The sequence below is a fragment of the Triticum aestivum genome, chromosome 1A (genome assembly GCF_018294505.1).
Source record: "Triticum aestivum cultivar Chinese Spring chromosome 1A, IWGSC CS RefSeq v2.1, whole genome shotgun sequence".
NCBI classification, from domain to species: Eukaryota; Viridiplantae; Streptophyta; class Magnoliopsida; order Poales; family Poaceae; genus Triticum; species Triticum aestivum.
Window position 1 is genome coordinate 417,414,463 of NC_057794.1, and position 144,179 is coordinate 417,558,641.

General features: G+C 48.4%; 1 pseudogene; it reads right to left on the minus strand.

Annotated features, from left to right (window-relative positions):
* Positions 1-11,550: 11,550 nt before the first annotated feature.
* On the minus strand, positions 11,551-115,118 carry LOC123187042 (uncharacterized; annotated as a pseudogene).
* Between the last annotated feature and the right edge of the window lie 29,061 nt (positions 115,119-144,179).

The following is a 144,179-nucleotide window of genomic DNA, read 5'->3' on the forward strand; positions in this document are numbered from 1 at the left end:
GTTGCTGCACTCGAAATGCTTGCAGATATCCATGAGCCAATCATCTTCGTCTGTTGCCTCGACACAGTTGCTGAAGGTCTTTGGCTGGTTAGCGAGGAACTAGTTGAGTGTAGCAAATTGATTCTGATTGTTGCCATGGCCTTGATTCCCTTGGTTGCGCTCTTGCAAGAGTTGCATGATCAGCTGCGTGTTGGCATTGGTAGCGACCATCACAGCTTGCCATGCCTCCGGAGGTGGAGGTGGTGGTGGCTGTTCAGGATTCTGACACGTTGGAGGAGCCATCCTGAAGAGCGTGACATCCGTTAGCATCTTGACAGACAAATATTCAAGCTGAATCAAATGGATCGAAATTGCAACATATAGTCTTAACATCCGAAGAAAATGAACGAATGCATTCCAGTTGAAATGGTCACACTTCCATAAATTGAGAAGCAACTTAGATAGAGGTAGCTGAACAAAACAAGAAGGTACGAACAAGAACAAATACTTGGTGAGGATTACCCAATCACAAACCAAATATCCGTGGAAGAAATACTAGAGCTACATGAATTCCCACCTATGAAACTCCCGAAATTTTCTCGGTTATGCAATCATGTGTTGGGGATACAGGGGAATCATAATATCTCACCCAAAGCTAGCAAATCCTACATCAACCTTCGGAAATCATTTACCTCAACCTTCGAAAAGCATCCGTTATACGAGTTTTGGCGATACTCCCGAACTCCTACCCCAGTACTGGGTGGCGTCGAGGTTATCTCACCAACAACTGCATAAAAGAGATTTTCGATGTCGGTGAAACTCAGGTATTCCAGAAATGCAACGATAAAATTGTGATGACAACACCTCGGAGCTCAACTCCCCGGGACACTTCCACAACCCCTAAATGTCAGGAGGCACCAAGAACAATGTTCTCGTCACAAATCCATCGGAATGATTCCAATACACCCGCGTGATCCTAATTTTTTAGTGAAATTTGAGAAGAGAAGAGTCAAAACTCTACGTCAGGATGCCTCACCAGAGCGACGAAGAGACTGAGGAGTAAAAAGAATCCTACTCTCTGATATATATATAATCCTAAATGACTCAAAAACATTTTTCTAGACTCAACAACACCAACGATTCGATCAAGCAGGGGGCTCCTAACTCGGGGAAGGCTCTGATTACCAACTTGTAACGCCCACGATGCGGCTATATCTCCCACGTGTCGAAGCATGACTTAGAGGCATAACCGCATTGTAAGCAATGTCGCAAGTGGGGTAATCTTCACACAACCCATGTAATGAATAAGGAAAAGAGGTACATAGTTGGCTTACACTCGCCACGTCACACAATGCATAAATATAACATTACATTCATCCAGATACAATCAAGGTCCGACTACGGAACCAAAATAAAGAACAACCCCAAATGCAACAAAGTCCCCGATCACCCCAACTGGGCACCACTACTGATCGTCTGGAAAGGAAACGTAGTATCGTCCTGAGTCCTCATCGAACTCCCACTTGAGCTCAGTCGAATCTCTTGGAGCGGTATCATCGGTCCCCGCATCTGGTTTTGGAAGTAATCTGTGAGTCACGGGGACTCAGCAATCTCACACCCTCGCGATCAAGACTATTTAAGCTTATAGGTAGGGTAAAAGGTATGAGGTGGAGCTGCAGCAAGCACTAGCATATATGGTGGCTAACCTACGCAAATGAGAGCGAGAAGAGAAGGCAAAGGCACGGTCGAGAAACTATGATCAAGAAGTGATCCTAGAACAACCTACGTTCAAGCATAACACGAGACTGTGTTCTCTTCCCGGACTCCGCCCAAAAGTGACCATCACGGCCACACACTCTGTTGATTCATTTTAATTAAGTTCAGATTAAGGTTTTCTACAACTGGACATTAACAAATTCCCATATGCCCATAACCGCGGGCACAACTTTCGTAAGTTCAAATCCCAGCAGGGGTGTCCCAACTTAGCCCATCACAAGCTCTCACGGTCAATGAAGGATATTCGTTCTCCCAAGACGATCCGATCAGACTCGGAATCCCGATTACAAGACATCTCGACAATGGTAAAACTAAACCAGCAAAGCCGCCCGATGTGCCGACAAATCCCGATAGGAGTCGCACGTATCTTGTTCTCAGGGCACACCGGATAGGTCAAGCTAAGAGTAAAACCAACACTTGAGTTGCCCCGAGGTGGCCCCGCAGGCTGCCCATTTTGGACCAACACTCAGATGAGCACTGGCCCAGGGGGGTTTAAAATAAAGATGACCCTTGAGTCTTCGAAACCCAAGGGAAAAGGCTAGGTGGCAAATGGTAAAACCAAGGTTGGGCATTGCTGGAGGAGTTTTATTCAAGGCGAACTGTCAAGGGGTTCCCATTATAACCCAATCGTGTAAGGAACACAAAATCAAGGAACATAACACCGGTATGACGGAAACTAGGGCGGCAAGAGTGGAACAAAACACCAGGCATAAGGCCGAGCCTTCCACCCTATACCAAGTATATAGATGCATTAAAATAGACAAGATATAATAATGTTATCCCAACAATAAACATGTTCCAACAAGGAACAAACTCCAATCTTCACCTGCAACTAGCAACACTATAAGAGGGGCTGAGCAAAGCGGTAACATAGCCAAACAACGGTTTGCTAGGACAAGGAGGGTTAGAGGTTTGACATGGCAATATGGGAGGCATGATAAGCAAGTGGTAGGTATCATAGCATAGGCATAGCAAAAGAGCGAGCATCTAGCAAGCAAAGATAGAATTGATTTTGAGGGTATGGTCATCTTGCCTGCAAAGTTCTCCGAGTTGACATTAGCTTGATCCTCGTAAGCGTACTCACCAGGTTCCTCGATCACATACTCATCTCCCGGCTCTACCCAAGCAAGAACACAAGGAAAGGGAGACACAGTCAACCACGTGCAATGCACAAGCAACATGATGCAAAACATGGCATGATATGCGGGATGTGATATGCGATGCATATGCATGTTTCAGAAAGGAAAGATTGAACCTGGCCACAACTTGGAAAACCAAGGGTGCCACTGGAAAGATGAGTTGATTTCGGTTGAAATCGATATAAAGATCACCGGAATCGGATGCACGGATTGCAAATGGCAAGCAAAACAAATATGGCACCAATCTGCGATTAACAGCACGAGACCATCTAAATGCATCAAGAACAACAAGCTGCTGCACTCTAACATAACAAAAAAATACATGGCAGGGATCCACTCAAGATGCTTGACAAAATATGAACATTGAGCTATGGCTAATTCACTCAATAGCAGGTTCAAACAAGCATGGCAAAAGTGCAAAAGATATCAGGTTACAGACTTTGTGAAAATATCATCAAGTCAGGAATTTAACATCAGGAAGCAATGTTTAGAGGATGATAACAACATGCTACAGGAACATATCATGGAAAAGCAAGGCATGGCATGAAGCTACTCAAAGCATACAACAAAAGTCCCTTACTGACCATAAGCCAAAAGGGATCAGAAAATACAATGGCAACCATGTGAACATAGCAACTTTCGTTAACAGATTCAGACTTAGTAGAAAACTGGAACATGGCAAAACAGATATTAAATAGGCATGTTTGCAAGCTCGATGCACTCACCACAAGGCATTGCATGACAAACTATGCATACACCTAGCAAGTAGACATGGCATAGAAGCTAAACATGGCAAGAACAACAACATAGCATAAATGGATCAACTACAACAATCTCGGCAAAAAATGAGCATGGTTTTCGGCCACGCGATCGTGATCAAACGACCTAGATGATGGAGGGGGTTTAGGTGGGTTTTGGGCCACTTTGGAGCGGTGTTGGGCTGCAACACACACGAGGCCTTTTCGGTTCCTCGGTTAACCGTTGGAGTATCAAACGAATCCAAATGGCACGAAACTTGACAGGCGGTCTACCGGTAGTAAACCAAGGCCGCTTGGCAAGTCTTGGTCCAATCCGAGAACATTTAGCACCCGCACACGAAAAGAGGTAGAAAGAGACACTGGAGGACATGGGAGCGCCGGAATGCAAAACGGACAACGGGGAAAATGCTCGGATGCATGAGATGAACACGTATGCAAATGCGATGCACATGATGACATGATATGAGATGCATGAAAAAGACAAAACAACACGAAGACAAAAACCCAACAACGAGGAAATATCATAACTTAGTGCCGGAAATGGCAAGAGTTGGAATACAAATATGGCAGGTTACATATGGGGTGTTACAGGCGGTAAGCTTGAACTACGCATCTTTGGAAGAACGAGTAAGATTTGGAGGAGAAACTCTTCCTCGGTCTTCAAAATCTGAGAATGACGATGAGATACGCCACCATGAATTGTGGAGGCACTCTGGAATGAAACTTAGAAAGGTTGAACCAACAATGAAAAGAATTTGACCGATCTTGGAGAAATACATATGACTGATGATAATTCATTTTTACGTCAAACTTGGAAAATAATTTGAGAGTAACTCCGGGAAGATTAGAAGAGTCAGGTAAGATCCTACAAAAAGACCTGTGGGTTAGGGCCCACTCAGAAGAAACACCGTTGAACGATTACTTGAGAGGGAGATTGCACCGGTTGATTTAAATGGCTTGAATGAGATAACATCCTCAAAAGAACTTGAGCGAATTGAGAATGGAAACTTGAATCTTCTGAGATATCTTCAGCCTTCGGATATGAATAGAGAGAGATGAACGATTAAGAGGTGCACCAGCAAGAGAAATCATTTGAAACGAGGAAAAAGGATATGATCAACACCAAAAGCTTGATTTGAAACCACCGGAGAAGAAAAGAATGAAGAATGGTGAACTTGACGCTCTGTTAGTATCTTCCTGACATTCATCGGATAAGAATATTGATGGAAAAGAATGGAGAGACTTCACATGAATAAAATGGATACTTGATTCAGAAATCTGAGTCCTTGAAGAAAAAGGGTGGGAGGGCGGGAAAACAAAGACAACTTAGGACGGAGGAAACAAACACCATTGTGAATAACTGAGCATTGATCTTGCAAATGTTGAAGGGATTGAATTAACTTGAAGAAAAACACGCCGGTTGAAAAGGATTGACATGAAAATCTCGATTATCATGAAGGATTAGTATTCACATAGGAATATGAGAACACCGCTTGGAAAAGGTATGGAAACACATTTTACATTGAAGCAACTCAAATACCACAATTCAAAACAAGACAAAGGATTGACTTGCAAAATAAGTCGGAAACAAACATATGATAGATCCCATATCGTATCATGTGTTCGTTGGAAAGATATCCTACGTGATACTTGAATTCTCACTTATAAACTCCCAAAACTTTCTGGTTATGCAATCAGGTCTTGGGGATACAGGGGAAGCATCCAGCTGTATCCATCCTTCAACACATAACCAAGAAACCTTCGGAAATCATTTACCTCAACCATTGAAAAGCATCCGTTATACGAGTTATGGCAATACTCCTGAACTCCTGCCCCAGTACTGGGCGGCGTCGAGGTTATCTCACCAACAACTGCATAAAAGAGATTTTCGATGTCGGCAAACTCAGGTATTCCAGAACTGCAACGATAAAATTGTGACGACAACACCTCGGAGCTCAACTCCCCGGGACACTGCCACAACCCCTAAATGTCAGGAGGCACCAAGAACAATGTTCTCGTCACAAAACCGTCGTAACGATTCCAAGATACCCGCGTGATCCTAATTTTTTTTGTGAAATTTGAGTAGAGAAGAGTCAAAACTCAACGTCAGGAGGCCTCACCAGAGCGACGAAGGGACCGAGGAGTAAAAAGAATCCTACTCTCCAATATATATAATCCTATAAGACTCAAAACATTTTTCTAGACTCAACAACGTCAGCGATTCGATCAAGCAGGGGGCTCCTAAGTCGGGGAAGGCTCTGATTACCAACTTGTAACACCCACGATGCGGCTATATCTCCCATGTGTCGGAGCACGACTTAGAGGCATAACCGCATAGTAGGCATGTCGCAAGAGGGTTAATCTTTACACATCCCGTGTACTGAATACAGAAGGGATAAAGAGTTGGCTTACAATCGCCACTTCACACAATACATAAATATAGCATTACATCATCCAGAATACAATCAAGGACCAACTATGGAACCAAATAAAGAAAGACAACCCCAAATGCATAGATCCCTGATCGCCCCAACTGGGCTCCTCTACTGATCGTTCGGAAAGGAAACATAGTAACATCCTGAATCCTCGTCGAACTCCCACTTGAGTTCGGTCGCGTCCCCTGCACTGGCATCATCGGCACCTGCATCTGGTTTTGGAAGTAATCTGTGAGTCACGGGGACTCAACAATCTCACACCCTCGCGATCAAGTCTATTTAAGCTTATGGGTAGGAAAGGTAGTGAGGTGGACCTGCAGCAAGCACTAGCATATATGGTGGCTACTTACGCAAATGAGAGCGAGAAGAGAAGCAAAGCACGGTCGAGAAGCTATACAGATCAAGAAGTGATCCTACAACTACTTACGTTAAAGCATAACACGAGACCATGTTCTCTTCCCGGACTCCTCCGAAAAGAGACCATCACGGCTACACACGCGATTGATTCATTTTAATTAAGTTAAGTGTCAAGTTTTCTACAATCGGATATTAACAAATTCCCATATGCCCATAACCGCGGGGACGGCTTTCGAAAGTTCAAAACCATACAGGGGTATCCCAACTTAGCCCATCACAAGCTCTCACGGTCAATGAAGGATATTCCTTCTCCCAGGACGACCCGATCAGACTCGGAATCCCGGTTACAAGACATTTCGACAATGGTAAAACAAGACCAGCAAAGACACCCGATGTGCCGACAAATCCCGATAGGATTCGCACGTATCTCATTCTCAGGGCACACTGGATGGGCAAGACGTCGGGTTGGCATAAATCCTGGTTGCCCAGGGGGCGCCAGACATCGCCCAGGTTGGACCAACACTTAGAGAAGCACTGGCCCGGGGGGTTAAAATAAATATGACCCTTGAGTCCGCAAAACCCAAGGGAAAAAGGCTTAGGTGGCAAATGGTAAAACCAAGGTCGGGCCTAGCTGGAGGAGTTTTATTCAAGGCGAACTGTCAAGGGGTTCCCATTATAACCCAACCGCGTAAGGAACGCAAAATCAAGGAACATAACACCTGTATGATGGAAACTAGGGCGGCAAGAGTGGAACAAAACACCAGGCATAAGGCCGAGCCTTCCACCCTTTACCAAGTATATAGATGCATTAAAGTAAATAAGAGATAATAATGATATCCCAATAATATCCATGTTCCAACATGGAACAAACTCCATCTTCACCTGCAACTAGCAACGCTATAAGAGGGGCTGAGCAAAGCGGTAACATAGCCAAACAATGGTTTGCTGGGAAAAAGGTGGGCAAGAGGCTTGCATGGTAAAATGGGAGGCATGATATAGCAAGTGGTAGGCATCGCAGCATAGCAATAGAGCAAGCAACTAGCAAGCAAAGATAGAAGTGATTTCGAGGGTATGGTCATCTTGCCTGAGATCCCGCAAGGAAGAAGAATGAGTCCAAGAAGTAGATGAACGGACGTAGTTGAATGGATCCTCACAACTCCAGAATGAAACTGAAGCTAACGAGAGAAGCAACTCGGAAAGAAGCAAGCAACATAGTAAACAACCATCACATAAACATGGCATGATGCACAACCAAGTATGATGCATGTCCAGTTTAATGAGGCATGGCATGGCAAAGTGCACAAGCAAAACTACAAGTTAAGTGGAGCTCAATATCCAATGAGTTGCATATTGATGAAACACCACAACAATTATTTAGTTCACTCTCATTTATGTACCCAACAATATTAAATGTTATTAAGCATGGCAAGAGGTGAGGCATATGAAAACTACCTATCTTGGAAATTTAAATGGGGCCGGATATGACAAACAACAAATCCGGTAAAACCCCATATGCATTTAGCAAATTAATGCAAACAACAATTTAAACATTTTAATTGTTGTTATCATGATGCGGATGACATGTGCAAGTTTATGCAATTTTATTAAAAGTTGACAAGAGCATTATGAAGCATTTGTCACCATGGTGGAAACAGAAGGGGTGCCACGGCAACGAATCCGAAAATGATGCCACGACAACATATCGGTTCCGGTAGCTCATGGAGATACCGGTGCAAAAGGAAAAGTGACGTGAGCATGTCACGCAAGATGGTGGGGTGATCCCGGTAACCGGTTCCCACGGGTTAGCGGCAAACGAGGAGGACCGAGCAAGCAGCGATTTGACCATGGTGCAAACATGGGCATCTCATACAATACATCATATGCATAGGGTTCACGGGCATTTCTCCAGCGGTTATACCTTCCCAAAAGTGAAATTACGGAGTGGTTCGAGTTCGGTAAAGGAAGTAGGTGTTCTCGCAATGGTAGTGGTACACGGTCGTCGTGGAAGTGGTTGTTCACGGGTCGTTGTGGGAAGTTGTCCTTCTCGTGGCGACGGTAGTTGTTCACCCAACAATCTGTGGCAACGATCGCGACGTACACAGTTTGTAGATGTTCGGGTCGAGGGTAGCGGTACTTAGTATCTTGTAGAACTTGACGGTTTGTCGTGGTACGTGGCGGTCTCGATCAGAGCAGCAACATGTAGTCGAACTTGGGGTCTCGGTCCTGGCGATCAAAAGGGTACTTGCGGTCTTGAAGAACCCGTAGTGGTACTGGGCGAGATCACGGCTATGGTAGTCTTCAGACTTGGAGTTTCGTGTAGTCGAACTTGAGGTGGTCCTGGACCGGCTGGACTTGGCGCATCCGACAGCAAAAGATACACAAATCGAGGTCGATGGCGACTATGAGGAATCCAATGATGAGGCACTCGGCATCGAGGTCCCGCTGCGCATCAGCGGTAGGAGGCAGGGCCCTAACAGAGATGGAACATGGCGGGCGCATGCGGAGGGGAACGTGACGAAGTGGACGACAGCGGCTTCCTCACCGGTAACGGCTGGAGACGGAGGTCGCCGGCGCAGGGACTCGACCGGAGTCAACGACGCGGTAGTCGCTGGCCCACGTGATGGGTCAGCGAGGCAGGGGCGCTGGCGATGCAGAGGTCGGGCGGTACAGAGGTGGCGCTGCACTGCAGCAGAAGAAGAAGAGGGAGGCGCGACAGAGGCGATGGCACACGGATCCGGCGAGCTCCGACCCATGGCAGCGCACGGCGAAGCAGGGCGACGCACGTGCAGAGGCAAAGTCACGGCGTGGCGAGGTGGCTGGGTGGCGGCGATGGGAAGAGCAGCTGTAGCAGGGCGTGGAAGGAGGAGTAGCAGAGGAAGGGGGCCGCGCGGAGGGGCGACATGCTCACAGGCGTCAGGTGCATGCGAGTAAGAGTCAGGGATGAGACGTGCGCGTCGGGGTCCCATGGGTGGCGGCGCGAGGGAGATGGGGATCGAGGAGATGTGGATCGAGGGATGCAGGCACGGGCTAGGTTTAGACTGGGCATCGGCTGGGCTGCAGGCAAGGGGTTAGGTGGGCCTTGGGAGAGGGAGGCTGCTTGGGAGGCCCAGGGTTAGAAGGGAGGGCGCCTGGGCCTTGGGCCACTGGAGGCCGGGCCTCGGAAGTGGATGGGCCGGATGGAAAGGAAAGGCCCAGCGAGTAGCTGAGTAAGTAATGGGCTTTTCCTGTCTTTTAATTTTTTGTTTATATAAGTAAAGAATCAACAAAGGGGAAAATCCAGGGTTTTTTTGGTTACGGATATGAGATATATAAATATATATCTGGAACCCTGGATTTATGTAGGGTTTGAATAAATTGCTCTGGCATTTTTAGAAGGTAGAAAAATAATTAGAGTTTGAATTATTCTCAAACTTCAATCATTTTTGAACCTGACCAAAACAACTTTGAATGGGATGAAATCTGACAGAGAGGGTGTAGGAAAGAGGCAAGATTTATAGGGAAAAGATGAACATTAATGGAGGAGGAATAAAGTCACTTGCCAAAGACATGAAGGAAGAAGGAAGTGAGAGGTGATGATGCATGGGTATGGCTTGAGTGAGAGATGACAAGGAAGTATATGAAGTTGAGTCGGATAAAAGAAGAGTTGAAGAGTAGGGCAATTGTGTTATGGGTGATTCCAAGTTAATGGAATATTTTATAATAGCTCCCTAAATATTAGGAGGATATGTTATAAATAGAATCACCATGTGAATTCCCTCGGTTTAAATGGATCAAAGATCCATGCCATTTATTTAGTTGAGTTAAAAAAATGACATGATGGCATGATGACATGATGCAATGCACAAATGCAAAGATGAATGCAACAGACAAAACAAATTACCCGACGAAACTCGGAAAACCAAGGAAGGCATGTGAAGCTCCGATCTTGGGGCGTTACAACGACGATGGTGGGGGGCGGGGTCACGGCGACGAGGATCTCCGCCGGGCCACTCCCAGCTGCAATGACCGGGTGGACAGTGATCGGCTCAGGCCTCATCACGAGGGCGGCGGAGAGAGGAGCATCGACAAGGAGCCCGACAGGGTCACCCCCAGCGTCGCACATCGCACGGCCAATGTCGACAGGAAGGGACAAAGGCGAAGCATCATCGGTCGGTGGCGGATCAGGGGCGGACCAGGCTTCAACCCCCGGCGTGTCGAGGCTCCGCATGTCTGGGCACAGGGCGAATCTCGCGAAGCTGGCCGACAGCGTAGGCAGGGCGGCCACCGCCGAACCCGCCTCCTCCTCGCCAACAGCCGCGCCAGCCAGCAAGGATGGGCTGGCCGGGCCACCAGCGGTCGAACCGAGCTTGATGAAGGCACCCTCCACCATTTCAGCAAGGCTGGCCAGCTGCCGATGCATGGCAGAGAATTCCGAGTGCAGTGGAGCGAGCGCGGTGTCGAAAGCCGCCGACAGCTCGGACCAAAGTAGCTGGGCGTGGTCCACCAGCGGGAGGCGAGGCCCCGCAGTAGCGCCGCTGTCGGACAGAAGATGCAGCTTGCCACATGCCACCGGGTTGACCTCCATCTTCATGACAGGAGATGCAGCGCCCATGGGGGAGCCCGCACGGCGACATCCATGACGCGCCAAATCCACGTCGCGATGTCGAGGAGAGCGGGTGCGCTCCCTACGCCCGTCCAAGGCCGAGTCGTTGGAGCGGGGCACCCGGCCGCGTCCGTCCCGGCCGCCTCCGCCACGCCAGTTGTCGTCGTAGTCGTCGCTGCCGTCCCGGCGCCGCAGCATCTGTCGGGGGTGGTCGTCCGTGCCCCGGTCTCGGCAACGCGGTGTAGCAGCCCGCGAGCTGCCTCCACCATCAGGGAGGGCAAGGGTGGCTCCAAGAGGCGGCGGAACACTGTCGATGCACTCCATGTGCCACTCCAGCGGCAGCCTGGGAGGGCTGAACGCCTCGGCACAACCATCTGAGGTGTAGCAGTCCAGGGGAGCATTGGAGTGGTCCTCCACCATGTCCAAGTGGACCAGCACCCGGAAGGTTGCGCCACGCTTGCAACCAGACGGCCTCGCCACATTGGCGAACACCTTCAGGCCGCCGGATGGACGGGTGGTGAAAGTTAGCCAAATGACCTTGGGGATGAGGTTTGGGTCTGTAGTCCAGGCCCAGAGGTCGAGCTTCTCGGAGTTTGTCCGGAGCGTGGAGTGGTCGTCGAGGTGATCCAGGGAGAAGCGCCAGTCGATGATGCGCTCGGTGATGTACGGCGTCCACACGTAGTCAGGGACGTTCTCCAAGCATAGGTGCACTCGGTAGTTGAGGGCGGCCCCGAACGCGCGCTCCAGAGGACGCCACGGCCTGATGTGGACGATGGCACCGGCAGCACGCACGCGACCCGCGACAAGCGCCGCGTCGCATTGGGCCTTGTGCTCGAACTTGATGAGGAACTCCACCGTGTGGTATGGGGTGACATCCACGTCCCCGTGGCTGAACCGGAATTGCTTCCGGATGACGCGGTCGACGTCCAGCGCGACGAGCCGCCGCGGCGCGTTGATGGCCCAGGCGATGGCCGCTGTCTGCTCCCACTCAAGCATGTCGCGGTCCATGTCGAATGAGGACGGGATGAAGCACGAGTCCACCTTGGGGCAGGCATCCGGCGCCCCGATGCTGGCTGAAGTGTGGGCTATCTCAGCGCGGGAAGGGGAGCGGACGGGGAGGCGACAATCTCAGCCAAGGAATGCACGCCCGAAGCGGCGGGCGAGCGACGCAGTGGAGGGGCCGCTGGCGGGGAGGCCGGACGCTGCTTTGACACACGCCGCAGGGGGCAACAACGCTCGATGTGGCCCGAGAGGTTGTAGCAGAGGCAGCGCACAGGGTCGCGATAGGCAGAGGAGCAGTGGTGTTTGGGGGCGAGACAGTGAGAACAACGCCCCTCCGTGCGCTTTTTGAAGCGGATGAAGCTGGCTCGGCGTTGCTCGTCGAGGCCGCCCGACGCGGGATGGGACGGGACGGCACACGCCCGGCTTGAAGGCACGTCCCGTCGAGGGCGGTGCTGCCGCTGCATGAAAGTCCAGCCCTCCTCCTCCCGAGGAGCGGACGGGGAAGGCTGCAGCGCAAGGACGCCTCCTGACGCCGCATTTACGAGCCGAGATGGGCGAGGGGGGATGGTGATGATGGAGCGGAGGCGGGTGGCCGCATTGAAGGCGTCTGGCGCGGCCGTGGATACTTGAATGCGCGCAGAGGAGGGGGAAGCGCCAACAAAGCCTGGGGGACGGAGTGGCTGAGCCCGGAATGAACTCGCCCTCCTCCTCAATTCTAGCAGGCAAGGGGGCCGAATCCAGGAAAAATTGCCAGAGTCGCCCGACGAGCATGTCGCGCGCGCAGGGGAGATGGACGCTGGCGTGCACCCTATGGCGGGCGCAACAGCAGGGCGGCAGGGGACCGGAGGAGGCGCCGCACCCAGATCCGGCATAGAGGCCAGCGCAGAAAACCGAAGCAGGAGCCTCTGCGCCTCAGAGAAGAACCAGGGGGCCCCCGGGGCCAGGCGCACCGGCCGGAAGGGGGGAGGGGGCAGCAGACCGGGGGGGGGGGGGGGGCGACCGCCGGCGGGGCGGGGCAGCCGGGTGCCGCGCGCGGGGACGAGAGCCCGAGGAGCTCCAGCGGATACATCCTCAGTTTTCATTTCCTTTATTTTTCTTTTTCATTTATTTTCATTTACATTTTTTCCTTCCTCCTTTTCTATTTCTTTCATTTTCATTTACTTTTCTATATGTTTTTCATTTTATTTTCCTTTCCTTAGCAGTAGCGCTCCCGACGCGAAACACGTTGCTACAACAATCTTAGCAGCAGCATGCTTTCCTTAGGCACGCTACTACTATTGGTACCCTGGCGAGAATACTAAGGAGAATTGTAGTAGTAGCGCCTCTACAGTTAGACGCGCTGCTGCTATGATCTTAGCTGCAGCACGTTTGGATAACATGTGCTATTGGTAAGTTGTAGTAGCGCTTCTTTTTGTCCCGCGCTACTGGTAAGTTTCTGTGTATAAGGTTTTCCCTAGTAGTGCATGAAGAAAGCAGTCGCAATGAAACTGTAACGATCATCATGCTAAGCTAACAGATGGGTCAAGTCAATCACACCTTTCTCTAATGATGTGATCCCGCTTATCAAATGACAACTCTTCGTCCATGGCTAGGAAAAATAACCATCTTTGATTAACGAGCTAGTCAAGTAGAGGCATACCAATGACACTCTGTTTGTTTGTGTATTCACACATGTACTAAGTTTCCGGTTAATACAATTCTAGCTTGAATAATAAACATTTATCATGATATAAGGAAATATAGATAACAACTTTATTATTGCCCCTAGGGCATATTTCCTTCAATATCAATACAATCAAAAGTAGGATGTAGGGTATTATCTCTTCGAGAGAGCCCGAACCTGGGTAAAACCATGTGTCCATGTTACCATCGCTCCAAGATGCCTAGCTTAGGACCCCTACTATGAGATACGCCAGATATAGAACCGACATTGGTGCTTTCATTGAGAGCCTGTTGGCAGTCGCCACGGTGCGATGGGAATTCAGATCGTCTCTAGCGCGATCTACGCATCGGAGCCGAGCTTTATGGTCGATGTCGGCATCTCTGTCACCAGCTCGACTGGTCACCTCGGCTAGATTGAGGACCGCGCTCCACATCAGATCATTAATATCAGACGGATACTTTCATCATCATCAGCTCAAATCTCAACCGAGATCATGGAAAAGTCATCCATGGAGCCTGGGGGCTCATCATCAACATTGCCCTTGTGCGATCGCATAGTTTTTTCTGTACAACAGACTTGTTTTCGCTTCCACCATCTCCTCGGAAGGCGATTGGTGGAATTGTGCAGAATTGATTATACAACAACCCTGTAAAATTTCGTCGCCTTTCAATGGAGGAGTCCCCGACGATCTATGATATACCAGAGGCCTGTTGAGTTGGACGGGAATTAGGATGAGTTTAGGGTGTAGTCTACATAGCACAGTTTGGAGGTTATTTGGAAGATCCAACCATTCATCCTTTGCGGAATTTCCATATCTACCACCTCTCAAAATTTTAGCTCGATCTGACCGTTCCAACTCTAGGTACCATCCGATAAGTGCATCAATTTTTGGATCTGTCTTCTACGTGAATACGAATTTGACCCGAGTTCATCTTTCTTCATGAACGGGATATTGGACAACCTTTTTGGAAGAAACTCTTTCTAGGGCATTGTGTTTTATTTCCGAACACATCCTCACAATTTTTTCTCATTTTTGGAGATAATCTCCACCGTTGCGCCAGTGTCAACCCAGCCCTTGCTCCATGTCTGTCGACCTGTGCTAGACAGATCATCACTTCATTGAACCGAGCCAAACCTTATCAGATCATCATCTCAGCAAGATGAACAAGAGTTCGGAATCGCAAAGGCTAAATCATCACCAACACCATCGCCCCACGGATTGCACGGGTCAGGCACGCCGACATCGCCGCTCGGTCACTTCATCAATCCGGCATTGACCGCGTCACAAGTTATGACCAGCGTCGGCATGGCCGAGCCGTAGCTTCTTCAAACCGATGTCTGCCACGCCCAACCGCTTCAACACCTCGGCTGGCATGGCGGCTGCAATGTCACCTTACCGACCTGCTCTTCACCTCGGCAGGACCAGGAGCTTCACCATCTCTTCACCAACCTACTCCGGAGACTTCGACGTCACCAGCCGACCAGCTTCGTCACATTAGCTGGTCCGGGGGCTTCGCCTTGCCGCGTCCCAGCCGAGCATGTGCATGTAACATCAAGCTAGCGCTGGCACTAGTACCATTACTAGATGCAAATCCATGAACGCATGCGTGTGTGTCTTTGGATTGCTATAACAAATAAACCAGGTGCTATTATTCCTACTAATTCTTTTGCTTACATGGGTTTATTTTTCTCGAGGAATATTACTTTGGTTTGTTCCGTCCTCTATACACAGGACTGTCAAATGCTGGCCGCATTAACGATGGTTGCGTGATGGTTCGTCAGTTTCCCGTCTGCAATTTGGCGAACGCCACATCGGGAAGTAGGACCTACCTGCGAATTCAGGCTTTGTCACGCCGACGCCCTGCATCGACATTGGCTTCGACGCCAGGCCACATCTCTTTAAAATATTATTTTGCGTAAATTAATTATGCGAGGATTTTTTATATATCTATATTATTATTTTTTGGACTGCACTATTTTACATGTGTAGGTAATCGACTGCTTCACGCGGTCACTTCGGCAAGCCGATGACTTCGTCCCAATCAACATAAATTGGCTCACGTGATCACCTTGTTGGTCGAATTGCCATACCGACATGTTCGGTTGCCTCGGGGATTTCGGCATCACCGAGAGAGTTCTACCTCATCGAATGTTCGGCACACTGGCCATATTTCTCGCTTCGCATAAATTATTAATTATGCAACAATTTTTTAATTTATTCTTATTACTATTATCTCCGGCTTGCACTATTTTCTGTGCATAGGTAAATGATTCAAGTTGGGCAGCGTTGTCACCTCGACATACCTACGTACCACGTCACCTCGGCTGGACCGGGGGCTTCGTCATCACTTCATTAACCCACGCCGGGGACTTCAGCGTCATACTGCTGACCTGCTCCGTCGCCTCGGTTGGACTGAGGGTTCGACCTCGGCACATCGGCCATGCTATGTCGCCACTTCGGAGTGTCGAGCTCTTCGCTCCACCACCTCAGGACCGGCTTGGGGGCTGGGACCTCATCCCGCCGTAAGCTCGGGCCGGGCATCAACACCGAGCACATTAACCACCTAAGTTGCTTCCATGCTCAGTTTTTTAATGCTTGTTAGGTTCGACCAAACATTATATTTGTGTTAACAACTTAGTTTGTCAACACACATTATTTGTTAAAAACACTTCCTTTCCCATGTTATCTAGGGGCTTTCAATTTGTACGAGCCGTTCTATAATAATTTTTTTCTTCCTGGTTGTTGCAATGTCTTTTTCTACAACTGCTTTCTCGACTCGAGTGTGTGGTCAACAGCCGGATAACCTGTTTTCTCTCTAATGCCGCTTGAGTTTAGTTTGCTAAACTAGCCTAACGAGCAGTACTCCGCCTTTGGGATAGGAGGTTGCAGCCGTAATCTAACCCGCTTGAAGTCTTGAGATCGGATGTGTCATATTGATGCACGAAAGAAGCACAAAAGTAAGACCAATTTTTGGATTGGCACTGAACACTTGGTCTTGTTCGGACATCAAGTTTTTACTGATTTTTTTGGTTTTCCAAGCCTATGGTACTTTTAAACTATTTGTGTGTTTCCAGCATAAGTCTCACAGTGCAACGCCGGACACCTTTAGAGATTCGGCAAAAAGATTCTCGGATATTGTTGTATATACATCCATTTCGAATTGTGTCTTTGGTCAATAGTTGGGTTTCCCAGCTCCTGTGCTTGCCTCCTAGGTTCCCCTTTGTTCGGCTAGGTGTGCAAAGGGAGAACCACTGCGATTGTGCTTCCAGCTCGAATGGTTAAGTACCTCAGTGGAGAAAGTCGAAAACAGACTGTCACAATGGGCGTAAACTGGTCAGCGATCCGATGACGGTATCAAACTATAGATCAATACCGATTACCCTATGTTAAACAATGGGACTTTTGCTACGTCTCCAACGTATCTGTAATTTTTTATTGTTCCATGCTATTATATTATCTGTTTTGGATGATAACGGGCTTTATTTTACACTTTTAGATTATTTTTGGGACTAACCTATTAACCGGTGGCCCAACCCAAATTGTTGTTTTTTTTGCCTATTTCAGTGTTTCATAGAAAAGGAATATCAAACAGAGTCCAAACGGAATGAAACCTTTGGGAGCGTGATTTTTGGAACAAACATGATCCTGGGGACTTGGAGTGGACGTCAAGAAACAATCAAGGAGGCCACGAGGCAGGGGGCGCGCCCACCCCCCTGGGTGCGCCCTCCACCCTCGTGGGCCCCTCGTTGCTCCACCGACCTACTTCTTTCTCCTATATATATTCATATACCCCACAAACATCCAGGAGCATGACGAAACCCTATTTCCACCACTGCAACCTTATGTACCCAAGAGATCCCATCTTGGGGCCTTTTCTGGAGCTCCCCCGGAGGGGGCATTGATCACGGAGGGCCTGTACATCAACTCCATGGCCCCTCCGATGATGTGTGAATAGTTTACCTCAGACCTTCGGGTCCATAGCTAGTAGCTAGATGGCTTCTTCTCTCTCTTTGGATCTCAATACAAAGTTCTCCTCGGTTCTCTTGGAGATCTATTCGATGTAATCTTCTTTTGCGGTGTGTTTGTCGAGATCCGATGAATTGTGGGTTTATGATCAAGTTTATCTATGAACAATATTTTAATCTTCTCTAAATTATTTTATGTATGATTGGTCTATCTTTGCAAGTCTCTTCGAATTATCAGTTTGGTTTGGCCTACTAGATTGATCTTTCTTGCAATGGGAGAAGTGCTTAGCTTTGGGTTCAATCTTGCGGTGCTCGATCCCAGTGACAAAAAGGGAAACAACACGTCTTGTATTGTTTCCATCAAGGATAAAAAGATGGGTTTTATATCATATTGCATGAGTTTATCCCTCTACATCATGTCAACTTGCTTAAGGCGTTACTCTGTTCTTATGAACTTAATACTCTAGATGCATGCTGGATAGCGGTCGATGTGTGGAGTAATAGTAGTAGATGCAGGCAAGAGTCGGTCTACCTGACACAGATGCAATGCCTATATACATGATCATACCTAGATATTCTCATAATTATTCGCTTTTTTATCAATTGCCCGACAATAATTTGTTCACCCACCATAATACTTATGCTATCTTGAGAGAAGCCACTAGTGAAACCTATGGCCCTCGGGTCTATGTTCCATCATACAAGTTTCCAATCTATTTTATTTTGCAATATTTACTTTCAATCTATATCATAAAAATACAAAAAATATTTATCTTATTATTATTATCTCTATCAGATCTCACTCTTGCAAGTGGCTGTGAAGGGATTGACAACCCCTTTATCGTGTTGGTTGCGAGGTTCTTATTTATTTGTGTAGGTACGAGGTGACTCGCGCGTCGTCTCCTACTGGATTGATACCTTGGTTCTCAAAAAATGAGGGAAATACTTATGCTGCTTTACTGCACCACCCTTTCCTCTTCAAGGGAAAACCAACACAGTGCTCAAGAGGTAGCAAGAGGATTTCTGGCGCCGTTGCCGGGGAGGCTTACACAAGTCAAGTTAAGATTTGATCTCCCAGCAACTAGCCATTTCTGGCGCCGTTGCCGAGGAGATCTATGCCAAGTAAAGGCATACCAAGTACCCATCACAACTCTTATCCTTCGCATTACATTATTTGCCATTTGCCTCTCGTTTTCCTCTCCCCCACTTCAGCCTTGCCATTTTATTCGCCCTCTTTTTCCGTTTGCCTCTTTTTCCTTCCTGCCTTCTGTGTGATTGTTCTTTTCGCAATTTGTTGCCATCATGTCTGAAATTGGGGAGGTTATCATTGATAAGGATAATAATATGGAAAACTTTGATGCTATTGATGATCCCCTTGAAAATCCTATTATTTTGCACACTAAAAAGTTTTGTATTGGCAGCGGTAATATTATTGGGAAGGGAGTTATTCAAGATTTCTTTACTTGTGCCGGTGCTTTGCCCACTATGAGTAGATCTATCCTTCATAAAACTAGTAGTCCCACAGATGCTATATCCTTGCTCATAGTTGAACTCGAGAGACAATTTTTACATATGCATCCTTCCATACAAAGGATTTTCCTAGAATTTTCTAATATTGAGCATTCTTCTGTTAAGCGAGCAGCGACCATCTTTTTAGCTCATGAGTTCAGATTTATAATAAAAGAGGCCAATGAAATTTTTGCGCATTATAGGGTGGATGCCGGCCGTCCTCCCATTGAAGCAAATCTTTTCTATCAAGAAGATATTATGCGTTTACGATCTTTAGATCATGTTGCTTTTAATGGAAACCTTAGAAAAAAGGTTCCTAACGATGCTCTTGTTAATAGGATCTATGAACTTAATGATAATTTTTCCATCCAGAACAATGGGCTAGGTTTTTCCCTTGAACAAAGGCTCTTGACTTTTTTGCCAAAAGAATGCTTATAATGATGAATTGATTGTGCAATATGAGGGGCCAAAGGAGGAACCAATACCTCCCGAGCTTGATCTTGTGGTCCCATTAAATTTAGCCCTTTTGACTATTTTTGCTTGCCACAAAGGAAGCTTGCTGTTGAACGTAGGGAGTATGAGATGAGCTTTCGCGATTTATCTTATCATTATCAGGGCAATACCTAGATCTATCCTTGCTTTTATGCCTAGCTAAGGGCGTTAAACGATAGCGCTTGTTGGGAGGCAACCCAATTTTATTTTTATTCCTTGCTTTTTGATCCTGTTTAGTAATAAATAATTTATCTGTCCTCTGTTTTGGTTGTGTTTTTGTGTTTAATTAGTTTTTGTGCCAAGTAGAACCATTGGGAAGACTTGGGGAAAGTCTTTATGATCCTGCTGTAAAGAACAGAAACTTTAGCGCTCGCAAGAATTTCTGCCCTTTTTTACTGGAGAGTGCTATTTAGTTAATTCCTTTTGAAGATGATTAATAGATAAATTCCTCACGTTCAGCAATTTATTTTAGAATTTTTGGGGTTCCATAAGTATTCGAAACCTACAGATTACTAAAGACTGTTCTGTTTTTGATAGATTCTGTTTTTCGTGTGTTGTTTGCTTATTTTGATGAATCTATGGCTAGTAATAGAGTTTATAAACCATAGAAAAGTTGGAATACAGTAGGTATAACACCAATATAAATAAAGAATGAGTTCATTACAGTACCTTGAAGTGGTCTTTTGTTTTCTTTCGCTAACGGAGCTCACGAGATTTTCTACTTTGAGTTTTGTGTTGTGAAGTTTTCAAGTTTTGGGTAAAGATTTGATGGATTATGGAACAAGGAGTGGCAAGAGCCTAAGCTTGGGGATGCCCAAGGCAGCCCAAGGTAAAATCCAAGGACACTAAAAAGCCTAAGCTTGGGGATTCCCCGAAAGGCATCCCCTCTTTCGTCTTCATCTATCGGTAACTTTACTTGGAGCTATATTTTTATTTGCCAGATGATATGTGTTTTGCTTGGAGCATCTTGTATGATTTGAGTCTTTGACTTTTAGTTTACCACAATCATCCTTTCTGTACAGACCTTTTGAGAGAGACACACATGAATTGGAATTTATTAGAATACTCTATGTGCTTCACTTATATCTTTTGAGCTATATAGTTTTTGCTCTAGTACTTCACTTATATCTTTTAGAGCATGGTGGTGGTTTTATTTTATAGAAATAATTGATCTCTCATGCTTCACTTATATTATTTTGGGAGTCCTTTAGAACAACATGGCAATTTGCTTTTAGGCATAATAAGAACTTTCATATAAGTGCATTGAATACTAAGAGAAGTTTGATACTTGATGATTGTTTTGAGATATGGAGATAGTGATATTAAAGTTGTGCTAGTTGAGTAGTTGTGAATTTGAGGAATACTTGTGTTGAAGTTTTCAAGTCTCGTAGCATGCACGTATGTTAAATGTCGTGTAACAAATTTGAAACATGGGGTGTTATTTGATTGTATTCCTTATGAGTGGCTGTCGGGGACGAGCGATGGTCTTTTCCTACCAATCTATCCCACTAGGAGCATGCGCGTAATACTTGGTTTTTGATGACTTGTAGATTTTTGCAATAAGTATGTGATTTCTTTATGACTAATGTTGAGTCCATGGATTATACGCACTCTCACCCTTCCATCATTGCTAGCCTCTTCGGTACCGTGCATTGCCCTTTCTCACCTTGAGAGTTGGTGCAAACTTCGCCGGTGCATCCAAACCCCGTGATACGATACGCTCTATCACACATAAAACTCATTATGTCTTCCTCAAAACAGCCACCATACCTACCTATTATGGCATTTCCATAGCCATTTTGAGATATATTGCCATGCAACTTTCCACCGTTCCATTTATTATGACATGCATCATCATTGTCATATTGCCCTTCATGATCATGTAGTTGACATCGTATTTGTGGCAAAGCCACCATTTATAATTCTTTCATACATGTCACTCATGATTCATTGCACATCTCGGTACACCGCCGGAGGCATTCATATAGAGTCATATCTTGTTCTAGTATCGAGTTGTAATCATTGAGTTGTAAATAAATAGAAGTGTGATGATCATGAGTAATAGAGCATTATCCCATAAAAAGAAAAAAAAGAAAGGCCAAATAAAAAAAGAAGGCCCTAAAAAAGTAAAAATAAAAAAGGGGGCAATGCTACTATCCTTTTTTTCCACACTTGTGCTTCAAAGTATCACCATGATCTTTATGATAGAGAGTCTCTTGTTTTGTCATTTTCTTATACTAGTGGGAATTTGTCGGATTTCAGGTTCCGGCAGACCCTTGAGGTTCGAACACTGGGGTGCGCGCGGAGATCTCTCCCCTACCGATATACGTCCAATCTCCTCGCGTGATCTAAGCTGGAAACAACGAACATCAGAATGGACACAAGGTTTATACTGGTTCGGGCCACCGTTGTGGTGTAATACCCTACTCCAGTGTGTGGTGTGGTGGATTGCCTCAGGGGCTGATGAGGAACAGTACAAGGGAAGAACAACCTCACGAGAGGTGTCCTTGAGCTGGTGCGATGAACTGCTTGGGTGAGTTCAATCGCCTCTCTCTCTCTCTACCTCTCTTTTTCGGCCCCTTCTGTCTTCCCTCTACTTTGTGGTGGCTAGCTCTATTTATAGAGGCCCTGGGCCTCTCCCCAAATAATGAGCGGGAAGGGCGCCAATAATTGGCCATTTTGAAGGGGAACATCTAGTACGAGTTATCTTTACCAAAGGTGGTCTTCGCTACCAAAGGCACTGGTGATGACGCCGTCTTGGGCTCCACGGTGACCTCCTTCCCGCCGCTCTGTAGGTCTTGGTCTCGTTGCACCAGAATGGTAACCTTTTCCCGGTGCCTTGGCCTGTGCTTGCCCCCTTTGCACCAAAGGGGAAACAAGGACACTGCGCAGGCCGACGCCCACCTGGCGCCCGCCTGGTCTCGATCGTCATGGCTTGCGTCACGGGCTCCTCGTGAGGTACCCCTGCCTTCATCTCTGTGCCTCCTCGCGAGCCTGCCTGATGAGGCTGCCTCTGAGGAAGCTTCCGGTCGTCCGCCCCGCGAGGCTTGGCCCCTCACGAGGGTCTTGAGCTTGAGCTGATGAAGATGGGCCGTGCTGGGCCCCCACTTGAGCCACGCCACAGGCCGCAGGCAGGCAAGTTTGGGGACCCCCGTTCCCAGAACGCCGACAGTAGCCCCTGGGCCCATGGCGCGCCCGGGCCTGGCCCAGCAGGGAAGCGAAGGGGCGAGCGCGAAGCGCCGCGGGCCCCAACAGCCTGCAGCCCTGGGCACCGCGTGGCGATTGATTGGACGTGGGCGTCTGTGCTTCCCCATGATGCCTCAGCGACCGCATGACTTGATAAGTCCCTGCATGCAGAGAAACCGGTCATGATTACCTGCGATCATGGTGCTCAGTGGTTGGCCTCCTCCGGCTATAAGTACGGGGCTGCACGAGTCCCCTCAGCCCATCACTTCTTGCTGCTCCTTTTCTTCTTCTTGGCTACTAGCCGCTCCCATGGCTCCAAAGAGATTCTCGGCCACGGAGAAAGGAAAGGCCCCCCAGGCTGGGCCTGACTCCCCCCCGGCCAAGCGCGGCCGAGGACGCCCTCGCAAGCATTCCACGGTCCCCGTAGTGGCTTCCCGCGGCCATGGAGGTGGTTCCCTGCGTGGTGGTGAGTGCCCGGCCGCCGGTGGGAGGCACGCCGTGGCTGTGCGCCCCCCCTAGGCCACGTTTTCGCTCTGCGGAGGTGCTGCCGGAGTTCGTCGTGTGGTCAATGGACGCAACCAGCACCCGGCTCCAGCTCCCCCGTTTCTTCGTAGGTGATCTGCCGGCCAGCGCCCGATGCGGCTTCTCGCTCCAGGTAGATGGTTGCTGCAGCAGGGCTTCCTGGGCTTCGCTGGAGGTCTCCGTTTCTGGGAATGGGGCCCTGACCCGCGGCTGGCAAACGTTTGCCCGCGCGCGCGGCCTGGGCCGGTGGTGCACCCTTCACTAAAAGTTCGATGGCGAAGCCACCCTCTATGTGAGGGTGTTCGGGGAAGACGGTCGCCGTGCTGGGTGCTGCCCCGAAGACGACGACCGCGGCCGCCTGCCCAGCCCCGGTACTGACCAGGATGAAGACGTTGACGGGCGTACAGGCGGCGGTGCTCGGGGTTCGCTGAGCTTCAGAGACTCCCTCTCAGGCAGCAGCTCTTCCAGCGGTGGCCGCGACCAACCCCCGTGCCATCGCGCCCGCCTGGGTGAAGGTAGCGGATCAGCCCGCCGTCGCGCCACGGCGAAGCGAGAGGAGGGATCCGCCTGAACCCTAGGAGCAACTGAACCTTCGATGTGGGTTGGTGCACGACGGATCGCGCCCATTTTGCTTTCCTTCTTTTCCTGCGCAGAAATAAAAGGTAGTATAGGGCCCCGCGGGGGTGTGTTAGAACTGCTGCTGTTAACCATCATGCTGCTTCCTCTATTTCTGCGATATGTTCCCGCACCGTGCACCCGTGTGCGGGAATTATTTTAGCTCGGTGGGGCTTGACGCGGTCCTCGCCTCCCGAGGCCGTGGCCCCGCCGTGCGCTTTGTGCCCTGCAAGGATCAGTAGGAGGGGTAACTTTCGGTCTTGGTTGTGGGGGCGATCGGCCCAGGTCCTGCGCTCATGTCGCGATGCCCATGAGGCACGGACTGGGAGGGGTGCTCCCGCCGAGGACTCGGATAGGAAAGCTCCAAACGATCGGGGCAGAAAAACACTCATGAGGGTGCCGCGAACCTCCCTCGCGAGACTTGTGCGAGAGAAAACGAGGCAAGCGAGCGAGAAAGACAAAGAGTCGCAAGTCAGGAATGTCAACAGCTTCAATAAAACTTCAAACGGGAATAACCAAGCCAACTACAGAAAGCAAATGAAAAAGCCGCGTCCGACACATATTCTAGTCTTCGACGACTTCTCACCAGCGCGGAGCTAAGTGCTGCCACTTGGCGTGGGCGGGAGCCCCCGAGGCCAAAGGGCGGCACTCCGGAGACTCTGGGGCGTGTACAGACCCACTCATTATTACGTGAGAGTGTCACGGGCGGCGAGCTTCACTGGCATTGGCCTTCTTCACAGGCACCGGGCCTTTCCTGGAATGCGGCAGCTTCACAGGCATTTGCCTTCTTCACAGGCACCAGGCCTTTCCCAAAATGCGGCAGCTTCACAGGAATTTGCCTTCTTCACAGGCACCGGGCCTTTCCCAAAATGCAACAGCTTCACAGGCATTTTCCTTCTTCACAGGCACCGGGCCTTTCCCAAAACGCGGCAGCTTCACAGGCATTTGCCTTCTTCACAGGCACCGGGCCTTTCCCAAAACGCGGCAGCTTCACAGGCATTTGCCTTCTTCACAGGCACCGGGCCTTTCCTAGGCGCTAGGCCTCGCTCAGGGATAGAACCTCTGGAGATGTTGAATGTTCCACTCGTTCTGGATGGGCACCCCCTCCGTGGTCTCCAAGCGCGCGGAGCCATGCCTGGAGACATGAACAATCTTGAATGGGCCCTCCCACATGGGAGAGAGCTTGTGCAGCCCCTCCTTGGAGAGAACCCGTTTGAGTATGAGATCCCCTACCTCAAGAGTTCTGGGGCGGATGTTGCGGAAGTGGTATCGTCGCAGCGCCTATTGATACCTTGCCACTTGCAGCGTGACTTCTCGACGGCGTTCCTCCCGCAGCACGAGATCCGTCCCCCGCATGGCGTCCTGCTGCGCCTCGTCGAACGCCAGGACCCATGCGGAGCGATGCCTGACCTCATGAGGGAGAACAACCTCTGCTCCGTAGACGAGGAAGAATGGGGTCTCGCCAGTCGGCTTGGTCGCAGTTGTGCGGATTGACCACATCACGGACTGGAGCTCATCGTACCAGCCCCTGCCACAGGCCTCCAGCTTCTTCTTGAAGGTCTTGGCTTTGAGGCCCCTCAGGACCTCCGCGTTGGCTCGCTCGGCCTTGCCGTTGCTCCAGGGGTGTGCTACCGAAGCGTAGCATATCTGCGTTCCAAGGTTAGCACAGTACATTTTGAAGAGATTACTGGTGAACTGCGAACCATTGTCGGTGATGATGTGGTTGGGCACCCCAAATCGGCGCACAAGGCCCTTGATGAATTTGACCGCAGAGCCTGCCGGGATTGTGCGGACGGCTTCCACCTCAGCCCACTTGGTGAACTTGTCCACAACGACGTAGAGGTAGCGATAGCCCCCTGGCGCCCGAGGAAACGGGCCCAGAATGTCCAGCCCCCAAACTGCGAACGACCATGAGAGGGGTATAGTCTGTAGACCCCCCGCAGGCTGATGGATCTGCTTAGCGTGAAACTAGCAGGTCTCGCAAGCCTTCACCAGCTCAACGACATCGTTGAGCGCTGTGGGCCAGTAGAATCCACTGCGGAACGCCTTGCCGATGAGGGTTCGTGACAACGAGTGGTGCCCGCAGTCTCCGTCGTGTATGTCCGCTAGTAGCTCCTTCCCTTGCTCTCGGGAGATGCAATGTAGGGACACATCATTTGGTCGCTTCCTGTAGAGCTCTCCATCCTTGATGCAATAAGCTGTGGCCTGCCGCGCCACACGCTCCGCTTCCTCCTCATTCTCCGGCAGAGCCCCTTGCATCAGGTAGTTCTTGAGCTCCGGGATCCAACACCCTTCCCGAGGCTCTAACGCCAGGAGCAGGCGCGCCCCTGAGGCCGGGCCGCAGACCGGGGCTCCTGAGGCAGGCGGCTGAGGGAGCTCCTCCCTTGGTTGCGCCGTGCTCGACAGTGACGGCACCGCCGAGGGTTTGAAGAGCCGCTCCTCAAAGACGCCGGGCTCCTGAGGCAGCCGCCTAGGTGCCCTCTTGGCAATGTTATCATCCTCCTGATTGGTGCTGCGAGGCACATGCTGCAACTCCAGCCCCCAGAACTGTTTCTCCATCTTGCGAACCTCAGCGAGGTAGGCTTCCATGTGCTCGTCCTTTGGCTCGTATATCTTGTTGGAGAAGTTGACGAGGATCTGTGAATCGCCCTTGATGATGAGTCGCTTTATCCGTAAGGCAATCATGGCCTTCATGCCTGCTATGAGGCCTTTGTACTCCGCTATGTTGTTGGAGACCTTTTCTCCGTGCTGGAAGCAGAGTCGTATGGCGTAGTAGAGTTTGTCCTGGGTAGGGGATACAAGCACTGCGCCAGCTCCCGCATCGTGTCGGTTGAATGCCCCATCAAAGTACATGACCCAGCCGTCCGGTGCTTCACTTCTCGGGGAAAGTGATTGGTCTTCGCCTGCCTCGAGACCCGGCGCTTCTGCCCATTCTGCCACGAAATCCGCAAGTGCGGCTCCCTTGATGACTCTGGTCATACTGAATTCTAGCTGAAATCCTATAGCTCAATGTTCCACTCAGCGACCCTCCCAGCTAAGTTGGGGCTCCTGAGTACTCTTTCCAAGGGGTATGCTGAGACGACTTTGATGGGATGGCCTTGGAAGTAGTGGCGCAACTTGCGTGAGGCCACTAGTAGCGCGAGGAGGAGTTTTTGAGGCATGGGGTACCGCGCCCTTGCGTCCCGTAGCACCGTGCTAACGAAGAACATGGGATGCTCGACGAGGTTGAGGGTGCTTGCGCAGCTTGCGTCCTCCAGAGGTTGAGGCGTTTCTTGAGACGACGGAGCCCCCAGTGCTTGGTCGCCTGAAAAGGCCCCTCCTACTTCAGGTGCGTTCTCCTGCTGCGGCTGTTCCTTTTCCGGCTGTGGTTGCGGCCTTCATGAGGCCCTCCCAGCTCTGCTTTGCTTCAGTCCGGACGGTCGATGCGGCCTTGGCATAGCACTCCTCCCTGACCGCCACCAGGGCTGCGCTAGCGAAGTTGGTGGTGGCCGCAAGGTAGAGCACTAGGGGTTCCCAAGGACGCGGAGCTACCATCACAGGCGGGCTGGTAAGGTACCTCTTGAGGTCTTGGAATGCCTTGTCAGCCTCTTCAGTCCATTCGAAGGGACCCTTTTTCTTCATTAGCTTGAAGAAGGGCAGCGCTCGTTCCCCAAGCTTGGAGACGAAGCGCCCCAGCGCAGTTATATGCCCGGTGAGCTTCTGCATTTCTCTGAGGGTCCTCGGCGGGCTCATCTCTTCGACTGACTTGAACTTCTCCGGGTTGGCCTCGATGCCCCTGTGGGACAGGAGGAAACCCAGGAGCTTACCCGAGGGGACTCCAAACACGCACTTCTCCGGTTTGAGCCGTAGGTCCACTTCGTTGAAGCTCGCAAAGGTTTCTTCCAGGTCCTGTATCAGGGTTCTTGCCTCACGAGACTTCACCACAATTTCATCGACGTAAGCTTCAGCGTTCCTCCCGAGCTGCCAGCCTAAGGCGATGTGCATCAGCCGCTGAAAGGTCACGCCTGCGTTGCGCAACCCAAATGGCATGCACGTATAGCAGTCCCCTCCACACGGGGTCAGGAAAGCCGTCTTCTCCACGTCTTCTACCGCCATCTTGATCTGGTGATAGCCCGAGAAGGCATCTAGGAAGCACAATGTTTCGGGTTCCAGCAGACCCTTGAGGTTCGAACACTGGGGTGCGTGCGGAGATCTCTCCCCTACCAATCTACGTCCAATCTCCTCGCGTGATCTAAGATGGAAACAACGAACAACACAAAGGGACATGAGATGTATACTGGTTTGGGCCACCGTTGTGGTGTAATACCCTACTCTAGTGTGTGGTGTGGTGGATTGCCTCAGGGGCTGATGATGAATAGTACAAGGGAAGAACAACCTCGCGAGAGGTGTTCTTGAGCTGGTGCGATGAACTGCTTGGGTGAGTTCAATCGCCTCTATCTCTCTCCATCTCTCTTTTTCGGTCCCTCCTTGTCTCTTTTCTAGTTTGTGGTGGCTAGCTCTGTTTATAAAGGCCCTGGGCCTCTCCCCAAATAATGAGCGGGAAGGGCGCCAACAATTGGCCATTTTGAAGGGGAACATCTAGTACAAGTTGTCCTGACCAAAGGTGGTCTTCGGCTGCCAAAAGCACTAGTGATGACGCCGTCTTGGGCTCCACAGTGACCTCCATCCTGCCACTCTGCTGGTCTTGGTCTCGTTGCACCGAAATGGTAACCTTTGCCCGGTGCCTTGGCCTATGCTTGCCCCCTTTGCACCAAAAGGGAAACAAAGGACACTGCACAGGACGGCGCCTGCCTGGCGCCCGCCTGGTCTCGATCGTCATGGCTTGCGTCACCGGTTCTTTGTGAGGTACCCCTGCCTTGATCTCTCCGCCTCCTCGCGAGCCTGCCTGTGGAGGCGGCCTCTGAGGAAGCTTCCGGTCGTACGCCTTGCGAGGCTTGGCCCCTCGCGAGGGTCTTGAGCTTGAGCTGATGAGGATGGGCTGTGCTGGGCCCCCACTTGAGCCACGCCGCAGGCCGCAGGCAGGCAAGTCTAGGGACCCTCGTTCCCAGAACACAGACAGTAGCCCCCGGGCCCCAGGCACGCTCGGGCTTGGCCTAGCAGGGAAGCGAAGGGGTGAGCGCGAAGCGCCGCGGGCCCCAAAAGCCTGCGGCCTCGGGCGCAGCGTGGCGATTGATTGGACATGGGCGTCTGCACTTCCCCACGATGCCTTGTAGCGCGCCCGGCTAAGCGGACCCGCAGTTGCACACAGTCGTTCCTCCTTTCCGCTGCTCGCTCGCCTCCTACCTTTCCTTCCTCTTCGAGCTCCAGCCTCCGCCGCCAATCCCACTCGAGTTCTCCTCTCTTCACCGCCATGGTGCCGAAAAAGAAAGGAAGGGGAAAGAAGCCCGCGCCTTCGCCCCGCATGTCACATCCCTGGTCCTGTTATGCACTAGGCTAGACCTCATGTGAGCGTCATGTTTAAATTCAAATGAAATTGAATTGAGGAATTTTCAAAGCCTCAGAAGATCTCTAAAAATAACCAACATATAAATTTCATCAAATGAGTCCAAGAAAATGTTCCTGTTATTCCATGGAAATATTGGTGAGAGGTAAAATTTAAACCAATATTTTTGGAGTCACAGAGATATTTATTTTGGCCATTTGAATTAATCCAATAACTATTTGCTTTGGATTTATATTTAATATTTATTAAATATGACTCCAAATAATTCTGGAAGTTGTGAGTGGCTTTGTATATATTTTAGTAAGCCACATAATAAACTACAGAATTTATTAAAATGGTTTAGTTGCTAAACTAAATCAAAACAAATACAGAAAAAAATAGAAAATGGAAACTAAAAAAAGAGAGAAGGAACTACCTGGCGCTCACCTGTGCTGGCCCAGCCCCCCTGCCAGTCCACTTGGCGGCCCAGCCCACCAGGGGCACCGCTGTCTTCAACCTCTGCCTACTGGCAGAGGCGTGTCAATGCGCCCGTGCCCGGGCCTCCACCTCCTGCTTCGCCGTGGCAGCCTCCCCGCCATCCTCGCGACGCCACGGAGACACCCAGAGCCTCCCCGCGTTCTCCCCTCTCCCTCTGGACCGCTCCCCCCTCCTCTGGCTCTCTCACTCGCGCGACCGAGGACCGCCGTCGCCGCCGCTCGTCGCAGCCGTAGCCACCACCGTCGTTCCACCCCACCAGAGTGACCCAAGGCTCCGCCTCGACGCCCCCGACCTCCATGGAGCTACGCAACGCCGGGAGCCCTGCATCGCCGCCCACGTCGCCGTTCCCCTCCTAGGCCACCGGAGATCGTCGCCGTCGATTCGCTGCACTCCGGCTGCCCCCGAGCCCGCTAACCATCCCTGCAGCTCCGCGGTGAGCCGCTGACCCGATTCCCCCTTGCCCCGTCGTCCCTAGCATCCTGTAGTTGCCGTCCCCTTGAGCTCCGAAGCTCGCCGCCGCCGTGCCTCGTCACCGCCGTGGCTGGAGTCGTTGTAGCTCGAAGCCGAGCACACCACCGCACTCAACACGTCTCCAGGAGCCCGTAGCCGCCACCAGCTTCTCCCCACGTGCCCCCTAGCACCAACCCCACACCCACCCGAACTCCGACCGCCGCCAAAGCTCATCGCCGGCATGATTCCGGCAACCCCCGCGCCCAACTCCGCCTCCTCTTGATGCGGGAGAGCACGGGCTACGTCCCGGTGGTCTCCGCGTGTCCAACCGCCACCTGTAGCACGTTTCTGAGCCGCGCCGCCGTCGTTCTGGTCGCCGCCGGCGAGGTTCCGGTGACGCTGACATGGCGGATTAGATTAGTACTAATTACGCTATTAGTCTAACGCTATGACAATGACAGCTGGGCCCCGCGTCTAATTAACTCCGGGTTTATTTTCTGTTTAGATTAGTTTAATAAAGTGGGGCCCACAAGTCAGAGTTGACTGTGCTGACGTGTCCGTTGATCAGACCCACCTGTCATACACCCGAATCAGCCCCAGTCACTGACCAGTGGACCCCACTGGTCAGGTTTGACCACCAGCAGCGTCTGTTGACCTGCTGACGTCATAGTGACGCAATGCTGACGCAATAAGTATTTTCTGGATTTAAAAAATATTCAGGAAATTCCAGAAAATGCCTAAAACTTCTAAAATTCATAGAAATTCAACCGTAACTCCAAATTAAATAATTTATATATGAAAAATTATCAGAAAAATTCAAGGAATCCATCTGTACCATTTTCATGCATGTTAGAACAACTTATAGCTGCTGTTTAGCATAAATCAATTAAATGGCATTTAAATAATCACATGTGGAGTTTGAATTTGAACCTAGGGTTCAAACCAACTCCATTTAACTTGCTGCTAGTTGCATTAGCTCAAAACACATTCATTTTGCCATGTCATGATCATGCATCATATTGTGCATTGCATTGATTGTGTTTTTCCTCAGTTGCCGGTGATTGCCCCCTTTCGATAGACGTGATACCGACGATGTGATCGATGACACCGATGAAGAGCTATATTATCTTCAGAAGTGCCAGGCAAGCAAAACCCCCTTGTTCATTCCGATAAAATCCCACTCTCTCGCTCCTGCTCTCTTTTAATGCATTAGGACAACACCGATTCATCTGTTACTTGCTGCGGTAGTTGAACCCCTTTATCCTTTGCATGACCTGTCATTGCCACAGTAAATAGATGAAACCCACTAGCATGAGTAGGAGTTGTTTGAGCCCTGTTGTGCCTACTCATTCATGCTTGTTTGTCATGCCTTGTACTGCTTAGAGTCGAGTCAGGTCTGATTCATCCGGGATGAATCAGAGGTGTGTGAACATGTCCTACTGTGTGTGAGCTAAGTGTGTGAACACGATTTGGTAAAAGGTGTCGGTGAGAGGCCATGTAGGAGTACATGGTGGGTTGTCTCATTGAATCCGTCCTTAGGAACTGAGTTCTGTGTTTGTGATCCATGATTCAGCTACTACCATGCATTGGGCCCTGAAATATGACCCCGCTCGACTTCTTATTCACCCTAGTCCTCTGTCCAGGAGTTGCAAGTAGTTTCTGGTGTTTGTAGCTTACTGGAGGCCGTGGACAGCGCTGACCGTAGGGGTGGGCTGTGATGCGGTAGGTACGTGGCACGGTGTATCGGATGCCCGTTTGGTATCTCGGGAACCCTGTTCACATCGTTTGGGGCTGTGAGCGAAACTCCGGCCGGATCTCCTCATGGATGGAACCCGAATAGGCGATAAACCTGGACTAGAGACTTGAGTGTTTAGGTAGGTCATGGTCTACACCCACGTCGGCTTTCGCTTGAAGTCTGCCGAGCACATGTCGTGTGCAGACACTAAGTGGTGGAAACATGTATGAAGAAGTACACCCCTGCAGGGTTAACATCATCTATTCGAATAGCCGTGTCCGCGGTAAAGGACTTCTGGGTTGCTTATATCAGTTCATAGACAAGTGAAAGTGGATACTCTAAAATACGCAAGATAAGCGTGAGTGCTATGGATGGCGTTCTCGTAGGGAGACGGGAGCGGATCCATAGTGGTGTATTGATATGGTGAATATGTGGACTCGTGTGCGCCACCTCAAAAGAGTTACTTGCAGTCGTAGTTCAGGTTAGCCACCGAGTCAAAGCTGGCTTGCTGCAGTTAAACCCCACCATCCCCTTGTTGAAAATGATGCATATGTAGTTAGTTCTGATGTAAGTCTTGCTGGGTACATTTGTACTCACGTTTGCCTATTTTATGTTTTTGCAGAGAGACTTCAGTCTCACTAGTAGTTCCGCTTGGACTTCGACGTTTAGCTTGTTACCTCAGCTACGATCTTGTGCCTCGGCAGGATTGGTAGATAGTCAGGCTTCTCAGCCTTTTTCATTTATAGATGTCTGTACTCAGACATGTTAAGCTTCCGCATGTGCTTTGACTTGTATGCTCTGATTGTTGGGTCATGAGACCCATGCTTGTAATATCTCGCTCCTCGAAGCCTATTGAATATTTACTTGTGTCGTAGAGTCATGTTGTGATGCCATGTTGTATTTGCACATATCGAGCATATTGTGTGTATGCTATTGAAATGCTTGGTATGTGTGGGATCTGACCATCTAGTTGTTTATCTTTAGTAGCCTCTCTTACCGGGAAATGTCTCCTAGTGTTTCCACCGAGCCATGGTAGCTTGCTACTGCTCCGGAACACTTAGGCTGGCCGGCATGTGTCCTTCTTCGTTCCTGTGTCTGTCCCTTCGGGGAAATGTCACGCGATGAATATCGGAGTCCTGTTAGCCCACTACAGCCCGGTTCACCAGAGTCCTGCTAGCCCAGTGCTACAGCCTGGATTCACTCGCTGATGACCGACACGTTCGATGCTGGGTCTTGAATGCCTGTCCCTGTAAGTCTGTGCCACTTTGGGTTTACGACTAGCCATGTCAGCCCGGGCTCCTTATCATATGGATGCTAGCGACACCGTCATATACGTGTGCCAAAAGGCGCAAACGGTCCCGGGCTAAGGTAAGGCGAAACCCGTGGGAATACCGTGCGTGAGGCCGCAAAGTGATATGAGGTGTTACATGCTAGATCGATGTGGCATTGAGTCGGGGTCCTGACAGCGTTGGTTTCAGAGCTTGACTGCCTGTAGGATTACCAAGCCAAACTGGTCGAAGTTGAGTCTAGAAATTCTTTAGTTATATAAGGGAATTGATTGTGGGATGGAACGTAAGGCTCTTTTTACTCCTTATACTTTATGCCCTTCTGATTTGAGTCATCATCTTCTCTTCTACGGGGATTAAGAACTAGGCTATCTCTTCTCTCTATTAGGATCACGTGTTACTAATCAGTAGACTTATAAGATTGTTGGATTTAAGTCTCAGTTCAGTTCCTACTACTTCCGTATGTTAATTGTTGATCTCGAAACCTTGATATTGTGCTTCTGATTGGTTATGCCACCATTTTTGTGAATGTCTCAAATCTTTTCTGAACATTTACAGCCGTTATGCTGTCCGAGTCATCCCAGGTTTCTAAGTAGTCTGATGCATTTGCAAATCCTTTTCCTCTGGTTTCAATGTCTTTTAGGCCAGGTTAATCACCCAAATTGTTGAGTTGAGGTAATTTATTGCCTTGACATATATGTTGGAGCTATTATTATGACCCTAGGTGTCTTAGGGGATCATCTAGTAATTTAGCCATGATTTGTGTCCCAGTGTGATGATTCTGGCTTTTATTCTCGAAAGCATCCTGTGATGCCACATAGTTAGTAGGTATTCTACTCCTGGGTTTGAACCCGAGATTCACTCTACTTACATCATGTTGATAGTGTTGCTAGTTCCTTTAGGATATTAGTAACCTTTGCGATAGTCCTTGAAGTCCGTGGTGTCTTCTTCTTCCAAATACCATGAACTACTTATGGCAGAAGTTCCTCGTTGAACTGAAATATCACAACAGGATTATTCTTGATGAGTTCTCCATTCATAAATCGTGACTCTGCCAGTTCTACCTTTCTGCATGGGTTATCCGGAAGAAATATGTTGAACTTGGTTCGACATACTAATCTATGCATCCACAACTCAGAAAATTATATGTTCCTTTGAGTTGTTCTCTTTAGTTGCATTCTGACCCTCGTCTATCAATTGATAGTCAAGATTATGTGTGCATTCGTTCATCGATGCCTATTACTCTGGTGGTCTGTCAAGCCATTCTATTCCGGAATGACTAGGAGAAACAAACTCCAGTACCTCATCCATATCTAGGATTGGGTCAAAGCAGTTGTATTCCGCAGATCAAATGCCAATCCAGCTTTTGGTTCTGTTCTACCTTGGAGTATTACCCCCTTTATGTCAGAATTGTCATGAGAATTGCACCAACTCTCATGAATTTTGACGAAGTGATACTTCTCACCATCATTAGTCATTCCTCGGTCTTCGTGTTGATGCAACCGGAATACCGACAAATGAATTGTGATGTGTGAAATCAATACTCCTAGCAACCTTGTTGCTTGGTAGTTAAAGGACAATAATTTCATTCTTAGCGTGTTGGTTTTTGAATCATCCTTCTAAGACTGATCGTGCTACCTAGTCCTTATTTCGGTGCACCCTTCGATTGATGAGTTAGGATCTTGTCAAGTCCTCGCTCATTTGATCATATCATCTTGCCCTGAAAAGCAAGATTGTTCTCGAGCTTAGTAACATATCGGTGGTTCGTGATTTTCCGAAGATCTTCTCGGAAGTACTACCAGGTTGTCACCTGACCGCTATGTTGAGCTCGTGATCAAGTTGGTTTATTGTAAACCACCCTTTCTCCAAGAATCCGTGTTGGATACCCCTGAGCTAGTTGGTTAAGCTAAATGACAACTTGGAGAGTTGGAAGATAAAAGCTTTCCTGACTTAGTTCGTTCCAAAGGGATATTCTTGTGTAGTGTGTGTTGAAAGAAGATGATATCTTCATCGACTGGTCCCTGTGATCAGTTGCTGGACCTATTGTCTTATCAATCCCTTGATTTGAGTGTGGGCTATCGTCAAATCAAATCAGTACCAACGATGCTCGTAATGTTGTCCTACTCGTGGTTGATCCCTCGAGCATACACCATTACATCTTTGGTCTGACCAATGCTATCACCGTGTTCACATGATGGTGGAAGTCCAGTGATATGGAAATTCCGATGAGTTGCTGTTGAGCCCATCAGTAGCATTTTGTCTCCCCCCATGAATCATGTTGAACATCAACCTAGTGTTGGAAACTTGTGTAAGCATTTCTTCGTGTTTCGTTCATGAAGCATATGTTTGGATGAAAGTAGTGACTTCCCCTAATTCATGTGCATATGATGCAAGATGCCGCCATGAATTCGAGGAAGATTGTTTTGTTTCCTTGGAATCATCCCAAATCAGTCATGCACACGTGCGAAGTATTCTGTGGTCTGGAGACTTGCAACCTTCATTCCATATGTGTCCCGAGCACACCAAGCCACTGATTGATTTGTTCAAGGAGAAGAAGTTCCTTCATAAGAGCTAATCATATGACTTATGCAAGGACTTCGTTATCCACGGTGATGGTTCCCAACCAGAACTCGGTAGTGTTTTATTGTAAGACTACCATGTGATCATGTTTGTCTGAGATAACATGTTCACACGTGCGTAGCAGAACCAGCTCATGTTTTGGAGCTTGCTATCGTAGTTCATTCCCCGAGAATCTCGCAACGTCATCTCGTCGAATTGTGTTGCAAACTTTCATTTTTCTTCCTAGACTCGATGAGTCTGGAATATCCTAACACCAACCAGATCTGAATCTCAGGCAGATATGATGGTTGGAACATTTTCCAAGAACTATAATATTGGTCCCTCGATAACCGGTAAAGTGGATGTCGTGGCCAACACACCCAACCGGAAGACCTATTATTATAATATCTTGATTGAGGAAGTTGGCCACCTCCCCATAGGGATTTCGTAGGATTTACTCCCTAGTTGCCCCTATGGATTTTGAGATCCCGAAGTCCGACCTTTTTACTTGATGTTCTAGATATCAAACCATATCTATGAATGGGTTACACTAGCACATCAAGGAGAACATTAGAAGCGGAGTGCTAAATGTCTCTCGGTCGATCATCCAGATTTTTATTTCCTTGGCCTCGCTAAGGTGAAATCTGAGAAGGTGTTATCTTCCTTTGCATCTGCATCGTCCATCATTGTTCATCATGGTGGTATGTTGTGTTGCCAGGATCCTTGACACGGATGTTGGTAAAACCTTGATGAATATGGAAATGCTCAAGTTCTTGAGAGCACGCACAAGCGCTAGGTGTTATCATCAGCACTAACTGGGTTTGCTCTCAGTTTCCTCGGCAATGCTATGATCTTTTCAAACAGTGAAATCACTCTCTGTTGTTGGGTTCTTCCCCAGTTACCAGAATCATTCCCAGCATTTGCATTTTGTTCCCAGCTTGCACCGCCAATGTGCCATTCTACCATGGGTCTCTTCCATTTCCGGTGATAAGCAAATTCATCCATTGCGTTGTCTTCAACAAGGTAATCCGCATCATCCAAGTCCGAGTATGCCATTCTACCGACCCCCGACAATCGATTGCTGTGATTTGCCTTCGGCTGATATAGAGAGTCTCAATGATCTCTATATCAAAGGTAATTCTTTTTGCCACTTAAGATAATAATCTACGAATCACCCTTCTCCAGGATGTTTCGTTGTGGTGTCATGGCAATTCAACTCCTCGCTATGTTGACAACCGATCGCCACATTCTTAAGTCTGGAATTGTTGTCTACCTAGCGAACCTCGTCACCTGCTCCACTCCATCCCTCTAGAGGTATGCTTAGTCTCTCAGCTCGAGAGATGTTGCTATGTCACATTCCAGGAGTTAATCCTGAGTTGTTCGACCTTCGAGAAGACCGATCCTTCCAGAGTTTTCCTATCCTCTTCTTGTCATGATTAGCTGGAGTTCTCAGAGGAAGACGTCGAGACAAAGATGGTGATCGAAACAACGTTCCTATGAAGTGCAACCTGGATCGTGAAGATTGTGCTAGTTTGCGTTCCCCCTTCACCTTACCCTAAGCTTGAATCTCGGGACGAGATTTTTGTTTAGTGGGGGTGAGTTGTCACATCCCTGGTCCTGTTATGCACTAGGCTAGACCTCATGTGAGCGTCATGTTTAAATTCAAATGAAATTGAATTGAGGAATTTCCAAAGCCTCAGAAGATCTCTAAAAATAACCAACATTTAAATTTCATCAAATGAGTCCAAGAAAATGTTCCTGTTATTCCATGGAAATATTGGTGAGAGGTAAAATTTAAACCAATATTTTTGGAGTCACAGAGATATTTATTTTGGCCATTTGAATTAATCCAATAACTATTTGCTTTGGATTTATATTTAATATTTATTAAATATGACTCCAAATAATTCTGGAAGTTGTGAGTGGCTTTGTATATATTTTAGTAAGCCACATAATAAACTACAGAATTTATTAAAATGGTTTAGTTGCTAAACTAAATCAAAACAAATATAGAAAAAAAATAGAAAATGGAAACTAAAAAAAAGAGAGAAGGAACTACCTGGCGCTCACCTGTGCTGGCCCAGCCCCCCTGCCAGTCCACTTGGCGGCCCAGCCCACCAGGGGCACCGCTGTCTTCAACCTCTGCCTACTGGCGGAGGCGTGTCGACGCGCCCGTGCCCGGGCCTCCACCTCCTGCTTCGCCGTGGCAGCCTCCCCGCCATCCTCGCGACGCCACGGAGACACCCAGAGCCTCCCCGCGTTCTCCCCTCTCCCTCTGGACCGCTCCCCCCTCCTCTGGCTCTCTCACTCGCACGACCGAGGACCGCCGTCGCCGCCGCTCGTCGCAGCCGTAGCCACCACCGTCGTTCCACCCCACCAGGGTGACCCAAGGCTCCGCCTCGACGCCCCCGACCTCTCCATGGAGCTACGCAACGCCGGGAGCCCTGCATCGCCGCCCACGTCGCCGTTCCCCTCCTCGGCCACCGGAGATCGTCGCCGTCGATTCGCTGCACTCCGGCCGCCCCCGAGCCCGCTAACCATCCCTGCAGCTCCGCGGTGAGCCGCTGACCCGATTCCCCCTTGCCCCGTCGTCCCTAGCATCCTGTAGTTGCCGTCCCCTTGAGCTCCGAAGCTCGCCGCCGCCGTGCCTCGTCACCGCCGTGGCTGGAGCCATTGTAGCTCGAAGCCGAGCACACCACCGCACTCAACACGTCTCCAGGAGCCCGTAGCCGCCACCAGCTTCTCCCCATGTGCCCCCTAGCACCAACCCCACACCCACCCGAACTCCGACCGCCGCCAAAGGTCATCGCCGGCATGATTCCGGCAACCCCCGCGCCCAACTCCGCCTCCTCTTGATGCGGGAGAGCATGGGCTACGTCCGGTGGTCTCCGCGTGTCCAACCGCCACCTGTAGCACGTTTCTGAGCCGCGCCGCCGTCGTTCTGGTCGCCGCCGGCGAGGTTCCGGTGATGCTGACATGGCGGATTAGATTAGTACTAATTACGCTATTAGTCTAACGCTATGACAATGACAGCTGGGCCCCGCGTCTAATTAACTCCGGGTTTATTTTCTGTTTAGATTAGTTTAATAAAGTGGGGCCCACAAGTCAGAGTTGACTGTGCTGACGTGTCCGTTGACCGGACCCACCTGTCATACACCCGAATCAGCCCCAGTCACTGACCAGTGGACCCCCCTGGTCAGGTTTGACCACCAGCAGTGTCTGTTGACCTGCTGACGTCATAGTGACGCAATGCTGACGCAATAAGTATTTTCAAGGAATCCATCTGTACCATTTTCATGCATGTTAGAACAACTTATAGCTGCTGTTTAGCATAAATCAATTAAATGGCATTTAAATGATCACATGTGGAGTTTGAATTTGAACCTAGGGTTCAAACCAACTCCATTTAACTTGCTGCTAGTTGCATTAGCTCAAAACACATTCATTTTTCCATGTCATGATCATGCATCATATTGTGCATTGCATTGATTGTGTTTTTCCTCAGTTGCCGGTGATTGCCCCCTTTCGATAGACGTGATACCGACGATGTGATCGATGACACCGATGAAGAGCTATATTATCTTCAGAAGTGCCAGGCAAGCAAAACCCCCTTGTTCATTCCGATAAAATCCCACTCTCTCGCTCCTGCTCTCTTTTAATGCATTAGGACAACACCGATTCATCTGTTACTTGCTACGGTAGTTGAACCCCTTTATCCTTTGCATGACCTGTCATTGCCACAGTAAATAGATGAAACCCACTAGCATGAGTAGGAGTTGTTTGAGCCCTGTTGTGCCTACTCATTCATGCTTGTTTGTCATGCCTGCTACTGCTTAGAGTCGAGTCAGGTCTGATTCATCCGGGATGAATCAGAGGTGTGTGAACATGTCCTACTGTGTGTGAGCTAAGTGTGTGAACACGATTTGGTAAAAGGTGTCGGTGAGAGGCCATGTAGGAGTACATGGTGGGTTGTCTCATTAAAGCCGTCCTTAGGAACTGAGTTCTGTGTTTGTGATCCATGATTCAGCTACTACCATGCATTGGGCCCTGAAATATGACCCCGCTCGACTTCTTATTCACCCTAGTCCTCTGTCCAGGAGTTGCAAGTAGTTTCTGGTGTTTGTAGCTTACTGGAGGCCGTGGACAGCGCTGACCGTAGGGGTGGGCTGTGATGCGGTAGGTACGTGGCACGGTGTACCGGATGCCCGTTTGGTATCTCGGGAACCCTGTTCACATCGTTTGGGGCTGTGAGCGAAACTCCGGCCGGATCTCCTCATGGATGGAACCCGAATAGGCGATAAACCTGGACTAGAGACTTGAGTGTTTAGGTAGGTCGTGGTCTACACCCACGCCGGCTTTCGCTTGAAGTCTGCCGAGCACATGTCGTGTGCAGACGCTAAGTGGTGGAAACATGTATGAAGAAGTACACCCCTGCAGGGTTAACATCATCTATTCGAATAGCCGTGTCCGCGGTAAAGGACTTCTGGGTTGCTTATATCAGTTCATAGACAAGTGAAAGTGGATACTCTAAAATACGCAAGATAAGCGTGAGTGCTATGGATGGCGTTCTCGTAGGGAGACGGGAGCGGATCCATAGTGGTGTATTGATATGGTGAATATGTGGACTCGTGTGCGCCACCTCAAAAGAGTTACTTGCAGTCGTAGTTCAGGTTAGCCACCGAGTCAAAGCTGGCTTGCTGCAGTTAAACCCCACCATCCCCTTGTTGAAAATGATGCATATGTAGTTAGTTCTGATGTAAGTCTTGCTGGGTACATTTGTACTCACGTTTGCCTATTTTATGTTTTTGCAGAGAGACTTCAGTCTCACTAGTAGTTCCGCTTGGACTTCGACGTTTAGCTTGTTACCTCAGCTACGATCTTGTGCCTCGGCAGGATTGGTAGATAGTCAGGCTTCTCAGCCTTTTTCATTTATAGATGTCTGTACTCAGACATGTTAAGCTTCCGCATGTGCTTTGACTTGTATGCTCTGATTGTTGGGTCATGAGACCCATGTTTGTAATATCTCGCTCCTCGTAGCCTATTGAATATTTACTTGTGTCGTAGAGTCATGTTGTGATGCCATGTTGTATTTGCACATATCGAACATATTGTGTGTATGCTATTGAAATGCTTGGTATGTGTGGGATCTGACCATCTAGTTGTTTATCTTTAGTAGCCTCTCTTACCGGGAAATGTCTCCTAGTGTTTCCACCGAGCCATGGTAGCTTGCTACTGCTCCGGAACACTTAGGCTGGCCGGCATGTGTCCTTCTTCGTTCCTGTGTCTGTCCCTTCGGGGAAATGTCACGCGATGAATATCGGAGTCCTGTTAGCCCGCTACAGCCCGGTTCACCGGAGTCCTGCTAGCCCAGTGCTACAGCCTGGATTCACTCGCTGATGACCGACACGTTCGATGCTGGGTCATGAATGCCTGTCCCTGTAAGTCTGTGCCACTTTGGGTTTACGACTAGCCATGTCAGCCCGGGCTCCTTATCATATGGATGCTAGCGACACCGTCATATACGTGTGCCAAAAGGCGCAAACGGTCCCGGGCTAAGGTAAGGCGACACCCGTGGGAATATCGTGCGTGAGGCCGCAAAGTGATATGAGGTGTTACATGCTAGATCAATGTGGCATTGAGTCGGGGTCCTGACACCGCACACCTCTGGCGGTGGTCCCCGCCGTTGCTCGGTCGATCATACTCAGTCCAGAAGCTTTGAACAAGGTCCACTCTGCCCTTGCCACGATCTTCAATGAGTGAGGCAGGACCATAGTCTGGCCTGCGTCCCATGCCTCCCTTGATAGGATCATCACAGAGGTCCGATTCTTTGCCGATTCCCTATGGGCGGGTTTGGTTCCCCCCTTTTCCGCCTTCTTCAATGCGGTGCTCTCCCATTATCAGATCTGTATGATGTACCTTGGGCCGGAGTCCATTACCCTTCTGGTTGTCTTTGCTTTTGTTTGCGAGGCGATGATAGGCATTCCTAACTCCGCTGCCCTGCTACGCCACTTCTTTTCCTTGCGCCTGAGCGACCCCACTCAGTGCTCAAGGTGCGTGAGCTTCTTCGCCGTGCCAGAGACGGCCGCTTTAGGGATCGACTTCAGCCTTCCTTCTCCTGAGGCTAGGTTCAGAGAGCGGTGGTTGTACGTGGATGTCAGAGTGCCCAGTCCTCTGCTCTCGCACCCGACCTCGCCTGCTGTTCCCCACGCGGGTGGGGATCATGAGGTGCTCGCGAGCCCCCGGCTCGCCTTCGTCTGGCGCCGCTTCTAGAGTTTGAGGGTGCTCAATGTGACAGCGCCCAAGGTGGTGAAGGAGTTCCTCCAATGTCGCATTGCTCCTCTTCAGCGCTACTCTTGCCGGTTGTGGGACTTTGCGGGGCATGGAGACCGCATGCTTCTTCAGGAGGAGGACTTGGCGCCTGAAGTGCTATAGACGGTGCTCAGGGTCTTGACTAGCGATCCTTCCCCAGGCAGCCTTCGGAGTAATGGTATCCTCTTGTATCTTTGCTCCGGCAGGGCCGATTTTGTGAGGCAGATGCCCTGCTTCGACGAGTGGGGACTGCGCCCGGCTGGCTTCATGGGGCCCCGCGAGAACCTAGCCGCCGTGGTTGCTTCCCCTGCCACCCACAGCGGTCCTTCCTCGGGCGACAGGGCGGGGAGACGAGAACCGGCAAGGGTTGATGCGCCCGATGTCGAGGTGCCGACGCCACGAGAAGCCTCGAAGGCGACGTCTCCCGAGGCCCGCCCTAGAGCGGTGACAGGTGCGGAGTCACGGCCTATGGCTCCTGAGGCCGGGGCTTCCGAGCCCCCTGCCGTTCCTCGTGAGACGACGCCTGACGGCGCCCCCAGGCTGACTCCCCCAACGCTGATCATCTTGACGCTTCTTCCGCACCAGGGGCCGACCCCTGCGCCGGGCGCTTAGGTCGGTTCCGTGTAGACTCTGAGGCCCTCCGCAAGAGGAAGGAGGCCTTGGGTGGCAACGACCGCCCTTGCCGCTTGTTGAAGCGCATGAAGTATTTTGCCATGGACGAGTAAGTCTTCTTCTTTCCTTGCTCATTTACTTTGCTATCCCTGCGACTGATTGTGTCCCTTTCAGGCCCTGCCCTACGAAACTCGCCGGGTCAGCCGGGGAGCCATCCCCCCAAGCTTCGCCTTCTCCGCTGGCCCTGGGTTCGGCGAACTCGAGCGGCACCCTGCTGCTAGACTGGTCGGTGGAGTGGTCCGTTCCATAGGGCACCTCGAGCCTGCGCGCCCGCTGTCCTTTCTTCATGAGTCCTTCTGGGGCACATGTGGCTTGCCCCGTGTTCCTCCTCTGATCATAGATGGTGAATGGCTCAAGTCTGTCTTTGGCTCCACCTCCGTGGGTGGACCGATGCCAGGCCGGATTCCCGGAGAGGTCCGTTCGGCGATGGCTAGGGCGCCAGCCCCCAGCTCCATGCCGGGAGGGGGCTTGCCGCCTCGGGGCCCTCCGCATGCTCCGGTGGAAGAGGGTGATGCGGATGACGTGCTCAGGCACGTTCGGGAGTGACGCGCCCTTCACGAAGAGTTCCTCCGGAGGGCGGCGGATGTGGTGAGCCGGATCGGGGCAGAGGTTGCTGACGAGGATGCGCGCCTCGAGGCCGAAGGCTTGTGCCTTGCTGAGGAGAGGCGCAAACTAAAGCTAGCCATCGCCCTCACGCGTCACCAACGTGATCTCGAAAATGCGAAGGCTGAAGCATCGCTGGCAGCTTCGCGGGAGGCCTGCTCCCAGGCCGTTGAGGAGGCTCGGGAGGCAGACCGACGATGCAAGGATGCGGAGGAGCACGCACGGGAGCTCCAAGCTTGCAGCAACTCCCTGGAGCAGCAAGTGGAACTGCGCCTCGCAGCCCTTGAGTCGTTGGGGGTGGCCTCTGTTGACCGGACGGAGCTTCTAAAGCACGAGGACGTGCTGACGCTGGAAGCCGCCGAGCGTAACCTTGACCTTGAGCGGTTGGAGACGAGGGAGCGCCTGGTGGCTCGGGCGGAGGACGACGTTGCCGCGGGGGAATCCCGGGCCCAAGAAGAAGTCGATCGCCGCGTGGCGGAAGCTTGCTCAGCCTTCGAGCGCGAATACGAGACGAGGTTGGGGCTGATCAAGGCAGAGGCTGAGGGTAGGACCGTAGCCCTCAGGGCCAAACTGACCGGAGTGACGCGGCGTGCGGACTCCTCCGCAGCCGCCCTTAGCGTGGCGCAGGCGGAGCTGTCCTCTTCCTGGGCCGAGCAGCTTCTTCTCCAACAGAGGGTTGATGACGCCGAGGCTGTTGCGCAGAAGAATGAGGACAAGATCCGTCAGCAGCGGGTTCTGGAGCATGTGCATGCCCCATGCTTTAAATGCTCAGAGAGAGGGCCAACACAGCTTTGGGCTATATCTGCGAGGCTGCCGCTAAGGAGCTGCACAAGGTTAACTATGCCGGCAACCTCCAATTTTTCACCGATGTGGTGATGCTTCTGGAGAACCGATCCAAGAGGTCCCGTTGGCTTCTCGAAGAGAGGAGCCGAGCCTTGCTCGGGCGTGCCTTCTCCCGCGTCTTCAGCCTTCTGCAGGACAGCGACCCCACTTCGACTTCGACGCTACCATCGCACCCATGCCCATTGCCATCCGGGGCGACCTGGCGCGGTGGGTGGAGGACAACGTGGACGCCCTCGTCAGGGCCTTTCCGTCTGATGACGACGGCATGGTCGTGGGCACCAATGAAGGTGGCGTTGTGGACGAGCCTGGCGCTGATGGCAATGCTGGTGGCGGCGGCAATGTTGACGACGCCAGTGATGCCTCCGAGGATGCCCAAGAAGACGCGGTGAGTGATATGTCTGACTGACCGCATGTCACTGCTATTTAACCTGCACGAAGAAGGTTCGGGCTTGGCCCAGAAGGATGTAAGAGCATTTTGGGAGGGGAAGCCCCTCATGTAAAGGTTTGCAATTAGTACCCTGGTAAGCATAATGTTGCGTGTGAACTTAGCCGCTGGCCCGGTGATGGGTCAGCTGACTTGTGTACCTTCCGACCCTGACGAGTCTCGAGCGGGCCTGCGGGGGCCGCTGCACCTCGGGTGTCTTCTGATTAACTTGTAGATTCCGCGACGAAAACCTCCGGAAGGGGTGCGGTGACAGCGGTCCTGGTTGTAAACGTGCATGGCCCGGCCCGGCTCGCGAGGGGCTCGAGAGGGGGGCAGCCGATGCTAACTTTGGACGCAAAGCTGAAACCAGAACGCAAGAGATTGCTCGAACGAGACTAAACACCTCTTCCCCCAAACACACGCAAGCATCAAGCTCAAATCCAACTTAAATCCAAATTGAAGAACTTGTCAACAAGGAAAGGCAAAAGCAAAAGGCCGCGTCCGACACCTAGTCTAGTCTTCGACGTCTTCTCACAAGCGCGGAGCTAAGTGCTGCCACTGGGCGTGGGCGGGAGCCCCCGAGGCCCGAGGGCGGCTCTCCGGAGACTCCGGGGCGTGTACAGCCCCACTCATTATTACGTGAGAGTGTCACGGGCGGGGAGCTTCACAGGCACTGGGCCTACTTCACAGGTACCGGCCTTGCTTCATATCGCCAGACGAGGGCCCCGCCTTGCACCTCACTCTGCCGCCATCGACGGCGACCGGAAACCAGGACGACGCCAATGGGGCAAAGCGGTCGCCAGCGGTTCCCCTGACGACCACGGGTCCCCTGCCGGGGGCAACCTTGGGGCACCTCCCCGACAGGGGGCCTACCTCCTGAGAATGCCTTGCTCCGTCCGCTGCGGGGACAAACCCGAATCTCGGCCCCTCTCCTGCAGCCCCATGCGCCCTCCTCCTGAGGGGTATGAGGCTGCAAAATTGGGGCAGCCACCTGCTGCAGCGACCTGTATCTCCTGCGACCCATGGTTAGCATAAGCTTGCTCCCGAGGGATGAGTGGTACCCAATAATTGCCGCCACCGGTGCGGCCGTCGAGGCTCTCTTGTGGTTCCTGAAAGAGCTCAGCTCCTGGCATCTCCTCGCCCCAGCCTGTCTCGAGGAATGAGCCATGATCTTCTTCCTGTGCACATCCCTGATCCACCATGCGGGGCATGTAAGCTTCTGGGGCCACCGCCCCGTGCGCCTCGCTGTAGCACCCCGCATGCCACACAGCCTGGCTTGGAGCGCCACCTTGGGGGTGATGGCATGGCGGTCCGCTGAAGCCAAAGGCTACGGCAGGCACCCCTTCGCTGGCCTGAGAAGAGGCCGGCATGACTTGTCGCCCGGTGCCGGCGGGGGTGTTAACGCTGAATGGGCCCTGGAGTCCGCCGGAAGTTACTTGCGCGTGCACGACGCTGCCATACGGCCTGCCTTAGGTCTGGGGTGGCAGCTGGATGCAGAAAGGAGGTGTCCCTGAGGCGGCGGCATCCAGGAGCTCGGCGACTCGCTCCAGCAATACGTCGCGGCCGCCCTCCAGCAACCGACACCGTAGCAGCTCTCGGGCCACCGTGAGCGCGGCCCTGGAGTTTGCTTGCTCCCGTCGGGTGTACGGCGCCATGGACGCGGTGTGGTTTGAGGCCCTTGCTGCGGCCCGCACCTGCCTTGGTGTGAGGGCAGGCGGCGCCTGGCCGCGTCGCCCGCGCCCCGTAGCGCCCTGCGGAGCGCAGGCTGCCTGAGGCGCAAGGTTGAGGTCGCCCTGGGCTGGTGACACAGCATGGGCGGGCCATGCTGCCCAGCGGTCGGCGTTGGCAGCCGGGTCGCTTGACAGCTGAACGGCGAGGCGACGGAACGTGATGCAGAGGAGGGAGGATTCCGGCGCACCCCTACCTGGCGCGCCAAATGTCGGATTTCAGTTTCCGGCAGACCCTTGAAGTTCGAACACTGGGGTGCGCGCGGAGATCTCTCCCCTACCGATCTACGTCCAATCTCCTCGCGTGATCTAAGTTGGAAACAACGAACAACACAAGGGACACAAGATTTATACTGGTTCGGGCCACCGTTGTGGTGTAATACCCTACTCCAGTGTGTGGTGTGGCGGATTGCCTCGGGGCTGATGATGAATAGTACAAGGGGAGAACAGCCTCGCGAGAGGTGTTCTTGAGCTGGTGCGATGACCTGCTTGGGTGAGAACAGCTGGGGGTTGCGGCGAGGAAGGCGCCCTAGAATTCACCATACCTCCTCTCCCGTGACCACATGATCGAGATCCTCTCTTCTTCTTACCTCGCCCCTGCTGGGCACCACGGTCGATGAAGAAGGGCCCGGCGGTGTCGCCATACTGTCCAACAATGCTCGGCGGAGAGGTGTGTGTGAAATGGAAGACCTCACAGCACGCGCCGACAAAGAAGGGACCTCGGAGCGCTCCCGACCAGCACCCACCATCTTTCAACACCTACCATGACAAAGAGTAAACGAAATTAGTACAACATAAAAAAATACCGACATGAATAATAATCTGTATATCACTTAAGTGTATCATCATCAAGTACAACATAAAAAAATTGAATACCTGACACTACTAATAATCTTGATCAGTATCATCAATAAATGCATAATCATCATCATCACTATAATCAATGACGGGCTCATAGGGTTCATTGGCATCAACATGTGGAAGGCCACCTTGACGTAATCGGTTAAGCATTGACAGGTCATCCACAGCAGTAACGTCTTCTTGTTCCGACTCTTATTGTTCCTCCTCTAGGGTGATGTCGGATTCACTGTCGCTGTCTACTTCAATGTTTTGGGGTGAAGTATAGCGGTTCTTGAAATGCTTTTTGGAAAGACGTGTCTCTTGGAAGAATTCTCCTTCATATGTGTCCGGGTTAATGTGAGGTTCATAATCCTCTTCCTTTGGGGGAGATAGTCTAGCACGTGGCGGCACTTCATAAACGACATCCCAACCTTTCAGATTTGGATTAGTTTGGCAGGCCCACAATAGACAGAATACATGGGTCGCCTGTTGAGCCGTAATATAGACATCAGGAACATCTAAATGGGTGCTTTGGTTGATTTCAACTAGCCCTATATGTTCATGAGTCCTTCTAGTCTCCTTCGGCTGAAACCAATAACATTTGAAGACTACGACATTCGGTGGGTTTTCACCATAGAATAGAAGTTCATAAATTGCTTCAGCTCTCCCATAATACTCCGTACCTCCTACACCGATAGAAGATACACAACAATTTGTAGACTTTTGGTCGGCCATAGATAGCTCTTTGCCATAGGTACGAAAGCGATACCCGTTGATGTCGTATTTGTCAAATGAACGGACCTTATAGTCAAAACCATTAGCGACTCGTCTCAATTCGGCGTCCATAGACTCTGAATTAGCCTACAAGTTTAATATGAAAGGATTGTTGCATTATGCGCAAATTAGCAAATGAAAGGAAATTGTCTAATAGAAATTACCGTTTGTTTGAACCAAGAGATGAAACCGGGATAGCCGCCTCCTTGCTTTGCGAGGAGCTCATACTCTTCGATGGAATCCTTTTGGATCACCGCTCCATATGAGAATATGGCAATGTATCAACTGTATGAAATATCCAGGAATAAGAGCAGTTCAAAGGAAATAGAAGTTGCAAAACAATGTACCGAGAACTTACTCGATGTACGGCCGCACTTCTATCAGGTTGTTGAAGATATAAAACGAAATGGTCCACCATTCTTCGTTATCCAAAGATACTGGATTTGAAACACTGGATGGTGCGAGATTCCCTTTAAATAGGCTGAGGTTGGATCCACCCTTTTTCGGGTCATCAGCATTGTACCGGGGCTTCGGATTATGCAAATGATGATTTTTGGTTTCGTAGTGTGCTTTCACGAAGTTTGCCGCCTCCTCAGTGATGAATGCCCCAGCCATCGATGCTTCAATTCTACGTTTATTTTTACATTTTTCTCAAAGCGTCTTCTGCATCCTCTTAGTTGGATGGAACCAACGATTTTGCACGCCCCCCCCCCCAATCTTGCCTTGGTCCGGAGATGCAAAATCAAATGCTGCGTTGGATTAAAGAAGCCCGATGGAAAGATCTTCTCTAACTTGCAGATCAACTCCGGCGCCAACTCTTCCATTTCTTCTAGCACGCCAGGCGATAGTTCATTCGCACAAAGAACACGGAAGAAATAGCTGAGTTCTGCCAGTACTAGCCATTCGTCCGCATGGATGAAGCCACGCAACATCACCGGCATTACCCGCTCAATCCATATGCGCCAATCATGACTCTTGAGAGCAAATATCTTCAATTTATCAAGACTCGCTCCCCTCTTTAGATTCGCTGCATACCCATCAGGGAACATCAACTGCATTTTCACCCACAAGATAATTTCCCTCATAATTGGCCTTCCAAGATTGAACCATGCCTTTGGCTTCGTCCAGTTCTGCTTTCCTTTCGGTTCTTTCATGTTTTGTAACAGCCTATCACATAGCGCCTCTAGATCGACTCTAGCCTTAGTATTATCCTTTGACTTCCCATCTATGCCGAACAATGTACCAAATAGTGCCTCGGTGATATTCTTCTCAGTGTGCATCACATCGATGTTGTGTGAGCAAAGGAGGTCTTTGAAGTAAGGCAAATCCCATAAGCATGTCTTGTGAGTCCAGGCATGCTTAGAATTATACCCCTTGAAGTACCCTGGATGCTTTGGATCTGGCTCGAGAGCGTTTAACTGATCCAGGGTTTGTTGGCTTGTCAACGCAGGTGGGGCAGAGTTTTTGACAACTCTACCTCTGATGAAGTTCTTCTTGTCTTTCCTGAACTTATGGTGAGGATCCAGGAACTGTCTATGCATGTCGAAGCAAGAAAACTTGCGATTGGCATGAAGCCAACGAAACTCAACAGCTCCCTTGCATGTGGGCACGGGAACCGTCCATGCACACACCAGCCAACGAATAGCGCATACGCCGGCAAGTCATGCGTTGAGTATATGTACTAGACACACATTATGAAGTTCTGTTTGCTATAGGCGTCGTATGTCTTGAACCCATTATCCTAGGCTTCTTGCAATTCGTCCTTAAGCGGATGCATGTACACATTCATATTTTTCCCCGGATAGTTGGGACCTGGAATTATCAATGTCAGGAAAATGTTCTTTCTTTGCATAATCTTTCCTGGGGAGATTGAGTGGAAAGACAAATACGGGCCAACAACTGTATTGGGCTGCCGTCATACCAAACACACTGAACCCATCCGTGCTGATGCCTACTCGAGGATGCCTCGGATCCGCCGCTTTGTCAGCATGTAATTCATCAAACTTTTTGCACGCAACACCATCCGATGTGTGTACCATCATCAGATTCCCATCTGCATCTAGTTTGGTTCTTTTGCCTGTTTTGTGCCATGCCATCTGTCTGGCCGTCTCTTCGACCATGAAAATACGTTGAAGTCTTGGTATGATTGGCATATACCGAAGAACACTAACGCGGATTTTGGTCTATGTCTTCTCACCCATACCGTTGTCTACCACAACATACCTGGAAGACTTGCAAATGGGACAATAGTTCAAGTCCACATAGTCAAGCCTAAATAAGGCACATCCTTTCTCACAGGCATGTATCTTCTCATAGGGCATCTTCAGTGCACGGAGGATTTTGTCCGACTGGTATAGGTTTGCATGCATTACATGGCCTTTGGGTAGAAAGCGTCCAAATATTGTCATCATTGCGTCGTAGCATTCTCTGCCCTAGTTGAACTGAGCCTTCAGAGCCATTACTTGTGAGATGGCATCCAACTGACAAAGCTCAGTGTGCTTGTGGACCGGACGTTTTGAAGACTCCAACATTTCATTGAAGGCCTTTGCAGATTCCTCCATCTCCTCGTTCGAATCCCGAGCATCATCATAGTCTTGCACCATGTTTTCCATCCCGGTACCATGCTCGTCGGTGCAATGACAATCCACCTCAGCTCGGTCACGTTGGGCAGACTCACCATGATATGTCCACACTATATAATCGGGCGTAAAACCACTCTTCTGCAGGTGTTTTCCCATTTCGGCCTCTGTCCTCTTCTCCCAATTGCCGCACCGGAAACAGGGGCACCAGATTTTCCTCTGGCCATTTGCAAATGCGGCTTGCACAAACCCGTTGGTTTTTGTGAACCATTCAGCGCTCCATTTGTTCTCAGCAGTGTGACCGGTATACATCCACGCACGATCACTCATCTTGACTTTCAGAGCTACTGGACACACAACAAATATATATAATTCACCATGTATATATTCATCAGTTGATCTACTATGTCAATTTTATTATGTCCATGCAACCTACACTCTAATAGGTAATGATAGGTCCTAATCCCACTCGAGTATGTGTAGATTGGATTCATTTTCCCATGCTATGCTCCGGATCCGACGCAAAATGTTGGCAGCACCTCCCCGCTGTTCTCCTGATACATATCTCTGCAATAACTAGATAGGATGTGTACCCGGAGAACAACAGGGGAGGCACTGGTGAAATTTATGCGTCGGATCTGGAGCAAAGCATATGGGAAAACGAACCCAATCTACACATACTCGGGCTCTCCATGGATAGCGTTGGACAATTTGAAAGAATCAAGGTTATAAATATGCAAATGAATGCATATTTATAACTATAACGCTTTCGAACGGGAGACACATATTGGTTACGCATACTGATGATTCAAGACACATATATAGCTAGCTATCAAGTTTCGTCGGCATGAACACCGGAACAGAGCAAATAATTTATGGGCGAGGAGGACATGTCATTTTTGCTCACCCACGAACACCGGAATAGCTCGTCAAACACACGGCGAAGTCGTCGAACACCTAACCTCGAAGTGATTAAACAACTGCACATTTAAATCTACCCGATCAACACAACTATATATGATGTTTTTTATAACAAAACTGAAAAATATATGATCTAACTCATAATTCACAAATATATGACCCCGTTGGCCTCTGGAAGGCCAAAGAGTACCTTTTTGGGAGGTGTCGCGGGTCGGGGTGTCGTGTCGGTGTCGGGGTGCCGTGTCGGGGCCAGGGTGCTGTTTCGGGGTCGGGGAGTCGGGGTGTGGTGTCGGGGTCAGGAGGGTCGGGGTGTCGTGTCGGGGTCGGGGTGTCGGGGTGTCGTGTCGGGGTTTAGGGGTCAAGGGGTCAGGAGGTCGGGGTGTCTGGGTGTGGTGTCGGTGTAGGGGTGCCGTGTCGGGGCCAGGGTGCTGTTTCGGGGTCGGGGAGTCGGGGTGTGGTGTCGGGGTCAGGGGGTCGGGGTGTCGGGGTCAGGGGGGTCGGGGTGTCGTGTCGGGGTCGGGGTGTCGGGGTGTCGTGTCGGGGTTTCGGGGTCAGGGGGTCAGGAGGTCGGGGTGTCGGGGTGCGGTGTCGGGGTCAGGGTGTCGGGGTCAGGGGGTTGGGGTGTTTCCTTCTATCCTTCTTCTTTCTTTCTCTTCTTCTTCTTCTTCTTCTTCTTCTTCTTCTTGTTCTTCTTTCCTTTCTTCTTCTTCTTCTTTCATATATTTTCTACTTCTTTTACTTCTTTTCGTTTCTTTTTTCTTCTTCTTCTACTTCTTCTACTTCTTTTCTTCTTCTTCTTCTTTTTTCATCTTTTTTCTACTTCTTTTCTTTTCTTCCTTTCTTCTTCTTCTACTTCTTTTCTTCTTCTTTTTTTCATCTTTTTCCACTTCTTTTCTTTTCTTCTTCTTTTCTTCTTCTTCTTCTACTTCTTCTACTTCTACTTATTCTACTTCTTTTCTTCTTCTTCTTCTTCTTCCTCTTTTCTTCTACATATTCTTTTTTCTTCTACTTCTTTTCTTCTTCTACTTCTTCTTCTTCTTCTTCTTCTTCTTCTTTTTTCATCTTTTTTCATCTGAAACCCATGCACTAAATCTAACATTAACACTAACACATATCTAGCACTAAATCTAACACTAACAATTAATCAGCAAAAATGAAAAAACATAAAAAAGAAAAAATAACTCACCGGAGCAATGGGACGATCGGGGTAGTGGGGCGGGTGGGCCGACGATGTGGCGGCGCACCGAGGAATGGGATGGTTGGGGCAGTGGGGCGGGTGGGCCGGCTACGTGGTGGTGCACCGGGGCGCCGGGGCGGCAGGATGGTGGAGCGATGGGGCGTCGGCGGGTGGGGGTGGGGGCGGCGGGGTGGTCGGGCGATGGTGCAAGCGGGGGCGGGGGCGGTGGCGGGGGCGGCGCTGGGCGACGGGATGGTGCGGCAACCGGGCGTTGGTGGGTGGGGTGGGGGCGGCGGGGTGGTGAGGCGACGGGGCAAGCGGGAGCGGGGGCGGGGGCTGACGAAGCTATGTACCTAGGGTAGGGTCATGGATCTGTCCAAGTTACCCTCCCCAAGGACATCTCTAAAAGAACCAGAAGCAGTCGAAGAGAGATCATCATCCACTCGACCATGAAGCTATGTTCCACTCGACAGCTTTGAAGACACTCGACCATGCGAACAACCACTCGACCACCAGAAGATGTGAAGCCACTCACTCCTCAACGGTCGGGATTTAAGTAATAGCTTTAATGATCATTTATAGCACTTTACTTCGGACGTTACCAGTAACGCTCCTCCTTTATGAACATTGAACCCTGTGTAACGGAGGGGAGCGGGGGTCCTGACGCACTCTATATAAGCCACCCCCTCCTCCGGGAGAAGGGTTCACACCTTTTGTAATTCACACGCATATATCCAGTCGACCGCCTCCGGGCTCCGAGACGTACGGCTGTTACTTCCTCCGAGAAGGGCCTGAACTCGTAAAACTCGCATGTACAACTCCTCCATAGCTAGGATCTTGCCTCTACATTCCTACCCCCCCCCTATTCTACCGTCAGGCTTAGAACCACGACAGTTGGTGCCCACCTTGGGGCAGGTGTCTTAGCGACTTGTTGGAGAAGTTGCAATTTTTCCGATCCCCTTCATCATGGTTTCAGGCGGAGGTTTGGCTGAGGGCCGCGAGATCCGTCTCGGGCGCGCTCATGTTTTTCGCCGACGACTCCGCTTGGCTATAGGAGGCTCCACTCGACGTCGATGCACTCCCTGCCCGCGGGGCGACGCACTTTCGCGGTGCATCCGCGGCGTCCTCCTGCGGCAGCGGTCGACCCAGTATCAGTCGGCTCTAGCAGCTTTCACCCAACCTATGGCCCGCCGGAGCAAACGTTCCGGTCGGTCGAGGCTTCAGTGGTGGGTAAGGCATGCGGCGGCTCGCCAGTCGGCCACCCCTCAAGTCGCGGCAATCGAACCCGACGAAACTCTCTACAGCCTGTTCGATCTGTCGACTGGCTCCGTAGAGACTACATCCGAGTGCGACAGCAGCGACCCAGCGGCAGAAGTTTTGACGGTCAATAGACCATGTAGTCCTCCTGGCTTCACCCGTGAAGACGGAGGTGATGGGGACAGAGATCCGTCACGCGTTCATGAAGAGTACCGCCCCGAACCCCTCTCTTCGTAGCAGAGGGAGGAACTACGCCGCCGGAACATGGATGCACTGCATACTCCTATAGTTGGAGAAACCCCTGAGGCCCAGGCCTTGGAGCAGGCGCGCCTGGCAAACTTGGTTGAGCGCACTCGACTGGAGAACCTCCAGCGCGCACTCGACGATCGCGCTCGGCAGCGTGCTCCCGAATCCAGTCGACGCCAACTTTTTCCACCTCCGACTCAGGTATACCGAACCCCGATCCAGAATCTAGCAACTGCTGCCCGGATAGTGGAGTCGATACAACCATCCCAGTCAGAAGCTTGCCGAGGTCTGGTGCAGATCCGAGCGTTGCTCTGGGTGGCGGGAGAACAGAATACAACCGTACCTCAGTCACGAAATAGGATCCATAGCAGATCTGTGGTTGGAGACACAGTTCAGTCAGCTCACAGCCCAAGATCGCCCCCGATGCATGAGGGACATGGAGATTGACGAGATCAGTACAGAAACCGTGAGCAGTATGATCACCGAGTCGATCATGATGATCGTCGTCGAGTGCCCGCGCCTCCCCCAAGGAGTGGGTCATATGTGCCTCGGCAACATGATGACATGCGCCCTCACAGTGTTGGGCGAGGGATTCCAGTCGACCCCAGGCAGCCATGCTTTGATGCGAGATCAATTCTCATTCAGGGCTTGGTCGACAGAAACAGAGTTCACCGAGAGAGCCATGACAGGGATCCGCAAACCAGTAGCAGGGTGCATGTCTCAGGTCCAGAGTGCTTCAGCAGAGCCATCAGGGCTGCAGTGATTCCCCCCAACTTCAGGTTGGCGACTGGAGTCAGTAAGTTCACTGGTGAGTCCAAGCCTGACACTTGGCTTGAAGACTACCGAGTGGCTGTCCAGATTGGTGGCGGCAATGATGAAATGGCCATGAAACACCTTCCTCTGATGTTGGAGGGCTCGGCTAGAGCATGGCTGAATCAATTGGCACCTAGCAGTATTTATACTTGGGAAGATCTCGCCCGAGTGTTTGTTAGAACATTCCAGGGCACATGCAAATGGCCGGCAGGCTTGACAGAATTACAGTGTTGTGTTTAGAAACCGAATGAAACTTTGAGGGATTGTATCCAGAGATGGATCACCCTGCACCACAGGGTGGAGGATGTGTCTGATCATCAGGCAATTTGTGCCTTTAAGGAAGGTGTCAAGTATCGGGAGTTGAATCTGAAATTCGGTCAGACAGGAAATATGACTCTGACTCGGATGATGGAGATTGCCACCAAGTATGCCAATGGTGAAGAAGAAGAACGACTCCGGAGTGGCAAGCACAAAACAGTCGCCCATGAAGCCAGAGGAGGAAGTTCAAGTCGGAAGCAGAAACGCAAAGCCGAGCCAGCAGCTCCTGGCGAAGCCTTAGCCGTGATTCAGGGAAAGTTCAAGGGGAAGCCCAAAGGGTCATGGAACCCCCAAGAAAATAAAAGATCAAGATGGAAACGACGTGCTAGATTTGCCATGCCTCGTCCACACCAAAAAAGATGAAGAGGGTAATCTCATTTACCCGAAGCATACCACTCGACAGTGTCGACTCTTGATCCAACAATTCCGAGAGAAACAACCCAAGGAAAAGGAGAAAGAAACTGACAAGGTTGAGGACGAGGAGGAAGTTGATGATGGTTATCCCCATGTGAATTCCACTCTGATTATTTTTGCTAATTTTGAGAGTAAAAGTCGATTGAAAACCATCCGGCGACACCCAGTTATTTGAAATGGTCCCAGACTTCCATTACATTCGACCAGTCCGATCACCCAGTGCACATAGCCACCCCTGGGAGGCAAGCGTTGGTGGTCGACCCAGTAGTCGAAGGCATCCGATTGACTAAGGTTTTGATGGATGGTGGCAGTGGCCTGAATATTCTGTATGCAGAGACGTTGAAAGGGATGGGCATTCCGATGTCCAAACTCAGTGAAAGTAATATGAGTTTCCATGGGGTCATTCCAAGCAAGAAGGCAGCTTCACTCGGCCAGATTGCTCTCGACGTGGTTTTCGGCGACTCCAAGAATTACTGCAAAGAAAGGTTGACATTTGAAGTTGTGGATTTCTAGAGTGCCTATCATGCTATTCTGGGTAGGCCAGCTTATGCACGTTTTATGGCTCGACCATGCCTGGTCCCAAACGGGTGATCACCGTCACTGGTTGTCAGGACCCCGACTCAATGCCACATCGATCTAGCATGTAACACCTCATATCACTTTGCGGCCTCACGCACGGTATTCCCACGGGTGTCGCCTCACCTTTGCCCGGGACCGTTTGCGCCTTTTGGCACACGTATATGACAGTGTCGCTAGCATCCATATGATAAGGAGCCCGGGGCTGACATGGCTAGTCGTAAACCTAAAGTGGCACAGACTTACAGGGACAGGCATCCATGACCCAGCATCGAACGTGTCGGTCATCAGCGAGTGAATCCAGGCTGTAGCACTGTGCTAGCAGGACTCCGGTGAACCGGGCTGTAGTGGGCTAACAGGACTCCGGTATTCATCGCGTGACATTTCCCCGAAGGGACAGACACAGGAACGAAGAAGGACACATGCCGGCCAGCCTAAGTGTTCCGGAGCAGTAGCAAGCTACCATGGCTCGGTGGAAACACTAGGAGACATTTCCCGATAAGAGAGGCTACTAAAGATAAACAACTAGATAGTCAGATCCCACACATACCAAGCATTTCAATAACATACACACAATATGCTCGATATGTGCAAACACAACATGGCATCACAACATGACTCTACGACTCAAGTAATTTATTCAATAGGCTCCGAGGAGCGAGATATTACAAACAGGGGTCTCATGACCCAACATTCAGAGCATACAAATCAAAGCACAAGCGGAAGCTATCATGTCTGGGTACAGACATCTATAAATGAAAAAGGCTGAGAAGCCTGACTATCTATCAGATCCTGCCGAGGGCACAAGATCATAGCTGAGGTAACAAGCTAAATGTCGAAGTCCACGTGGAACTACTAGTGAGACTGAAGTCTCTCTGCAAAAACATAAAATAGGCAAACGTGAGTACAAATGTACCCAGCAAGACTTACATCAGAACTAACTACATATGCATCATTTTCAACAAGGGGATGGTGGGGTTTAACTGCAGCAAGCCAGCTTTGACTCGGTGGCTATCCTAAACTACGACTGCAAGCGACTCTTTTGAGGTGGCGCACACGAGTCCACATATTCACCATATCAATACACCACTATGGATCCGCTCCCGTCTCCCTACGAGAACGCCATCCATAGCACTCACGCTTATCTTGCGCATTTTAAAGTATCCACTTTCACTTGTCTATGAACTGATATAAGCAATCCAGAAGTCCTTTTCCGCGGACACGGCTATTCGAATAGATGATGTTAACCCTGCAGGGGTGTACTTCTTCATACATGTTTCCACCACTTAGCGTCTGCACACGACATGTGCTCGGCAGACTTCAAGCGAAAGCCGACGTGGGTGTAGACCATGACCTACCTAAACACTCAAGTCTCTAGTCCAGGTTTATCGCCTATTCGGGTTCCATCCATGAGGAGATCCGGCCGGAGTTTCGCTCACAGCCCCAAACGATGTGAACAGGGTTCCCGAGATACCAAACGGGCATCCGGTACACCGTGCTACGTACCTACCGCATCACAGCCCACCCCTACGGTCAGCGCTGTCCACGGCCTCCAGTAAGCTACAAACACCAGAAACTACTTGCAACTCCTGGACAGAGGACTAGGGTGAATAAGAAGTCGAGCAGGGTCATATTTCAGGGCCCAATGCATGGTAGTAGCTGAATCATGGATCACAAACACAGAACTCAGTTCCTAAGGACGGCTTCAATGAGACAACCCACCATGTACTCCTACATGGCCTCTCACCGACACCTTTTACCAAATCGTGTTCACACACTTAGCTCACACATAGTAGGACATGTTCACACACCTCTGATTCATCCTCGATGAATCAGACCTGACTCAACTCTAAGCAGTAGCAGGCATAACAAACAAGCATGAATGAGTAGGCACATCAGGGCTCAAACAACTCCTACTCATGCTAGTGGGTTTCATCTATTTACTGTGGCAATGACAGGTCATGCAAAGGATAAAGGGGTTCGGCTACCGCAGCAAGTAACAGATGAATCGGTGTTGTCCTAATGCAGTAAAAGAGAGAAGGAGCGAGAGAGTAGGATTGTATCGGAATGAACAAGGGGGTTTTGCTTGCCTGGCACTTCTGAAGATAACATTGAGTCTTCATCAGTGTCAACGATCACATCATCGGTATCGCGTCCATCGAGAGGGGACAAATACCGGCAACACAGAAAGGAACACAATCAATGCAATGCACAATATGATGCATGCTCATGACATGGCAATATGAATGTGTTTTGAGCTAATGCAACTAGCAACAGATTAAATGAAGTTGGTTTGAATACAAGATTCAAATTCAAACTCCATATGTGATTATTTAAATGCCCTTTAAACGTTTTGTCCAAAACAGAGGACAAACATTGTTCAAACATGAATGAAGATGGTACAGATGGATTCCTTGAATTTTTCTGATAATTTTTCATATATAAATTATTTAATTTGGAGTTACGGTTGAATTTCTATGATTTATTGAAGTTTTAGCTATTTTCTGGAATTTCCTGAATAATAATAAATCCAGAAATGAATTATGGCGTCAGCACCACGTCACAGTGACGTCAGCAGGGTCAACTGGGCGCCCCAGGTCAAACCTGACGTGTGGGGACCACACGTCAGTAACACAGGAGCTAATCCCGGTCAAACCCAGCGCTAACTGAGGTTTGACCAGGGGTGGGGCCCACAGTGAGTGGCCTAGGGGGTTGATTAGGGCGTCATTAGCGCTAATTAAGCGTGCCACGTCGGCAGTCGCCGGAGTATCGCCGGCGGCGACCATTCCGCACGGCGGCGCGGCTCGGATTCGAGCTAGGGGCGATGGTTTGGCGCGCGGTTTGGCTCATTGGAACGTCCGCGACGCGGCGCATCCAGCGGTGGCTGTGGCCGCGGCTAGGGTGGCCGGTAGCAGCAACTACGGCGAGCGAGGCGGCGGCCGGAGCTTGGGCCAGCACGACGCGGTGGCTGCAGCGCGTTAGCCGGAGAGCAGAGGAGTGCGTCGGGACCCTGGGAACCTGGAGAGCACGCGGGAGCTACTGGAGCGAGCGGAAGAGCTCCGGGGCGCGAGGTTCGCCGGCCATGGCGATGGCCGGAGCTCGGTGCTTGCGGGGACGGCAGCTACGGCACGAGAACGAGCAGGGGGTCAGAGGGGAAACATAGAGGAGCTCACAGGGGTTGCGACGGTGGCCTCGGGGAGCTCGGGGAGGCGTCGGAGGCGGCGAATCGACAGCGGTGGTCCTCGGTGGCCGAGGAGGGGGAAAACATCGCGACGGCGCTTCGGGGCTTCTCCGGTCGCGTGAGCCGACGGGGAGGTCGAGGGAGGCACTGCGGAGCTCAGGAGCGCGTCGGGGAGGAGAGGGGGTGGCGGTGGCCGCGAGGGAGCTCGTCGGTGGCGGCGGCTCCGTTCGGTCCGGGCGAGAGAGAGGGAACAGAGGAGAGAGGGGATGCGGCGGGGGAGGAAGAGGAGCGAGGGGACACGAGGCCTCGTCGTGGCGTTGCTAGGGAGGCCGGGGAAAGCAGGAGGTGGCCGGGAAGCAGGAGGTGGCCGAGGCCTCTCGGGCGCGCGCCACGCCTCGCCTTTGTTCGTCCTCCTGGCAGAGGAGGAAGAGGACAAGGGGGAGGAGGTGGGCTGGGCCGGCCAGATGGAGCTGGGCCAGGTAAGTGGCGCCAGGTAAGTGGCCCAGGTGGCTTTCTGCTCTGTTTTATTTTTTTTCTTCTGTTTTGTTTTATTTAATTTATTTTGCCACTGTTTTGAATTTAAAATAATTCAAACAATGCCAAAAACTCCTCTGAATATTTTATATTGCTAGATGGACTTTTCCAAAAGCTTATAAAATATTTCAGGGGTATTTGAAATTATATTCTAATTATATGAATATAATTCAAATTCAAATAGCTAATGAATTAAATCCAAAGTCCCAAAAATAATTCCTTAAAAATGTTCAATATTTTGGTTGGGACCAGAACCCTTACCAAAAATTATCAAACATTTAAGAAGAGCATTTTGGAGCAATGAATGAGATTTCTAGGGTTTTTGCCCCTCTTTTATTTAAGTTTTTGAGGCTTCCAAAATTCCTCAGTTCAAGTTTCGAAAATATAGACATGATGCACACATGAAGCTAGCCTAGAGCACTACCAGCAGCTAGGGATGTGACAACTCACCCCCACTAAACAAGAATCTCGTCTCGAGATTCAAGCGTAGGGTAAGGTGAAGGGTAAACGCAGACTAGTATAATCTTCACGATCCAGGTTGCACTTCATAGGAACGTTGATTCGATCACCATCATTGTCTTGAAGTCTTGCTCTGAGAAATCCTGTCAACATGACATGGAGGGAAGAAGGAGACTCTAGAAGGGTCGATCTTCTCGAAGATCGAACAACTCACGGAATGAGACATAGGACCATCTCTCGGGTTGAGACACGAGATACACATCAAGAGGGGTGGAAAGAAACGGATGACGAAGGTTCACTAGGTAGACAACAATTCACACTTAAGAAGGTGGTAAACGATTGTCAACGTAGCGAGGAGTTGAGTTGCCATGATACCACGACGAAACATCCTGGAGGAGGGTGATTCGTAGATTATTACCTTAAGTGGCAAAAAGAATTACTTTTGATTCAGAGATCATTGAAACTCTTTAAACCAGCCTAAGACAATTCTCGAGCGATCGTTTGGAGGGGGTCGGTAGAATGGCATACTCGGACTTGGATGATGTGGATTACCTTGTTGAAGACAACGCAATGGATGAATTTGCTTATCACCGGAAATGGAAGAGAACCATGGTAGAATGGCACATTGGCGGTGCAAGCTGGGAACAAAATGCAAATGCTGGGAATGATTCTGGTAACTGGGGAAGAACCCAACAATAGAGAGTGAATCCACTGTTGAGAAGTTATAGCATAACCGAGGAAGTTGAGAGCAAACCTAGCTAGTGCCGATGGTAACACCTAACGCTTGTGCGTGCTCTCAAGAACTTGAGCATTTCCATAATCATCAAGGTTTTACCAATATCCGTGTCAAGGATTCTGGCAACACAACTTACTACCATGATGAATACCGGTGGAAGATGCCGATGCAAAGGAAGATAACACCTTCTCAGATTTCACCCTTGGCGAGGCCAAGGAAACAAAATCTGGATGATCGACCGAGAGACATTTAGCACTCCGCTTCTAATGTTCTCCTTGATGTGCTAGCGTAACCCATTCATAGATATGGTTTGATATCTAGAACATCAAGTAAAAGGTCGGACTTCGGGATCTCAAAATCCATAGGGGCAACTAGGGAGTAAATCCTACGAAATCCCTATGGGGAGGTGGCCAACTTCCTCAATCAAGATATTATAATAATAGGTCTTCCGGCTGGGTGTGTTGGCCACGACATCCACTTTACCGGTTTTCGAGGACCGATATTATAGTTCTTGGGAAATGTTCCAACCATCATATCTGCCTGAGATTCAGATCTGGTTGGTGTCAGGATATTCCAGACTCATCGAGTCTAGGAAGAAAAATGAAAGTTTGCAACACAAATCGACGAGAATGACGTTGCGAGATTCTCGGGGAATGAACTACGATAGTAAGCTCCAAAACATGAGCTGGTTCTGCTACAAACATGTGAACACGCTGTCCCAGACAAACATGACCACGTGGTAGTCTTATAATAAAACACTACCGAGTTCAGGTGGGGAACCATCATTAATGACATCGAAGTCTCCATGCGTGGAAGTCCAAAGAGTTCACCTTGGACAGACTCCTTTATCTTTGAACAACTCAACCAGTGGCTTGGTGTGCTCGGAACACATATGGAATGAAGGTTGCAAGTCTCCAGACCACAGAATACTTCGCACGTATGCATGACTGACTTGGGATGATTCTAGAGGAAGCAAAACTAACTTTCTCAAATCCACGGCGGCAACTTTCACCAAATGCACGTGTATAAGAGGAAGTCACTCCTTTCATCAAACAAATACTTCATGAGTTAGCATGAAGAAATGCTTTCAAAAGTTTACAACACTAGCTTAATGTTCAACAAAATCATGGAGGAGATAAGGATGTTGTCAATGGGCTCAACAACAATTCTTTCGGGTTTCCCTTTCAAAGGAATTCCATAGTTAAGTGAACAAGTGATAGCATAGGTCAGACCCAAAAGATATAATGGTGTATACTCGAGGGATCAACCACGAGTAAGACAACATTACGAATATCGTTGGTTCTGGTCTGATTGGATGATAGCCCATACTCCAATCAAAGGTTGGATAAAATGATAGGTCCATTAACTGATCACGAGGTTCAGTCGATGAAAATATCAACTTTCTTCAACACACATACAAGACATCCCTTATAATGAACTATATCGGACAAGCTTCTATCTTCCAACTCTCCAAGTTGATGCATAGCTTAACCAACTAGCTCAGGGGTATCCAACACGGATTCTTGGAGAAAGGGTGGTTTACAGGATAAACCAACTTGATCACGAGCTTAACATAACAGTCAGGTGACAACCTGGTGATACTTTCGAGAAGATATTCGGAAAATCACGAACCACCGATATGTTACTAAGATCGAGAACAATCTTGCTTTTCAGGGCAAGATGATATGATCGAATGAGTGAGGACTTGACACAATCCTAACTCATTGATCGAAGGGTGCACCGAAATAAGGACTAGGTAGCACGATCAGTCTTAGAAAGATGATTCAAAAACCAACACGCTAAGAATGAGGTTATCGTCCATTTAACTACCAAGCAACGAGGTTGCTGGAAGTATTGATTTCACACATCACAATTCATTTGTCGGTATTCCGGTTGCATCAACACGAGGGCCGAGGAATGACTAATGATGGTGAGAAGTATCACTATGTCAAAATTCATGAGAGTTGGTGCAGTTCTCATGACAATTCTGACATAAAGGGGGTAATACTCCAAGGTAGAACAAAACCAAAAGCTGGATTGGCATTTGATCTGCGGAATACAACTATTTTGACCCAATCCTAGATATGGAAGAGGTACTGGAGTTTGTTTCTCCTAGTCATTCTGCGATAGAATGGCTTGACGGACCACAAGAGTAATAGGCATCGATAAACGAACACACGCATACTCTTGACTATCAATTGACAGACGAAGGTCAGAATGCAACTAAAGAGAACAACTCAAAGGAACATATAATTTTCTGAGTTGTGGATGCATAGATTAGTATGTCGAACCAAGTTCAACATATTTCTTCCGGATAACCCATGCGGAAAGGTAGAACTGGCAGAGCCACAATATATAATGGAGAACTCATCAAAAATAATCCTGTTGTGATATTTCAGTTCAACGAGGAACTTCTGCCATAAGTAGTTCATGGTATTTGGAAGAAGAAGATACCACGGACTTCAAGGACTATCGCAAAGGTTACTAATATCCTTAAGGCACTAGCAATTACTATCAACATGAAGTAGGTAGAGTGAATCTCGGGTTCAGAACCCAGGAGTAGAATACCTACTACTAAGTAGCATCACGGGATGCTTCCGAGAATAAAGGCCAGAATCATCACACTGGGACACCAATCATGGCTAAATTACTAGGTGATCCCCTAAGACACCTAGGGTCATAATAATATCTCCAACATATATGCTAAGGTAGCGGAGTACCTCAACTCGCTGATTAGTGTGGTTAATCTGGCCCATGGGAACATTGAAACGGGAAGAAAGGATTTGCAAATGCATCAGACTACTTAGAAACCTGGGATGACTCGGACAGCATAACGGCTGTAAATTCTCAGAAAGATTTGAGACATTCACAAAAATGGTGGCATAACCACTCAGAAGCACAATATGACGGTTTCGAGATCAACAATTAACATACGGAAGCAGTAAAAACTGAACAGAGGCTTAAGTCCAAAAATCTTATAAGTCTACTGATTAGTAACACGTGATCCTAATAGAAAGAAGAGATAGCCTAGTTCTTAATCCCCGTAGAAGAGAAGATGATGACTCAGATCAGAAAGCCATGAGGTATAAGGAGTAAAAAGAGCCTTACGTTCCATCCCACAATCAATTCCCTTATATAACTAAAGAATTTCTAGACTCAACTTCGATCAGTTTGGCTTGGTAATCCTACAGGCAGTCAAGCTCTGATACCAACGCTGTCAGGACCCCGACTCAATGCCACATCGATCTAGCATCTAACACCTCATATCACTTTGCGGCCTCACGCACGGTATTCCCACGGGTGTTGCCTTACCTTTGCCCGGGACCGTTTGCGCCTTTTGGCACACGTATATGACAGTGTCGCTAGCATCCATATGATAAGGAGCCCGGGCTGACATGGCTAGTCGTAAACCCAAAGTGGCACAGACTTACAGGGACAGGCATCCATGACCCAGCATCGAACGTGTCGGTCATCAGCGAGTGAATCCAGGCTGTAGCACTGGGCTAGCAGGACTCCGGTGAACCGGGCTGTAGCGGGCTAACAGGACTCCGGTATTCATCGCGTGACATTTCCCCGAAGGGACAGACACAGGAACGAAGAAGGACACATGCCGGCCAGCCTAAGTGTTCCGGAGCAGTAGCAAGCTACCATGGCTCGGTGGAAACACTAGGAGACATTTCCCGGTAAGAGAGGCTACTAAAGATAAACAACTAGATGGTCAGATCCCACACATACCAAGCATTTCAATAACATACACACAATATGCTCGATATGTGCAAATACAACATGGCATCACAACATGACTCTACGACTCAAGTAATTTATTCAATAGGCTCCGAGGAGCGAGATATTACAAACAGGGGTCTCATGACCCAACATTCAGAGCATACAAATCAAAGCACAAGCGGAAGCTATCATGTCTGGGTACAGACATCTATAAATGAAAAAGGCTGAGAAGCCTGACTATCTACCAGATCCTGCCGAGGGCACAAGATCGTAGCTGAGGTAACAAGCTAAACGTCGAAGTCCACGTGGAACTACTAGTGAGACTGAAGTCTCTCTGCAAAAACATAAAATAGGCAAACGTGAGTACAAATGTACCCAGCAAGACTTACATCAGAACTAACTACATATGCATCATTTTCAACAAGGGGATGGTGGGGTTTAACTGCAGCAAGCCAGCTTTGACTCGGTGGCTATCCTAAACTACGACTGCAAGCGACTCTTTTGAGGTGGCGCACACGAGTCCACATATTCACCATATCAATACACCACTATGGATCCGCTCCCGTCTCCCTACGAGAACGCCATCCATAGCACTCACGCTTATCTTGCGCATTTTAAAGTATCCACTTTCACTTGTCTATGAACTGATATAAGCAACCCAGAAGTCCTTTTCCGCGGACACGGCTATTCGAATAGATGATGTTAACCCTGCAGGGGTGTACTTCTTCATACATGTTTCCACCACTTAGCGTCTGCACACGACATGTGCTCGGCAGACTTCAAGCGAAAGCCGACGTGGGTGTAGACCACGACCTACCTAAACACTCAAGTCTCTAGTCCAGGTTTATCGCCTATTCGGGTTCCATCCATGAGGAGATCCGGCCGGAGTTTCGCTCACAGCCCCAAACGATGTGAACAGGGTTCCCGAGACACCAAACGGGCATCCCGGTACACCGTGCCACGTGCCTACCGCATCACAGCCCACCCCTACGGTCAGCGCTGTCCATGGCCTCCAGCATACTACAAACACCAGAAACTACTTGCAACTCCTGGACAGAGGACTAGGGTGAATAAGAAGTCGAGCGGGGTCATATTTCAGGGCCCAATGCATGGTAGTAGCTGAATCATGGATCACAAACACAGAACTCAGTTCCTAAGGACGGCTTCAATGAGACAACCCACCATGTACTCCTACATGGCCTCTCACCGACACCTTTTACCAAATCGTGTTCACACACTTAGCTCACACACAGTAGGACATGTTCACACACCTCTGATTCATCCCGATGAATCAGACCTGACTCAACTCTAAGCAGTAGCAGGCATGACAAACAAGCATGAATGAGTAGGCACATCAGGGCTCAAACAACTCCTACTCATGCTAGTGGGTTTCATCTATTTACTGTGGCAATGACAGGTCATGCAAAGGATAAAGGGGTTCAGCTACCGCAGCAAGTAACAGATGAATCGGTGTTGTCCTAATGCAGTAAAAGAGAGCAGGAGCGAGAGAGTAGGATTGTATCAGAATGAACAAGGGGGTTTTGCTTGCCTGGCTCTTCTGAAGATAACATTGAGTCTTCATCAGTGTCAACGATCACATCATCGGTATCGCGTCCATCGAGAGGGGACAAATACCGGCAACACAGAAAGGAACACAATCAATGCAATGCACAATATGATGCATGCTCATGACATGGCAATATGAATGTGTTTTGAGCTAATGCAACTAGCAACAGATTAAATGAAGTTGGTTTGAATACAAGATTCAAATTCAAACTCCATATGTGATTATTTAAATGCCCTTTAAACGTTTTGTCCAAAACAGAGGACAAACATTGTTCAAACATGCATGAAAATGGTACAGATTGATTCCTTGAATTTTTCTGATAATTTTTCATATATAAATTATTTAATTTGGAGTTACGGTTGAATTTCTATGATTTATTGAAGTTTTAGCTATTTTCTGGAATTTCCTGAATAATAATAAATCCAGAAATGAATTATGGCGTCAGCACCACATCACAGTGACGTCAGCAGGGTCAACTGGGCGCCCCAGGTCAAACCTGACGTGTGGGGACCATACGTCAGTGACACAGGAGCTAATCCCGGTCAAACCCAGCGCTAACTGAGGTTTGACCAGGGGTGGGGCCCACAGTGAGTGGCCTAGGGGGTTGATTAGGGCGTCATTAGCGCTAATTAAGCGTGCCACGTCGGCAGTCGCCGGAGTATCGCCGGCGGCGACCATTCCGCACGGCGGCATGGCTCGGATTCGAGCTAGGGGCGATGGTTTGGCGCGCGGTTTGGCTCATTGGAACGTCCGCGACGCGGCGCATCCAGCGGTGGCTGTGGCCGCGGCTGGGGTGGCCGGTAGCAGCAACTACGGCGAGCGAGGCGGCGGCCGGAGCTCGGGCCAGCACGACGCGGTGGCTGCAGCGCGCTAGCCGGAGAGCAGAGGAGCGCGTCGGGACCCTGGGAACCTGGAGAGCACGCGGGAGCTACTGGAGCGAGCGGAAGAGCTCCGGGGCGCGAGGTTCGCCGGCCATGGCGATGGCCGGAGCTCGGTGCTTGCGGGGACGGCAGCTACGGCACGAGAACGAGCAGGGGGTCAGAGGGGAAACATAGAGGAGCTCACAGGGGTTGCGACGGTGGCCTCGGGGAGCTCGGGGAGGCGTCGGAGGCGGCGTATCGACAGCGGCGGTCCTCGGTGGCCGAGGAGGGGGAAAACGTCGGGACGGCGCTTCGGGGCTTCTCCGGTCGCGTGAGCCGACGGGGAGGTCGAGGGAGGCACTGCGGAGCTCAGGAGCGCGTCGGGGAGGAGAGGGGGGTGGCGGTGGCCGCGAGGGAGCTCGTCGGTGGCGGCGGTTCCGTTCGGTCCGGGCGAGAGAGAGGGAACAGAGGAGAGAGGGGATGCAGCGGGGGAGGAAGAGGAGCGAGGGGACACGAGGCCTCGTCGTGGCGTTGCTAGGGAGGCCGGGGAAAGCAGGAGGTGGCCGGGAAGCAGGAGGTGGCCGAGGCCTCTCGGGCGCGCGCCACGCCTCGCCTCTGTTCGTCCTCCTGGCAGAGGAGGAAGAGGACAAGGGGGAGGAGGTGGGCTGGGCCGGCCAGATGGAGCTGGGCCAGGTAAGTGGCGCCAGGTAAGTGGCCCAGGTGGCTTTCTGCTCTGTTTTATTTTTTTTCTTCTGTTTTGTTTTATTTAATTTATTTTGCCACTGTTTTGAATTTAAAATAATTCAAACAATGCCAAAAACTCCTCTGAATATTTTATATTGCTAGATGGACTTTTCCAAAAGCTTATAAAATATTTCAGGGGTATTTGAAATTATATTCTAATTATATGAATATAATTCAAATTCAAATAGCTAATGAATTAAATCCAAAGTCCCAAAAATAAATCCTTAAAAATGTTCAATATTTTGGTTGGGACCAGAACCCTTACCAAAAATTATCAAACATTTAAGAAGAGCACTTTGGAGCAATGAATGAGATTTCTAGGGTTTTTGCCCCTCTTTTATTTAAGTTTTTGAGGCTTCCAAAATTCCTCAGTTCAAGTTTTGAAAATATAGACATGATGCACACATGAAGCTAGCCTAGAGCACTACCAGCAGCTAGGGATGTGACACTGGTAGTCGGAAGAAGGCAGAAGAATGCTTCCAGAAGGGTTCAAAGATTGCCGATGCACAGATGGCCATGGCAGAATTGCAAGAATACTAGAAAAATGCAGATCCAAGTGATTTGTTGCAAGCCAAGAAGCCAACCATAGATTCAGCATTCCAGTCGTCTGGTGAAATGAAGTCGATTCACATTCACCCGACAGACCCCAATGCTGCTCCGACTCACATTTCAACCACACTCGACTCCAAATAGGAAGAAGCGCTTATCCAGTTCCCCCATGAGAACTGGGACATCTTTGCATGGAAACCTTCGAACATGCCAGGTGTTCCCAGGGGACTGGCTGAGCATCGTTTGCGAGTCGACCCAAAAGTGAAACCAGTCAAAGAACATCTTCGACGGTCTGCCGTGCAGAAGAGGAAGGCAATCGGTGAAGAGGTGACTCGTCCTTTGGCAGGTGAGTTTATCCGTGAAATTTACCACTCCGAGTGGTTAGCTAATGTTGTCATGGTCCCAAAGAAGGACGACTCATTTCGCATGTGCATTGACTTCAAGCATATCAATCGGGCCTGCCCGAAAGATCACTTTCCTCTCCCTCGCATTGACCAGATAGTCGACTCGACTGCGGGGTGTGAGCGTTTGTCCTTTTTGGACGCCTACTCCGAGTACCACCAGATCCGTCTGTACGGACCCGACGAGATAAAAACAGCTTTCATCACCCCATTTGGGTGCTTCTATTATGTCACTATGCCATTCAGTTTAAAAAATGCTGGAGCCACAATCATGCGGATGATTCAGAAGTGCCTGCTCACTCAGATAAGTCGGAATGTGGAAGCATACATGGATGGCATTGTGGTCAAGTAATGTAAAGGTTCCGACCTACTGACTGACCTTGCTGAAACCTTTGCCAACCTCAGAAGGTATGATATCAAGCTCAATCCGTCAAAGTGTACGTTTGGAGTTCCGGGCGGAAAATTACTCGGTTTCCTCGTTTCCGAACAAGGGATCGATGCTAACCCAGAGAAAGTGGGTGCTATACTCCGAATGAAACGCCCTGTGCGTGTGCATGATGTCCAGAAGCTTACTAGTTGCTTGGCCGCCCTAAGTCGATTCATTTCTCGCCTCGATGAAAAGGCACTGCCTCTTTACCGACTGATGAAAAAATCAGATAAGTTTGAGTGGACTCCTGAAGCTGATGCAGCATTCGCAGAGCTAAAAGCCCTACTTTCCACCCAGCCGGTGCTTGCTGCCCCAATCAACAAAGAGCCTTTACTGCTTTATATATCAGCCACTGGACAAGTCGTCAATATAGTACTTACGATCGAGCGGGAAGAAGAGGGAAAAGCCTATAAAGTTCAGCGCCCAGTTTATTATATTTCTGAAGTTCTGACTCCGTCAAAGCAAAGATATCCGCACTATCAGAAGCTCGTTTATGGGATTTACATGACCACGAAGAAGGTTGCACACTATTTCTCGGATCACTCTGTTACAGTCGTCAGTGATGCTCCATTGTGAGAGATTCTGCACAACAGAGATGCAACTGGTCGAGTGGCAAAATGGGCGATTGAACTCCTTCCCTTAGATATCAAGTTTGAGGCAAAGAAGGCTATTAAGTCCCAAGCAATAGCAGATTTTCTCGCCGAGTGGATTGAACAACAACTGCCGACTCAAGTTCACTCGAAGCACTGGACCATGTTCTTAGATGGATCCAAAATGCTGAATGGTTCCGGTGCTGGGGTGGTTCTGGTATCCCCCCAAGGAGACAAGCTCAGATATGTCCTCCAGATTCACTTTGATTCTTCCAATAATGAAGCTGAATATGAAGCACTCCTATATGGGTTGCGTATGGCCATCTCACTCAGCGTCCGTCGCCTCATGGTCTATGACGACTTAGATTTGGTAGTCAATCAAGTGATGAAGGAGTGGGACGTCAGTAGCCCAGCCATGACTAGTTACTGCAACACGGTGAGGAAGTTGGAAAAGAAGTTTGAGGGGTTAGAGCTCCATCACATACCCCGACTGAAAAATCAAGCAGCCGATGACTTGGCAAAGATAGGTTCCAAGAGAGATGCCATTCCCAGCAATGCGTTTTTGGAGCATATTCATACGCCGACAGTTCAGGAAGATCCTTTTACTAAAGAGCCCCCGCAGCCTAAGAGCGCCACAGATCCGACTGAAGTCGAGGTCCCGGCCGTGGCCGCCCTAATCATGGAGGTTCTGGTCATTACTCCCGACTGGACAGTGTCGTATATTGCGTACATCCTTTGGAAGGAACTCCCAGAGGACGAAGAAGAGGCTCGACAGATCGTCCGTTGATCCAAGGCCTTTACTGTGATCAGAGGACAACTGTTCAGGGAAAGCATGACTGGAGTCAGTCAGAAATGCATAACGCCAGAAGAAGGTCGAATGATCCTCAATGACATCCACTCGAGGACCTGTGGTCACCATGCGTCCTCTCGGACCATCGTGGCTAAAGCATACCGAGCTGGATTCTATTGGCCACGAGCAAATGAAATGGCGAAAGATATAGTCGACAGATGTGAAGGCTCCCAGTTTTACTCTGACATGTCTCACAAGCGAGCGTCAGCCCTGAAGACCATTCCCCTCGTCTGGCCCTTTGCTGTTTGGGGACTGGATATGGTTGGACCACTGAGAACTGGTAGGAGCGGCATCACTCATGTGCTCGTTGCAGTTGACAAGTTTACCAAATGGATCGAAGCTAAACCTATCAAGAATCTTGAAGCCAACACCACTGTCAGCTTTATCAGTGAATTGACATTCAGATATGGAGTCCCTCACAGCATCATCACTGACAACGGATCGAACTTCGATTCTGATGAGTTTAGAGCTTTCTGCGCTTCTCAAGGCACACGAGTCGACTATGCTTTAGTCGCTTAGCCGCAGTCGAGCGGACAAGCAGAAAGAGCCAATGGCCTAATTCTCAAAGGATTGAAACCCCGACTGATGCATGACCTCAAACACATAGCAGGTCCTTGGGTCGATGAACTTTCGTTAGTTCTGTGGGGTTTGAGGACAACTCCCAATCGATCGACTGGACGAACTCCTTTCTTTTTGGTCTATGGAGCCAAAGCTATTCTGCCAAGTGACCTGCTCCACAACGCACCTCGAGTCGAGCTCTTCTCCGAGAGGAAGCAGAGCAGGCCCGACAAGATTCAGTCGATCTCTTAGAGGAGGAAAGAGAGATGGCCCTGATCCAGTCGACCATTTATCAACAAGACTTGCGTCGATTCCACGCCCGAAATGTGAGGGGTCGAGCCTTTCAAGAGGGAGACCTGGTTCTTCAAGTGGATCAACGAAAACCGCACAAGCTCGCCCCGGCTTGGGAAGGTCCCTTCATCATCACCCAAGTTCTCCACAATGGAGCATACCATCTTTACAGCGATGAGCATCAGAAGGACGAGCCACGGGCTTGGTACACGGAGCTGCTTCGCCCTTTTTATACTTAAGCACCCTTTCGAATAAAATGTAATAAGAAGTACCTTTGTAATATGTTCATTGAAGACAAGAGCTTTTCAGTATTCTCATTCGATTGTTGTTGTCCTTATGTACCTCCGAAATCCCCCAGTGGGTGGGCTTAGCTGCGAATCCGTTTCACTTAAGTTCGAAAGAAAATCCTACCGAGTAGAGAGCAATTCTCCCACTCAGGGGCTTAGCTGCAGTCCGGCACTCGCCTAAGTTCTCCCACTCGGAGGCTTAGTTGCAGTCTAGTACTCGCCTAAGTTTGAAAAAATCCTACCGAGTGGAGAGAAATCCTCCCACTCGGGGGATTAGCTGCAGTCCGACACTCGCCTAAGTTCTCCCACTCGGAGACTTAGCTGCAGTCCAGTACTCACCTAAGTTTGAAAAAATCCTACCGAGTGGAGAGCAATCCTCCCACTCAAGGGATTAGCTGCAGTCCAGCACTCGCCTAAGTTCTCCCACTCAGAGGCTTAGCTACAGTCCAGCACTCGCCTAAGTTCTCCCACTCAGAGACTTAGCTACAGTCCAGTACTCGCGTAAGTTTGAAAAAATCCTACCGAGTGGAGAGCAATCCTCCCACTCGGGGGCTTAGCTGCAGTCTGGCACTCGCCTAAGTTCTCCCACTCGGAGGCTTAGCTGCAGTCCAGTACTCGCCTAAGTTTGAATAAATCCTACCGAGTGGAGAGCAATCCTCCCACTCGGGGGCTTAGCTGCAGTCCGGCAGTCGCCTAAGTTCTCCCACTCGGAGACTTAGCTGCAGTCCAGTGCTCGCCTAAGTTTGAAAAAATCCTATCGAGTGAGAGAAATCCTCCCACTCGGGGGCTTAGCTGCAATCCGGCACTCACCTAAGTTCTCCCACTTGGAGAACTAGCTACAGTCTTGTACTCGCCTAAGTTTGAAAAAAATCCTACCGAGTGAAGAGCAACCCTCCCACTCGGGGGCTTAGCTGCAGTCCGGCACTCGCCTAAGTTCTCCCACTCAGAGACTTAGCTGCAGTCCAGTACTCGCCTAAGTTAGCATATTCAGAAATAAACCAAATTCGGATAAATCCTAAAGTTCCAAGCAGCAAACCAAAAGTATTCGAGCATCAAGCCCGAAGGAGTTTAACGGTTATAGCAACCACTCGGCATTACGAGGCAAATTTAAAGCAGATTCAAGTCTCATAAGTTTGTTCACTCAGCAGGAGGAGGGCTGGCAGGCTCGACTATTCGTCTAGGTCGATCCCATCCGAGATCCGAGTGGCAGCAGCGATGAAAGTCTCCATGAAGGACTTGAAGTCATGCCTTTTGGTGTTAGCGACCTTGATCGCCGCCAGCTTGTCTTCACGAACTTCCTTGCAGTGGGCTCGCACCAAGGACAGCGCCACGTCAGCACCACACGGGGCGGAGGGCTTCTTCCATTCCTGCACTTGGTCAGGGATCTCATTGAGTCGAGCCATCAAGGATTCCAAGTCATTTTGAAGCATCACCCTTGGCCAGAGCAATGAGTCGACTCGTGAGACCGCCTCCTTCAGGAGCGCGAGGTAGCTTGTGATGCTGGCGACACAAGACTCCAGTCGGAGCACGTTCATTGCAGTTTGGTCGCAAACTGGAGAAGCGACAGGGTCCAGACCCGTCTCGACCTTTCCAGTTTCCTCGTCAAAGTCTTGGCAGAATTCTGCAGCCAAAAATTAGTGAGTCGACCGGACAGGCTCCGTTCACATGCATCAACACAGTCGGTTTAAAAGGAATACCTTCCAGCATATCATAAAGCTTCTTGGCGCGAGTTCTCAGATAAGCCTCCGTGTCATTCCTCTTGTGGACCTCAGAATCCAGCTTCTCATTCAGGGTAACTTTGTCCTTCTTCAGACGACTCACCTCTCGGTTAGACTCGTTGAGACATGACTTCAGCTTGGTCACCTCCCCTTCCAGTGCTTCGACTGAAGCCAGCTTCTGGTCTGCAAGGGCAGTTTTATCTTGGGCTTCCTTCTGTGCAGCGGCGAGGTCCGAGTCCTTCTTCTCTAGAGCCAACTTCATTTTCTCTGCAAAAGAAACAATCGGATCAGACAAGAGCTCGAAGAAATGTTTTAAAAGGACAGTCGACAGGCAGTTACCTTCCATACAAGCAGCTTCATCTTGCGATTTCTTCAGATTCCGCTGAGCCAACTCCAAGTCGAGGTTGAGTTGCCTCTGCTTCTCCTCAAGTTTAGCAAACTTGGAAATGAGAGTACAAGATTTCTGTAGAAGGCAAAAGACGTGTCAATCTACAAGATCAAAGGTTGTTCACTTCCGAATGGATAAAACTCAAAGAAGTTTGCTTAGACCCCAGCCAACTGCACACAGTCGACTGCGGTCTCGGGGGCTACACCCAGCAGGTGCACTTGGCGTGCCCCCGCTGATTAAGACCCAACTCGACCGGTCCACCCGGGTCAAGTCAAAAAAAAACTGTTCAGACCACAGTCGACTGCCAGCAGTCGACTGTGGTCTCGGGGACTACACCAAGTGGGTGCACTTAGCGTGCCCCCACCAGTTCAGATCTCATTCGACCGGTCCGCCCGAGTCGAGTGGAAGAAAAGAAAGGAAGGTAGAAGTCAGACCCCAGTCGACTGCCAGCAGCCGACTGCGGTCTTGGGGACTACACCCAGTGGGTGCACTTAGTGTGCCCCCACTGGTTCAGATCCCACTCGCCCAGACCGAGTGGAAGAATGCAACTACCAAAGACAACAAAACACCTAGTGGGTGCACTAATTCGATGCAAACAACAGGAGATTGTACAGAAGAAAATTTTTCGGGTAGCATATCCTGATAGAACAAGGTCAGTTAAAAAGTCTACTTACCTGGACATTGGCCCGGAGAGCAGCGCTGGCGTCGTAGGAAGCCTGGCTATTCTCATGCACCGTCTTCATCCGCTCCATCGTCGCTTCAGCCTATCGGATGGCTTTCGCAGCCGCTTCCGACTGGTTGTCCGGAACGGGGTAGCTGGCGAAACAGAGGGCAGACGACCCAGGTGTGGCAGCTTGGAGCTCCGTGGCGTGGAGTTGGACGACTGAAGGAATCACCGGTGCAGTCGACCGGGCGGGGTGCTCACTCGACAAGGGTGCAGCGAAGGTTATAGAGGCCCCGCCCGCATCTTCAGATTGACGGACGGGAGGTATTGTTGTTGGTCCTTGCTGAGACATCCTACCAGCTGCTACCTTTTTGCTCTTCCTGGGCTTAGGAGCCACATCTTCACCGTCATCTGGGAGATCGATGACGTTGGGTGGAGCTGCAGGGACGATCAGTCGACCCCAAGTAAACCACTAGAATGCAATTGACCAAGTAATCGAGAACAAGATCATAAGAGTTTTACCTGGATTGGAGGTAACTGCGTCTTCCATCTCCTCGTCTCGATACTGATAAGAAGAGGTTCTTGATGTAGCAGCACTTCAAATGTCCGTGCTCAGTTGGTTACGTTTTGTTGCTCGAATCGACGAAATGAACAAGTCAGATGATTACTCGGAGATGGTAGGGACGGTCACTTTGATCCTGGGCAAAGCCTTTGGCAGTTTGGAGGAGGTGGCTTTCTTTGCTTTTGGCATTGGAGGCGGCACAACCTTGAGCTACTTCGGAGGCTTCTCAATCGGTACTGGGGAAGACGTCCGGGGCCGCTTCGAAGACTGCCGAGTCAGCGCGGTCGCCAGGTCCGGGGTGCTCGCCGGGTCGTGATTGTGCTTGGATGTTCTTTCTCTGCGAGGAGGCGAGTCGACCTCTTCGTCATCAGTCGAGTCATCGCTCTCCTCGTCCTCCTCGGCATCCGAGTGCCACTCGCTTCTCTCGCCCCTGATCGCTCCTTCCTTGACGTCTTGCCCCTGCACTCCATTGGGCATCGAGTACATGTCAATGAGGTCCTGAAAGGACAATAATCAAAAGAAATTATGTCGACCATCAACAAGGTGTCACACAAAGAATCAAGAAGATAGTCGACAAAGCAGAGTCATACTTGTTCCGGCTGGCGTGAGTTGTCGAATGGAATCACCCTCCTAGACCCCCGGGGATTGTCTTTGTTGCTGGTGATTCCCTTCAACCACTTCTCCAAGGTGTCTTCGCTGACGTCCTCCGGGTGGATCCGAGTAGAGTCCTCAAGCCCCGAGAACATCCACATTGGATGGTCACGGGCCTGAAGTGGTTGGATGCGTCGACTAAGAAAGACCTCTAGCAGGTCCATCCCAGTCACCCCGTCGCGGGCAAGTTGGACGACCCGCTCGACCAACACCTTGACCTGCGCCCTCTCTCTGGGACCACCTTCAAGGAGGAGGGCTTCTCCACCCGAGCTAGGGAAAAGGGAGGAAGTCCAGTCGACTGGCCCGGAGTCGGCTCGTCCTTATAGTAAAACCAAGTCGACTGCCAGCCCCGGACCGAGTTGGGAGGGATCATCGCTGGGAAGGTGCTCTTGTTCCTCATCTGGATCCCCAGGCCCCCACACATCTGGATCGCGTGCGTCCTCTCATCACTCGGATTTTCCTTTTTGACCGACTAGGAGCGGCAGGTGAAGATGTGTTTGAAGAGGCCCCAATGCGGTCGACAGCCCAAGAAATTTTCACACATTGATACAAAAGCAGCCAGATAGAATATGGTGTTCGGAGTGAAGTGGTGGAGCTGAGCCCTGAAGAAGTTCAAAAAGCCCCAAAAGAAAGGATGGGGAGGCAGAGAAAATCCGCGATCGACATGGGTGGCGAGGAGAACGCACTCACACTCCCTTGGTTGCGGCTCGGCCTCGTTCCCCGGGAGCCACGCCAATTTGTGGGAGATCAGTCCCCCTCCACCAGGTCGTCAAGGTCGTCCTGGCTGATCGTCGAGCGGATCCAGTCGCCTTGGATCCAGCCCGGCGGCAGGCCGGATCTCGACGAAGATCTGCCCCAGCTGGTCCGCTTGCCGTTCGCCTTCGCGGTCGCCTTCTTTGCGCGCTCCAACGCCACCATATTCTATTTTCCCATGGCAGCGGTTCGAGTTCGAGCGAGGGTTCGGTGACGAGAGCAGAAGCAAGCGTGGCGGAGAGGTCGAAGGAAGAAGGAAAGAGAATGGGAGCGCACGGTGCAGAGACCCGGCCCGGTGCCTTTTATAAGGTCATTCGCCGAGTGACTGACTGGTAGGCCCAGACAATCTAAACAAATCCCGCAACAGTCGCGCGTGTAGTACATGGTGAAAAAGATGGCTCGAAGATTGAGGAGACCTGCCTAATCCGTCTCGATTACCACGGCCTTGCCCGTCTGGCGCGCTTCCCGAAATTCGAATCCCGCGAAATCCGCGGAGAGCAGAGCAACTGGTCAGACTGAAAACATCCTCCACATTATCATTCGGAATTCTACCGTGAAAGTTCACTCGACAAAAACCAAGAATGGACCAAGGCGACTGAAAAAGAAGTTGGTGTTGTCTCCTCAGTTCATGGCTCCAGAACAAGTTATACTCACAACACGAAGAATGAGTCGGAAGTGTTCTCAACTCCTTCCCCACTCAAACCCTGATCCATTCAGGGGCTAATGACGAAGCTATGTACCTAGGGTAGGGTCATGGATCTGTCCAAGTTACCCTCCCCAAGGACATCTCTAAAAGAACCAGAAGCAGTCGAAGAGAGATCATCATCCACTCGACCATGAAGCTATGTTCCACTCGACAGCTTTGAAGACACTCGACCATGCGAACAAACACTCGACCACCAGAAGATGTGAAGCCACTCACTCCGCAACGGTCGGGATTTAAGTCATAGCTTTAATGATCATTTATAGCACTTTACTTCGGACGTTACGAGTAACGCTCCTCCTTTATGAACATTGAACCCTATGTAACGGAGGGGAGCGGGGGTCCAGGCGCACTCTATATAAGCCACCCCCTCCTCCGGGACAAGGATTCACACCTTTTGTAATTCACACACATATACCCAATCGACCGCCTCTGGGCTCCAAGACATAGGGCTCTTACTTCCTCCGAGAAGGGCCTGAACTCGTAAAACTCACGTGTACAACTCCTCCATAGCTAGGATCTTGCCTCTACATTCCTACCCCCCTATTCTACTGTCAGCCTTAGAACCACGACAGGGGCGGGGGCGGTGGCCGGTGAGGGACTCCTGGATTAGGGGTCTCCGGACAGCCGGACTATATCCTTTGGCCGGACTGTTGGACTATGAAGATACAAGATTCAAGACTTCGTCCCATGTCCGGATGGGACTCTCCTTGGCGTGGAAGGCAAGCTAGGCAATACGGATATGTATATCTCCTCCTTTGTAACCGACCTTGTGTAACCCTAGCCCCCTCGGTGTCTATATAAACCGGAGGGTTTTAGTCCGTAGGACAACAGACAATCATACCATAGGCTGGCTTCTAGGGTTTAGCCTCTTTGATCTTGTCGTAGATCCACTCTTGTACTACTCATATCATCAAGAACAATCAAGCAGGACGTAGGGTATTACCTCCATTAAGAGGGCCCAAACCTGGGTAAACATCATGTCCCCTGCCTCCTGTTACCATCCGCCTTAGACGCGCAGTTCGGGACCCCCTACCCGAGATCCGCCGGTTTTGACACCGACATTGGTACTTTCATTGAGAGTTCCACTGTGTCGTCACGATAAGGCTTTATGGCTCCTTCGATCATCGCTAGTGATGCGGTCCAGGGTGAGGCTTTCCTCCCCGGACAGATCTTCGTATTCGGCGGCTTCGCACTGTGGGCCAATTCGCTTGGCCATCTGGAGCAGATCGAGAGCTACGCCCCTGGCCATCAGGTCAAATTTGGAAACTTGAACTACATGGCCGACATCCATGGAGACTTGATCTTTGACGGATTCGAGCCCATGTCGGACGCGCCGCACAGTCGCGACGAGCATGACATAACTCTGTTGTCGGACAATGTTCGCAAGATCGCATCCGCAACTACTCCGGCCATCAATCCGGAGCAAGTAGTGCCATCCGAGAGCAGAGGGATGGACCCCTCCATGGAGGCCGCACTCTCAGTGGCGATAGAGCCGGATACTGACTTCACCCCTTACAAGAATCGTGTCCCTGAACCACTGGATTCATCTCCGGCCACGGACTGAGAGCCGCTCACATCCGTGCCCGTCAAGTCCGACTAGGCGCCGATCATGGAGTTCACCTCCGCGGATATCTTTCAGCACTCACCTTTTGGAGATGTGCTAAATTCATTAAGGTCTCTATCCCTGTCAGGAGAACCTTGGCCGAACTATGTCCGGCTAGAATGGGATGCGGACGACGAAGAAATTCGCCGCCCACCCACCACCCACTTAGTAGCCACCATCGACGACTTAACCGACATGCTCGACTTCGACTCTGAGGACTTCGACAGTATGGACGACGAAGCCGGAGACGAATAGGAACCACCGCCCTCAAGGGGCTGGACCGCCACCTCATCAAATAATATATACATGGTGGATACCACCAAAGAAGGCAATGGCGACGAGACAGCGGAGGATGACCCCTCCAAGAAACAACCCAAGCGCCGATGTCAGCGGCGCCGCTCTAAGTCCCGCCACAGCAAGAGCAATGATACCGGCACATGAGATAATAACACTCCGAATAGCACCAAAGACAACAACAATCCCCTCTAGCATGGTGTAGAGCTAGAGGACGAACAAGCTAGCCCTCCAGAGCAGGCAGTAGATGGAGAATCGGAGGAGGATAATTCCATGCCTCTCTCCGAAGACGGGGCGAGCCTCGACGACGACGAGTTTATCGTGCCTCAGGACCCCGTCGAGAAAGAGCGCTTCAAGCGCCGGCTTATGGCCATGGAAAATAGCCTAAAGTAAAAACAGCAACATCTTTAAGCTGATCAGGACTCGCTAGCAGACATGTGGACCGAAGTCCTTGCGGTCGATGAGCTTGAACTCGAGCGCCCATCCAAGAGTTGCCCAAAACACAGGTTGCTAACTCATCTCGAGAGGAAGCATTGAAGCCTCATTTACTAGTGTACGATGCGGCTGATCGGCCACTACGCGGCCGAGCGAGAGAGGCGTTTCAGCCTAAAGTTCAGACTGCACCCCGTCGCCACTCAGTCAAAAATACTAAGGCACGGAGCAACACAGAGGACCTGTGAAACATCTTGGACAGTAAGGCAAAAATCGCAAGGTCAATATACGGGACACAGGCACGTGCGCCCACACGGGACAATGATCGTCGCGTCGGATACACCAAGAGTAAATCCGGCCGGGCTGAATACAACAGACAAGATTCATACGAACTACGTCGGGATATAGCCCGGCACACAGGCGTCGCACACCACCTATGCTTCACTGATAAAGTTATGAATCATGAATTCCCGGAGGGTTTCAAACCCGTAAATATCGAATCATATGATGGCACAACAGATCCCGCTGTATGGATTAAAGATTTCCTCCTTCACATCCACATGGCTCGCGGTGATGATCTACATGCCATCAAGTACCTCCCACTAAAACTCAAAGGACCAGCTCGGCATTGGCTGAATAGCTTGCCAGCAGATTCCGTCGGCAGTTGGGAGGATATGGAAGACACATTTCTTGACAACTTCCAGGGCACTTATGTGCGGCCACCGGATGCTGATGACTTGAGCCACATAACCCAGCAGCTAGGGGAATCGGCCAGACAATTCTGGACACGGTTCCTGACTAAGAAAAATCAAATTGTAGACTGTCCGGATGCAGAGGCCCTAGCGGCATTCAAGCTTAACATCCGCGACGAGTGGCTCGCCCGCCACCTCGGCCAGGAGAAGCCGAAATCTATGGCAGCCCTCACGACACTCATGATCCGCTTTTGCACGAGCGAGGACAGCTGGATGGCTCGCAGCAACAACACATCGAGGAATCTGGATACCTCGGATACCAAAGATGTTAACGGTAGGCAGCGTCGTAATAGACCAAAGCGCCACAATAACGGTGATAACATCAAAGATTCGGCAGTCAATGCTAGATTCAGAGGCTCTAGATCCGGTCAGCGGAAAAAGCCATTTAAAAGAAATACTCCGGCTTTGTCTAGTCTGGATCGCATACTGGATCACTCGTGTCAAATCCACGACACCCCCGACAAGCCAGCCAATCACACCAACAAAGAATGATGGGTGTTCAAGTAGGCTGGCAAGTTAAATGCCGAGAACAAGGACAAGGGGCTGCATAGCAATGACGAGGAGGAGCCCCAGCCGCCGAACACAGGAGGACAGAAGGGGTTTCCCCCACAAGTGAAGACGGTGAACATGATATACGCAACCCACATTCCCAAGAGGGAGCAGAAGCATGCACTAAGGGACGTCTATGCGATGGAGCCCGTCGCCCTGAAGTTCAACCCATGGTCTGCTTGTCCGATCACCTTCGATCGTAGGGACCACCCCACTAGCATCCGTCATGGCGGATCCGCCGCACTGGTCCTAGACCCCATCATTGACGGATTTCACCTCACTCGAGTCCTTAAGGACGGTGGCAGCTGCCTGAACCTGCTTTATCAGGATACAATGCGAAAAATGGGTATCGATCCCTCGAGGATCAAACCCAGCAAAACCACCTTTAAAGGCGTCATCCCAGGTGTAGAGGCCCATTGCACAGGCTCAATCACACTGGAAGTGGTCTTCGGATCACCGGATAACTTCCGAAGCGAAGAGTTAATCTTCGACATCGTCTTGTTTCGCAGTGGCTATCATGCACTGCTCGGACGGACGACATTTGCAAAATTCAATGCAGTGCCGCATTACGCATACCTCAAGCTCAAGATGCCTGGACCTCGTGGGGTCATAACAGTAAATGGAAACACAGGACGCTCGCTCCGTATGCAGGAGCACACTAAGGCCCTTGTAGCAAAAGCACAAAGCAGCCTGTTCAGGCAGACCACTCATTCGGCATCACAGCCCCCGGACACCTTCAAGTTAGTCCGGAACAAGCTGCAACAGGATCGCCTGGCACGATCAGAGCTCGCCTAGTAATTCGGCCCCCGTCCTAGTCCCAGTGAAGCGACGAAATCCATGACGCGCGTACATAACTACACATTGAAAATACCATGGACTTAGGGGGCGGCACGATCAGGACACGCCCCACATTGTGGCTCAACCACACTAGGGGATGTATACCTTTGACATTCCTTTTCTCTTTCAGGGTCTAACTCTGCGGAAGCCCATTCCGGCAGTACGATTGTCGGACACATTCCGGAAGCAACAACCAAGGCGGCAAGAAACTAAGATGAACACGGGAACCGCCAGGTGGTTTCTAATAATAATTGATATACCCGTTTTCACTATTCATGCATAACTTGCCCTGGGATAGGACATTTCCAATTGTCCTACCTTATGCTTATTGCACTACTTGTACCAGTACACTTCGACGTATTATCTAAATAACAATGCATATCATTAATCTGTCATTGCATTATTTAAGTTTTTCTCTTTCTCTTATATGTCCATTTATGAAAATCCGCAGCCGCACGTGCGGGTACGGTCAGTTCGCCAGGGGTCCTCGTTTACCCCATAATACAAAGCAAGAAGTCCGAACACTTTCTTCAGTGCGGCACCCCGAACTTATAGCATTGTATGCATCAGCTCCGAATCAAGTCTTTGGTCAAATGTCGGGTCGCCCTGCTCCCATGCTTTGGTACCTTACGTTCCGCTATATCGGCTAAGGTAGCGGTGGGAGAACTACTGCGATTGTGTCCCAGTTCTTCCGGACGAGCACCTCAGTAGAGAAATCCAAAAACTGACTGTCATGATAAGGCGAGAGACTGGCCGCTGTTCGAGAGGTCTCAAGTCCTTAAAGACTTTTTCCGCTTCGGGCGAGGAGTCGGCTTTGTACGGCTTAGGTGTGTTTAGCGCCCCAAATTCGGCCCTCCGAATACCAGGGGCTTCGCCAAAAATTGAAAATCATAGACTTCTATGGCTAAGTGAGAGTGATAAAGCATTATAGCCCGATTGTCTGGTTCGTTGCACTAAACACCTCCCTTGAAGGACCCAAAATTGGGGTAAAGAGTGTTCATGTTTATCCCGAACACCCCAGTACTAGTTAGATGGGGATAGAAGCCGACGACTGGCCAACTCTCAAATTTTATAAACGGCCGCACAGAAGGTAATATTTTAAATTAAGAGAGCGTTGCATGGCGCAAAAGAACTCGTTTCATATTACAGGATCACATGGGCATGTTCATTCAAAAATTACATCCTTGGCACACTCATCTGCCACTAAGCGGGAACCCTTCAAGACACTCTCATAGTAATTCTCGGGGCGGCGATGCTCCTTGCCCTCCGGCGGCCCCTCCTTCACCAGCTTCATGGCGTCCAGCTTCGCCCAGTGCACCTTTGCCCGGGCAAAAGCCCTTTGTGCACCCACAATGCAGACGGACCGCTTGATGACTTGAAGCCGTGGGCAGGCTTCTACAAGCCGCCTCACCATACTAAAGTAGCTGCCGGACAGGGGCTCGCCAGGCCACATCCGGACTATAAGGCCCCTCATGGCCTATTCGGCCGCCTTGTGAAGTTCGACCAACTGCTTCAGCTGGTCGCTCAAGGGCATGGGGTGTTCGGTCCCAGTATACTGAGACCAGAACAACTTCTTCGTTGAGCTCCCCTCCTCAGCCCGGTAAAACTCCACATTATCTAGTACACTGCGGCAAAGATCTGCAAACGCTCCTGGAGAGCTCCGAACTCGGGTAAGAAAAAGGAAAGTCTCCTTCACGTGCTTACTTTGCATAATGAATGCCTTACCCGCCGCTATTTTCTTCATCACGTCAATATCCTGGAGGGCCTTGTGGGCTTTGGCCTTGGCACTCCGGACGCTTTCAAGCGCCTGCGCGAGCTCGGACTCTCGCCTCTTAGAGTCAAGCTCCAAGGACTCGTGCTTTTTGGCGAGAGCCTCGAGCTCTTGCTGCACCTCGCCTACTCGGGCTTCTTGCTTCTCTTGTTCAATGCATTCTTTGGCTGCTTTGTCTTCGGCCTCGGACAACGCCTTCCTCAGGGTCTCCACCTCGGTTGTGGCCCCTGACAAATTCATGATGATCCTATTACTTTACACCCGAACTTCTTTTTTACTATATAGATAGAGGTATATCTTACCTTTGCTCTCTTTGAGCTGCCTCTTGGTAAGGCCGAGCTCGTCCTCGGACCGCTTCCGGTCCTGCTTCAGCGCAGAGACCTCCGCAGTACGTGCGGCAGCGGCCAGGAGTGAAGCCTGCACATACACATAGACATATAATTAGACTCATGAGTTATCATTTGATCCTCTATTCGGCTTTTCTTCGCGAACGCCGAACAGAGCATCAGGGGTTACTATCTATGCGGTAATATTTCCTTATATTTTGATTGCTTACCTCAAAGCCTGTTAGGAGGCTGGCGCAAGCTTCGGCCAGTCCATTTTTGGTGGACTGAACCTTCTCGACCACCGCACTCATAATAGTGCGGTGCTCTTCTTTGATGGAAGCGCTGCGAAGCGCTTCCAGCAGGTTGTCCGGTGCCTATGGTTGGACGGAGGACACCGGCACGGATGGTTGGCCCCCCTTGACGGGGGACCGCCTGCCGAAGTCCGGAACCATCGAAGGTTCCGGTGCAGTGTCCGGCTGGGGCCCGAACTCGAAGCCCGTAGGAACCCCGCTCCCTTGGTACCCAGGGTCCGGGAAGTCGCCACGAGGCACCCCCAGGACCACCTCCCCTTGGCTTGGTGCCTTTTGAGACAACACCTCGGCGTTGTCCGTAGGGAGAGGGGTGGAAATGGTCGGAAGAGAACCACTGTTCATATCCGACGAGTCCAAAGAGCCACTCGACGAGGGTACGTCGAGATGAGCACGGGACGGACTGCATAATCATGTTCGTCATGAGAAGAGGCAGTGCAATAAAACATACCATGAAGTACTATGGTGTCCGGACACTTACAACTTCGCCAGGGGCTTGTCCCAGGATAGCCACTCGTCGCCGCTGTCGCCGGCCGTCGTGGCACAGTCCGGAGGGAGGGTCCTTCCCTTCTTGGACTCTTCGGCCTCCCCGGATGGGTTGTCCTTCCTTTTCTTGTCTCCCCCGACTAGGGGGGGAGAACTTTTCTCCTCCTCCTTCTTGTTTCTGTGGGAGGAGTGCGCGTCAGAGTCATCGGATGATGAGTCCGATACAACCTTGCGCCGGAGACCCTTTCGGGTCCCCGTGGCCTTCTTCTTGGCCTTCTTTGCCGGCACCTCATAAGGTGCCGGAGTTAGCATCTTCGTTAGAAGAGCGTCTGCAGGATCTTTGGGCAGGGGGCTGGACAATCAAGCTGCTCCGCTGTGTCTATCCAGTCCTGTTAATGACATGGAAGCTTAGATCCAGCACATAACTAAACCGGGGCAAATAAATACCCTGAGAGATATAAAAGCCTACCGGATTGGCGCAGCGCTTTGCGCTAAGTCCGCGGTCCTCAGTGAGGGAGGGAGGCATCTCGACGCTCTTGAACAACACCCTCCAGACGTCCTCGTGCGTCGTGTCATAGAGCTCTCGCAGCATCTGGTGCTTGGCCGAGTCAAACTCCCACAAATTGAATGCCCATCTTTGGCATGGAAGGATCCGACAGAAGAACATAACCTAGACCACATTGACAAGCTTGATTTTTCTGCTCGTCATGTTCTGGATGCAGGTCTGGAGTCCGGTCAACTCTACTGAAGAGCCCCAAGACAGGCCCTTCTTTTTCCAGGAGGTGAGCCGCGTGGGGATTCCGGATCGAAATTTGGGGGCCGCCACCCAGTTGGAGTCGCGCGGCTCGGTGATGTAGAACCACCTTGATTGTCACCCCTTTATGGTATCCACATAGATTCCCTTGAGCAAGGTGACATTAGGCATATTGCCCACCATGGCGCCTCCGCACTCTGCTTGCTGGCCACCCACTACATTCGGTTTAACATTGAAGGTTTTCAGCCATAAGCCGAAGTGGGGCCTGATGCGGAGGAAGGCCTCGCACACGACGATAAACACCGAGATGTTGAGGATGAAGTTGGGGCAAGATCATGAAAATCCAGTCCATAGTAGAACATGAGCCCGCAGACGAACGAGTGGAGAGGAAATCCCAGTCCGCGGACAAAATGGGTAAGAAAACTACCCTCGCATGGGGTTCGGGCATTGGGACGATCTGCCCCGCATTGGGCAGCCGGTGCGCGATATTCGCAGCCAGGTATCCTGCTTCCTCTAACTCTTTGATGTTCTCCTCCGTGACGGAGGAGACCATCCACTTGCCTCCTACTCTAGACGAGTGGTTTGAGAAGAAGAATGCGAGCTTGGGCGCTAGAGCTCGAGTGTGTGGGAATGGGTACGCGAGGAGGAAGAAGGCGTGGGTGAAAAAAGTAAATCTTTGTCCCTTTATAAGGGCGAAAGAGGCGATGTGTCTCCCCACTTGCCTAGCAAAACCACTTATTCCCCAGGCGCCATAATTGATGGCACGGTTGGGTTACCCACGTCCGAATTGATGAGAATCCCGTGATAAGGGAACACGATCTCTTCTTTGACAAGACGTGTCAAGAAAACCGCCTCGCGATATGTGCGGAGCTGGTTGAGAAAAGCGGTTCGAATAATAACCGGGCCCTGGCATGATGTCATGCTTTCAAAATGTGTCAACAGATTAGATTTGTGGAAATATTATTCTCTCTATGGTGGTATGTGGAACTTATTTTGTAGGGTCGGACACTATCCTTGTATTCAAACTCTTCAATGGTGTATTCGGAGGAGGAACCCGCCTTGCAATGCCGAAGACAACATTGCACGCCGGACTCATCGTCATTGAAGCCTGGTTCAGGGGCTACTGAGGGAATCCTGGATTAGGGGGTCTCCGGACAGCCGGACTATATCCTTTGGCTGGATTGTTAGACTATGAAGATACAAGATTGAAGATTTCGTCCCGTGTCCGGATGGGACTCTCCTTGGCATGGAAGGCAAGCTAGGAAATACGGATATGTATATCTCCTCCTTTGTAACCGATCTTGTGTAACCCTATCCCCCTCCGGTGTCTATATAAACCGGAGGGTTTTAGTCCGTAGGACAACAGACAATCATACCATAGGCTAGCTTCCAGAGCCTCTTTGATCTCGTGGTAGATCAACTCTTGTACTACTCATATCATCATGAACAATCAAGTAGGACGTAGGGTATTACCTCGATCAAGAGGGCCCGAACCTAGGTAAACATCATGTCCCCTGCCTCCTGTTACCATCCGCCTTAGACGCACAGTTCAGGACCCCCTACCAGAGATCCGCCGGTTTTGACACCGACAGCGGGGGCGGCGGCGGGTGGCCGGGGCGGCGCCGGGCGGCGGGGGCGGCGGTGGGTGGATCTGGTGGTGGGGCGTCGGGGAGGAGAGAGGGAGAGAAACAGAGAGAGTAACGGCGGGGGTGGGGGCTCGATCGGCCGTTAGTTAGATTAGGTTAGTAAGCCTTTGCCGTCCGCCAAGCCTTTGCCGTCCGCTTTGCGTTAAGTTTTTCTAATCGGCTCGTTAGTGGGGGCCACCTCTCTCTTTGCCGTCAGCCAGCTGACGGCAAAGAAGTGATAGATGGCAAAGACCTTCTTTGTCGTCTGCCAGTTGTTTGTCGTCTGCTTTTTGGTAGTTGATGGCAAAGACCTTCTTTGCCGTCTTCTAGCAGACGTCAAAGAACTAGCAGACGGAAAAATCCCTGATTCCAGTAGTGATTTCCAGACACCTCATCACGTTCATGATCGCATATGGGACTCCGAACAAACTTCGGTTCATCAAATCACATAACTCATAATACAAATCATCATCGAACGTTAAGCATGCGAACCCTATGGGTTCGAGAACTATGTAGACATGACCGAGACACATCTTCGGTCAATAACCAATAGTGGAACCTGGATGCTCATATTGTCTCCTACATATTCTACGAAGATCTTTATCTGTCAAACCGCATAACAACATACGTTGTTCCCTTTGTCATCGTTATGTTACTTGCCTGAGATTCGATCGTCGGTATCATCATACCTAGTTCAATCTCATTACCAGCAAGTCTCTTTACTCGTTCCGTAATACATCATTCCACAACTAACTCATTAGTTGCAATGCTTGCAAGGCTTAAGTGATGAGCATTACTGAGAGGGCCTAGAGATACCTCTCCGACATTCAGAGTGACAAATCCTAATCTCGATCTATGCCAACTCAACTAACACCATCAGAGACACCTGTAGAGCATCTTTATAATCACCCAGTTACTTGTGACGTTTGATAGCACACTAAGTGTTCCTCCGGTATTCGGGAGTTGCATAATCTCATAGTCAGGGGAACATGTATAAGTCATGAAGAAAGCAATAGCAATAAACTAAACGATCATAGTGCTAAGCTAACAGATGGGTCTTGTCCATCACATCATTCTCTAATGATGTGATCCCGTTCATCAAATGACAACACATGTCTATGGCTAGGAAACTTAACCATCTTTGATTAACGAGCTAGTCAAGTAGAGGCATACTAGGGACGCTCTGTTTGTTTCACACATGTACCAAGTTTCCGGCTAGTACAATTCTAGCATTAATAATAAACATTTATCATGATATAAGGAAATATAAATAACATATTTATTATTTCCTCTAGGGCATATTTCCTTCAGTGTCCCACTTGCACTAGAGTCAATAATCTAGTTCACATCGCCATGTGATTTAACACCAATAGTTCACATCGTCATGTGATTTAACACTCTATAGTTCACATCGCCATGTGACCAACATCCAAAGGGTTACTAGAGTCAGTAATCTAGTTCACATCGCTATGTGATTAACACCCAAAGAGTACTAAGGTGTGATCATGTTTTGCTTGTGAGAGAAGTTTAGTCAATGGGTCTGCCACATTCAGAGCCGTATGTATTTTGCAAATTTTCTATGTCTATAATGGTCTGCATGGAGCTACTCTAGCTAATTGCTCCCACTTTCAATATGTATCTAGATTGAGACTCAGAGTCATCTGGATCGTTATAAAAGCTTGCATTAATGTAACTCTTTACGACGAAGTATTTATCACCTCCATAACCGAGAAATATCCCCTTAGTCTTCTAAGGATAATTTTGACCGCTGTCCAGTGATCCACTCCTGGATCAATATCATACCCCCTTGCCAAACTCATGGCATGGTACACAATAGGTTTGGTATACATCATAGAATAATTTATAGAACCTATGGCTGAGGCATAGGGAATGACTTCCATTCTCTTTCTATTTTCCGCCGTGGTCGTGTTTTGTGTCTTACTCAACTTTACACCTTGCAATAAAGGCAAGAACTCCTTCTTTGACTGTTCCATTTTGAACTACTTCAAAATCTTGTCAAGGTATGCACTCATTGAAAAATCTTATCAAGCATCTTGATCTATCTCTATAGATCTTGATGCCCAATATGTAAGCAACATCACCGAGGTCTTTCTTTGAAAAACTCCTTTCAAATACTCCTTTATGATTTCCAGAAAATTTTACATCATTTCCGATCAACAATATGTCATTCACATATACTTATCAAAAAGGCTATAGTGCTCCCACTCACTTTCTTGTAAATACAGGCTTCTCCAAAACTCTGTACAAAACCATATGCTTTGATCATACTATCAAAGCGTATATTCCAACTCCGAGAGGCTTGCAATAGTCCATAAATGGATCATTGGTGCTTGCACATTTTGTTAGCACCTTTAGGATCGACAAAACCTTATGGTTGCATCCTATACAACTCTTCTTCAAGAAATCCATTAAGGAATGCAATTTTGACATCCATTTTCCAGATTTCATAGGATGCGACAACTTCTAACATGATCCGGACAGACTTTTAAGCATCGATACACGTGAGAAAATCTCATCTTAGTCTACACCTTGAACCTGTCGAAAACCTTTTGCGACAATTCGAGCTCTATAGATTGTAATACTACTATCAGCGTTCGTCTTCCTCTTGAAGATCTATTTATTCTCAATGGCTCACCGATCATCGAGCAAGTCAATCAAAGTCCATACTTTGTTCTCATATATGGACCCCATCTCAGATTTCATGGCCTCGAGCCTTTTCGCAGAATCTGGGCTCATCATCGTTTCCTCATAGTTCGTAGGTTCGTCATGGTCCAATAACGTGACTTCCAGAACAATATTACCGTACCACTGTGGTGTAGACCATACTCTGGTTGACCTACGAGGTATGGTACTAAGTTGATCTGAAGTTTCATGATCATCATCATTAGCTTCCTCACTAATTGGTGTAGGAATCACTAGGACTGATTTCTGTGATGAACTACTTTCCAATTAGGGAGAAGGTACAACTACCTCATCAAGTTCTATTTTCCTCCCACTCACTTCTTTCAAGAGAAACTCCTTCTCTAGAAAGGATCCATTCTTAGCAACAAAATATATTGCCTTCAGATCTGTGATAGAAGGTGTACCCAATAGTTTGTTTTGGGTATCCTATGAAGACACACTTCTCTGATTTGGGTTCTAGCTTATCAGTTTGAAACTTTTTCACATAAGCATCGCAACCCCAAACTTTAAGAAACAACAACTTTGGTTTCTTGCCAAACCATAATTCATACGATGTCGTCTCAACGGATTTAGATGGTGCCCTATTTAACGTGAATGCAGCTGTCTCTAATGCATAACCCCAAAACGATAGTGGTAAATCGGTAAGAGACATCGTAGATTGCACCATATCCAATAAAATACGATTACGACGTTCGGACACACCATTATGCTGTGGTGTTCTAGGTGGCGTGAGTTGCAAAACTATTCCACATTGTTTCAAATGAAGACCAGACTCCTAACTCAAATATTCGCCTCCGCGATCAGATCGTAGAAACTTTATTTTCTTGTTACGATGATTTTCCATTTCACTCTGAAATTCTTTGAACTTTTCAAATGTTTCAGACTTATGTTTCATTAAGTAGGTATACCCATATCTGCTCAAATCATCTATGAAGGTCAGAAAATAATGATACCCGGCGCGAGCCTCAACACTTATCTGACCACATACATCGGTATGTATTATTTCCAATAAGTCAATGGCTTGGTCCATTGTTCCAGAGCATGGAGTTTTAGTCTTCTTGCCCATGAGGCATGGTTCGCAAGCATCAAGTGATTCATGATCAAGTGATTCTATAAGCCCATCAACATGGAGTTTCTTCATGCGCTTTACACCAATATGACCTAAACGGCAGTTCCACAAATAAGTTGCACTATCATTATTAACTTTGCATCTTTTAGCTTCAATATTGTAAATATGTGTATCACTACGATCGAGATTCAGTAAACCATTTATACTGGGTGTATGACCATAGAAGGTATTATTCATGTAAATAGAACAACTCTGACTTTAAATGAATAAGCATATTGCAATAAAGATGATCCAATCATATTCATGCTCAACACAAACACCAAATAACATTTATTTAGGTTCAACACTAATCCCGAAGGTAGAGGGAGTATGCAATGTTGATCTTATCAACCTTGGAATCTCTTCCAACACACATCGTCACTTTGCCCTCAACTAGTCTCTTTTCATTTTGTAACTCCTGTTTCGAGTTACTAATCTTAGCAACTGAATCAGTATCAAATACCTAGGGGTTACTATGAACACTAGTAAAGTACACATAAATAGTCTATATATCAAATATACCTTTATTCACTTTGCCTTCCTTCTTATCCGCCAAGTATTTGGGGTAGTTCTGCTTCCAGTGACCATTCCCTTTGCAGTAGAAGCACCCAGTTTCAGGCTTAGATCTAGCTTTAGGTTTCTTCACGGGAGTGGCAACTTGCTTGCCATTCTTTCTTGAAGTTCCCTTTCTTTTGCTTTGCCCCTTTTCTTGAAACTAGTGGTCTTGTTAACCATCAACACTTGATGCACCTTCTTGATTTCTACCTTTGCTGATTTTAGCGTCATGAAGAGCTCGGGAATCGTTTTTGTCATCCCTTTCATATTATAGTTCATCACGAAATTCCAGTAACTTGGTGATAGTGACTCGAGAACTCTATCAATCACTATTTTATCTGGAAGATTAACTCCCACTCGATTCAAGAGATTGTAGTACATAGACATTCTGAGCACATGCTCACCGGTTGAGATATTCTCCTCCATCTTGTAGGCAAAGTACTTGTCAGAGGTCTCATACCTCTCGACCCGGGCATGAGTCTAAAATACCAATTTCAGCTCTAGGAACATCTTATATGCTCTGTGGTGTTCAAAACATTTTTGAAGTCCCGGTTCTAAGCCGTAAATCATGGGGCACTAAACTATCAAGTAGTCATCATACCGAGCTTGCCAAACGTTCATAACGTCTGTATCTGCTCCTGCAATAGGTCCGTCACCTAGCGGTGCATCAAGGACATAATTCTTCTGTGCAACAATGAGGATAATCCTCAGATCACGGACCCAGTCCACATCATTGCTACTATCATCTTTCAACTTATTTTTCTCTAGGAACATGAAAAAATAAATGGGGAGCTACATCGCAAGCTATTGATCTACAACATAGATATGCAAAAACTATCAGGACCAAGTTCACAAATTAAGTTCAATTAATCATTTTACTTAAGAACTCCCACTTGGATAGACACCCCTCTAGTCATCTAAATGATCACATGATCCATATCAACTAAACCATGTCCGATCATCATGTGAGATGGAGTAGTTTTCAATGGTGAACATCTCTATGTTGATCATATCTACTATATGATTCACGTTCGACCTTTCGGTCTCAATGTTCCAAGGCCATATCTGCATATGCTAGGCTCGTGAAGTTTAACCCGAGTATTCGGCATGTACAAAACTGGCTTGCACCTGTTGTATGTGAACGTAGAGGTTATCATACCCGATCATCACGTCACGTCTTAGCACGAAGAACTGTCGCAACGGTGCATACTCAGGGAGAACAGTTATACCTGAAATTTTATTAAGGGATCATCTCATAATGCTACCATCGTACTAAGCAAAATAAGATGCATAAAAGAGAAACATCACATGCAATCAAAATATGTGACATGATATGGCCAATATCATCTTGTGCCTTTGATCTCCATCTCCAAAGTATCGTCATGATCTCCATCGTCACTGGCATGACACCACGATCTCCATCATCTTGATCTCTATCAATGTGTCGTCACATGGTCGTCTCGCCAACTATTGCTTTTGCAATTATTGCTATCGCATAGCGATAAAGTAAAGCAATTATATGGTGCTTGCATCTTATGTAATAAAGAGACAACCATAAGGCTCCTGCCAGTTGCCGATAACTTTAACAAAACATGATCATATCATACAACAATTTATATCTCATCATGTCTTGACCATATCGCATCACAACATGCCCTGCAAAAACAAGTTAGACGTCCTCTACTTTGTTTTTGCAACTTTTACGTGGCTGCTACGGGCTTCTAGCAAGAACCGTTCTTACCTACGCATCAAAATCACAACGATTTTTCACCAAGTGTGATGTTTTAACCTTCAACAAGGACCGGGCGTAGTCAAACTTGATTCAACTAAAGTTGGACAAACAGACACCCGCTAACCACCGGTGTGCGAAGCACACATTTGTTGAACCCGTCTCATGAACGCGATCATGTAATGTCGGTCTGGGCCACTTCATCCAACAATACCGCCGAATCAAAGTAAAACGTTGCTGGTAAGCAGTATGACTATTATCGCCGATAACTCATTGTGTTCTGCTCGTGCATATAACATCTACGAATAGACCTGGCTTGGATGCCACTGTTGGGGAACGTAGTATTTCAAAAATTTCCTACGATCACGCAAGATCTATCTAGGATAAGCATAGCAATGAGCGGGGAGAGAGTGTCCACGTACCCTCATAGACTGAAAGCGGAAGCATTTAGCAACGCGGTTGATGTAGTCGAACGTCTTGGCGATCCAACCGATCCAAGTACCGAACATACGGCACCTCCGCGATCTGCACATGTTCTGCTCGGTGACGTTCCTCGAACTCTTGATCTAGTTGAAGCCGAGGGAGATTTCCATCAGCACTATGGCGTGGTGATGGTGATGATGAAGTTACCGGCGTAGGGCTTCGCCTAAGCACTACGATGATATGACCAAGGTGTGTAACTGTGGAGGGGGCACCACACACGGCTAAAAGATCAACTTGTCTATTCTAGGGTGCCCCCTGCCCCCGTATATAAAGGAGGGAGGGGGAGGCCGGCCAGCCGTAGTCAGCACACATGGCATCGTAGGTTCGTTAAGGGGTTAACGGCGTGCTTTGCCGTCTGCCAGCAGATGGCAAAGTGCCCAAATAGGCTAGCCAACATGCCCCCAGGTAGCTTACACGTGGCATGCTTTGCCGTCTATTGGCAGACGGCAAAGAATTACATATAGGCAAGCCCAGTGCACCCCAGGTTGCACAGGTAGCTGACACATGTGTAGGATCGAAATTATGTCTAGAGGGGGGGTGATTAGACTACTTGACCAAATAAAAATCTAGCATTTTCCCAATTTTAAGTCTTGGCAGATTTTAGCAACTGAACACAAGTCAAGCAATCAACCTACGCATGCAGTTCTAAGAGTATAAAAGTGGAATGTAAATCATTGCGGATGAAGGTAAAGGGGAGGAGTTCGGAGTGGGCAAATTCCATGTAGACACGGAGATTTTTGGCGTGGTTCCGATAGGTGGTTGTTGGGGAACGCAGTAATTTCAAAAAAATTCCTACCCACACGCAAGATCCATCTAGGTGATGCATATAAACAAGAGGGGAAGAGTGTTGTCCACGTACCCTCGTAGACCATAAGCAGAAGCATTATGACAACGCGATTGATGTAGTCGTACGTCTTCACAATCCGAACGATCCTAGCACCGAAGGTACGGCACCTCCGTGATCTGCACACGTTCAGCTCGGTGACGTCCCGCGAACTCTAGATCCAGATGAGTGTCGAGGGAGAGTTTCTCAGCACGACGGCGTGATGATGGTGATGATGAAGCTATCGGCGCAGGGCTTCGCCTAAGCACTGCAACGATATGACCGAGGTGGAAATCTGTGGAGGGGGGCACCGCACACGGCTAAGAGATCAACTTGTGTGTCTATGGGGTGCCCCCCTCCCCATATATTAAGGAGTGGAGGAGGGGGAGGGCCGGCCCCTCTATGACGCGCCCAAGGGGAGTCCTACTCCCACCGGGAGTAGGATTCCCCCATTTGCTACCTCTTGAGCACTACGTTGGTTTTCCCCGAAGAGGAAGGGATGATACAACAAACTAGCGTAAGTATTTCCCTCAGTTTTTGAGAAACAAGGTATCAATCCAGTAGGAGGCTACGCGCGAGTCCCTCATACCTGCATAAAACAAATAAATCCTCGCAACCAACGCAAATAGGGGTTGTCAATCCCTATAAGGCCACTTACGAGAGTGAGATCTGATAGATATGATAAGATAATTTTTTTGGTATTTTTATGATAAAGATGCAAAGTAAAATAAAGGCAAAGTAAATAGCAAAGGAAATAACTAAGTAGTAGGAGATCAATATGATAAAGATAGACCCGGGAGCCATAGGTTTCACTAGTGGCTTCTCTCGAGAGCATAAGTATTCTACGGTGGGTGAACAAATTACTGTTGAGCAATTGACAGAATTGAGCATAGTTATGAGAATATCTAGGTATGATCATGTATATAGGCATCACGTCCGAGACAACTAGACCGACTCCTGCCTGCATCTACTACTATTACTCCACTCATCGACCGCTATCCGGCCTGCATCTAGAGTATTAAGTTAAAAACAGAGTAACACCTTAAGCAAGATGACATGATGTAGAGGGACAGACTCATGCAATATGAAGAAAACCACATCTTGTTATCCTCAATGGCAACAATACAATACATGCCTTTGTGCCCCTACTGTCACTGGGAAAGGACACTGCAAGATTGAACCCAAAGCTAAGCACTTCTCCCATTGCAAGAAAGATCAATCTAGTAGGCCAAACCAAATTGATAATTCGAAGAGAGTTGCAAAGATAACCAATCATACATAAAAGAATTCAGAGAAGATTCAAATATTATTCATAGATAGACTTGATCATAAACCCACAATTCATTGGTCTCAACAAAACACCGCAAAAAGAAGATTACATCGAATAGTTCTCCACAAGAGAGGGGGAGAACATTGTATTGAGATCCAAAAAGAGAGAAGAAGCCATCTAGCTACTAACTATGGACCCATAGGTCTGAGGTAAACTACTCACACTTCATCGGAGAGGCTATGGTGTTGATGTAGAAGCCCTCCATGATGGATGCCCCCTCCGGCGGAGCTCCGGAACAGGCCCCAAGATGGGATCTCATGGATACAGATAGTTACGACGGTGGAACTAGGGTTTTGGCTCTGTATCTGATCGTTTGGGGGTACATAGGTATATATAGGAGGAAGGAGTATGTCGGTGGAGCAATAGGGGGCCACGAGGGTGGAGGGCGCGCCTGGGGTAGGGAGGCGCGCCCCCTACCTCGTGGCCTCCTCTTTTCTTTCTTGATGTAGGGTTCAAGTCTCCAGGTGTAACACCCCGGATGTAACTTACCTAATATGTACTCCAACTCTTGCCGTTTCCGGCGCTAAGTTATTTTATTTCCTCGGGTTCGGGTTTTCATCTCCGTGTGTGGTTTTTGTTGTCATGCATCTCATATCATGTCATCATGTGCATTGCATTTGCATACGTGTTCGTCTCATGCATCCGAGCATTTTCCTCGTTGTCTGTTTTGCATTCTGGCGCTCCTATCTCCTCCGATGGTCCTTTCTACCTTCTTTTCGTGTGTGGGGGTTAAACATTTCCGGATTGGACTGAGACTTTCCAAGCAGCCTTGGTTTACTACCGGTAGACCGCCTGTCAAGTTTCGTACCATTTGGACTTCGTTTGATGCTCCAACAGTTAACCGAGGGACCGAGTAGGCCTCGTGTGTGTTGCACCCCAACACTCTTCCAATTTGGCCCAAAACCCACCAAAACCCTCTCCATCATCTAGAGCGTTCGGTCACGATCGCATAGCCGAAAACCGCACCTCATTTGGACACTCCTAGCTCCCTCTATGCCTATAAATATCTCCCCCATTCGAAATCACGGTTGAAACCCTAGCCCCCCTCCTCCTCCAGCCGTTGGACAAAATCCAGACAGCCAGACGTTGTCCGCCCACCGCCGCCAACCAACCGGGGCACGCCACGTGGCAGCGGGCGCCCCACATTGCCACCACTCCCGCTGAGGCCCGCGAGGGCCCAAGGGCGGCCCTCCCCTTCGTCGTCCGGGCCGAGGCGCTCGTCCGTGCCGCCGCCCATCTTCCCCAGCCCCGGGCGCCCGAGCCGCCGCACCAGCTGCCGGAGCCGCCTCGCGCCATCGCCGGCGTCGTCGACCGCGGGTGCCGCGCCTCCTCCCGGCCACCGTCCACACCGGCGGCCTCGCCACCCGTCCGCGCCTCCTCCGCCGGCCCCGGATCCGGTGACCCGGCCCCTCTCCGGCGTCCTCCACCTCCTCCCCGAAGTTCTCCGGCGACCTCAAGCTTTCTGGTGAACCTCGAAGTCCGCATTTCTACAGTGTTCTCAGATCCTGATCTGAGAGGGTTGACTTTGTTCCGAAACCCTAATTATTTTGCAATGTTCATCATGCTATATCTCCGCATCCGTAGATCTGTTTTGGGCGCGTAGCATATCAAAATGTTCATCTCAAAGAGCACATCATTTCATATCGCTGCATCGTTTTCATTTGAGCTCATCTTGTTGCCCGAAATGCTGTCGGAAGAGAGCTATTTGAGTTATTTGTCACACCTGCTGCACCAAATAGCTATTTGTCATTTTTGCCATGATTAATGTGTGCATGATATGCTCCTGAGCTCTACATGTGTTTTGTTATATGCTTTGCCATCTTTACAGAGGTGCTATCCATGTATTTTTGTGATGGGTGTGGTGACTAGCACAAGCTTGAAAAGTGGTGCATTCGTTAATGCTAATTTCAGGGACTTGGCAATTCCACTAATTCCTTGATCTGTTTTTATCAATATGCCATATGTTCATGTTGTTTCCTAGTGAACCATGCCTCTTTTGAGGATGATCCGTAAGGATGATTTGTTAATATTGTAGTGCTCTGTTCATACATGTCTTTGTTTGCATTTGTGGAGCACCCTAGCATGAGTCAATCGAGCTCTACTTTTGCTATTTCGTGAATCTGCGCAGATTGTCTACTTGTTAGCGATTTTGCCGAGGATGTTGTTGTTGATCTGTGCATGCTATGTTGTTGTTCTTGCCATGTCTAGCTTATATAATGTGTATTATTGATGAGTGTATCCTTAGATTGTCATGCCATGCTCTGTAGTGAGTGCATCGAGCTCGTAAACATGCCTACTCGTTAAGATATTTGCATGCTCCAGTTTTTCACTAAGTCTGAGATCTGATTATGTTTTTGCCATCTTCACATGCTTGCAATTGTATTTTCTGATCCCTTTTGGCTCAAGGTCACTAAGGGACTTTTGTTAATCTCTTTGAGTAGCTCCATGCCATGCCTTGCTTTGCCATGTTAAGTTCCTGTAGCATCTAGTTTCCATGCTCCAAAGTGTGCTACCTGATCTGAAATTGCAGACTAGTGTTAATTTCACCAAGTCTGAAACCTGTTTATCAATTGCACTTTTTCCAGGCTTGTTTGAACCTGTTAATGGATGAATTGGCCGTAGCTCAGTGTTCATCTTTTGTTAAGCTTTATGAGTGGATCCCTGACATGTATTTTTTTGCCATGTTTGAGTGCTGTAGCATAATTATCTTGGTGCATTTAGATGGCTACTTGTTGTTTATGACAGACCGGTGCCATATTTGTTTTGCTTGCCATTTCCAAACCGTGCATCCGATTCCGGTGTTCTTTATATCGATTTCAACCGAAATCACCTCACCTTTCTGGTGGCACTCTTGGATTTACATGTTGAGGCCAGGTTCATTCATCCCTTGTCAATCTTGCATATGCATCAAATATCGCATCCGGCATAGCATACCATGTTTGCATCATGTTGTCTGAGCTTTGCACGTGGTTGATTGTGTTCCTTTTGCTTGTTTGTCTTGTTTGGGTAGAGACGGGAGACGAGTTTGCTAACAACGAGCCCGTTGAGTTTGCTTTCGAGGATCCAGCCAACTCTGACAATTTGCAGGCAAGATGATCATACCCTCGAAATCACTTCTATCTTTGCTTTGCTAGTTTCTCGCTCTTTTGCTATGCCTATGCTACGATGCCTACCACTTGCTTATCATGCCTCCCAAGTTGCCATGTCAAACATCTAACCCACCATGTCCTAGCAAACCGTTGATTGGCTATGTTACCGCTTTGCTCAGCCCTTCTTATAGCGTTGCTAGTTGCAGGTGAAGATTGGAGAACGTTCCTTGTTGGAACATTGTTTATTTGTTGGGATATCATTATATTATCTTGTTATCTTAATGCATCTATATACTTGGTAAAGGGTGGAAGGCTCGGCCTTTTCGCCTAGTGTTTTGTTCCACTCTTGCTGCCCTAGTTTCCGTCATATCGGTGTTATGTTCCCGGATTTTGCGTTCCTTATGCGGTTGGGCGATAATGGGAACCCCTTGACAGTTCGCCTCGAATAAAACTCTTCCAGCAATGCCAAACCTTGGTTTTACCATTTGCCACCTAGGCTCTTTTTCCCTTGGGTTTCCGGAGCCCGAGGGTCATCTTTATTTAAACCCCCCTGGGCCAGTGCTCCTCTGAGTGTTGGTCCGAACTGGGCAGCCTGTGGGGCCACCTGGGGGAAACTCGAGGGTTGGTTTTACTCGTAGCTTGACCTATCTGAGTGTGCCCTGAGAACGAGATATGTGCAGCTCCTATCGGGATTCGTCGGCACATTCGGGCGGTGTTGCTGGACTTGTTTTGTCTTTGTCGAAGTTGCCTTGTAGAACTGGGATACCGAGTCTGATCGGAATGTCTCGGGAGAAGGTTTATCCTTCGTTGACCGTGAGAGCTTGTCATGGGATAAGTTGGGACTCCCCTGCAGGGATTTGAACTTTCTAAAGCCGTGCCCGCGGTTATGGGCAGATGGGAATTTGTTAATGTCCAGTTGTAGATAACTTGAACCTTAACTTAATTAAATGAATCAACTGTGCGTGTTACCGTGATGGTCTCTTCTCGGCGGAGTCCAGGAAGTGAACACGGTGTTGGAGTAATGTTTGCCGTAGGTTGTTCTCTAGTCCTTCGTTCGAGCTTTGCCTTCTCTTCTCGCTCTCTTTTGCGAATAGGTTAACTACCATATATGCTAGTCGCTCGCTGCAGCTCCACATATTACCTTACCTTACCTATAAGCTTAAATAGTCTTGATCGCAAGGGTGCGAGATTGCTAAGTCCCTGTGGCTCACAGATTATTTCCAAACCAGATGCAGGGCCTGATGACTCCGTTCCAGATGATGCGCTTGAGTTCAAGTGGGAGTTCGATGAAGCCTCCCGTCGCTACTATGTGTCTTTCCCTGATGATCAGTAGTGGTGCCCAGTTGGGGCGATTGGGACCGTGTCGCATATGGGGTTGATCTTTTATTTTGGTACCGTAGTCGGACCATGAGTGATTGGTTGATGTAAAGCTATTTATGTACTTTGTTTGACGTGGCGAGTGTAATCCATCTATGTACCTTCCCTTTTATTATCTATTTACATGGGATGCTGTGAAGATTGCCTTACTTGCGACATTGCTTTCAATGCGGTTACGCCTCTAAGTCGTGCTTCGACACGTAGGAGATATAGCCGCATCGAGGGCGTTACAAGTTGGTAATCAGAGCCTTCCCCTACCTTAGGAGCCCCCATTGCTTGATCGAATTAGCGGCCGAGTTGAGTCTAGAAAAATGTTTTGAGTCATTTAGGAATCATATATCAGAGAGTTTAGGAATTTTTTTACTCCCCAGTCCCTTCATCGCTCTGGTAAGGCATCCTGACGTAGAGTTTTGACTCTTCTCTTCTCAAATTTCACAAAAAAATTTAGGATCTCACGGGTATCTTGTAATCGTTCCGATCGATTTGTGACGAGAACATTGTTCTTGGTGCCTCCTGTCATTTAGGGGTTGTGGCAGTGTCCCGGGGAGTTGAGCTCCGAGGTGTTGTCATCACAATTTTATCGTTGCTGTTCTGGAATACTTGAGTTTAGTTCGCCGACATCGAAAATCTCTTTTATGCAGTTGTTGGTGAGATAACCTCGACACCACCCAGTACTGGGGCGGGAGTTCGGGAGTATTGCCATAACTTGTATAACGGATGCTTTTCGAAGGTTGAGGTAGATGGTTTCCGAAGTGTTTCTCAGCTATGTGTTGAAGGATGGATACAGCTGGATGTAGGATTTGCTAGATTTGGGTGAGATATTATGCTTCCCCTGTATCCCCAACACCTGATTGCATAACCGGAAAGGTTCGGGAGTTTCATAGGTGGGAATTCTTGTAGCTCTAGTTCTTCTTCCACGGATATTTGGTTTGAGATTGGGTGATCTTTAACGAGTATTCGTTCTTGCTCTGTATCTTGTTGATTTTATTCCTCTACCTAAATTCTAAGTGGCTTCTCAATTTATGTATATGTGACCATGTCAATCGGAATGCATTCGTTCATTTTGTTCGGATGTGAAGGCTATATGTTGCAATTTCTACCCGTTGGATTCAGCTTCAAGTTTATCTGTCAATGTGCTAATGGATGTCAACCTCTTCATGATGGCTCCTCCAATGCACACGACTCCGAATCCTGATCCGCCACCACCACCCCCTCCTCCGGAGGCATGGCAAGCTATGATGGCCACAACCAATGCAAACACGCAGTTGATCATGCAAATTCTTCAAGAGCGCAACTAAGCGAACCAAGCGAACCAAGGTAACCAAGGCAACAATCAAAATCACTTTGCTACACTCAACCAGTTCCTTGCTAACTAGCCAAAGACCTTCAGCAATTGTGTTGAGGCAACGGATGCTGACGATTGGCTCGTGGACTTGTGCAAGCATTTCGAGTGCAGTAACGTCAGGCCTGAGGACTTTGTCAAGTTCGCTTCCTTCCAACTCAAAGACCAAGCTGCAGAATGGTTCCAGTAGTACAAAGATTCCAGAGGAGGCCGTGTGATTACCTGGGATGAATTCCGTCAAGACTTCAAAGCTCATCATATTCCTCAGAGTGTGGTTGAAAGCAAGTGTGAGGAATTCCGCAACCTGAAGCAAGGCTCTTTGTCTATCTATGACTACAACAAGTTCTTTTAGAAGCTCACTCGCTTTGCTAAGCAGGACGTCCCTGACGAGAAGAGCATGATATACCAGTTCAGGGGTGGTCTCAGAGAAGAAATTCAGCTAGCTCTTGTTCTCTTCGAGCCCTTGAGGTACGATGAGTTCTACAACATGGCATTGAAGCAAGAGGCTGCTCAACTGAAATGTGATGCTTCCAAGAAGCGAGTCAGAGATGCTACTCCTTCTTCCTCTACTCAAGTGGCTATGCAGCAGAAGTATTGGCTTCCTCCTCCTCCGTTCCGGCAGCTGTATCAGAAGAGCAAAGGTGGTAGTGGATCTTCCCACCCACCCAACCCTGGCTTTCAGAACAAGACTTCGTCTCAAGCTTCAAGATCGAGTGATCCGTATCACCGTCCGCTTTTAGAGGTCACGTGCAACAAGTGCCAACAGAAGGGTCACTATGCCAACAAATGCTTCAATCAGAGGCGTCTCCCTCCTCCTCCTCCTGTGAGATCGGCAAGTACAGATGTGGTCAAGCATAACCCCAAGCACGCCAAGGTCAACTTGTTGAATGCAGCTCAGGCAGAGGACTCATCAGATGTCATCATGGGTAACCTTCCTGTTAACGATGTTCCTGCAAAAGTACTTTTTGATACTGGTGCATCACATTGTTTCATGTCAAAGCCATTTTTTGCCAAGCATGAATTCGTTTCTTCTCATTTGGGCAAACAAATGGATATAGTTTCTCCTGGCAAACGTTTGAGTGCAAGTCTGGAGGTTCCAGATGTTACTATCACCTTGGGCGACTACAAGTTTCTTTCTTCCCCAATGGTCCTTGGCAACTCGGATATTGATCTTATTCTCGGAATGGATTGGCTTTCTAAGCACAAGGCGCAGCTTGATTGTGCTGCCAGGCAGATTCAATTGGCTCATTCGTCTGAGGATATAATTGTCTTTGCCACTCGTGATGATACAATCCGTCTATTTTCTCTCAATGAGAAGGGTGAACTCGATGCCATCTCACAAATTCCAGTCGTTTGCGGATATCAAGACGTCTTTCCATAAGAGCTTCTAGGAATGCCTCCGCACTAGCAAGTTGAATTCGTCATCGATCTTGAGCCTGGCATGGAACCGATGTGCAAACGTCCTTACAAGCTCGGACCTGAAGAGTTGAAGGAGCTGAAGAAGCAACTCGATATTCAAGAGCGAATGGGTCTCATCTGACCTAGTTCTTCTCCGTGGGGTTGTGGAGTTCTTTTTGTGAAGAAGAAGGATGGAACAGACCGACTTTGTGTTGACTACCGTCCATTGAACAAGAAGACTATCAAGAACAAGTACCCACTTCCCAACATCAACGAGCTGTTCGAACAACTCAAAGGTTCCCAAGTATTCTCCAAGCTTGATCTCCGTATGGGTTATCACCAGATTCGAATCCATGAGCAAGATATTCCCAAGATGGCTTTCAGAACAAGTTATGGTTCATATGAATACACTGTCATGTCTTTTGGCCTCGTCAATGCTCCTCCGACTTTTTCTCGCATGATGAACTTCATCTTCAACGCCTACACAAATGACTTTGTTTTGGTCTATCTCGACGACATTCTGGTCTTTTCGAAGAACAAGGAAGATCATGCCAAGCACTTGCATTTAGTGCTCGATAAGCTCAGGGAACATGAGTTCTAAGCCAAGTTCTCAAAGTGCTAGTTTTGGCTCGATGAGGTTCTTTATCTTGGGCATATCATCTCTGCCAAGGGCATTGCGGTGAATCCTGAGAAGGTGTCTGCAATTGTGAATTGGGAACCACCTCAGAACGTGAAGCAACTCCGTAGCTTCCTCGGTCTCGCAAGCTATTGTTGAAGGTTCGTTGAGAACTTTTCAAAGATCGCAAAGCCTCTTTCAAACCTTCTCCAGAAGCACGTCAAGTACGTTTGGTCTCCAGAATGTGACATCGCTTTGAACACTTTGTAAGAGAAATTGGTCATTGCTCTAGTTCTGACTCCTCCCGATGAATCCAAACCATTGGAGGTCTTCTGCGATGCCTCTCTTCAAGGTCTTGGTGCAGTGTTGATGTAAGAGAAGAAAGTTGTGGCTTATACCTCTCGCCAGTTGAAGCCCAACAAGAAGAACTACCCCACTCATGACCTCGAGTTAGCGGCAGTTGTGCATGCTCTTTTGACTTGGAGACATCTCTTATTGGGAAGAAAAGTGGACATCTTCACTGACCACAAGAGTCTCAAGTACATCTTCACTCAGCCTAATCTCAACCTCAGGCAGACTCGTTGGGCCGAAATAATTCAAGAGTATAATCCGAGTATCGAGTATACTCTAGGCAAGGCCAATGTGATTGCTGACTCTTTGAGCAGGAAGGCGTACTGCAACAGTCTGATTCTCAAGCCTTATCAACCCGAGCTTTGTGAAGCTCTCCGCAAACTCAATCTGCAAGTTGTTCCTCAAGGTTTCCTCGCCAACCTTCAAGTCTCTCCTACCTTGGAAGACCAGATTCGTCAGGCTCAACTTCTTGATGCTATGGTGAAGAAGGTGAATATTGGGATTGCCAAGAGTCAACCCAAGTACAAGTGCTACCGCCTTGATGACAAGGATACTCTCTTCTTCGAGGATCATATTGTTGTGCCCAAAGGTGACCTTCGTAAAGTGATCATGAATGAGGCTCACAATTCACTCCTCTCCATCCACCCTGGGAGCACGAAGATGTATCAGGCCCTCAAGCAGGCTTATTGGTGGACTCGAATGAAGCGCGAGATTGCTAAGTTCGTGAATGAGTGTGATGTCTGCAGAAGAGTGAAGGCAGAACACCAAAGGCCAGCTGGTCTCCTACAACCTCTTACCATTCCAGAATGGAAGTTTGACCACATTGAGATGGACTTTGTGACTGGGTTTCCAAAGTCCAAGCGTGGCAATGATGCTATATTCGTTGTCATTGACAAACTCACTAAAGTGGCTCACTTTCTGCCTATCAAAGAGTCTATCACTATAGCTCAATTGGCGGAGCTTTATACCTCTCGGATTGTCTCGCTGCACGGCATTCCACAGATGATGTCTTCAGACCATGGCAGCATCTTTACCTCCAAGTTTTGGGATTCTTTTAAGAAGGCCATGGGCACCAACATCCGCTTTAGCACAGCTTTCCATCCTCAAACTAGCGGTCAAGTCGAGCGTGTCAATCAGATTCTTGACGATATGCTGAGGGCTTGTGTGATCTCCTTCGGCATGAAGTGGGAACATTATCTTCCATACACTGAATTCTCCTATAACAACAGTTTTCAAGCCAGTTCGGGCAAGGCCCCATTCAAAATTCTGTATGGCAGGAAGTGCCGTACCCCTCTCATTTGGTCAGAAACCGGTGAATGTCAACTTCTGGGAAATGACTTAGTCACAGAGGCAGAAGAGATGTGCAAAGTCATTCATGATAACCTCAAAGCAGCGCAATCGCGCCAGAAGAGCTACTATGATAGTAAGCACCGTGATTTGGCTTTCGAGATCAGAGATCATGCTTACCTCCGCGTCTCTCCAATGAAAGGTACTCGTCACTTCGGTATCAAAGGGAAGCTTTCCCCTAGATACATGGGTCCTTTCAAGATCGTCAGCAAGAGAGGCGATCTCGCCTATCAACTCGAGCTTCCTTCAAACTTTGCAAATGTGCACGACGTGTTCCATGTCTCTCAGCTCCGCAAATGCTTCAAGACTCCTGACCGCACCGTCAACTTTGAAGACATTGATCTCCAAGAAGATCTCTCTTATCGTGAGCACCCCGTTGCTATTCTTGAAGAGATTGAACGCAAGACTCGCAATAAGTCAATCAAATTCCTCAAAGTCAAGTGGTCACACCATTCCGACCGTGAAGCCACCTGGGAACGCGAGGATCACCTTCGTTCTGAGTACCCGGCGTTCTTCCAGTCCTAGATCTCGGGACAAGATCCTTTCGTAGTGGTGGAGTGTTGTAACACCCCGGATGTAACTTACCTAATATGTACTCCAACTCTCGCCGTTTCCGGCGCTAAGTTATTTTATTTCCTCGGGTTCGGGTTTTCGTCTCCGTGTGTGGTTGTTGTTGTCATGCATCTCATATCATGTCATCATGTGCATTGCATTTGCATACGTGTTTGTCTCATGCATCCGAGCATTTTCCCCGTTGTCCATTTTGCATTCCGGCGCTCCTATCTCCTCCGGTGGTCCTTTCTACCTTCTTTTCGCGTGTGGGGGTTAAACATTTCCGGATTGGACCGAGACTTGCCAAGCGGCCTTGGTTTACTACCGGTAGACTGCCTATCAAGTTTCATACCATTTGGACTTCGTTTGATGCTCCAACAGTTAACCAAGAGACCGAGAAGGCCTCGTGTGTGTTGCAGCCCAACACCCTTCCAATTTGGCCCAAAACCCACCAAAACCCTCTCCATCATCTAGAGCGTTCGATCACGATCGCGTGGCCGAAAACCGCACCTGATTTGGACACTTCTAGCTCCCTCTATGCCTATAAATATCTCCCCCATTCGAAATCACGGTTGAAACCCTAGCCCCCCTCCTCCTCCAGCCGCCGGACAAAATCGGGACGGCCGGACGTTGTCCGCCCGCCGCCGCCGACCTACCGGGGCGCGCCACGTGGCAGCGAGCAACCCACATCGCCACCACTCCCGCTGAGGCCCGCGAGGGCCCAAGGCCGGCCCTCCCCTTCGCCGTCCGGAACGAGGCGCTCGTCTGCGCCGCCGCCCGTCTTCCCCAGCCCCGGGCGCCCGAGCCACCACACCAACTGCCGGAGCCACCGCACGCCATCGCCGGCGTCGTCGACCGCAGGTGTCGCGCCTCCTCCCGGCCACCGTCCACGCCGCCGGCCTCGCCACCCGTCCGCGCCTCCTCCGCCGGCCCCGGATCGGGCGACCCAGCCCCTCTCCGGCGTCCTCCACCTCCTCCCCGAAGATCTCCGGCGACCTCAAGCTTTCCGGCGAACCTTGAAGTCCGTGTTGCTACAATGTTCTCAGATCTGGGACTACATGTGTTTTGTTATATGCTTTGCCATCTTTACAGAGGTGCTATCCATGTATTTTTGTGATGTGTGTGGTGACTAGCACAAGCTTGCAAAGTGGTGCATTCGTTAATGCTGATTTCAGGGACTTGGCAATTCCACTAAGTCCTTGATCTGTTTTTATCAATATGCCATATGTTCGTGTTGTTTCCTAGTGAACCATTCCTCTTTTGAGGATGATCCGTAAGGATGATTTGTTAATCTTGTAGTGATCTATCCATCCATGTCTTTGTTTGCATTTATGGAGCACCCTAGCTTGAGTCAATCGAGCTCTACTTTTGCTATTTCGTGAATCTGGGCAGATTGTCTACTTGTTAGCGATTTTGCCGAGGATGTTGTTGTTGATCCGTGCATGCTATGTTCTTGTTCTTGCCATGTCTAGCTTATATAATGTGTATTATTGATGGGTGTATCCTTAGATTGTCATTCCATGCTCTGTAGTGAGTGCATCGAGCTCGTAAACATGCCTACTCATTAAGATATTTGCATGCTCCAGTTTTTCACTAAGTCTGAGATCTGATTATGTTTTTGCCATGTTCACATGCTAGCAATTGTATTTTCTGATCCCTTTTGGCTCAAGGTCACTAAGGCACTTTTGTTAAGCTCTTTGAGTAGCTCCATGCCATGCCTTACTTTGCCATGTTAAGTTCCTGTAGCATCTAGTTTTCATGCACCAAATTGTGCTACCTGATCTGAAATTCCAGACTAGTGTTAATTTCACGAAGTCTGAAACCTGTTTATCAATTGCACTTTTTCCATGCTTGTTTGAACCTGTTAATGGATGAATTGTCCATAGCTCAGTGTTCATCTTTTGTTAAGATTTATGAGTGGATCCCTGCCATATATTTTGTTGCCATGTATGGGTGCTTTAGCATAATTATCTTGATGCATTTAGATGGCTACTTGCTGTTTATCGCAGACCGGTGCCATATTTGTTTTGCTTGCCATTTCCAAACCGTGCATCCGATTCCGGTGTTCTTTATATCGATTTCAACCGAAATCACCTCACCTTTCCAGTGGCACTCTTGGATTTCCAAGTTGAGTCCAGGTTCATTCATCCCTTGTCAATCTTGCATATGCATCACATATCGCATCCCGCATAGCATACCATGTTTGCATCATGTTGTTTGAGCTTTGCACGTGGTTGATTGTGTTCCTTTTGCTTGTTTGTCTTGTTTGGGTAGAGCCAGGAGACGAGTTCGCTAATGAAGAGCCCATTGAGTTTGCTTTCGAGGATGCAGCCAACTCTGACAACTTTGCAGGCAAGATGATCATACCCTCGAAATCATTTCTATCTTTGATTTGCTAGTTGCTCGCTCTTTTGCTATGCCTATGCTACGATGCCTACCACTTGCTTATCATGCCTCCCAAATTGCCATGTCAAACCTCTAACCCACCATGTCCTAGCAAACCATTGATTGTCTATGTTACCTCTTTGCTCAGCCCTTCTTATAGTGTTGCTAGTTGCAGGTGAAGATTGGAGATCGTTCCTTGTTGGAACATTGTTTATTTGTTGGGATATCATTATATTATCTTGTTATCTTAATGCATCTATATAATTGGTAAAGGGTGGAAGGCTCGGCCTTTTCGCCTAGTGTTTTGTTCCACTCTTGCCGCCCTAGTTTCCGTCATATCGGTGTTATGTTCCCGGATTTTGCGTTCCTTATGCGGTTGGGTGATAATGGGAACCCCTTGACAGTTCGCCTTGAATAAAACTCTTCCAGCAATGCCCAACCTTGGTTTTACCATTTTCCACCTATCCTCTTTTTCCCTTGGGTTTCCGGAGCCCGAGGGTCATCTTTATTTAAACCCCCCTGGGCCAGTGCTCCTCTGAGTGTTGGTCCAAACTGGGCAGCCTGTGCGGCCACCTCGGGGAAACTCGAGGGTTGGTTTTACTCGAAGCTTGACCTATCTGAGTGTGTCCTGAGAACGAGATATGTGCAACTCCTATCGGGATTTGTCGGCACATTCGGGCGGTGTTGCTGGACTTGTTTTGTCTTTGCGTAGTTGTCTTGTAGAACCGGGATACCGAGTCTGATCGGAATGTCTCGGGAGAAGGTTTATCCTTCGTTGACCGTGAGAGATTGTCATGGGCTAAGTTGGGACTCCCCTGCAGAGATTTGAACTATCGAAAGCCATGCCCCGGTTACGGGCAGATGGGAATTTGTTAATGTCCGGTTGTAGATAACTTGAACCTTAACTTAATTAAATGAATCAACTGTGTGTGTTACCGTGATGGTCTCTCCCCGGCGGAGTCCGGGAAGTGAACACGGTGTTGGAGTAATGTTTGCCGTAGGTTGTTCTCTAGTCCTTCGTTCGAGCTTTTGCTTCTCTTCTCGCTCTCTTTTGCGAACAGGTTAGCCACCATATATGCTAGTCGCTTGCTGCAGCTCCACATATTGCCTTACCTTACCTATAAGCTTAAATAGTCTTGATCACGAGGGTGCGAGATTGCTGAGTCCATGTGGCTCACAGATTACTTCCAAACTAGATGCAGGGCCTGATGACTCCGTTCCAGATGATGTGCTTGAGCTCAAGTGGGAGTTCAATGAAGCCTCCCGTCGCTACTATGTGTCTTTCCCTGATGATCATTAGTGGTGCCCACTTGGGGCGATCGGGACCATGTCGCATATGGGGTTGATCTTTTATTTTGGTACCGTAGTCGGACCATGAGTGATTGGTTGATATAATGCTATTTATGTACTTTGTTTGACGTGGCGAGTGTAAGCCAACTATGTACCTTCCCTTTTATTATCTATTTACATGGGATGTTGTGAAGATTGCCTTACTTGCGACATTCCTTTCAATGCGGTTACGCCTCTAAGTCGTGCTTCGACACGTAGGAGATATAGCCGCATCGAGGGCGTTACACCCGGGTCTTGTTCGTTGTGAAAATCACGTTCCCGAAGGTTTCATTCCATTTGGACTCCATTTGATATTCCTTTTCTCCGAAACCCTAAAATAGGCAAAAAACAGAAATTATGGGCTGGGCCTTCGGTTAATAGGTTAGTCCCAAAAATAATATAAAAGTGGATAATAAAGCCCAATATGTCCAAAACAGTAGATAATATAGCATGGAGCAATCAAAAATTATAGATACGTTGGAGACGTATCAACCTTCCCTAGTTGGATTAGGAGAAGAAGGAAGGGGGAGAGAGGGGGAAGGAAAGGGGGGCACCTCACCCAATTAGGATTGGGCTTGGGGGGCGCCCCCTCCTAGGCTCCCTTCTTCTCTCTCCGGCCCACTATGTCCCAATAAGGCCCATATACTTCCCGGGGGGTTCCAGTAACCTCCCGGTACTCCGGTATATGCCCAAACTCAACCAGAACCATTCTAATGTCCAAACATAGGCTTCCAATATATCGATCTTTATGTATCGACCAGTCCGAGACTCCTTGTCATGTCCGTGATCTCATCCGAGACTCCGAACAACCTTCGGTACATCAAAACACATAAACTCATAATGCCGATCGTCATCGAACGTTAAGCATGCGGACCTTACGGGTTTGAGAACTATGTAGACATGACCGAGACTCGTCTCCTAGTCAATAAACAATAGCGGAACTTGGATGCTCATATTGGTTCCTACATATTCTAGAAAGATCTTTATCGGTCAAACCGCAGAACAATATACATTTGTTCCCTTTGTCATCGGTATGTTACTTGCCCGAGATTCGATCGTCGGTATCTCAATACCTAGTTCAATCTCGTTACCGGCAAGTCTCTTTACTCGTTCCGTAATGCTACATCTTGTAACTAACTCATTAGTTACATTGCTTGCAAGGCTTATAGTGATGTGCATTCCCGAGAGGGCCCATAGATACCTCTCCGTTACACAGAGTGACAAATCCTAATCTCGATCTATGCCAACTCAACAAACACCATGGGAGACACCTGTAGAACATCTTTATAGTCACCCAGTTACGTTGTGACGTTTGATAGCACACTAAGTGTTCCTCCGGTATTCGGGAGTTGCACAATATCATAGTCATACGAACATGTATAAGTTGTGGAGAAAGCAATAGTAGTGAACTAAACGATCATCGTGCTAAGCTAACGGATGGGTCAAGTCAATCACATCATTCTCTAATGATGTGATCCCGTTCATCAAACGACAACTCTTTGTACATGGCTAGGAAACTTAACCATCTTTTATTAATGAGCTAGTCAAGTACAGGCATACTAGTGACACTATGTTTGTCTATGTATTCACACATGTACTAAGTTTCCGGTTAATACAATTCTAGCATGAATAATAAACATTTATCATGACATAAGGGAATATAAATAACAACTTTATTATTGCCTCTAGGGCATATTTCCTTTAGTCTCCCACTTGCACTGGAGTCAATAACCTAGATTACATTGGGATGATTCTAACACCCATGGAGTCTTGGTGCTAATCATGTTTTGCTCGTGAGAGAAGCTTAGTCAATGGGTCTGAAACATTCAGATCCGTATGTATCTTGGAAATCTCTATGTCTCCCTCCTTGACTTGATCGCGGATAGAATTGAAGCATCTCTTGATGTGCTTGGTTCTCTTGTGAAATCTGGATTCCTTTGCCAAGACAATTGCACCAGTATTGTCACAAAAAGATTTTCATTGGACCCGATTGTCAGTGTACAAAAAGAGGGGTACGCTTTTTGTACCCCTATAACTATGCACAGGCAGTCTGAGCCACAGGCACCACCACACTGAGCAAGGCAAGGGAGGTGAGCCAAGGTAAGGCTGAAGCTCAGGAGAAGCAGAACGACGCCAAGACCAAGACCACAAAGAGCAAAGGGGACGAAGCGGACCCCCCCCCCGGCAAGATCCTTGCCAGGAGGCGTTTTTAGCAAACCCGACAAGACCCTTGCCATGGCAGCTCGCCCCACACCTACGGGGTGAGTCACACTTGAGTCCACTGCCCCCATGGGGCAAGGATTCGGGAGACATCCCCGTGGTGGCATGCAGATCTTTGTGAAGACATTCAAGATTAGATACACCCTTTAGAAGATGATGATCCTTGGCGGGATCCCAGCCAAGGAGTACCATAAGGCCCCCGGCAAGAGCCTTGCCGGGGATGACAGCAAGCGCCACGGCAAGACCCTTGCCGGGGCCCCGGCAAGGCCCTTGCCATGAACACCCATAGGGCCACCATCAGGCCCACGCCAGTCAAACCTCCATCGCCGTTCGCATGCAGCTGCCGACCCAACCAGCTGGGCAGGTACCTGCATGGCGGTATGCGGATCTTCGTGGAGACCCACCACTGCGCCACCTCAGTTGCTTGCCTACCTACATGGCACCGCGGGCGCTGCTGGCCAGGGCGCTTGTCGACACGAGAGGGAGCAGCGACGCACGGGACAGGGCTCTCCCCCGTCCCTGATAAAGCAAGGACACCTGGGCAAGACGCATTAAATGTGCCTTGTCATGTACTGCGAGGGATAACCTCTCATCACTGTACCCTTTCCACCTCCTGTGTGCCACTGTGGCAACCCCCTTTCCTATAAAAGGAGGCCCGATGCGACCAGGAGGAGGATTCGGCTTTTTGGAGCTCCTCACCCCCCATAGCTAGCTCAAGAACACAGATATACAATCCACCAAAGCAGGAGTAGGGTTTTACGCATCCCCGCGGCCTGAACCTGGATAAACGAACCGTGTGCTATCTGTTTGATCCACTCTTCTCACGACCCCGCGCCCCGCAACCGTAGTAGGGATTCTTGTGATCCCATAGGTGTCATTCCCACCGACATCTTTGGCGTGCCAGGTAGGGGGTGCAATTGTGAGAATCGTCTCTAGCAGTTAGCCCGGCACTCCTTCATCTTCGTGACCCTTGAAGAAGAAAGGAGGCCAGAAGATCGACACTCGAGCGATCGAAAACAGAAGCTAAGTTGCACTGAACCCTTATTTGTGCTACCCTTCTTATTTGAGGTTATTCCCCTCGGAGATATTTGCTTTGTATGAGAAACCTGCACGCCAGGGGGCTCTACCATGATCGGCAATGCCCTTGCCCTGTTTCGAGTCCGCTCAACAGCTCAAGCGGCTGCATCGAGAATGGCAGAGTAGCCTTCCGCGATCTGCAACGCCCCCGATTCTGACTCGAGTCAAGCTCGACAGTTCGAGCGGCCTCGTTCAGAATGGAAAGGTGGCTCGTCCGGCAGCATGCGTACCTGGCTGGCCATGGGGATCCGTCCCCAAAACGCCGCTAGGGGCTTCCGTGCCGGCAAGCCTTCCCGATCGACGTAGGGCACGCATACAAAGAGGAATCGAATGGGGAAACAACATGCATGAAAATTAAGATTACTTCAAAGTTATATTACATCACATCATAGCTGCGGTTCTAACTAAAGATAAAATTTGTCTTGGTCAGGAACCCGCAGCGGCGAAGAAGAACGGGATGCCTAATCCCGGCGCTGGCCTTCCACCCTCTTGATTTCGTCGATGCAGTCGGTGATGGGCTTGATGCGCTCCTTGAGCACCGTGAGGTCAGCACCATCCGACAAGTTCTTCATCGCGGCCGCGAAGTCAAGATCGGGATTCCAGTACGCCGTCGGTGAGGACCTTGGTCACAACCCTCTAGAAAAGTCGCCGGGCCTCCTCGGCCAGCGTGGCCATCCTGTTGGAGTGAAGATACGCCAAGGCTCCGAGGACGCCCTCGAAGAACAGGGTCAACTTGGTGTTGACGGCCCCGCTGCGCTCAGGGGTGTACCTCACGTGTACCTCCTCCAAGCGGCTGATCCATCTGTTCTCACCCGCCACATAATCCTGGTGGGAGGCGGCCTCGTTCGCCCGCGGCTGCTTCTCCTCCTCCAGGCTCCTGGTCAAGGTCTCCTCCCGAGCCCTGCTCTCCGACAGCATCTTCTCGAGATCCTCCAGCTTCAGCTTGAGGTCTCTGACGGAGTTTTGCGCGTCGGAGAGCTCCCCAGCCCTGCTGATGACCGCTCCTTGCGCCTCCTCCAAGGCGCTGTTGAGCGTGCTCTTCTCGTTGGACAGCTTGAGGGCCTGCTCCTTCAGCTCGTCCTGCGCCACCTCCAACTCCCTTACCTTGCCGGCATGGGCCAGAGCCTGGGCATCGAGTGCCTCCTTGTGCCTCTGCTCCAGCTCGCGAGTCCGCCGCGCGACAAGGGCCTCGAGCTCCTCATCCTTGCCATGGAGCGCTGCGGCAAGCTTTGCCTCATGCGCGGTGAGGTCCTCTTCCTGGGAATCCAAGGTGGCTTGATGCTGGATCCGGGCGGCCTCGGCCGCGGTAGCCAAGTTCGCCGCCTTTTCCTGGGCCTTCTCGATGTCGGCCATCTTCATTGTGAGCTCCACATCGCGCTCGGCCAATTTCTCCTGAAAGGCCCTCTGCTCCTCGCGAGCCTACTGGAACCAGGTCTGCGTCTCGGCAACGCGCGCCTTGAAGTCCACCTCCGGGTTGTCCACCGTTGCCATCCTGGACTTGACCTTGTCCAGGCGAGCACGGTAGAGCACTTGGAGCTTCCGGAAATTGGCCCCCATGGCACGGAAAAGCTGCTCTTCTGGAGAACCGTCGCCACCAACGCCCGGCTCATCAACAACTTCGAGCCCGGTGGCGGCAAGCACCTCGCCGTCGAAAACTTCCCCTTCAGCGGGCGCCCGGCTTGACGCCCCTGGGAGGTGGACGAAGAGATTGTCGCCCACCTTCAGATACCTGCCGGGGCCCGAGGTTGAGGAGGAGGGAGGCTGGTCACCCACCACCTCTTCCTTGGCGGAGGCCTTGCGGGCCCCACCGACAGGTCCACCGCTGGTGCCCTCGGCAAAAGCCTCACCGGTCGCCTTGGTGGCCACCGCCGCGGTGTCCTCGGCAGCATCCTTGGCGGCCTCCTCCGTAATGTTCCCAGCAACAGTATCCACGTCCTCCATACCTATTGAAGGAGGGCCTGGGCAGCAACGGGAGCAATGAAGCCAAGAAAAGAATAAGTGAAAAACAGGGATGAAGGACAGGCGACCCACCAGTGCCAGGCTGTGAAGCAGAAGTCCCCTCTCCGCCAGCATTTGGCCCCGTGGCAGAGCCACCAGCGCCCAAGTTCCCCTCTTCCTCCATGGGTGTGGGATCCGTGCCTGATGCCCTTGCCGGGACACCTCCCGCGGTGGCGTAGTCGATGGGGGTGGTGTGTTAGGAGTAGCCCTCTGTGGCTCCTCCTGCTGCCGCTCCCCTCCTGCAAACCCGACAAGGTGAGCATCATGGCATCGAGCACCTACCACATGTCGAGTAAGAAGAGGGTGACGAACTTACGCTGGGGGCTGCACCAGGGGCTGCTGTCCGGGCTGATCAGCACCACCAGTGGTGTCTTTGAAGCCCCAGCCGGGGCTGGCTGCTCGCCGAGGTCCTCGCCCTCTTCACCCTCTAGGCCAACGTCTTTGTCTCCCTATGGAAGCAAAAATGGATCAAGACAAGCGACCCAATTCGAGGAAATGGAAATGACAGTAAGGAATGGAGAACTTACACGTCATCCATCTCCTCCTCTTCCACCAGTTTCCTTTTCTTCTCCGGGCTGAGAGGCCCGAGATCAAAAGGGAGCTCCGCATCATCATCCGAGTCGACGCCTGCCGGAGGAGGCGAAGGAGGCGGCGGGGTTTGTGCGCGCCCGGATGAGGAAGGGGTTGTTGTCTTCTTCTTCTCAGTGGCCTTCGTCAGCCTCTTGGCTGTCGTGGCCCTCGTGTGGCGCCTAGACCCCTCCAGGGTCAATTGAGGCCGCGCAGCCCTGCCAGGCCGGACCGGCTCACCAGAGCCAGCCCGCCGCGGGACTCGCCCTCTTCCCCTGGTTGGCGTCGAGCCCGCGGCCGCGTCCTCCTCCTCCCCCGACGACTCGTCGGCCGCGTCTTCGACGAGCGGAGATTCAGTGTTGGCGCTGCTGACCTCCCCGGAGGCCGCCGCCCACCGGGAGAGCTCCTCTTCCTCCGCCACCGTTGCGGCCATGTCCTCCACGCCCCCGGCGCTGCCGGCCTCCATGGCAAGCTGTGCCTCCCTCGCCCTAGTGGCGATGTAGTCCAGCTCTGCCTGGGTGGTGTCCATGATAAGCCACCGCTCGGCGTCGGCATTGATGTACACCTCGATCAGGGTGTCGAAGAATTGCTGCACATCCTCGACCTTTGGCTCCTTCTAGCTCGGGACAGGGCCGTGCGCATTATAGTCCGTCATCATGGCGATGATCTTGGACCGACGTGAATTGTTTCACAACAGGACCACCCCCGCTGGCAGCTTGAAAAATGGCCCCTTGAGGGCCTTGCCAACCTTTGCGGCAGCCCTCGCGGCCTTGCCGGTCCGCTCGACCTCGCCAACGCGACACACATCAAGCTGGAAAATCCGCTGGCAGAAGTGGGCATGCGCCAGCACTGTGAAGTTGTGATCGAGGCCGGGGCGGAGTCGCATAATGTCAGCCGGGTTCGTGAAGAGCCAAGCTGGCCTCCCCTTGCTGTGCAACGGGGCGATCCGGCGGCGAATGAAGTCCGCCCCGATCATCTCAAGGGTGAGTCCGGCCTGGGTGAGCCGGAGAATCCTGGTGGTGGCGACGGTGAGACTCCCATCAGCGGCGTCGACATCGCTCCAATCGCTGCCGCGGACCAGCGGCACTCGGCGGACCTTGCAGAATTCCGGCGGGTTTTCATCTTCAATCCAGCACCACCGGCCACGCCATTCCTCCCACCTCTCCTTCACGGCACCATCCGGGTACGCACCCTTGGATCTTGGGATCCAGGTGACGCAATCGGAGACGGCTCCTCCCCGCTGGATTCGAGGGAAGAAGTAATGGTGGAAGAGCACCGTGTTGGGCTGCACCCCGGCAAAGCCTTTGCAAAGATGCGCGAAGAAAGCCATACACGCCACCGCATTCGGAGTAAAATCCAAGAGGCAAAAGCCGAAGGTGCGCATAACGTCGCAGAAGAAATTGGAGAAAGGAGGGCATAACCCGCAAGAAAAGTAATCAACGAAGAAGGGGTACCGATTTGAGGCAGGATCAGCGCAAGCAGCAGGAATGATGTGCATCGCCAGGTGTCCCGAATCCTCTCCCCCCCCCCTCTTCACTCCCCATAGGAGCTTGAAGGAGGCCCGGAGCTCTTGAACATCAACCGTCGAGGGGAAGAAGAAGGCGGACTTCGTCCGGTCCCCCGACAGCGCGCTCTCCGACGGCTCCACCGTCCCGGCGCCCTTAGCCACCCCCTTGCCCTTGGTGAATTTGGGAGCCATGGGACTAAGAAGTTCAGAGGGCTGAGGAAGGGGGATGGCAAAGCAGCGGCAGCGGGCGACATCGAAAGCTTAGGAAGGAAGGAAGAAGGGGAACGGCGGCTCTGAGATCGGAAAAGGCACGAGGGAAGAGGAGAAAGTGAGCAGCGCGCCCACGGTTATTCCTTCTTATGGGGGAAAAACGCGGGCCGCCTCCTTTCACATTAACTGTGATGTGACACATGCCTGCAGGAAGCAACCCCACGCATGCCGCCCATGTCACACACGCCTCCCCACACCGCACCACGCGTGGGAAGCATGGGAAGCGCAGCGCGCGAAGAGACTTACCGCGGTAAAAACTGCCCCGCCTGCCTGTGCACCGTTTTTGGGCCTAGCCCAACGACGCGATTGCGCTTACGTGTGGCCCAGGCCCGGGGGCTCTTGTCGGTGTACAAAAAGAGGGGTACGCTTTTTGTACCCCTATAACTGTGCACGGGTAGTCTGAGCGACGGGAACCACCACACTGAGCAAGGCAAGGGAGGTGAGCCAAGGTAAGGCCGAAGCTTAGGAGAAGTAGAACGACGCCAAGACCAAGACCACAAAGAGCAAAGGGGACGAAGCGGACCCCCCGGCAAGATCCTAGCCGGAAGGCGGTTTTAGCAAACCCGGCAACACCCTTGCCATGGCAGCTCGCCCCACACCTACGGAGTGAGTCACCCTTGAGTCCACTGCCCCCATGGGGCAAGGATTCGGGAGACATCTCCGTGGTGGCATGCAGATCTTTGTGAAGACATTCAAGATCAGATACACCCTTTAGAAGATGATGATCCTTGGCGGGATCCCAGCCAAGAAGGACCACAAGGCCCCCGGCAAGAGCCTTGCTGGGGATGACAGCAGGCGCCACGGCAAGACCCTTGTCGGTGCCCCGGCAAGGCCCTTGCCAAGAACACCCATAGGGCCACCATCAGGCCCACGCCAGTCAAACCTCCACCGCCGTTCACATGTAGCTGCCGACCCAACCAGCTGGGCAGGCACCTGCGTGGCAGCATGCGGATCTTCTTGGAGACCCACAACTGCGCCACCTCAGCTGCCTGCCTACCTACATGGCACCACGGGCGCCGCTCGCCAGGGCGCGTGTCGACATGAGAGGGAGCGGCGACGGACGGGACAGGGCACTCCCCCGTCCCCGATAAAGCAAGGACACCTGGGCAAGACACATTAAATGCGCCTTGTCATGTACTGCGAGGGATAACCTCTCATCACTGTACCCTTTCCACCTCTTGTGTGCCATTGTGGCAACCCCCTTTCCTATAAAAGGAGGCCCGAGGCGACCAGGAGGAGGATTCGGCTTTTTGGAGCTCCTCACACCCATAGCTAGCTCAAGAACACATGTATACAGTCCACCAAAGCAGGAATAGGGTTTTACGCATCCCCGCGGCCCGAACCTGGATAAACGACCATGTGCTATCTGTTTGATCCGCTCTTCTCACGACCTCACGCCCCGCAATCGTAGTAGGGATTCTTGTGATCCCATAGGTGTCGTTCCCACCGACACCGATGCACTAGGTATGATACCTAGATCGGATATGAACTCCTTCATCCAGACTCCTTCATTTGCTGCTTCATAAGCAGCTATGTACTCCGCTTCACACATAGATCCCGCCATGATGCTCTGCTTAGAACTGCACCAACCGACAGCTCCACCATTTAATAAAAAATACGTATCTGGTTTGTGACTTAGAGTCATACGGATCAGTGTCAAAGCTTGCATCGACGTAACCGTTTACAACGAGCTCTTTGTCACCTCCATATATGAGAAACATATCCTTAGTCCTTTTCAGGTATTTCAGGATGTTCTTGAACGCTGTCCAGTGATCCACTCTTGGATTACTTTAGTACCTCCCTACTAAACTAATAGCAAGGCACACACAGGTCTAGTACACAACATTGCATAAATGATAGAACCTATGGCTGAAGCACAGGGAATGACTTTCATTTTCTCTCTATCTTCTGCAGTGGCCGGGCATTGAGTCCGACTCAACTTCACACCTTGTAATACAAGCAAGAACCGTTTCTTTGCTTGATCCATTTTGAACTTCTTCAAAACTTTATCAAGCTATGTGCTTTGTGAAGGTCCAATTAAGCATCTTAATCTATCTCTATAGATCATGATGCCTAATATATAAGCAGCTTCACCGAGGTCTTTCATTCAAAAATTCTTATTCAAGTATCCTTTTATGCTATTCAGAAATTCAGTATCATTTCCGATCAATAATATGTCATCTACATATAATATCAGAAATTCTACAGAGCTCCCACTCACTTTCTTGTAAATACAGGCTTCTCCAAAAGTCTGTATAAAACCATATGCTTTGATCACACTATCAAAGTGTATATTCCAACTCGGAGAGGCTTACACCAGTCCATAAATGGATCGCTAGAGCTTGCACACTTAGTTAACACCTTTTGGATCGACAAAACCTTCTGGTTGCATCATATACAACTCTTCTTTAAGATATTCATTAAGGAATGCAGTTTTGACATCCATTTGCCAAATTTCATAATCATAAAATCTGGCAATTTCTAACATGATTCGAACGGACTTAAGCATCTCTACGGGTGAGAAGGTCTCATCGTAGTCAACTCCTTGAACTTTTCGAAAACGTTTTGCAATAAGTTGAGCTTTGTAGATAGTAACATTACCGTTAGCGTCAGTCTTCTTCTTGAAGATCCATTTATTCTCTATGGTCTGCCGATCAATGGGCAAGTCAACAAAAGTCCATACTTTGTTCTCATACATGGATCCCATCTTAGATTTCATGGTCTCAAGCCATTTTACGGAATTTGGGCTCATCATCGCTTCCTCATAGTTCATAGGTTAGTCATGGTCAAGTAACATGACCTCCAGAACAGGATTACCGCACCACTCTCGTGCAGATCTTACTCTGGTTCACCTATGAGGTTCGGTAGTAACTTGATCAGAAGCTTCATGATCATCATCATTAGCTTCCTAAATTACTGGTGTAGGAATCACTGGAACTGATTTTTGTGAAGAACTACTTTCTAATAAGGGAGTAGGTACAATTACCTCGTCAAGTTCTACTTTCCTCCCACTCACTTCTTTCGAGAGAAACTCCTTCCCTAGAAAGGATCCATTCTTAGCAACAAATATATTGCCTTCAGATATGTGATAGAAGGTGTACCCAACAGTTTCCTTTGGGTATCCTATGAAGACACATTTCTCCGATTTGGGTTCGAGCGTATCAGGTTCAAGCTTTTTCACATAAGCATCGCAGCCCCAAACTTTAAGAAACGACAACTTGGGTTTCTTGCCAAACCACAGTTCATAAGGTGTCGCCTCAACTGATTTTGATGGTGCCCTATTTAACGTGAATGCATCCGTCTCTAAAGCATAACCCCAAAACGATAGCAGTAAATCAGTGAGAGACATCATAGATCGCACCATATCTAATAAAGTGCGGTTACAACGTTCAGACACATGCTACGTCTTGAGCTTGCGTTGGTTTTCCCCGAAGAGGAAGGGATGATGCAGTAGAGTAGCATAAGTATTTCCCTCAGTTTTTGAGAACCAAGGTATCAATCCAGTAGGAGCCCACGCTCAAGTCCTTCGTACCCGCACAAAGCGATAGCTACTCGCAACCAACGCGATTAGGGGTTGTCAAGCCCTTCACGGTCACTTACGAGAGTGAGATCTCATAGATAGAATATTTTTGGTATTTTTGATATAAAGATGCAAAGTAAGAAGTAAAGGCAAAGTAAATAGCAAGACAATATAAAAGGTGATGGAGATTGATATGATGAGAATAGACCCGGGGGGCATAGGTTTCACTAGTGGCTTCTCTCAAGAGCATCAGTATTCTACGGAGGGTGAACAAATTACTATTGAGCAATTGATATAATTGTGCATAATTATGAGAATATCTAGGCATGATCATGTATATAGGCATCACGTCCGTGACAAGTAGATCAAAACGATTCTGCATCTACTACTCTTACTCCACTCATCGACCGCTATCCAGCATGCATCTAGAGTATTATGTTAAAAACAGAGTAACGCCATAAGCAAGATGACATGATGTAGAGAGATAAATTCATGCAATATGAAATAAACCCCACCTTGTTATCCTCGATGGCAACGATACAATACGTGCCTTGCTGCCCCTTCTGTCACTAGGTAAGGACACCGCAAGATCGAACCCAAAGCTAAGCACTTCTCCCATGGCAAGAACTACCAATGTAGTTGGCCAAACCAAACGGATAATTCAAAGAGACTTGCAAAGATAACCAATCATGCATACAAGACTTCGGAGAAGATTCAAATATTATTCATAGATAGACTTGATCATAAACCCACAATTCATCGGTCTCAACAAACACATCGCAAAAAGAGGATTACATCGAATAGATCTCCACAAGAGAGGGGGAGAACTTTGTATTGAGATTCAAAGAGAGAGAAGAAGCCATCTAGCTACTAACTATGGACCCGAAGGTCTGAGGTAAACTACTCACACTTCATCGGAGGGGCTATGATGATGTAGAAGCCCTCCGTGATGACGGCCCTCTTCCGGCGGAGCTCCGGAACAGGCCCCAACATGGGATCTCGTGGATACAGAAAGTTGCGGCGGTGGAATTAGGTTTTTGGCTCCTGTTCTGATCGTTTGGGGGTACGTGTGTATATATAGGAGGAAGGAGTACGTCAGTGGAGCACCGAGGGGCCCACGAGGCAGGGCGCGCCCTATGGGGGGCGCCCCCCACCATCGTGACCACCTCTTTGATCCCTTGCAGTAGGGTCCAAGTCTGTCACGACCGGTTTTCTGGGTAATAAATTTCCAGAAAAGACTGTCGTTCTCATCAGCCCCAGGATTACTGTTAGCTGATGAGGCTCCAACTTGATACAGAAATTCCAAGCAAAATACAGAATATGTAGTACAAGACCGTTCTGGCCTGTGGGTACAACCAATGGTTTCTAGTGATTGATGGCGGAAGCGGGTTGTGAAACATCTGTGTCTATGGGACTCCATTCCCCACGGGAACAGCTGACCAGGTTAAATTCCTATCTTCGCGAGGCTGCTATCTCCATTGCGTGGGTTCCGGAGCTGGCATCGCGTCGCTCCTCTCCGTGCAGAAAAATCTGGCCAAGACAATAGCCAGGGACAAGCCAGTGAGTACTTTGAATGTACTCGCAAACATTATGAACACAGGTATAATATAACGATGATGTGCTGAAAACATTTTATGCTCATGACGTCAGTCGAAAATAGTAAATAAATTTCTGATGCGTGCCTGCGGTTATTTATAAAATTGCAATAACATAGTAGTATTAAAATTTATGAAAAACGAATAACCAGCAATGCCACAGTCGGGCGTCTTAGCGACACCACATAAAGGGCTTAAAAAGAAATGCCACAGTCGGGCGTCTGAGCGACACCACATAAAGGGCTTAAAAAGAAAAGCCGCAGTCGGGCGTCTGAGCGACACCACATAAAGGGCTTAAAAGAAATGCCACAATCGGGCGTCTGAGCGACGCCTCATAAAGGGCTTTAAAAGAAATGCCACAGTCGGGCGTCTGGGCGACGCCTCATAAAGGGCTTTAAAAGAAACAATCAAAGTGAATATCCTGGAGGTAGAACCATCCCAGAGATACACGATAATAACAATAATATCATGGGTTAGTCAAATAATAATAATCATAGTTATCACCAGTCACAAGTAGTAATTCCATTTCTGGATTAATAGTTTCACCTCCGAAGACCGACACTAAGACCAATACTTGACCCATCCCAGGCTGTAATCCTTAACCATGGACACGGCTATTCGAATAGGTTTATTCTCTGCAGAGGGTGTACTCTTTACCCACGAGTAACGGATTTCTTTAGTCCATCGGGACTAATTCCATCTACGGTCTTTTTGTTGAAAACACACCTAACTTGCACACACCAGCTTATCACACACGTGTTCCGAATCACCCACGACACCTGTTAAGCAAACTCTAAGTGGGGAGGCTACAACCTCGCGTAGCATGGGATCAAATTTATATCGCGCGCTCTAAGGGGTGGCCTCCCCTCTCGGTCCCAACCGGAAACACCCATGCTCCCGGACCAGGTGGCCTGCCTACCAGTTACAACCAGTATCTTCCACCATGGCCTCTCTGTATGGTGTGTGCTAGAAAGAGGTTGACAACTTACAGAACCGTACTCTACTTGCTGTAGAGACGAGTGGTAGTACGAAACAAGTATGGGGGTTACTGGAACAAGACTCGATCTACGGTCGACTCAGGAGGTTTAAGTATTCCCTGCATGATTAGTATAACGAATATATTTCAACCAATACAATCAACACTCATTATATCTTACCATGCCATACCGGACATAACCGTCCCGACGGTGACCGGCGACAAACTCATGCCTACCCAAGGCAGAGGTTTTCCCGGTTCCTACCGGTATGCATGCAAGGCACATGAGGATGATTATCATCACAAGTGTGTTCATTTCCAACAGCATGGAAATCAATAACATGCACCCATGCATATGATCATATCACATGAAATAACAAGTCCTTCGAAATGCGGTGGTGTTATAAATGCATCAATGATTACTCCAAAAATTATTATGCCGGGGTTCAGAATGCTTGCCTTCAATGTGTGGAAAGGCAGGGTGCTCTCCAAACTTTTGAAAGTTTTCTTCTCTTTCCCCAAAATCCTATTTGAAAATATATTTGAATTAACACATATTTCAAAAACAGAACCAAAAAGTTGTTTGAAATTTTTTTAAATAAATCTTAAAATAAACTAGATCAAATTTGAAGAAGGTAGGAAAAAGAATCAACTCATTTGGACTTATATTTAAAAAGTTATAGCTAGTCAAAGTTCTGGTCAATATCTGTTTTTAAATTAAAACAGAAAAGAAAACGTTTTGAAGAGATTACGCTTTCGCGCAGAGAAGACGTATTACGGGTATGACGCCTCCACTTACTCCAGCGTGGACGGCGCGGGGTCGCTGACAGTGGGTCCAGGGGCCCACTGGTCAGGTTTGACCAGTCGACGTGCGTCGTCTCCCTCCTCTACCCAAGCGGAGCGGGGCTCCGGCGATCGTCGCCGGCGTTTGGCTGTTCCTCGCGGGCCCCCGAGGGTGGGGATGGATCCGCACGGCTGGGGCGTTTCTCCCGGTGGTCGAAGGGTTGCTGGGGAAGGAGTAAATCGCCGGCGGCGAGCTCCGCGGCGAAGGGAAGCTTCGGTGACAAAGTGAGTTGGTGGTGGCGATGGCTCCCGATCAAAATCAAGCAGGGGAACGAGTTCACGGGAGGATGAGATGGTTCCTGGTGAAGAGAACGTAGAGGGGGAAGCTCTGGTTGCGCCGAATGGAGCCGGGAGGTGGCAGTGGCCGAACTGACCGGAGAGGTTGAAGAAGACCTGCTCCCTTCCAATTGGTGACGATGGGGGCGCTAGTGAGACGGCATGAGGCTACCTGAGGGCTTGGAGACGCTCGGGGCTTCCCTTTTATAGCGTGGCAAGGCGGTTCCACGGCGGCCGTGGATAAGCTCTCCGGCGAACCGACGTTCTGTAGCTAGGGCAACGTGGCGGCGACGAGGGCTAGCAGACACGCTTGCGGATGAGCTCGCACTGCTCCAAGGGCCAGGTGGCGAGCGGGCGAGGCTTGGGCGGCGCTGAACGGCGCAGGGCTGTTGGGCGGCGGCGGCTAGCGCTTGGCCTGCCGGGCGCGGCGGGGGCTGCTTGGCGTGTAGCGGAGAGAAAGGGAGTGCGCGGCAAGGTTCTGCAGAGCGGGCCAAAGCCGTGGGGGCCAGCGTGTCGGCTCGGGCGCGCGGCTGCAATACGTGCGCTCTGGGCGCGTCCAGTGCACGCACTAGGTGTGCTCGACAAAATGCCAGAGCATGCTATAGAGCTTGGTTGAGACTGGCAATTAACAGACCTAGGTTAGGAGGAACGGGGAGTCTAGTGGACATGCTGGTTTGATCAGAGGTGCAAGGTCACAATGCAAAGACAAAAACATGTCAAAACTGGCCATGCATACCAGGTGTTTGAGAAAATGCCAAGGGCACTTAGGCATTTCTTGGAGTGGCTAAAATCTCCAGATCAGTGTCTCTGTGGATGAAAGAGAGAGTGGTGATGTTAGTTGGACAAAAGAAGAAACTTGTTAGTGCAAGTTTTACAAAACTTCAATTCTGGACAGGAAATAAATGACATTATTCCATGAACCAAAAATGATCTAAATGGTGCATGCTCCTGGACTTAAGGGTTTAACATGGGGGACTACAAGTAGGAGAAATAGTTAAGGGTATAGGAGCAACTAAAATGGTGGTTGCTGTACAAATCCTCAAGTTGGTCCAGAATGGAAATGAGGTTGATTCACTCAAATTTTTCAAAGAACATAATTAGTTTTTTGCACAAAGAGGGATAACAGGCTCCTACTGACCTCCCTTAATTTTGGTAGAAGTTTTAAAGAAATATAAAAATGGGTTGCAGTGCAAAATGCACTCTGGACCAGAGAAGAAAAATTGAGTGCAGGGCTCAAAATATTTAGTGAATGAAATATATTTTTGCATAAAAGTGATTTAAAAACATCACATGACATCTCCAAATTTTTGTGGAAATTTTAAGTGAATCTATCAAATGGTTGTAGTTCAAATATGGCCATTTAACCTTGAAAAAACTATTTTCAAGAAAGTAAAGATCAAGCAATTAAGTTAGTTAATTAGTTATACTGATAAAAGGAAAGTTTTTCTTGAGAGGTTAAACAAGTCCAATAACATATTTGAAAAGTTTTCTCTTTGGGAAAAACTCATCATAACAGGGAAGGAAATGATTTTAAAAAAAATCAAAATGGAGCTCAGAAATCCAAAGTTTTAATTCCTGGAAAAAAAATTAATTTAATAAAACAAGGCCAAAATTTTGGGGTGTCACAAAGTCTCCTGGATCACATTTGGTGAGAAAATAACGTTTCCGAAGATTTTATTCCGTTTGGACTCCGTTTGATATTTTGTTTATCCGAAACACTGAAATAGGCAAAAAAACATCAATTTTGGGCTGGGCCTCCGGTTAATAGGTTAGTCCCAAAAATAATATAAAAGTGGAAAATAAAGACCAATATAGTCCAAAACAGTAGATAATATAGCATGGAGCAATCAAAAATTATACATACGTTGGAGACGTATTAGGCATCCCCAAGCTTAATTCCTGCCCGTCCTCAAGTAGGTAAATGATAAAAAGAGAATTTTTGATGCGGAGTGCTACTTGGCATAATTTCAATGCAAATCTTCTTCATTGTGGTATGAATATTCAGATTAGACAGATTCAAGACAAAAGTTTATATTGACATAGAAAATAATAATACTTCAAGCATACTAACAAAGCAATTATGTCTTCTCAAAATAACATGGCCAAAGAAAGTTATCCCTACAAGATCATATAGTCTGGCTATGCTCCATCTTCCCCACACAAAATATTTAAATCATGCACAACCCCAATGACAAGCCAAGCAATTGTTTCATACTCTAACTTTTTCAAAACGTTTTCAATCTTCACGCAATACATGAGCGTGAGCCATGGATATAGCACTATAGGTGGAATAGAATGGTGGTTGTGGAGAAGACAAAAAGGAGAAGATAGTCTCACATCAACTAGGCATATCAACGGGCTATGGAGATTCCCATCAATAGATATCAATGTGAGTGAATAGGGATTGCCATGCAATGGATGCACTAGAGCTATAAATGTATGAAAGCTCAACAAAAGAAACTTGTGGGTGTGCATCCAACTTGCTTGCTCATGAAGACCTAGGGCAATTTGAGGAAGCCCATCATTGGAATATACAAGCCAAGTTCTATAACGTAAAATTCCCACTAGTATATGAAAGTGACAATATATGAGACTCTCTATATGAAGAACATGGTGCTACTTTGAAGCACAATATATGAGACTTGCTATATCATGGTGCTACTTGAAGCACAAGTGTGGAAAAAAAGGATAGTAGCATTGCCCCTTTTTTATTTATTTATATTTTTTTGGGCCTTCTTTTTTCTTTGGCCATTCTCTCTTTTTTTGGGGACAATGCTCTATTGAATGATGATCATCACACTTCTATTTGTTTACAACTCAATTATTACAACTCGATACTAAAACAAAGTATGACTCTATATGAATGCCTCCGGCAGTGTACCGGGATATGCAATGAATCAAGGTTGACATGTATGAAAGAATTATGAACGGTGGCTTTGCCACAAATACTATGTCAACTACATTATCATGCTAAGAAATATGACAATGATGGATGTGTCATGATGAACTAGATGGTGGAAAGTTGCATGGCAATATATCTCGGAATGGCTATGGAAATGCCATAATAGGTAGGTATGGTGGCTGTTTTGAGGAAGGTATATGGTAGGTGTATGATACCGGCGAAAGGTGCGCGGTATTAGAGATGCTAGCAAGGGTGGAAGGGTGGGAGTGCGTATAATCCATGGACTCAACATTAGTCATAAATAACTCATATACTTATTGCAAAAATTTAGAAGTTATCAAAGCAAAGTATTACGCGCATGCTCCTAGGGGGATAGATTGGTAGGAAAAGACCATCGCTCGTCCCCGACCGCCACTCATAAGGAAGACAATCAATAAAAAATCATGCTCCGACTTCATCACATTACGGTTCACCATACGTGCATGCTACGGGAATCACAAACTTCAACACAAGTATTCTTTAAATTCACAACTACTCAACTAGCATGACTTTAATATTATCACCTCCATATCTCAAAACAATTATCATGCTTCAATCTTTTCTTAGTATTCAACACACTCAAAAGAAAGTTTCACAAATCTTGAATACCAAGCATATTATTATTAGGCAAATTACCATGCTATTAAGAGACTCTCAAATTAATTTAAGTGAAGCATGAGAGATCAATAGTTTCTTTAAAACGTATCCACCACCGTGCTCTAAAAGATCTAAGTGAAGCACATAGAGCAAAATTATCTAGCTCAAAAGGATATAAGTGAAGCACAGAGAGCAAAATTATCTAGCTCAAAAGATATAAGTGAAGAACATAGAGCAAAACTATCTAGCTCAAAAGATATAAGTGAAGCACATAGAGAAAAACTATCTAGCTCAAAATATATAAGTGAAGCACATGGAGCATTCTATCAAATTTTAATTCATGTGTGGCTCTCCCAAAAGGTGTGAACAGCAAGGATGATTGTGGCATGCTAACAAACAAAGACACAAATAATACAAGACGCTCCAAGCAAAACACATATCATGTTGGTGAATAAAAATATTGCTCCAAGTAAATTACCGATGGAAGTAGACGAAAAAGAGGGGATGCCTTTCGGGGCATCCCCAAGCTTTGACTTTTTGGTGTCCTTGGATTATCTTGGGTGTGCCATGGTCATCCCCAAGCTTAGGCTCTTTCCACTCCTTGTTCCATGATCCATCAAAAGAATTCACCCAAAACTTGAAAACTTCACAACACAAAACTCAAGATAGAAAACTCGCGAGCTCCGTTAGCAAAAGAAAACAAAAGACCACTTCAAGGTACTGTAATGAACTCATTATTTATTTATATTTGTGATAAACCTACTGTATTCCAACTTCTCTATGGATTATAAACTATTTTACTAGCCATAGATTCATCAAAATAAGCAAGCAACACACGAAAAACAGAATCTGTCAAAAAACAGAACAGTCTGTAGTAATCTGTAGCTAGCACAAAATCTGGAACCCCAAAAATTCTAAAATAAATTGCTTGCCGTCAGGAATTTATCTATTAATCATATTCAAAAATAATTAACTAAATATCACTCTTCAAATAAAAATGACAGCAGTTCTCGTGAGCGCTAAAGTTTATGTTTTTTACAGCAAGTTCAACAACGGTTCTACTTGGCACAACCACTAATTAAACACAAAAAACAAAACCAAAACAGAGGCTAAATAATTTATTTATTAATAAACAGGAGCAAAAATCAAGGAAAAAAAATAAAATTGGGTTGCCTCCCAACAAGCGCTATCGTTTAACACCCCTAGCTAGGCATAACGAGCAAGAATAGATCTAGGTATTGCCATCTTTGGTAGGCAATCCATAAGTGGCTCTCATGATAGTTTCATATGGTAATTTTATTTTCTTTCTTGGCAAGTGTTCCTTCCCTTTTTTAATGGAAATTGAAATCTAATATTCCCTTCCTTCATATCAATAATCGCACCAACCGTTCTAAGGAAAGGTCTACCAAGAATAATAGGGCAAGAAGGATTGCAATCTATATCAAGAACAATGAAATATACGGGCACATAATTCCTATTTGCAACAATAATAACATCATTAATTCTTCCCATAGGTTTCTTAATAGTGGAATCCGCAAGATGCAAGTTTAGGGAGCAATCATCAAAATTACGGAAATCTAGTAAATCACACAAAGTCTCGGGAATAATAGAGACACTAGCACCCAAATCACACAAAGCATAAAAATGATGATATTTAATTTTAATTTTAATAGTTGGTTACCAATCATCATAGAGTTTTCTAGGGATAGAAACTTTCAACTCAAGTTTTTCTTCATAAGATTGCATCAAGGCATCAACAATATGTTCGGTGAAGGCTTTATTTCGACTATAAGCATGTGGAGAATTTAGCACGGATTGCAACAAGGAAATACAATCAATCAACGAGCAATTTTCATAATTAAATTCCTTGAAATCCAATATAGTGGGTTTAGCAACATCTAGATTTTTATTTCTTTCCGTCCCACTTTCATCAATTTCATCATTAAGATCTAAACACTCCGAACTTTTAGAACGCCTTCTAGGTAAAGGAAGATCATATTCAGTTTCATCAAGATTCATATTGCAAAATAAAGATTTAATAGGAGACACATCAATAACTTTTAGATCTTCATCTTGATTTTCATAAGAATTAGAAGAACACGCTTTAATAAAAGCATCTTTGGAAGCACGCATCCTAGCGGTTCTTTCTTTACACTCATCAATTGAAATTCTCATGGCTTTTAGAGACTCATTAATATCATGCTTAGGTGGAATAGATCTAAGTTTCAAAGCATCAACATCAAGAGAAATTCTATCAATGTTCCTAGCCAAATCATCAATCTTAAGCAATTTTTCTTCAATCATAGCATTAAAATTCTTTTGAGAAGAAATAAATTATTTAATATTAGATTCAAAATCAGAGGGCATCTTATTATAATTTCCATAAGAGTTGTTGTAGGAATTCCCATAATTATTGGAAGGATTACTATGATATGGCCTAGGATTAAAATTCCCTCTATAAGCGTTGTTACCAAAATTATTCCTAGCAACAAAATTCACATCCATAGATTCATTGTTATTCTCAATCAAAGTAGACAAAGGCATATCATTCGGATCAGAAGAAACACTCTTAGTAGCAAATAATTTCATAAGTTCATCCATATTTCCACTCAACACATTAATTTCTTCTATCGCATGCACTTTTTTATTAGAAGTTCTTTCAGCATGCCATTGAGAATAATTAACCATAATATTATCTAGGAGTTTAGTAGCATCTTCTAAAGTGATTTCCATAAAAGTGCCTCCCACGGCCGAATCTAAAAGATTTCTAGAAGCAAAATTCAATCCGGCATAAAAAAATTATAACCATCCACAAATTCAAACCATGAGTAGGGCAATTACATATCATTAATTTCATTCTCTCCCAAGCTTGTGCAACATGTTCATGATCAAGTTGTTTAAAGTTCATTATATCGTTTCTAAGAGAGATGATCTTACAGGAGGAAAATACTTAGAGATAAAAGCATCTTTGCATTTGTTCCATGAATCAATACTATTCTTAGGCAAAGACGAAAACCAAGCTTTAGCACGATCTCTAAGTGAAAAAGGAAATAGCTTCAATTTAACAACATCATTATTGACATATTTTTTATTTTGCATATCACATAAATCAACGAAGCTATTCAGATGAGTAGCCGCATCTTCACTAGGAAGGCCGGCGAATTGATCTTTCATAACAAGATTCAACAAAGTAGTATTAATTTCACAAGATTCAACATCGGTAAGAGGAGCAATCGGAGTGCTAAGGAAATCATTATTATTGGTATTGGTGAAGTCATACAATTTGGTAGCATCTTGAGCCATCGCGACAAACAAGCAATCTAACACACGAGCAAACAAAAACCAAGCAGACAAAAAGGCAAACAGAGAGGGAGGATAGAGAGAGAGGGCGAATAAAACATCAATGGTGAATTGGGGGGAGAGGAAAACGAGAGGAAAATGGCAAATAATGTAATTCGAGAGATAGGGATTGTGATGGGTACTTGGTATGTTGACTTTTGCGTAGACTCCCCAGCAACGGCGCCAGAAATCCTTCTTGCTACGTCTTGAGCTTGTGTTGGTTTTCCCCAAAGAGGAAGAGATGATGCAGCAGAGCAGCGTAAGTATTTCCCTCAGTTTTTTAGAACCAAGGTATCAATCCAGTAGGAGCCCATGCTCAAGTCCCTCGTACCTGCACAAAGTGATAGCTACTCGCAACCAACGCGATTAGGGGTTGTCAAGCCCTTCACAGTCACTTACAAGAGTGAGGTCTGATAGATCAAATATTTTTGGTATTTTTGATATAAAGATGCAAAGTAAAAAGTAAAGGCAAAGTAAATAGCAAAACAATATAAAAGGTTATGGAGATTGATATGATGAGAATAGACCCGGGGGCCATAGGTTTCACTAGTGGCTTCTCTCAAGAGCATAAGTATTCTACGGTGGGTGAACAAATTACTGTTGAGCAATTGATATAATTGTGCATAATTATGAGAATATCTAGGCATGAACATGTATATAGGCATCATGTCTGTGACAAGTAGATCGAAACGATTCTGCATCTACTACTATTACTCTACTCATCGACCGCTATCCAGCATGCATCTAGAGTATTAAGTTAAAAACAGAGTAACGCCTTAAGCAAGATGACATGATGTAGAGAGATAAATTCATGCAATATGAAATAAACCCCACCTTGTTATCCTCGATGGAAACGATACAATACGTGCCTTTCTGCCCCTTCTGTTGCTGGGTAAGGACACCGCAAGATCGAACCCAAAGCTAAGCACTTCTCCCATGGCAAGAACTACCAATCTAGTTGGCCAAACTAAAAATTCAAAGAGACTTGCAAAGATAACCAATCATGCATAAAAGAATTTAGAGAAGATTCAAATATTATTCATAGATAGACTTGATCATAAACCCACAATTCATCGGTCTCAACAAACACACCGCAAAAAGAGGATTACATCGAATAGATCTCCACAAGAGAGGGGGAGAACTTTGTATTGAGATTCAAAGAGAGAGAAGAAACCATCTAGCTACTAACCGTGGACCCGAAGGTATGAGGTAAACTACTCACACTTCATCAGAGGGGCTATGATGATGTAGAAGCCCTTCGTGATGACGGCCCTCTTTCGGCGGAGCTCCAGAACAGGCCCCAAGATGGGATCTCGTGGATACAGAAAGTTGCGGCGGTGGAATTAGGTTTTTGGATCCTGTTCTGATCGTTTGGGGGTACGTGTGTATATATAGGAAGAAGGAGTACGTCGGTGGAGCACCGAGGGGCCCACAAGGCAGGGGGCGTGTCCCCCACCCTCGTGACCATCTCTTTGATCCCTTGCAGTAGGGTCCAAGTCTCCTGGATCACGTTCGGTGAGAAAATAACGTTTCCGAAGATTTTATTCCGTTTGGACTCCGTTTGATATTCTGTTTATCCGAAACACTGAAATAGGCAAAAAACAGCAATTCTGGGTTGGGCCTCCGGTTAATAGGTTAGTCCCAAAAATAATATAAAAGTGGAAAATAAAGCCCAATATAGTCCAAAATAGTAGATAATATAGCATGGAGCAATCAAAAATTATAGATACGTTGGAGACGTATGAACACACCATTACTCTGTGGTGTTCAAGGTGGCGTGAGTTGCGAAACTATTCCGCATTGTTTCAGATGAAGACCAAACTCATAACTCAAATATTCACCTCCACGATCAGATCATAGAAACTTCATTTTCTTGTTACGATGATTTTCCAATTCACTCTGAAATTTTTTGAACTTTTCAAATGTTTCAGACTTATGTTTCATCAAGTAGTTATACCCATATCTGCTCAAATCATCTGTGAAGGTCAGAAAATAATGATACCCGCCGCGAGGCTCAACACTCATCGGACCGCATACATTAGTATGTATTATTTCAAACAAGTTTGTTGCTCGCTCCATTGTTCCGGAGAATGGTGTCTTAGTCATCTTACCCATGAGGCATGGTTCACAAGCATCAAGTGATTCATGATCAAGTGATTCATAATCAAGTCATTCCAAAAGTCCATCAGCATGGAGTTTCTTCATGCGCTTTACACCAATATGACCTAAACGGCAGTGCCACAAATATGTTGCACCATCATTATTAAACTTATATCTTTTGGCTTCAATACTATGAACATGTGTATCACTACTATCAAGATTTAGTAAAAATAGACCACTCATCAAGGGTGCATGACCATAAAAGATATTATTCATATAAATAGAACAACCATTATTCTCTGATTTAAATGAATAACCATCTGGCATCAAAGAAGATCCAGATATAATGTTCATGCTCAACGCTGGCACCAAATAAGAATTATTTAGGTCTAAAACCAATCCCGAAGGTAGATGTAGAGGTAGCGTGCCAACGGCCATCACATCGACTTTGGAACCATTTCTCACGCGCATCGTCACCTCATCCTTAGCCAATCTTCGCTTTATCCGTAGCCCCTGTTTCGGGTTGCAAATATTAGCAACAGAACTAGTATCAAATACCCAGGCGCTACTCTGAGCATTAGTAAAGTACACATCAATAACATGTATATCAAATATACCTTTCAATTTTCCATCCTTCTTCTCCGCCAAATACTTGTGGCAGTTCCACTTCCAGGGACCAGCCCCTTTGCAGTAGAAGCACTCAGTCTCAGGCTTAGGTCCAGACTTGGGATTCTTCACTTGAGCAACAACTTGCTTGCCGTTCTTCTTGAAGTTCCCCTTCTTCCCTTTACCCATTTTCTTGAAACTGGTGGTCTTGTTGACCATCAACACTTGATGCTCCTTCTTTATTTCTACCTCCACAGCCTTTAGCTTTGCGAAGAGCTCGGGAATCGTCTTATCCATCCCTTGCATATTATAGTTCATAACCAAGCTCTTCTAGCTTGGTGGCAGTGATTGAAGAACTTTGTCAATGACACTATCATCAGGAACATTAACTCCCAGTAGAGTCAAGTGGTTGTGGTACCCCAGACATTCTGAGTATATGTTCACTGACATAACTATTCTCCTCCATTTTGCAGCTGTAGAACTTATTGGAGACTTCATATCTCTCAATCCAGGCAATTTCTTGAAATATTAACTTCAACTCCTAGAACATCTCATATGCTCCATGATGTTCAAAACGTCGTTGAAGTCCCGGTTCTAAGCTGTAAAGCATGGCACACTGAACTATCGAGTAGTCATCAGCTTTACTCTACCAGGTGTTCATAACATCTGGCGTTGCTCCTGCAGCGGTTTTGTCACCTAGCGGTGCTTCCAGGACGTAATTCTTCTGTGCAGCAATGAGGATAATCCTCAAGTTATGGACCCAGTCCGTGTAGTTGCTACCATCATCTTTTAACTTAGCTTTCTCTAGGAACGCATTAAAATTCAACGGAACAACAGCACGGGGCATCTATCTACAACAACATAGACATGCAAAATACTATCAGGCACTAAGTTCATGATAAATTAAAGTTCAATTAATCAAATTACTTAAGAACTCCCACTTAGATAGACATCCCTCTAATCATCTAAGTGATCACGTGATCCATATCAACTAAACCATGTCTGATCATCATGTGAGATGGAGTAGTTTTCAATGGTGAACTTCACTGTGTTGATCATATCTACTATATGATTCACGGCTGACCTTTCGGTCTCAGTGTTCCGAGGCTATATCTGCATATGCTAGGCTCTTCAAGTTTAACCCGAGTATTTCGCATGTGCAAAACTGGCTTGCACCCGTTGTATGTGAACGTAGAGCTTATCACACCCGATCATCACGTGGTGTCTCGGTACGACGAACTGTAGCAACGGTGCATACTCAGGGAGAACACTTATACCTTGAAATTTAGTGAGAGATCATCTTATAATGCTACCGCCGAACTAAGAAAAATAAGATGCATAAAGGATAAACATCACATGCAATCAATATAAGTGATATGATATGGCCATTATCATCTTGTTCCTTTGATCTCCATCTTCAAAGCACCGTCATGATCACCATCGTCACCGGCTTGACACATTGATCTCCATCGAAGCATCGTTGTCGTCTCGCCAACTATTGCTTCTACGACTATATCTACCGCTTAGTGATAAAGTAAAGCAATTACATGACGATTGCATTTCATACAATAAAGCGACAACCATATGGCTCCTGCCAGTTGCCGATAACTCTGTTACAAAACATGATCATCTCATGCAATAAAATTTATCATCATGTCTTGACCATATCACATCACAACATGCCCTGCAAAAACAAGTTAGACATCCTCTACTTTGTTGTTGCAAGTTTTACGTGGCTGCTACGGGCTGAGCAAGAACCGTTCTTACCTACGCATCAAAAAACCACAACGTGGTATAGTGATTGATTTTGATCTTCAGAAAGAACCCTGTTCATTGAATCCGATTCAACTAAAGTTGGAGAAACTGACACCCACTAGCCACCTGTGTCCGAAGCACGTCGGTAGAACCAGTCTCGCGTAAGCGTACACATAATGTCGGTCTGACTCGCTTCATCCAACAATACAGCTGAATCAAGAATCAACTAGTGCCGGCAAGCAATATGTATATACCGACGCCAACAACTCCTTTGTGTTCTACTCGTGCATATAACATCTACACATAGACCTGGCTCGGATGCCACTGTTGGGGAACGCTGTAATTTCAAAAAAAACCTACGCACATGCAATATCCATCTAGGTGAAGCATAGCAACGAGAGGGGAAGATTGTTGTCCACGTACCCTCGTAGACCGTAAGCGGAAGCATTATGACAACGCGGTTGATGTAGTCGTACGTCTTCACGATACAACCGATCCTAGCACCGAAGGTACGAAACCTCTGCGATCTGTAGACGTTCAGCTCGGCGACATCCCGCGAGCTCTAGATCCATCTGACTGTCGAGGGAGAGTTTCATCAGCACGACGGTGTGATGACGGTGATGTGAAGCTACCGGCACAGGGATTCGCCTAAGCACTGCCATGATATGACTGAGGTCGAAATCTGTGGAGGGGGAGCACACGGCTAAGAGATCAACTTGTGTGTCTATGGGGTGCCCCCTCCCCGTATATATAGGAGTGGAGGAGGGGGAGGGCCGTCCCCTCTATGGTGCGCCCAAGGGGAGTCCTACTCCCATCGGGAGTAGGATTCCCCCCTTCCCTAGTTGGATTAGGAGAGAAAGGAAGGGGAGAGAGGGGGAAGGAAAGGGGGCCCCACCCAATTCGGATTGGGCTTGGAGGGGGCACGCCCCCTCCTTGGCTCCCTTCTCCTCTCTCGCACTATGGCCCAATAACGCCCATATACTTCCTGGGGAGTTCCGGTAACCTCCCGGTACTCCGGTATATGCCCAAAGTCACCCGGAACCATTCCGATGTCCAAACATACGCTTCCAATATATTAATATTTATGTCTCGACCATTCCGAGACTCCTCGTCATGTTCGTGATCTCATCCGGGACTCCGAACAACCTTTGGTACATCAAAATACATAAACTCATAATACTGATCATCATTGAACGTTAAGCGTGCGGACCCTATGGGTTCGAGAACTATGTAGACATGACCGAGACTCATCTCCTGGTCAATAAACAATAGCGGAACCTGGATGCTCATATTAGTTCCTACATATTCTACGAAGATCTTTATCGGTCAAACCGCATAACAATATACGTTTGTTCCCTTTGTCATCGGTATGTTACTTGCACGAGATTCGATCGTCGGTATCTCAATACCTAGTTCAATCTCGTCACCGGCAAGTCTCTTTACTCGTTCCGTAATGCTACATCCCGTAACTAACTCATTAGTTACATTGCTTGCAAGGCTTATAGTGATGTGCATTACCGAGAGGGCCCAGAGATTCCTCTCCGTTACACAGAGTGACAAATCCTAATCTTGATCTATGCCAACTCAACAGACACCATTGGAGACACCTGTAGAGCATATTTATAGTCACCCAGTTACGTTGTGATGTTTGATAGCACACTAAGTGTTCCTTCGGTATTTGGGAGTTGCATAATCTCATATTTATAGGAACATGTATATGTTATGGAGAAAGCAATAGAAGTAAACTAAATGATCATCGTGCTAAGCTAACGAATTGGTCAAGTCAATCACATCATTCTCTAATTATGTGATCCCGTTCATCAAATGACAACTCTTTGTCCATGGCTAGAAAACCTAACCATCTTTGATTAACGAGCTAGTCAAGTATAGGCGTACTAGTGACACTCTGTTTGTCTATGTATTCTCACATGTACTAAGTTTCCGGTTAATACAATTCTAGCATGAATAATAAACATTTATCATGATATATATAAGGAAATATAAATAAAAACTTTATTATTGCCTCTAGGGCATATTTCCTTCAGTGATGCTATCGTACATCCACGTTGATGGAGACGTCAACCCACAAAGGGTAACGGTTGCGTGAGTCCATGGAGGGCTCCACCCACGAAGGGTCCACGAGGAAGAAACCTTGTATATCCCACCATGGCCATCACCCACGAAGGACTTGCCTCACTTGGGTAGATCTTCACGAAGTAGGCGATCTCCTTGCCCTTACAAACTCCTTGGTTCAACTCCACAATCTTGACGGAGGCTCCCAAGTGACACCTAACCAATCTAGAAGACACCACTCTCCAAAAGGTAATAGATGGTGTGTTGATGATGAACTCCTTGCTCTTGTGCTTCAAATGATAGTCTCCCCAACACTAAACTCTCTCTCATAGATTTGGATATGGTGGAAAGAAGATTTGAGTGGAAAGCAACTTGGGGAAGGCTAGAGATCAAGATTCTCGTGGTTGGATTGGAATGTTTTGGTCTCAACACATGAGTAGGTGGTTCTCTCTTAGAAAATGAATGCTAGAAGTGTTGGCCCATTCTAATGGCTCTCTCCCTAATGGAGAGGAGGGTGGAGGGGTATATATAGCCTCCACACAAAATCTAACAGTTACACACAATTTACCAAACTCGGTAGGACCGAATACTCGGTGGGACCGATGCGTTATGGTTAGTACATAACTTGATCTCAGTTTGACCGATTACTTCAACTTGGTGAGACCGATTTCAGTAATAAGCAAACACAGAGTTGGTCAGGCAAACTCGGTGGGACTGATTGCTCATTTCAGTGAGACCAAAACATTATGAAAAGGAAACAAAGAGTTTGCATTGCGAACTCGGTGGGACCGACCGCTCATCTCGGTTGGACTGAAACGTTGTGAAGGGAAATAGAGAGTTTTCAATACCATCTTGGTGAGACCGAGATCCCTGTCGGTGAGACCAAACTGATTAGGGTTTCTGGCTATGGCTGTGTCAAGTGAACTCGGTGTCTCCGGATGGAACAAATCAGTGGGGCCGAGTTTGACTTTAGGTTTAGGACATATGTAGAAATGAGAAAGTGGTTGAGGGCTTTTGGAGCATATCGCTAAGATTTTTTATCAAGCAAGCCATTAAGCAACACCTCATCCCCTTTTAATAGCATTGGATTTTCCTATGGACTCAGTGTAATCTTGGATCACTAAAATGAAAATATAGAGTCTTGAGCTTTTGCCAATATGTGTCCTTAGCATTTTGAGGCGTCCACATCTTTAGTCCATGCCATGCCAATCATTAAACTTTCTGAAATGATTATCTTGAAAGAATATTAGTTCAATGAGCTATATGTTGTTATGAATTATCAAAACCAACCAGGGATTAGTTGCGCTTTCAATCTCCCCATTTTTGGTAATTGATTACAACATATAGATCAAAGCTTCGACAAATGATAATAAGTATGTGATAAGTAAGAGCTCCCCCTAAATTTGTGCATTATTTAAAATTTGCTTTTTAATGCAAAAGCACAATCGATTAGGATTATGGGTTACTCTTCCATGTCACATACATCATAGTGGAGCGCTCAAAATGATAAAATGTGGAATATACACTCATCACCAAGACAAAGTGTGAATGATCATACATAAAAGATATAGAATACGATCATCCAAGCATAGACATTAAAGTATGATATGATCAAGCACATGACCATACAAGTATCTCTCACACACACATAAATAGAGTATCATCCAAACATGCAATCAAACAAGTATCAAAAGAGAGGCAAAAAGAAGCAAGACACTCTCTCTCAAAGCCTGTGATCTATACACTATACACTTTCTCCCCCTTTGGCAACAAGTTACCTAAAAGCTTGAAAGTTCATAGTGCTATGCGGCTCTCTAAGCTTGATCTCTGGGACATTTAGAGTGCGAAGGTGGCGTGGAGAGGAGTCCTGCAACGGATGCATTTGTAGAAGACTGTGGAGCTGGAGGTGTTGCCACTGGAGGGGCAACTGAAGTTGTGGCTGCAGGAGCTGAAGTTGTAGCCCTAGCGTCTATCACTGGCATTGCTGCAGACCTATGCCTTCTAGGCACCCTTTGATAAGAATCAGTTGTGGTCTTCTCACTTCTGTCCTCTTCTTGAATCTTCTCTACTGAAGTCCGAATTTCTGTGACCCTGACATCCAAGTCATGAAGTTTGGTCTAAAAAATCCTCTCAAGACTCTCTTGATTTTGAGTCAGGGTGGCCAAGCCTTTCTCAATCCTCAAAGTAGCTTGAAAGAGATAGCCAAGTTGATCTTGCTTGGACTTAAGAAATACTTGTGATGCCTCTTCAGCACTTGGCATCTTGGCTGCCTTCTCTGCTTTTGCTTGTTCTCTCGTCTCTTGAGCCTCTACTAATGTAGGATCTGAAGCATCCATAACAATTGTGTTATCCTCACGATCAGACCTCAAGGGAAGGTTCTCTTTATCCAATAGATATATGCCTTTGCCCATCTTGGAGTTGATGAGCATCTGGATGTGTGGAGCATACCCACATGATCTCTTTTGGTCTGCTGCAGTTCTCTTGATTGTCTCAACAATCAAACTCACCACTTTAAATTTCTGGGGCACATCAAACATATGAAGCAAGTTGATGGAGTGGCCTCAGATCATCCTGTGATCTCCTGATTTGGACAACAAGGTGTGCCTCAATATGGTGTTCATGGTGGACAGTCCAGAAACAGATAGTACACTGAGCCTAGCCTGTGTGTCTCCAAGGCCTTGTCAGGTATTTCCTTGTACGTGTTGTCCATGAAGTTGTGACCTTTCCTGGGCTTTGCATAGACATCAACATCATCCTCACGCTCCTCAGGGGCATTGATTAGCTTAGCCCACTCAGCAACTGTAGACTGGTACCTAGTACCTTATGTCATCCATACAATCTTTCCATCTGAATAAAATGAGCAGTGGAGTAAAACTGCATGATCAGCTCATCATTCCACTTGGTCAATTTATGACCCACAAAGGTGTCAACTCCATTGAGTTTGAAGCTCTCATGCACTCCAGGGAAGTGGTCTTCATTGTTGTTAATGTATTTCCAGTCCAACCACTTCATGTCACACACGATTGGCTTCTTACCCAAAAGGACTGTCTCATAGAAGTCCTGTTGTTCCTTAGTGTGAAATCTGTAGTCCACAGCAGTTCTTCTCCTCATAGCATAGGGGTCTGATTGTCTCCACAATCTGACACCTGCATCCTTTCCCTCCTTCATGTTTTTTGCCATTGGGTGGTTGTCATCATGATCAAGAATCTTTGTCTTTAGTTTCCTAAACACTTGGGCTCCTTCTTCTTCTTCTTCTTCTTCTTCTTCTTCTTCTATTTCAAGCACTAGGGCCTTGTTTTTCTCAGCAGCTGGTATATTCCTGGTGCTCCTCTTTGGTGCAGACTTAGAAACTTGAGAAATGGCTTTGGGGACAGTCTTGGGCTTTGATGGAGCAGCCCCAGACTTGATGGCATCTCCCATCAGCTTCTGTGCTTTGGATGCTGGTGCAACATCCTCTTCTTCCTCTTCCTCATCTGATTGGATCATCATTGATGGCTTTCAAATAACTCTAGCCATAGCCTTTTTGACCCTTTCTTTCCTTTTCTTTCCCTCTCCAGCAGCCTCTTCTTCAGCTGACTTGGAAGCTTCAAGGGCTGAGGCTCTGGCCTTAGACATTGGCACTCTCTTGGAAGGAGCTTTCTTTTGCAAACCAGGCTTTGTTGAAGTTGTAGTGCCAAATTCTGTCTTGGCAACCTTCTTCTTTGAGGTGACTTCCGCCTTGACAGCAACATAGTCCTCATCCTCAGAATGTTAGTTTCTCTTCTTCCTTGTTCTGGTTGCTTCCTTGGGCAAGTTGCTTGGGGTGCTTCTGCTACCCTCATCATAGCTGCCAGAGGGACTAGTGCCCTCACTTAGGTTGACCTATTCCTCAGACTTGTTCTGGCTGTCACTTTGATCTGACATGGCTGAAACTGCAAACTGAAAGCTGACCCTGTGAATAGATATAGTTGAGATAGAGTGGACGAGCATCACAATGTGCAAAGATTTTGCAAAATGATTGAGTCAAGAAACTTAGTTTTAGTTTTCTAGAGAAAGCATTTCAGAGCTACTGATTTGTTAAACTCAGTGACACCGAAGCAATATTACAGTCTAAACTAGTGGAATTGGTCAGACCGAGACACAATTTGGTGACTCCAAGATTGCTAGGGTTTCACAAAGAGTTGTACTCGGCCGCACCGATTTGTAAGTTTCGGGCAAACTGAAATTCACAAGTGCAAAGGCCAAGGCCAAATCGGTGAGACCGATTTCTACAACTCGGTCAGTCCGAGATGATTTCGGCGGAAACCTAACCCTAAATTTTCGAATCAAAACTAATCTAATGGAGGTTTTTGCTGGATAGAACAATCAAATATGTGGTAAGAGCCATGGCACTGACCTAAGTGTAGGAATCAGAGGATAAGATTGCACATAGGGGTTGAGTTCATACCCTAACTCAGTGGTGAACTCGCTACGGCGGCAACGGTGGTGAAGATTTCCATTGACGGCAGCGCAGACTAGCGGCGGGAGGTCGCTGGCGATGAGGAGACGATCCAGTGACCTCGAGTCGGCAGAGCTGGATACGCATGGGCGAAAGGTTTTGGAGGAATTTCCAAAATTTGACCCATGAGTATATATATCTAGACCCTGTTGGTGTGACCGAGTGGAACGACTCAGTGGCACCGAGATGCAGAATCGCAAGCGGTTACTGCAACTCGGTGTGGACGAACTGTTCAAATCGGTTGCACCAAGATTAAAACCTAGATCAACTCAATGAACTCAGTATGACCGAAAGGAATGAATCGGTCAGACTAAAATACACAGAGAGGTTTTTGAAGTTTAAGTCTATGACGAATTGGTGTCTCCAAGTGCTCCTCACCCAGAGGGTTCGAGTCTGACTTCATCAAACTTTTTAATTTAGCATGAATAGAGTTTGAGACAAGAAAAGCATAGATAGCTAGAGGGAGTTCTTAGGCATTCTTGTCCATCCATTTGGCAAAAGAAAAGACCAAACAATCAAAGCAACAAATGGATGTCCTCGAATGAGAAAAATATGCACTCAACATGCTCACACAATAAGATGACAAATCAAATATGTGGCAAAGCATTCACAAAAACTCTAGCAACTATCAAGCAATTGGTGATGACTAGGTCATCTATATATGAGTATATTGACTGAGGAGTCAAATGAGGACATTTGATCGTAGGTCATACTCATCATTTAAGCACAAGTGGGGTTACCACTTTTACATAAAGCATTGTTGTGTTCACACCATTAGATTTTATTTAGCTCAATTCTTAGAGTAAAGCTACCCTTAGATGTGATATCCCCCCTAAGAGGGATGAACTAACCTTGGGTTTTGTCGATGATGACTTCATGTAGATGTTGAGGATGTAGATGCTCAAAGTTGATGTAGATCATTTGGAGCAATCCATTGGAGTGAGTTGCACTTTCAATAACTACATGGGTTAGTCCCACAAGTAACAAACAAGGATGTCCATAGACATATATTGAAGTACACACAAGATTGATGTCCATGAAAGCATTAGGTTACCTTGTCCCTTGACTTACCAACAACAGGGTTTGGGACTCCTTGAACTAGTGCAAGATGTGGAAGTTGTTTGCACTTTTCCTTGCCAAAATGAATATGAGTGAAGTATGTTGGAGGAGTCACCCTCAAGAACACTCTAGTTCTTCTTCTTTGGGATCCAGATCATCTTGATGGGAATCCTTGGAGTTGTAGTCGTACTTGATGTAGTCTTGGGAAACTACTTGACCAAGGCCTTAGGAGCTTCTTCAAATGCATCAATCTACTCTTGAAGCATGCCCTTGCCTTTTAGATTATGGTCTTCCGGGGGAAGATCATCTTGAGGTTGTGTCCCCTTGAAGGAAGTAGAATCATACTTCTCTTGTTGAGGAACAAACTTCATCTTGGGGTATTGATCTTCTTCCCACTCAACTCCATTGGCATTGAACATTCATTCAAAACCAACACATTGATTCTTCCGGTGCCTTCCTTGCTTGCGTACAATTTCCTCAAATTGCTTACTTCCGGCAAGGTT